Here is a 141,404-nt window from a genome sequence, read left to right as displayed (position 1 = left end):
GTGTTTGAGTGCATGGAGAGGACGTGCGAGAAACTCACCCAGCTCAACATCGACATCTCCAACATTAAAGGTTTGACGCCGCCTGCTCTGTTTGATGTGCACATGATTTTGAAGAGGTGTTGAAGATCTGAAGACTTTGCTTTGTAATGAATGTGTGCAGCTATCGGAGTGACCAATCAACGAGAGACCACGCTGGTGTGGGACAAGGAGACAGGGGAGCCCCTCTACAATGCAATCGGTAACATCGAGTTTTGTTTCCGTCACAGATCTGACATTCTGTGATTCTAAAAGTAGTGGTTGGATTTCAGTGTTTTTAGCTTTTATGTGTTTGTGTTTGTTCAGTTTGGTTGGACCTGCGCACTCAATCCACTGTCGAACGTCTAATAAACAAAACTCCCGGAAGGAACAAGAACCATTTGAAGGTGAGCTTCTCCATCCCGAGTTGGTTTTTTTTACATCCTCATGTGTTGTCGTCTGATTAAGTCAGTGGAGATATGAGCTTTATGATACTGCATGTTCAACCTTTCACTGTATTTGTCTTTGGGCATCTTTATAATCCATTGAAGGCCTTTTCAGTTGAACTAATTGAACTCTGCAATATAAATCATCTGCCAGTGGCCATAATTGTTTTTGCTGTCTTTCAATTATTGTATCTTCAACTGCCTGAAGATACTATACAACCTAAGATATAAGGTTATGCAAGTAAATGAAGTATAATGTGTGATCAAAGTACAGAATTTAAGAAAATATGAAAAAGTTGACATGTGGGGAGAATTGGTTGAGTAAACACATAAAAACATTAATTTATTGTAAGAGTTTTTGAGATAAATGATATGATCATTTGTCTCTGGCCACCCAGGCATGCAACATCTGCAGCAAAAGATTATTGATAGGTTATTTATTTGCAATATATTTCATGCAAACAATCTCACACTGCGAGCTCAGGGCCCGCCCGTGGGACGTCAGTTTCCAGAGGGTCAAATTCCAACAGACGTGATGATAACGGTGTTGGAAGCCGCAGCAACAATATAACCATGTTTTCACTCTGCAGCACAAAACCGGGCTCCCCATCAGCACCTACTTCAGCGCGGTGAAACTCCGCTGGCTGATGGACAACGTGGACGAGGTCCGAGACGCAGTCGTGTCTCACCGCGCCATGTTTGGCACCGTGGACTCCTGGCTCATCTGGGTAAGAGGGCGCCGACCACAGCTGTCGTCCAGATGCTGGTGACATTTTGTGTGTAACTGACTGCGTGTGTGCGATTGGTGTCCTGCAGTGTCTCACAGGCGGCAAATCGGGCGGAGTCCACTGCACAGACGTGACCAACGCCAGTAGAACCATGCTGTTTAACATTCACACTCTGGAATGGGACCCAGAACTTTGCAAGTAAGGAAGCTGCGTCATCTCCTCCCTGTATTCATGGAATAGTCTGGATTCGCATTAAACCTGGATGACAATGTAAAATTGTGAGTGTCTTCCTCTGTATCCCATCAGATATTTTGGTATCCCCATGGAGATCTTGCCCAGAGTGAGGAGTTCATCCGAAATATACGGTCTCATGGTAAGTGCGCATAAATCTGTTTCTCTCTGAGTCTTCCACTTGAAATCCCTCTGCAGTGAGTGTTTAAATGAACTTGTCATCCTTCCACGATTTCACTGCTGTGTCCATTGAGTGATATTGAAGTGCATGAAGGTTTACTGAAAAAGTCTTTTAGGCATTTCTTCTGTGTGCCATTGTCTCTCCTTTCTCGCCGGTAGAAAATATGTTCTAGCCGGGTAAGTAATTCCCACCATCACTCTTTCACCTCATCATGCAGAATCTAACCTGTGGTATTTCTCTTTGGCCAAAGCAAACACTCGTTCCCACTGTGAATGTCTGAAATTCATATGGGTATTAGTTTCTGAATTGATATAGCCTCCTAACTGCTTATAGCTGATACTGATGGCTCTTATTTCTGGCAAATCCCGTGCTCATCAGTAAAAACAGATGTGATGGGCATGTAGAAATGTTTGGATTCTTTTAAGAAGTTACTGTGAACCTGAAGCACAACACTAACTGCGTCAGTAGTTTTGCTAATATATTGGTATTAACAATTAGTCCTAAGGTGTAGTTTAGAAACCCTCCTGTCCAAACAGAATGTAGGTTTCATTATTTGCAGTTTAAACGTGGCTATAAATAACACCAATGTAGTCAAATGTAACGAGGTAAAAAGCCCAACTTTTCTGCATTATTGTGTATGACAACTGTCTCACATGATCATAACTGTAAATTGTCAGCGTTGCAATGCAGGTGCTACTGGACCCATCACATTCACACTGCATCTGTAAAGTGTTTGACATTTTGTTATGTTTCAGAGTCATCTTAGAATTTGTTGAATTCATTTTTCCCCTCCATAAATAATTGCTAGTGTCATAACAAAGGGTCTGAATACTTTAGTAAGTTTATAAATAAGACTGAAATATCCCATTTACACAACACTGGAAAAAGCAGTTCAAGCTTTGTCATTGTTGAGTATTGTTGTGTTTATTTATGGGGGGGTATAAAGTGAATGAAATCTTTGTAGATGCACCGTGTATGGCCTGTTTGAAACGTAGTGGATGGCCCCTGTCCCCAAATTGCTTCTGTAACGTCCCGTCTCCCAAATGTCTTCACTCTTTGGCCAAGTTGTATTTACCAAATATCCAAACGACGACCTTGTGTAGGAGTGAAGACATTTTCATAAAAACGGGCTCCCACATACCTTGCATGTGCACATGTTGTGGTGGAATTGCATTAGTTTTGTTATTTGGCTTCATGTAGTCAAATAATGAGCTTTGTGGTGCTGTCGGGGCAAAAGTGTTTATCGCGAGTAACCCCAATGGAATTAGTTTAGCTTTTTGTGAATTGATCAACATCTTTCTTCCTGATTTGACCCAGGTCTACAATATAATGTCTTATAATCCTGTTTCCAACAGACTGAAATAATTTCAAATAGAAACTAAATGAGGCTGTTTAATCATAGTGCTGATAAACACAGAAATGCAATTTTATTTGTTAATGTGATAAAACCAGGAAACATACTTTAACAACTGTTTTCCTCTGACAGAAATCCGGAGCGCTCTCAGGTATTCCCATTTCAGGGGTAAGTGTATTTGTCTCTTTTTGTCCTCGCACACCCTCTGCTGTTAAGTGGTGTTTGAAACTCGATGCATTGTCTCTAAACGCAGTGTCTCGGGGATCAGTCGGCAGCCCTGGTGGGACAGATGTGTTTTCAGGACGGGCAAGCGAAAAACACGTAAGGTTCCGTTTGTGGAAAAAGTTGGGTGTTTGAAATTCAACCCTGATCCAATACGTCGTATGTTCCAGGTACGGAACCGGCTGCTTTCTGCTGCGAAACACTGGACCCAAGGTACATTATCTGAGATTAGGGTTTGAAAACCCTGCACACATTGCACTCGGTGACATTTGTCTGTGTTTTTGCAGCCTGTGATGTCTGACCACGGACTTTTGACCACTGTGGCATACAAGCTGGGCCGGGACACACCTGCCTGTTATGCACTGGAGGTACATTGTCCAAAAGAAAGTGGCAGTTTGACACCAATGTGTATTTGAAATTCATTTCTTTGAAGCGTCCCTGCTTCTTCCTCTTGTCAGGGCTCTGTGGCCATTGCGGGAGCTGTGGTTCGTTGGCTGCAGGACAATCTGGGAATCATCGGGTCATCTGAAGAACTCGGTTAGAGCGTCATATTCAGGACTGCGGTGTTGGATAATGCAGGTAGCTAGTCGTTATTTGCAGTGTGTGATATTTTCCTGTCTCGGTTGTTCCGCAGAGAAGCTGGCCGCGTCAGTCGGCACATCCTACGGTTGCTACTTTGTTCCTGCGTTTTCGGGTCTTTACGCTCCTTACTGGGAGCCCAGCGCAAGAGGGTAAGGCCGAGACGTTCTGCGGCGGTGCTGCAAAGTTGTCTAGATTTAATCAGCCGGCCTGCCAAAGTAAATGTTGCTCTGTCGTTAAATCCCCGTGGCACAGGATCATCTGCGGGTTGACTCAGTTTACGAACAAGAGCCACCTGGCGTTCTCTGCACTGGAAGCCGTCTGTTTCCAGACACGGGAGGTAAGTGCTTAATTTCTTGTTTTATGGTTTCACACACCATCAGGTCCAAAAATGTATTGAGAATACAATGTAGAAAGAATGAGGCGTCTACATTTAGTTTACAGTGCTTTGTCGTTATTAGCTGTTTTAGTTTTTTGTCATTGTCTGTTGCATGAGTCCTTCATCCCATTTAGGCCAAAAGAGTTGCAGAGTAAAATACAGAAGAGCATCATCAGCATGGGGGGGGATGAGTTTATGTAGTTGTCCCTCTATTATTTCCAAATGGTCTGATCCTATTTGAGTTGATATTCAGTTTTGTGGCAGCGTTTAAAATATAGTCATTACCTCTTTTATTTTTGGCAGTTGTGGAAATAATCCATGTTTTAATTTGACTTTTAACTGCTTGGACATTGCGAAAAATGGTATATGTTTTATTATGTTTGCAGATACTGGACGCCATGAATCAGGACAGCGGCATCCCTCTAACTCAGCTCCAGGTGGACGGAGGAATGACGTCCAACAGGTTGCTCATGCAGCTGCAGGCGGACATTCTCTGTATCCCCGTTGGTAAGGTTTCCTTTTAGCTGCTCCTCGATTGTCACCCGAGCTGCAAATGGTTCCAGTCCACCCACCGAGGAGGAAGTTTTCATGTTTGTTTGAAAAATGACACCAAGGTATTTCTAAACCTGAAGTCTCTGTTTATGATTGTGATCATAAACAGACACTGTGATTTAACCTTGTGTGTATCATTAATAATAAAGTCAGGGAGAGGAGTCAAGTGCTTTTTTGGGAATCAATGTTTGTATTAGTCATGTAGAAGTTGAATGTCCTAGATGAATTGTGTGGAAAGCTTCATCCTTTCTCTGAAGGGAATGTGCTTGTGTCAAGTGCATTTACGCCACCCTTTATCGTTTAATGGCAACAGGGGAGCTGTATCCAATCCCAGTTGACATTTGGCGAGTACATCCTGGGCAGGGTCACGTACAAAGCCTAAATGGAAAAGGCGCACACATTCTTTGCATAATAAACTGTTTCCTCGTCCGACTGGTCCCCCTGATGTAGTGTTTATCTGACACAGCATCGTGTTTTGCTGAGCTTGAGCAAGTCAGAAACGTATCCAAAATATTGAGGTCTTGATTGCTGTAGCATCAAAGTGTTGTTATGTAGTGGTTGTGAATGCGCGCTCTACTAATAGATTAGTCAGTGAAGCAGACAAGTTGATGAAGCCCAGCTTTTATTTGTAAAGATTCACAATTCTTAGAAAATGATGTCAATGAAAAGTGTGTAAAAAAAAATAGGTGTTATTGTTTTCAGTGAAGCCGTCCATGCCAGAGACCACGGCGCTGGGGGCGGCGATGGCAGCCGGATCAGCGGAGGGCGTGAGCGTGTGGAGCCTGAAGCCCGAGGACCTGAGCGCAGTCACGTCGGAGAAGTTTGAGCCTCAGATCAACCCCGAAGGTATGCAAGTTTTTCAGATCGACCTTGATCTGTACATATCCTCAGAAGACGCTGCTGCGGGGGAAATGAAGTTGGTTTGTGTTTCCTTGGCAGAGAGCGAGCTGCGGTACGCACGGTGGAAGAAGGCGGTTCAGAAGTCCATGAACTGGGAGACGACGGAGCCCGTGGGTAACGGAAACGGTAAGAAACACTACGAGATAACAGCGACACGAGTTCAAATAAAGCATGTACTGGGGAGAGGTTAGGAGAAATGACTCGATTTGCATCTGCTTGTCCCTCATCGTGCCTTTTGTTGGAACGACACAAAGGTGAAACCAGCATCTTCTGCAGCGTCCCCCTGGGCTTTTTCATCATGGGCAGCATGTTGATGTTAGTCGGTGCCAGATACCTTGCAGGTCAGTGTCTGCTTGCATGTTTAAAAGTATAACGCTGTGATTTGAACAAATTAATTTGAATGCACTAAAACTGTTCCCCGGTCATGTGTAAAGAATCCAACCATTCTGGGCGAGTGTGTTTTTGATAATAGGCAACGTAATTGTAAAGTACATGCATGTCTTCAAAGTGTTTGGAAGAAAGAGAGGGCTTTATGAACAATGAACCAAGTTATTTGTCATGTTATTTGTTAGCTCGGTCTGACAACAAAAAATGATCAAAAATCCTGTGTTGTACAAGTGATGTTTTGTTGTTTGTTTTGAGCTTTGTTTATATTGAAGTTTCCTGTTTATGATTTGAATCTCCCCATTAGGCCCCCGCTAGGCTCAATTCCGGAGGCTTTGCAAGACAGAGGGAAAGTGGGAACAAACTGTCAACCTCCATTCCAGAGGGACCAATTGGAAATGACTACTGGGACTTTGATGTGTTTGTTTCTTCATTCTGTTTGCAGGAGTGTGCATGCAGCGTTGTTGTTTTTTTGTACAATATTGCCAGGGAAGGATTTGAGGTTATTTATGTTTAAAGTGGTTGTTGTAACCTTTCCAAAGTGGTAGTCATTCACATGATCTCCCAGCTGTCATCTTATATATATATATATATATAAGATATATATATATATATATATAAAATGTGTAAAGTTGGGATTTGGGAAAAGGAGAGTATTGATTCCATAAGGAATGTTTTGGGTAATTTCCCAGGAGGGCCAAAAATCTGCAAAGATCGTTAAAGGATGAAGGCTGTTTATATATTATCATGTCATCCCAGCTCGGTTGTTTTAAGGTCAGGTTTGAAAGAGATATTTATTGCCACTGAATGTAAAATGCAAGCAGTCTTGACGAAGCAGCTTTATTGAGTTGATATTTTTGTAGTGTTACATTGGAACTTTATTCTGCTGTGCTGTACAGTCCGGATTAGAAGAATGAACCTGGAAGTAGTAGGAGTAAAATGAAGGTGGATTTTAAATGTAAATAAAAGCAGTGCTTCCAATCCAACGTGTTATGTTTTGATTTGTAAAGTGCACTTTTAGGATTTAAAGTGCACGAAAGCTGTGTAATCTGTTCAGGGTTCAAATGTTGTGATGATTGGCAAAGGGGGAAGTGCGCAATGGGCCTTAGTTGCAAGTAGCATCAAAATTGAAAGTTATTTAGGTTTGATCCAAAAATATATGGGCCACTACCGAATTGGTTCAAAGTCAGGTTTGAAAAACTTTGTTGTTGTAAAAAATTATGAACTTGTTAAGATTGTGTTTACTTGCTTTTTATGAAGAGTATTACAAATTGTTTTTGAAGGTTTTCACAATTTGTACAAACTTTGAAATTTGGTACAAATCTCTAAGTTGTAAATGCACTATTTTTTTTGTAAAATGCATAAATTACACATGATTGTTAAGTTTTGAGAAAACATCCAGTGTTTCGGTACTGACTGCAGTGACAAGAGATGAAGGAAATATAAACCTTTGGTTTGAATATTAAAAACACAATAGTTTTGTGGTCCAAATCACATTTTTATTCTTAACAATTGTTGGTCCAGAACCATTCTCAGGTAAGAGAAGTAGAAAACATTGACAAATAACTGATATCATTGGTACTGTATGTTAAGGGGGGGCAGTGTCAGCACACTTTGGCTGATAATTAACAAGTTTGTATTTTGTGAACTTTACCATATGTTTGGTAGTGAGCATTACTAAAGAATGATCGCAAGCACATGGCTAGTGACAATACCAAGTACCATATAAGTCATGATTTTTATATATCTCATTTAATGTCTTGGATTTAAATGGACATGACATATTGTTGGTCAAATCTATGACTTCATAAATCGTTTTTCTTGTTGGGGACCAATTCGGTAGAATGGGATATTCCAACCATACAATCAGATAGAGATGTTGCTGTTGTTTGATTTGTTTATTGAAAAAGAAAAAGATGAGCAACGCACCTTTTTTATCTTAAAGGGGAAAAGCCCAACAAGTAGGAAACGTTGACGAGGGGAGTGGCTCGTGTAATCGGCATTGAAATTGTCAATGCTTTTATTGTGAAACCGCCTCACCTGGGTGACATGTCAACCAGGAAGCTGCGTGAGTCTGTTGTTCCTCATTAGTGCTCCGGGCGTCGTCGAGCAGGAAGGTGGGACGAGGGGACTGCCGAAATATTGTGTGTTTCCAGATCTTTGTGGTGAAGAGAGATGAGTCTTTAAACATGCTGGATCCAGGAGCGAGCGACGTCACGGGCCGAGGGCACTTTTATGAAGGTCAGTTATACATGCACACTTTTCAATGGGGGGGCGGGGGGGCACTGAAGTTCATTTCTGCCCTTCACCAGAGTGGTTAGCGAGTAGCTAATCTTCACGAGAGAAAAAGGACAGCACACCTTCGTGTCTGTTTAGTCTGTGAACTCAAGTGACCGTTTATTCTGCGCATGCGCACAAGATGGCATTGCTAATCATATGATCAAATGTGCTCAACAACACACATTTGTGTTCCAGACATATCTGGAACACACGACCAAGTGCTTTTATGTCAATTGAAATCGTTGGTCTTTTAAATGACAAGTAACCTGCAACTTTAGTAATAATTAACGATGTTGTGGTTGGAATGGTAAATCATTGTTTTTCCGAAATACAGTGTTGTACTGGACGTCACCCGAGGTCCAAAAGAGTTGTTTGTGATTAGAAGCAGTGTATGTATCACACGTTAAATGCAGTCAACACCCATCAGTCTACAGAATAGGTGTCTGTAGTAACGTGAATTGTTTGTTTTGGCAAGAACCAGGATCCATCCAGAGGAACAACACGGTGAAGGAGCTCCTGATGATGAAACGCCAGGTTGGTGATAAAGATCAATGTCGAGCGCTATGAGGAAGTAGCTGATTTGACGGAATGTTTCTGTAACCATTTGCATGACTCTCTTTCAGAAGTGGAAGTGGTCGGACGAGGACAACCACACGGAGCATCATTTGAAGTTGGCAAAACCTGAAGTCTTTGCCGGCAACGAGAGTCCTTACCCGTTTGACGTAGCAGTGAACCCAAATTGTCCCCCTCATTTCCCCCCTGCTTATCCTGGAAGGATCAAGCTGAAGCCGCAGGTCACGCAGATGCCGCCTCTGTGGGGAAACGTGGTTCCGGCCGTGGAAAACAAAGTGTCTCTGTTTGACTGGCAAATCCAGCAAGCGGCCCAGAAGGTTGGAGACGTTCCCCCCGAGCTGCTGAACTGGCAAGACGCAGACGGCGACACGTACGTACGAGTTTGGAAAGTGTTACAGCATTGACATGATTTGCATGGTGCGGTACTGACATTTTCATTTCCTGACCGTCAGGTATCTTCACATTGCCGTGGCGCAAGGGCGACGGGCTCTGGCCTACGTGCTTGCTGGGAAAATGGCCAAAGTTGGGTCTTTGGACTTGAAGGAGCACAACGGCCAGGTAGGCACACTGGGCTCTTTTTCTGCTACTGTGTATCCCAATTATGACAAGAGGCAACCGGTGTAAGCAGCAATGTCACAGGGGCTAAATCAGTAGTCGCCCCAAAGATTGTGATTTTGTAACAGTAGGTCTAATTTGATTAGTTGAAATGTTGCTGCATATCAATCCCTTGTTGGTGCACTGCTTCTTGGCACTGGAACCAGGAAGTGACATGTCACTCCCAGTCACGGTCGTTCCTTGATAAGATGTGGCCACCATGACAGTTTGATTTTGTGTTCATAAGCTGACGCCTTGTTCATTGGAAAATGAAAGTAGTTTATTTCAAATGTAATTTAAGTCAAAGTTACTTGGTTACTTCCATCAACTTGATGGGGGGGGCTGCTCCTATGCAGTGCAAAAAAGGACAGGGGTCATAAATCCAATCAAAAGCAGTTATTTTTTAATTAAAGGAGAATGACACATTTAACATGTCCACACAACATTGAAGAACTTTTGGGCACAAGTCAACAAACTTGTTGTTGAGTTTGAGCAGCTGATTTTCAAGCTGAGTAGAGCTCATCCGGAGTGAAGCTTGCATAGAGCGCCAATGTGCTAGGGGCTGGCCCTGCCCCGGGTAGCACAGTGACTGTCAGAGTCAGCGGAGGATTTACATGTACATCTTTTTAGGATACAGTTTAAAGTTGTATTATTTGTTTTTAAGGCACTCAATGGGCTGGCCCAGCCTACATCACTGACCTTGTACAGCCCCAGTCAGTCCAAAGGTCCCTCAGATCCTCTAGCAAAGGTTTTCAGCACGTGCCACGCTCACGGCTCAAGCAGAAAGGTGACAGGGCCTTGCTGTCGCCGCTCCACGTCTGTGGGGCCCTCAGAACATGAGATCTGCCCCCTCCATTTCTGCTTTCAAATCTAGGCTAAAAACCCACTTTTACTCCCTGGCCTTCCTTTCCCCCTAACTGTTTGCCTCCTGTTATTGATGTTATTGAATGTTATTGCACTTTGCACGTAATTGTACTTATGTTAATTTGTAGTGTCATTGTACAGCACTTTGGTCAGTTATGCTGTATTTAAATGTGCTCTATAAATACATTTTACTTACATGTGCGCGGCTCCCTGTGCATGTCGCGCATTTCTTTCGCAAACAGTGAACTTTACGATCAGTCTTCATTTGTTGAACGTGCACGTTAGGGAACGTCATCCTCTACAGTGAGAATTGCCTTGCGCTTGAACTGTATTTTTTTTTTACTCATTAACGGATGTAATTTCCAATGTGTTTCAGTCCAAAGCTACTCAAAAAATAACAGTAACGTGAGTAAAGTAATTCTGATTTCTGTGTTTGGATTCCTGTTTGAAAGTGTGCTACAGAAGCAGTGTCTGACTTGTTTTCTGCAGAAAAGTGAATGTCATATTTGCTCTTTTTGTCACAGACAGCTTTTCAGATTGCCGCTGCCACCAATCAGCACTTGATTGTCTGCGATCTGATGGCGCACGGAGCCCAAATGGACACGTGCGACTTGTGGGGCCGCTCTCCTTTGCACGTGTGTAGTGAAAAAGGACACTTTCTCAGTCTTCAGGTAAGTGATCCTTTATTGCAGGTGCACTGCTCAGAAATGATGTTAGAACAAAAGACAGTTTTGAAATGGCAACAAACTCGTTTGGTCCGAGGATCCAAAAGCATCATGATTATTTTTTGCAGCTGGTTGAAATTGTATTATTATTCAAGATTTCCTAATGTCTTTCCAGCCTGCAGCTTCACTTGAGTTTGTTTCCTTATTTTCAAGAAGAATCTTCATTCAATTCTTGACATGCAGACCAATTTGAAGTGAAAAAAAGAGTCCACAATTGGTGCCGTTTGTAATCAAATTTTATTTGGATAGCAACTAGGGCTGAACGATTTGGGAAAATTGCGATTGACTTTTTCCGCTTTCCCCCCCCCCCCCAAAACCATAATGAATTAAATATGACCAACACAATACACTGTAGCATGAACTTTTATAACCTGTGTGCAAAATTTACCATCTTGAGAAAAAGATAATTTAAAACCAAGTCCAGAAGGATACTTTCAAAACGTATTGCGTTGGAATGTGGCGTTGTGGAGCAGCAGCAGTGTCTGCGGATGCGGTGGGCCCGTCTCTCACATGTAGAGTGCCTCTTTGGGAGTGTCGCACAGACCAGTCGATCTCTGGATTCCTTTGTTTGGCTCATAAGAATGCAATTCCGACATGTGCCACGTGATAAATAATTTGAAAATTCATCTGCTCGAAGCTTTAAATCAAATAGAATTTATTCTACTGAGACAAAAGAGACACTCCCTTTATCCTTTCTGGGACGGCCCAGAGAGGATAAAGCTCCAGCAGTAGAATGAGGGTGGTCACATGACAAAGGGTGTCATCCTAATTGTATTTAATTAATGTTCATCCTCAATACTTGTTCAATATGTGCCTTTTTTATTTTGGTGTTGACACCTGTTCTTAAACTATTTCAACATGCACTAATTAGCTCCATATTGAATTGTTTGCGTTCAATACTAAACTATTCAAATATTACAGTTTCATGTTTTTATTTTTAACAAGCCAGCATCATGATGGAGCAAACACAAATTTTGGGGGGAAATTGTTGAAGACCTGTTCTAGTTTCTAATACCTGACAATGGTGCTGCTGTCTCTCGACCCATCTAGCAGTTGGGCAATAAACTGAGATCAGAACGAGGACGCACTTTACTGACTTTTTGCCAAGGCTGTCCTGTAGAAACTGGCACAATTTCAAAAACACAGCTCGTGTTCCACAAGAAAACTTGTAATATTTACAAATGAAGTTTGCTCAATATTCACAGCGATGACCTAAAATTCTCAGGAGAATGATCACTATGGCCAATTTATTCTGTGCTTCTGAAGTTGATGCGATCCCCAAATTTGGGGCAGCTTTGGGGGTTTGTGTCAGTCGACTTACCTCATCTGTTTTAAACAAAGACTTCATCACGTTTCCACAGACAATCTGCCAGAGTCGCCAGCCGATTGACGCGGACGTCTTCAATTACGAGGGTGAGAATTTTACCTGTCGTGCAAAGTTGCCGCCTCCATCGGATTTAACAATCTCTCTCTTCTTCTTTCCCTGGAGGTCTCACCCCGCTCCACACGGCAGTTTTGGCGCACAACGACGTCGTCAAAGAGCTGCGGCGTCTGGAAAGTCCCTGTTCGTCCGCGGCCATGCAGAGGAAACACACGTTTGTGGAATGCATCCAGACTCTGCTGCTCATGGGCGCGTCCCTAGCGACCAAGGTAACTTGTTGCAAACAAACACTTGTTCTTCCTGGTGACATCACCTGTGTGAAGTTGGCCCCCCCCCGTCTCATTCAAAATATTAAAATGACACTGCTGTTTGTTTGTGCCAGGTTTGTGCCGTCGTCATTTCAGGTTGTGTTCATTGTTTACTCGTGTTTCTTGCCCTATTTGGATTATGTTTGTGTAACGGATCCTGCAGTAAACTACTGAGTCCTGAGTACTGAGTTCTGCTGCACATCACCTTCAATTCTTAACAACTGTATTTTAAGTTAATAAATATGCCCACGTTTGACCTCCGCATAATTGATTGTTCCCCAATCATCACATTTGTTGTTTGCTTGTTTTCTGTGCGTTATTTTCAAATACATTGGATTTGGTTCACTTCAGTCTGGTTTTTGATTTAGATGTAATATTCTTTATTAGCCACTTGTCACGGTATCTACTGTAAGTAGCAGGGTCATGAGATGAAACACAAACAATAGATGTGCACTCAGCCAGAGCAGCACTTGACCGCAAAGCAGAAGAAACTGGCTAGTATCTATTTTTTGTTGGGTATATAAGACCTTGTGAGACAGTGTTTGAACAATTAAAATACAACCATGACATCGACGCATCAATTCTTATAGGTCCAATCAAGGCTTTTACCAAATACAAATTTAAGTCACCCATGTCATTTGTAAGTATTTGGAAATGTGATAAGAGAGGGCAAATTCTCAGGTTGGCAACAAATCAGACTTTATAAAATAGCATCTTGAATGGAAGTTTTTTACTGCTCTTTTGTGTAGAACAACGGCCTAAGGAGCTCATTTCCAATGGAAAGTCTGCAGCAATTTCGACCATACACTGGAGGTCCACTTCCATTGATGCTGCTTCTGTGTTGCAGTTCGACTCCCTCCACAAGTGCCCTCTTTTTTCTATAATGCCCCATCAACAGGTACTAGGGGAACTCCTCCTGCAGTCTGAATTTGAGCACTGGGTCTGTCACCAGACTAGGAGCAGAATTAACCTGCTTTGCTCCTGAATAGTGTGTTCAGGAGGATTTCTGCCCTCTGTCACAATGCTTGTGACTAACTTGAAATTTTCACTGTCACAGAGCAGAGACACTGACAGAATGAGTCAAATGCACATGTGTGCCTGCCTATCTTAACAGGTTTGGCCAATTTGCATTTTATTTGGCTCTGGGTCCTTTGAATGGACTGAGAGCGCTGCAGAAGAAAAGCCGCATCTGTCCTTCGATCCAGGCGTTGGGCAGTTTTCATGTTTCAGATTTTTGAATCCCGCCTCTACATGAGCACAACTGCCGGTGGCCGTGCTGCCTGCAAAATATTTGAGCACATCCTGATTAAGTGAGGAAGCAGCTCAGGAAGGAAATTCAGATTATCCCGGTCACCCCCCCATGTGATGCAAGTAGCCCTCAACACACATTTCGGCATCTGTCAGGGTTGTAGCCCTGCAATTATTTTTTGGAGACCTGTTTTAAAGATTTCGGAGTTGACTGGTCTGCCATGTTCATCATTTCCCTCGGACTCGCTAAGGGCACTCTGCGTCCCTTTTTTCGTAGACATCGAGTGATGAATGGCAACATCTACTCGTATGAAGCAGGAGGTAACTGATTGAGTCTGCGTGACCCTAGTACACCAAAGCAGGTATATACATGAAAGCCCTTAGGTGTGAAGGCCTTGACAAGAGCCCCTAATAATGCCAGTGAGAAATCCTTTGGATTAGCCAGTTTGCAATGCTGTCAATGTTGTGCTTTTCAGACAGCATCTGTACTACCGGTGTGTGTATAAACATTTACTAATTGGTATTAATTTGGACAGCAGACAAAATCACAGACTATTTGTATGACATTTTGACGTTGACAGGGGGGCTGTTACATAACAAAACAACATAGCAAATCAAGTTTTAATAATAACTTGGCACATTCAAACGCGAATATATTTTAAACTATAGTGGCACAAACCAGCACAAACGATTGGGACTATTTTGATGAGATTTAAGCGTGAACAGGTACGTCACATGCAATTTTTGAATTACTCTAAATCCTTACCAGCACAACAGCAGTCATTTTAATATTTTGAATGAGACGGGGGCCAACTTCACACAAATGGTGACATCAACAGCTTGTGCTGATTCCAACAGGATCTGAAAAGCGGCCGGACTTGTCTCCACATGGCTTCCGAGGAGGCAAACGTGCAGCTGCTCAAGCTTTTCCTGGACCAGCGTCACTCGCTCTCCGTTGTAAATCTTAAGGTTGGACGCCTCCTTCGCAAATTGTCCGCCAACTCGAAAAGTCGGGTCGACTCACAAACTGCCTTTTACGTTTCAGACGTTTAGCGGAAACACCGCCCTGCACGTTGTCAGCGCTTTGCAAAATCACAACAGTCAGGTTGACGCGGTCAAGCTGCTGATGAGAAACGGAGCCGACCCCGGAACCAAGAATTGGGAAAATGACGTGCCGTCTCAGCTGGCGCCCGAAGGAGCCGTTGGGGAAAAGGTACGCGGTGTCTAAAGTAACGTCTTATTATATTTGTGACACGCTGACGTTTTCAATTCCCCTTGTCCTCAGGTGCGGCACATCCTGAAGGGGAAACGAGTGTACGCTTAAAAAACACTGTCAGTCAGACAGTCCGCTCTATGAACTATTTGCCAAAGTATGGCAGATGTGGTTGTCGTTTCTGGGAAACATGCCTCATTGTTCATTACCGTGTAATGCTACAAGTAACAATGTTTATTGAGGGATTAGGGTTTTTACTTTTGGATCAATATATTTTAACTCTGCTTTACAAATAAAGTCTCTTCATTTTTGAAAACTCAACTGGTTTGTTTGCAACTCTTTCAACAACAACTGGCTGATGTCACATTTATTTTGTCCAAAACATTAACTTACACATCAACTACAAACAGTTGTTAAGCCTGAAATGCCAACAAAAAATAGAAATAGAAATCCAGACAAAGTCTAGTTGCTTCACAACTCATTTCTTCTTCTTGTCCTGCGTGCTGCTGGAGTTGAACCACTGGTCCAGCAGCTTCTTGCTGTAGTAGATCTGCCAGCCGTGCACCTGCACGGCTATGACAATCACCAGGTACATGACCGACACGGCCGAGAAGCCAAAGATGAAGCGGTACGCTTTGCCGTGGCGGTACAGCTGCTGCGCCACGGGAAACATCTCCATGCTGCCGTAGATGAGCGGGGCGATGCAAAAAAGGCCGCCGCTGATCATGGAAATCACCAGGTAGCTGATGTTGTTGCGAGGCAACGCCAACAAGCTAAAGACTGTGGGAACGATGCTCAGGAGGTACGGATACTCCCACTGGTACGGCGTGGCCACCACCTTGTACGACACCAGGCCCAGCTGGCTCACCGTCACCTGAGAGGTACAACGCGTCATTTGGCTGCGACTCAATACAACTTTCCAGGTTGGACTCTGGTGGTCGGACCTTACCTGAGCTGCCATCAGAACCCACATCAGGACGTGGACAATGTTGAGTTTACGGACTTCAGACTTCAAGGCCACGCTGTGCAAAAAAACAAACACAACATCTAATATTCATCACATTATTAAAAACAATACATTGACAGTTTTAGTGTTTACTATATCATATTCCTACCTCATCTGGTAGTGGGAGGCAACCCGCTCCCGGTGCTCAAAGTCACTGCCGTCCGTGCCGGCTGCTCTCGGACCTGCTCGAGAAGCCATGGTGAGGATCTGAAAGCAAAACACAGCATCTGTTCACTGACTTACAACAAACACATTCGATAACTTCAGTGACTTCTTTCCTCCTTATTTACTAAAATTAAAATTGTAAACTCACTTCACAGGACACAATTAGTTACAATCTAAAACATCACATCAAATAAATTCCAATACTAAACACACCCGGCCTACATATGGATGCAATAGCACGGCCACATTTACTAGAGCCACGAACGTGTGCAACTCTACACGTAAACAAACTGGATCGGTCAAGGACACGGCTCGTTTGTATCAAACCGTCTCACACACGTCTTGCTGATACCTCTACTTGATTCGACATTAACGTCAAGTCAAGCTGACACGAGTCATAAAGCCCTCACCGGGGCAAGAGCTGGAGCTACGATCAAAGAGCAGCCGTTCAAAGTCTTTCCAAAGACGCAGGAACACTGACGACACAATACAGACGACCGACCAAGCTAATGCCGGCTACATGCTAACCGTTAACTACCGTTTACACACCAACGAAGTGTCGGCTCGTTCGTGTGGCATTGCACAAGCGCACACACACACACAGACACACTCACTCAATATTGGTTTGAACGCAACACTTACTTTGTGCGTGGCTGTGCTCGCGAAAGGTTCATCAATGTCTGCTAACAGGCAAAGTGATGCTAGCTCTCTGCTTCCATGCCCAGAGGAGGAGGAAGTGAAAGTGTGACACCTCGATATGTGATTGGTCACAATGTCTCCCGTTCAATTCAGCTTTATCGACAATGGAAACGACACAATCTACTTGATTTTTCTTTCTATGGGGAATTTCTATATTTACAGAAATAAAGAATAAAAACATTCAACTAATGACTACACGATTGCATTTTACTTCTCCTTTGCCCCCCCCCACACTCCAGACCTTTCATTCATTACTTAACACAAGTTCACAAAAACAGTGTTTAAGGAAGTACTATTTGTGTGGAAAATGCACATCAGATTCCATTTCACGTGCTCTCAATAGCCTGTCAAATTGTCATGCATCCTCATTTGCGTACAAATGCACACACAAAGTATAGACTACAACCAACAACATTAGACTGACATGTGCCAAATACTCACGACGAGGACATTTACTAGGATGAGGTCTTCACAGGTGACTGACATACACAAACCTATAGCAACCCCCCCCTTTGGACACAACTGAAAATGCGTCAAATAACTAGGTCATTACAAATGGCCAATTTTAAATTAAAGTCATTTCATCATTTATCTTGCAGTGAGCGGAAAAATACAACACTTTGCCACAGGATGATGACAGTGTGGCGCTACTGCATTGTTAAACATAACATGTGTTGCGTCATGATCGATTCAATTAAACAGCGCCAAAGGCCAGTAGGCGCCCCTGAAGATTCGATTGACGTTCAATCTTCTTTACAAGTTGCTGATGTACATGTTACAGATTTGTGGACAAAAACACATTTAGACAACAGGTTCTTTTTATTTAGAAACACAACATTCACACATTTGGCCACAGTTTCTTTTTCTTTGCTTATGCATTGCACCATTGTCCAAACAAACAGGAACAACAGTTTATAACAACTTCATTCCAAAATGCCACATCCACCGTTTCAACTACTGTTCTAACAAATACTAAATATCTTAGTGGCAAAGTGTTTTTGGACAGAACAGATTGGCTGTCTGTAGATTCCAAACATTTCTGTTGATCACAGAAACAAAAGTTATGCTTACTAATCAGTAGTCAAACAAATAAATTACAGATCATTCAGACTAACTGACCAAGAATCAACATCTACTCAAAACAAAACTAATTTGTCAAATGGTCACTAGACAACAATCTGCCAAATTGCAGGCAAACTTTCATTTACTTCCAAACTGAGGTGTGGCGTGAAGATGGAGACAAACACGTGGTGCCAGACTTGAGACTAAACATTTAGTCACGTTTCAAAGCTGCATTTCCCAAATAACATAAACAACAATAACTTAACAACTATGCGATAAACACACTGTATGTTACCATAACAGATTAAATGCATTGTACCATAAAACCCATATGATTGTATGTGCCCGGTGTTAAACAATTCTTCGACATACAGCCGCATTAATCAAGAAATTATTCCCGCAAAGTCATGGATACAGATAAATGGTGTGAGGATGGATATATGAATAAATGTAAGCGTAAATAAATGATGAAAACCAAGATATTTCTGACTGACTTTTCACCTCGCCGCTTCCTACGTCTCATTGCCGATAACCGCATGTGGATCCCAGTTGTATAATGCAAAGAAGAATTTGATCAAGTATGTTGTCGCGTCAAGAACCATCGCTCGCTCCTCGTAAACTATTTCACTTCCGCCTCGAGTACCTTCTTTCAAACGGCTCGCTTACATCGGGTACAACAAGTATCCGGAAAATGTCGAGTGGACGTATTGACCCGCGTAAAGTCCCGCGGCCTGGTCCGACGGCAGCTGCAAGTGCACGGCGTCACCTTGTCGCAACGGGAGTACGGCGCTTCCGGACGCCTGATCCAACAAGCCCTTTTTGTACTCGTCATAAGTGTACATGACCGGCTCGTTGTTCTTCATCAGCGCCACCCACACGTTGCTTCCCTTGCAGTGGACGTGGTAAGCAAAGTAGTAGATCCCCGGTATGGTACAGGTAAAAGTACCAGTTTGGGGATTGTAGTCTTGATTGCCGTTGTGCAAGAGTTTATCAAAGATTACCGGAGAGCCCACGAGAGGAAACGGATTTGTGAGCGTGGCCGTAAACGACGGCAACTCCGCGCCGTCTACGCCGCTCTCGCCTCCGTTTTTCTGTTTCTTGTAACCTTGTCTTTGACCGCTGTACGGGCCGCTCGCCGGGAGGACCAGTCCCAGATCGGGAGATACAGACGGAGGTCCCGGAGGACCGGGGGGTCCGGGTTGGCCCCGTTGCCCCGGATATCCAGGTTGGCCGCTGGGACCGGGGTTACCTTGAGGACCGACGACACCGGGCGATCCCGGTTTACCGTCTCCGGGATAGCCGGGTTTACCCGACACCCCCGTTTCGCCTTTTGGGCCCGGCGGGCCTGGAGGTCCGATCGGTCCCCCTGGTCCCGTGATCCCTGGAATTCCCTGAGGTCCCTGCTGGCCCGTTTCTCCAGAATTTCCCCCCTCTCCTCTCGATCCCGGTAATCCGGCAGCACCGGGGACGCCCGGTAAACCCCTCGTACCTGCTTCTCCTTTAGGGCCGATAGGCCCTTGAAAACCTCTCTGTCCCGGTTGTCCGCCCTCTCCCGATCTGCCCGTCTGTCCCGGAAGACCCGGAGGCCCCAATTCGCCCTTTGTTCCGGGATATCCCTTTGTTCCTCCGGCACCGTACTCTCCCTTTTGTCCCGGGAAGCCCAGACTACCGGGAGGGCCGATTGGACCCGGTGGACCGGGCGTACCGCTGAGGCCGGTGGGACCGATGACCCCTTGAACGCCTCCCTGACCGTTATCGCCTTTAAGGCCCGGAGGTCCAGGAACACCTCCGTGTCCCTTGTGACCCTTGGGTCCCGGGAACCCCGGTTTACCGTAACCCGGTTGTCCCGGACCCCCCGGTAAGCCTTGCGGGCCCGCTTGCCCTTTACCTCCCGAGATCCCTGGTTGACCTCTAAATCCATCTTGTCCCGGTTTGCCAATTCCTGGCAAACCTGGCTGTCCCGGTTGACCCGTTTCCCCAAATGGTCCCGCCTGGCCTTGTTCTCCAGGTGGACCTGGTTTTCCTGGTAGTCCCTGTTGTCCAGGTACTCCATTGAGGCCAGGTTTACCGATACCGGGGAGGCCCACGTTCCCACGTGGACCGGGTGATCCGCCAGGTCCTTTCAGACCTGGCAAACCGGGGAGACCGATTCCTTTGTCTCCTTTGGGGCCCGGGGGACCGTATACCCCAGGTGGACCCTTTTGACCCGGTTCCCCTAGAGGTCCCGGCTGGCCCGGAAGCCCCTGGCCTCCCGTTTTCGAAATCCCGGGGAGTCCGGGGGGACCCGGAAGCCCGGCGGGACCGGGAAGTCCGGTTGGTCCCTCGCTACCGCTTGGACCGAGTTCGCCTTTTGGTCCCGTCAACCCCGGTCCTCCCGGTTTCCCTGGCAATCCCGGCATACCGGGCTTTCCGATTCCGGGGTAACCGTGAGGACCTGGAGGCCCCGGCTTTCCCGGTAACCCGGGAAATCCCTGGCCTGGTTGTCCGGCAGGGCCCTGTGGTCCCGGTGGTCCCGTCGGTCCAGGGGGGCCTTGAACTCCTTGCGGGCCCTCTTGGAGACCTTCTACGCCAGGGCCAGGGGGAGGTGGACCTTTAGCCCCTCTGGGGAATGTCTGACCTGGAAAACAGTGGAAACAATTGATGGATATTGACCCAAAGCATTGGTTCCAATTCACATTTATTTGGGGATATTTCCTATAAACCATTGAGCAATGTGGGTGTTATATGTCTGTTCTGCTTTGCCCTATAAAAAACTGTTTTGGAGTAATGTTGCTTTATTTATGAGGGTTATATGACAGGTTGTGTTGTACAATTGGTATATCCTTAGAGTAAATCACCTTTGCCTTCAAACAATGGTCTCACTTTTCCCTTTTGCAAAGGCAGCTGAGGCAGTTCTTTTCCATACTGAGGCACTAATGGCATGAGTGGCATCTCGTTCCCCAAAAACTGTTGCTGAGGGTACCCGTCGTTGTGCTGCGGCAGAGGTTGGTGAGGTGGCTGGTTGTGTCCGTAATACACCGCCCCGTGGGCTGGGCGTAACAAACACAGCTGGAACACTGGGACGAGTAGAGGGAGGAAATGGACCGCTGCGGACACCATTTTTTCTAAAGTGGAGAATAAAGAAAGAAAAAATCCTGACATAAATGTTAGCAGATAAATCTCAAGTTAAACTCCACAACAAATCCTTTTGAAATCTTATAGATGGCCATTTTCCATATCCAACTATTATGCAGAATGACCTATTGAATCCTACAAATACTATCACTAATTTTAATTTGGAAAGTTACAGGTAACAAAGTAAAATCAAACATTTCAATCAAAACTTTCATATTTCCCTAAAACTAATAAGTAGTAGAAATACACAAGTAACAAAATTGCATCTGTCCTACATTTAACTATGCAATATTTTCCCCTTCTCTGCTTGGAAGTATTAATAGTAAAGATCTGATATTCTTCCATGTGACCAGTAGGTGGTGCTGTTGCACAAAGCGGATGGAATAAAGCAACCGAGGTACTTATTCAAAGGAAATCCACTGTGGTCAAACTTGCAAAAATAAAACTAAACCCCCTCTCTCTTCCTCTGTTTAGACAAGTCTCATATCCTTGACGTGAATTACATCGCGTATGTTGTTCAACCATAAATCATAATTACAGAGGCCTCGCAGGAGACGTCGGAACTTAATCCCTAATCCTTTAAACATGTCCGCGCTAAAGACATTGGGTGAATGTTGCCAAGAGAGCAGCGTGAAAACAAACGGTGGAGGGTGAATGTATGTTTTCCACCTCTGTGTTATTTGTGTGCTCTGAAACCTCAACCGAGGAGACTGAAACGTTTGGGGAGCTCGCACAATGAAAATCAGACTTGCTTACATTTTTTAGAGCAGTTATTGAGGAAGGAGAAAACCAAAGCTTCAGGCTGAATGTGATTAGAGGGGGATAAAACTCTTTGGGTGAATATTTAAATGTGCGCACTATACAGTCTTATTTCTGGAACGTATAGTCTACAAGCTACAATTAAACCAATGTATTTTTTGGGTCAAAGCTGATTGTTGGAAATATATCTTAAATCTATATAATATTACAGGTCATGGGAAGATATTAAGTATATCTGAGGTTGTTTGTTTAAACTAAATTCCTGGTTATATATATGAGACCACAGCTCATCATTTAGAACCTGAGATTAAAAGTACTTTTGAAATGTTGCTGGAACCTCAAACACTGACTGTACTTGATTCTCAGTGCTGAATTTCCCAAGAGGCACGCGGTGACGTACAACATGTTTATCTTCAAGCAAACTGCATAATCACAGACACATCGTTATAATCTTAACCAAAGTTGTCTAAAACACCGCTTCTTACTTTCGGCGTTCTCCTCGTCTCAAACGTAAAAGTCGTCTCTCTCCCTGGTTCCCCCCAACTTTACGTCGCTTCTCTGGGTCTTGTCCGCTGCATAAGTGGGACGGTGGCCGTGCACGGGATTCCGGCCAGGTGTTGGCTGCGATCCCGCTGTTCCCTGCGGAAATATGAATGTCAGGTTGGATGAATGTCAGGCGGTGACCTTTCACAGAGGCCTGGGGTTTGTAACACTAAGCTGCCATCCCCACGTGGCAGATATATTCTGGCCCCGATACAGTTTTGCTGAGATACACCGACTCCTCCAACGATGGGGGTATTCAAAGGAAATATAGCAAAACTGTGCCTTTGCAACTCCATGGCGAGATAGCTATGACGACATTTTCAGGCAAAATTGTTTTATATTGTCAACCTACAGCAAAAACACAGCACAAACAACAGGACTTCCTTTCAATAGGCTACAAACTAATTATGAAACACTTCATAGTCATTGCAATTCACTGTTATCATTCACCACACCCATCTGACTCAATTTAAAAGATGCCAACTGTAATGTTTGGATCCAGCACCACAGACAGAGTCTGTGAAGCTGATACTGAATGCCCATATATGTAAAGTCCATACAGTTATTATAACTGACCTATGATCTGTTTCACTGTTCATTCTCAAAGCTACAAATCACATTAGACCCTAGCCAAATGGGGATTTGAACCAGATGACTTGACAGAACCACTGCACCACCGTGCCAACCCTTGACATAATTCAACAACTTTAAACTTTTCAGATTAACAGAGCAAACAGGAGCATTACATTAGCTCCTGCTATGTTTAAGAATGTATTATTAAAGTTATTTGTAGCCTTCATACATTCCTGCATATAGTTACAGATTCTAGGGCTGAGGATTTTGGGGTTTCAAATCAACTCAGCAAGTCCAACACAAACCTGAAAGGTCATTACAACTTAAACAGATTTCATTTCACTTTGTTGCCATATTCCGACAATCACTTTCATCATTTATACATTTACATCAGGTTATATATCTGAGTTTCTGTTTCGCTGGCTTACAAAATGTATTACCTGCAAATGGACGTGTAAGTTAAGCGTAGATCTATCAGATTACTGGAAACTGTATAATGTTGAGCATGTATCTGACCGCAGCAGAAATTAAGCACCTATTAAAACAATAATCTAATCAATCAATCTAGATTACCACCTGGCCTGGACGGCGAAACCACAGTAACTCCTCGAGTAACATTCATCAGTGTGTGGTTTTACATTTGTAATGAGTGTTTGGTTGAGAAAATGGGACAATGATAGTTAAACTGAAAACAGCTGCACTGCTACTATAACATACTGCGTTTATGACCAGAACAAATAACTTCTTCAAGTATTATCTCAAACCCTAGAGCCGTAACAAAACATTTGTTAAACATCTTTTTCATATATAAACCCAATTGATCCTCACGTATTGATCTTCTAAATTGAACATGATATCACATGTGGGGATGCTAAGCCGGTCATCGCTGTAGTTAAAACCCTTTGTGCTCGCATAAAGAAAGCCGTTCTCTTTCCCTCCAGACGAAAACAAAAAGGGGAACATGTGCTTGGCGAGGAAACGAGACGACCTCCGTAAAACAATAAGTCAGCAAAACAAAGGCACGGCGCTTTGAAACACATGTTCCCTCTGACCTCCGAGGCTACGTCAGGGCCAAGAAGCGGAGAGAAAAACATCAAATCTCATCCCATTTACGGGACGGGCTGCATGAGTAGCACAGCTCATTTGGATGCGGAATTCCATCGCCGGTGACCTCATGTCCCAGAGACGCATGCAGCACAGTCGAGGACTTCTTCTGTTTCAGCATAAACTCAGAACAGTGAATCGCACATTTGTCTTCTGTTCTCTTTAGATATACCTGAAACCTCTTTAGCCATCTTGTTGTATTATGGTCAAATCCAAGTATTCCAATTTCTTAATGAATAAACAATTACTCAAAAGTTGGTGTATAAAGCTCTATATGATCAGTTGGGTTCCACTTTTCTAGGAATGACTTTATTCCTCCGGGGACTTTCTTGAACAGTTGTACCATAATAATGCTTCGATTGGCCGTCTCTTTATGCGAGAACCCCCAAGAACTGCTGAGAGTCTAAAAAGGGATCCAATAACATAAACAATAAACAACATTTGCCAGAAACCAGTCTGTTTTTTTTCCGTGGCCAGCTTCAGAAAACGTTCCCCCCCTCCTCTTTGATAATTTCCAGGACAACCTTCAGCTTTCAACTCAAACTTCTCAATCAGCAAACACGTAGTTACGGGCAAGATTTATGGCGCCGTTTAGAATTAATAACAAATATCCTGCGGAAGTGAAATTCATTTGGATTTCCAATGTTTGGCAGCGCAACCAAAGTTTCCCACACAATAACTCTCACCAGAACTACAGAATTTCGTCTTGGATGTCACCAATACATGAAATTGCAGATTGGTGCGGCTCATCGGAACAAAGTTGCACACGAAATGTGGTTCCTGCTTGTTTTTCTCCCCTGAATGCAGCCAAGAAGAAAAGAAATGATATGCCTGCACGGTTATTTGTTTTACAAAATCAGAAATGTGCCACTTTTGCTGGAGGGAAAGAACAAGCTTCGTTTCCAGCTACAAAACATCTGCTTACGACTACTCGTCCTGCCATTTCCTGAACAACAATCCCCCTAAAACTAAAGCATGTTATCTTGGTTCAACTCGCAGCACAGTGTCCTTATAGAACTTAGGAGGAAAATTGAGCAATCGGCCACTGCTTTAGTCGCAGGTTTCCGTGCCGCCGTGCGCCGTCGGGACCTCCCCCGGGGCAAGTGGGTCACCGTCAAATCCCAATGGCTGGTGAAAACAGCCAGTAGGAGCCTCCATTTCCTGCACAGAATGAGGGGAGCTCGCCTCCCTGTACTTTTCATGGAATATAAAATGTTATGGATCCTCTTACCAGCTTTCAATAGGACAGATTTAAACTTCAACAGCATGAAAGTGCAGTGCATACTCCTTCAGCTGTTTTCCTTGCACCATTTCAAAAAAATAACTCAACTTATCCCTCTGTGTGTGTGTGTTTAGTAGGATTGCTCCAAATTTTAAATCTATTGAATTGTGTCCTCTTCACATCGTAGCAACAAAGCTGAAGATATTTTTCAAACTACTTTCTCCCTCGCCTTTGTTTTGATCTAACCCATCTCGTGCCTGACCCCCACTCTGATGAAAACTCGTCCCACACCTCGGCGCAACAAAAGCCTGCTCGCCCCGGAATGGACGCTGAGTCCCCTGGTGGTCTCTGCCAACACTTTCCACCGCAGCCGCCTCTGCTTGGTGATGAGCCACGAGCCTTTTATCACCTCCAGCTCGGCTTTGAAAATAATCAAATTTCCATTTCTCTCCTCCGTGTTCCTCTCCTGACTGGTTCCAGATGGTGGGACAGTACCGCTCCATAGACGAATGAGGAGGAGCGGAGGCATGTCATTGCTTACAGAAATGGGTGCTGGTCTTAATTGCTTGTGGTCGGGCCAGGCCTTCGTGTTTTGTGAGCCGGCAGGTAAACACGGCTGCAGGACACGAGTGGAAACAGAAAACGGTTACTGAACCAAGTCAAATAAAGACATTATTATCAGGAGTGGCTGACTTGTAGTTATTAAGGAGCGGTGGTTCCAGTCGTGTATGAGTCAGCTGTTTAAAATCAAATGGGCTCAGTGAAAAACAACCTTTTTCATGAAGGAAAGTATCACGGGTCCAAACACAGATATCGATAGAGGGGAAATTAATGTGGATTTTTTGGATCAACTGAAATAAAAAGAAATGAAAGACTTCTCTCCGGGACCTACAGTTCAGAGAGAGAGAGAGAGAGAGAGAGAGAGAGAGAGAGAGAGAGAGAGAGAGAGAGAGAGACTACCAGAGATCTATTGCCCCAACAGCGACACAGCAACAACCCAAGAGGACAAGTAAGTTAATAAGAAAAGTGGTGTAGAGAGGGCAGGAGCACAGGGAACTGAAGAGGCTGACCCCTGTCCACCAGCACAGCATGTCGAGACATGGAAGGTGGAAGAAGAAGACTTGCCATGATTGAACTAAACAAGCTATTTTCATTTAGTATACAGGCCCTAGGTATTTGGATATTACAAACCTATAGTTCATGTAAAACAGTCGAGATGGAACAATAACTTTATACAAAGCCAGTAGTGGGGTGGGTGGTTCAATAGAGGGCGACAAACTCCATTTCTACTCCACTCTCTTGTTCACTGGTATTTCCACGGCCTGGGTGGAGACCTGCATGTGCTTCCAATGTAAAAGGATTCACACATTTGAGATAAAGACTGTTTTTCCAGTTGATTTAAACACGTTGCTACAACTCCTCTCTCATTGCTACGACATATTTGCAAGATATTCTGGACCTGAAGCGATTTTCCCTTTTTCTGAGTTCACTGGCCTTCAGGTCTCTGAGCAGGTGATGCGTCCCACCTCAATCATCCAGCAACATTTTCATTTCCACCCTTCATCCTTGCTTATCTCGATAGGAAGGGAAAACACGAGTTTCTCTCACGACTGCTCCACCCGTCCTAGTTCCTCTCCGTTTGTTTTTTTCCCCCAGCATTCCTTCACACCAACTCCATCTCTTCTCTCCCTCAGACGAGAGGTTAGCTGACCTTTAGGAGGGTGGCAACATTTTAAACTGATGTTGCAAACAAACCGAGCCACCGCGAAGGGAAGTACCATACGGATGACACTCAGATTGGCAAAAGCTGCGTTTTCTCACCACTCTGACGCACAGAGACATAAATGCATGTGATTGCACTTACACCTCCTCGTATTAATACACACAAACACACAGTCTGTTCAGCTTCTTCACCCATCTCACTGACAGTTTCCCTCTCTTGCAGTTCTGGGAACCGTAAGTCACAGTGTCTGGCCACAATTTTCATTTCAGGCAAAGATCGGCAAGGGCGGAGAATTATTTTCCCATTAGCCTTGAGTTCTGTCAAAACACAGTATCTGGTGTCCGCGGACACAAGTTAATAGCAGCTCAGAACCGAGAGGCACTTCGCATTTGTTCAGAGGAACAAAAGACAATTATTCAGTCTGAAAACGTCTCCTCTGAAGAAGGCTTATTTTACACGACATGTTCCACTATCTCTCACAGCAGGAAAGAAACACTCACACGCGGTTTTTCAGACTCTACCAACTCTTATGTCTAGCGTGGGATCGATACACGTTCTTTGCCCGAGCTTTAGGGACACTGCTCTGGTGGGTGATTGTTTTTACAGGCAGCAACAACGTTTGGCTAATAAGCACATCTGATCACTTATGCCGAGCATAAACCACAGACTCCAGGGGGAAATCTGCAAATTGCAGCTGCGTAAATACATTTTGTTTTCAGTGTGAACCAGAGAAGAGAGAACTTTGGGCCTTTTTGTTTCTCTGAAATGACCATCAGAGGGCGACTATACAACTAGGTACTTCTCACATCAGTCAAGTTTATGATGATAAAGCACTGTGTCCATTGGGTGCGGGTCGATGTGACCCTGCACTCCTTCAAAACTTATGGTTTTGAATAAAAACCAAGAGGGCTTTGGACAAAATGCCAAACTTGAGGCTTCAAACCGGCAGCTCCCAAACCAATGACTGACGTCACAGGTTTCCACGGAGCCCTGGTGTTTTCAACTGGTGCCAGTATTCATCCTACCCACCACTCAGATGTATTATGTGACCCAATGGACTAAACTAGTTTTATTATAATTACAATGCAACACAAAACTCTCCATCTTGACCAGTTAAACCAGTAAAATGCTGCATATCCACCGACGCTTCAGTATTAGTAAAATATGAATGTTTGCTGTAGATAAATCAAGCACATTTGGCAGATTATTTCAGTCGGACTTTAACTGGTAATGATGGATCTGCACACTTCTAGATGCAAAGCATAAAAACGTCAGAGAAGCTCCACCGCAAACTGACCGAGAACATTCCCCATCATCCTGCGATGAATGCTTCGGCAATTGCAAAACACACAGGGCATGAAAAATATAGCACAAGCTGGGAACGCCAGCTTCCATGGGAGTCGTAACTGGTGAAATTTGGAGAGTGGGAGCAGAGCAATATTTAAAAATGACTAGGTGGTGATTATATGTTGGTTTGAGAGGAGGTTTCATGGGGTTTATTGCTAGACTATTTCACTTTAATGGTTGTTTCCTCTGTTTTCACTGGTCTTTCTACCTTTTTCTGCAAATATTTTAATCCATCCAGATCATGCAAGGTTTACACGTATGGATAATATATATATATATATTTATATGACTACTATCTCAGGAGGCTTAATGTGTTACACAGTCGCACTGTAAAATATGCCACTCAGGGAGAAAATACGATCCTCCCTTTTCCTTCTGTCCAGATTTTTCTGCGGTGGAGTATTTACGAGGCCTAATAAGGACTACGACTCTGTCTACTAGGAGTTTAGATAACAGACGCTCTGCAATAAATCAGCACAATTTAAAGCCCACATCTCAGAATGGTGTATTCAAGGTAAACTCCCACTTGCTGCACATAAAGAAGGTAAATTCATGTCAGCTGATGCAAGAGATTAATAACTTTTTGATAAACAATGCAACTTTGAGTCTTCATAGTTTGGAGACATTTCCGTGGCGGCGCTGCTCTTGCACGGTAGCAGCAGAGTGTTTGGACACATGGCCTCGAGTCGTCGGGGCTGCAGCTGCGGGATCAGGAGACACATTCTCTCCGAGCTGCATAAACACTTCCTGTTCAGTAGGTGAGAACGGCGAGACGGAGGGAAATAAAAACAGATCGCCAGGAGACATTAACAGCGTAAGAAATGCATAAAGTCTGACAGAAGCATCTCTTGCACATGGGTCATGCACTTCCCTGGAGTTTGCAGGTTCGATTCTGCAGCCGGGGCTCGAAGCAAACCAAACTTTTGAGAAAGTCCCATCCTCTGTTACAGCAACTGGCTTTGTCTCCAGTATCTTAAAAGTATATTAATCTATAGCAAAGGACGCTTTCATTTACAAAACTTGGCCTGGACTTTTGTCATAAATACAGACTTTTTCATGAGAATTTAATGAGGGGATCCATATCACTCATGTCTGTACAGTAAATGTGAGGCTCCAACCAGACGCCACTTTGGAAGACGACAGCTAGACGTTGACACCTATATCCAGTCATTATGCTAAGCCAACCAACTGTGGTGTCAATCCCCTGAAAGTAAACACACATTTTGCAAAATGTCAAATTATTCCTTTAAAAAAGGTCAAACACACCATCTGTTTGGATGTGTGTTCAACAACTGCATTCACGGTGCACAGAGGCAAGTTGTTTCAGGCAACAATAATCACATACTATGAATAAACAATTGACAGCCTGAATAGCATTATAAGGAGCTGTAGTGATATTCTGCCGCCGCCTTCTTTTTACCTACACGTTAAAACTGTCTTTTGTGGGGCCTAAACCGGGCCCGAACTCAGACTTCACGTAAGCAGCTGCAGCTAGCCAGCTACCATCAGGCCTTTAGACACAAACGCAAAATACGCTCAAAACCTCAAAAGACAGTGCATGTGTGTGTCTTTTAAAACTATGGATACAACAGCATGCTGACGATGGAGTAGAGTTCCAAAAGAAATGTGAAAGGCATGGTATTCAACTAAATGTGACCATAAAGTTTCAAGATCCAAATCAAATCCTTGGGCACCTCTAACACTGTTTGCTTTAGTAACTCATCTACAGTGGAAAAAACCTCTTGCAGTCCAAGAAAAACAAAACAAACATCGCCCCCAAAATGCACAAGTGCATCTTGGGAAATGTGCTGTTTGGTCCAGACTTCAAGCCAAATGGATAATAACAGCAACAACCTTCCAACAAGCAGGTACAACTCAAGTCAAGGATCCCGATGCTCTCGATTTCATCTTTCTTGGCTTTTTCAACATCCTCAAAACAGTCTTATGCATTTTTCCACTGCGCTGCTGTATAGCACCTAATAACAAACAGCCCATACCATGATTTTGCTGATGCCAACGGTCCTTTCAGACCACCGAGGACCACCGTGGCTGTGCATTTCGAGCTTTGCGGTCATCGAAAACAATCAGCGAGTTAATTATTCGACTCATTTTTCCTCGTGCGTGAGCTCCTCTGACCACGTTTCCTCCTAATTAAGAGTTTTCTCACTGAGAAAGTAAAAACAGGATAATCTTAAACAGAAATCTAAGGCTGGGGGTTTGAAACGGCTGCAATCAGCAACAGGAAATCATACAAAGATTTCCTGTTGCTGATTGCTTTGTATTGTTTGTATTGTTTTCTCCATACAAACAAAAAACATCTTGAATTTATTTTCCACATCTTCTACTTGCACCAAAGCTTGTCTGCTTTCGCAAATCAGTCAATAGAGCAGCTATTAAAACACATTTCCACTTAAGGAGAGGTGAAGGAACCTTGGGCATGCGTGACCTTGTAATAAATCCTCGGTGGGTGTGAAGCAGGGATTCCCAAACGTTTCCTGGCAGGTGCGCACTTGGATTCAATCAGATCAAATTATGCCGAGAGGTTAAAGAGGCAAAACTCGGGGCTGAAAACAGTCACATCTGCATGTTCTAGGTGGAAGCTATACCAACAAAAAAAGTTGCATAAAAGCCCAAATTTTCCATCTGACTCGTTTCTCAGAACCAATGCGCTGCCAGAAAGTTTGAAACTGATTTTTACTCGGGTTTCCATCGTGTTTAAGTAGACTTGCTGAAACGAATGACCTCAACACTGAATCCTTTTCTTCCTCAAACACAAACATGTCTAAGAAGTTTCCTTCCAGTTAGTGGTGTTTAATTCAAACAAGATGCCGCACCAAGGGTTTATCCCTAGAACTATGCCGTTTGGTCTTTGGGATCTGCAGAGTTCCCAGCACTGGGATCTGTGAAAAAAATCTTCTGAAACAATGGGATGTCCGTGTGCCATCCCAATCTTCCTGTGCATTGCTCCAAGAATTCAAAAACCAGAGAAAGAGAAAATGGAAATATTTTCCACTTAGGATGCTGCAACTGCACAAGAAGTTAAGGAAAACCCAAACTGGAAGCATTGTACTGCAGTGGATTGCACCCATACAAAGTTGGTGGCCGAGCTCCCGCTGTGCCAGGGTCCGGGCATCGCTTACCTTTGTGCGTGCTGTGCTGCTGCAGGGTGGAAGTATCACAGAGCTCTGAGGAGTTTGGGACAGACGGACGCTGAACGGCAGCTCTGCCCGGGCTTGGCTTTTATCTGCAGGTGGGTGGAGCCGCTTGAGCAGAGAGAGAGAGAGAAGAGAAGCACTGGATCAGTACATGCATGAGAGAGGAGGGAGGGAGGGAAACGGGGATCTGTGCGAGGAGAAGGAAACCACTACATGTTTGCAGCATTTGAGGTCATCGCAGACAGAAGCAAAACCGGGGAGGGGGGGGAACGGAAACCCAATCAGCTGCACGACGATATATCACCTGGAGGAAGATTCTTGTTTGACTTGGACCTCTCTCTGCATTCTTTGCATGCGGAAAGATTTAAAAAGGCATGGTCTCACTTTGGTTAGCCAGCGCTGGCTGGGGTCAACAGCGAGCTGAGAGGAGGGGTTCTACTTTCTGACTACAACAGGGCGCACACAGTGGTTGACAGCAAATTCACAACTAGGCTAATTTTTCTGAGGACAAAATCAAATTTCTCAGATGCTGTCACTCATTATTTGATTATTTGCCGACCTCAGCATGTTGACATACTCGCGTTGACAATACTCGCATGTTCCCCATCTCGGTTCTGTATACAAACAATTGCAAATTGACACTAAACCTTAGTTTAACTGAGATGAATGCAGTTTTGCTGGAATTGGGTCAGTTTTAAGCAACACTAGGCGAATTTACCAAAAACACGACAACCCACAGATCAACCCATGTGTCGTCAACATCGGCATGGCTGTTTAGCAATGCATCCACTAGAGGGCAGCTCAGAATGGAGAGCAAACTTGGCTGTGATAATAAAAGCGCCTGGTGGTCTGTGAGGCCATTAAATAAATCACGACATCCCATGATTTGCGGTGGTACTGCTATCCGTCCATATCCGTTAGCTTTAAAACGTGCAAACAGTCAAAATGAACACAGACTACTGAGAGAAGGCTCTGTCAGTTTTCATATGCATACTTTGAGCATAAATGAGGCTTAAACGGTTTGTCTTGTAGAGAAAAAAACCAAGGATGTGTCGAGTGGAGCTCTGACTGGGTTAAGTGAGTGGGACAACACAAACACACTGAACAGAGGATATTTCCTATGATCCCCTGGCCTCTATCCACCAAACTCTGTTCAGAATTCCTTCTATTTTAAAAGTTTTCCTCGCTAAATATTTGAGATTATTGCTGGTTTTGACTGTTTTAACTGATCTGCAGTTCGGCATTACTGAAACCGTGAGTCAGTCAATTCTCACAGGAGATCGTACCCGCTCACTAAAGTGACCTATGGAGCAAGAGCCGACGTTCAGGGTGAGGAGTGGGAAAGAAAGAGGACGCCATTCGTTCTATTCCAAGTCAGTGAACCATCAAACCAATTCTGAAGCTGCAGTTTTTAAGGTAAAGGAGTCGCAAAGTGTCAAACAAAATCTAAATGTTGATGAAAACAACACGAGGGATGAGCTGGAAATGATGCTCGGGCCTGCTTGGGTTGCATCTGCATTCCTGTGCGACTCTACGCCAGAGTTCTTGGTGTGAAACGTCAAAGACATGTAGCTTTTGTCCAAATTATTCACTGTGCTGAAGGAACCAGCCAAGGAAGGGGGGGGGGGGGGGGGGGGCATTTACACTCTGAACAGCTGGTTTACATCAGATGAATTATTCCTTGTGTTCTTTCTGTTTGTGTTGCTGTTCAACTTCTTCCTTGTGCAGGAATTGTGTATAAAGAAAACAGCTCGGTTTACCGTCCCGACTCATTTTACCGTCGGCGTCTTCGAGCTGAAATTCAGTGACTAATTTGTCTTTTAAGCAATTCACGACGTTCATAGTTATGACTTCACCGACGTCTTAAATTGCTGAGATAAACAGACATTTGGACAGATCTCCTTTGCCAGACTAAAAAAAAAAAAAACGTTTCTCTTCTCTCCAATGGACAGACTTCTCGGTTTTCCCAGCGTACACAAACTCATCTGCTTGGAAACGGTGACCTCATCCCCGTCTGCGTGTTCACGTAGATATTAACCTGCTCCAATCTCGCAGCCAAATTACCGCCTCCACATGAAACGCACTGGCAGTAACTCGCAGTTCTCCCCGTTTCCTGTTCTTCAATCAGCTCGCTTTTCATCTTGGGATTGGCGGCTCCCAGTCATGACTAATGCAAACAGGTGGATGCGCCGTCTCAACAGCACTGTGTGTGTTTCTAATTTCGTACTAATCACAAAGACTCCTGCAGGGTATTCACAGTCTTTCCCTGAAGTTTTACACGATACACAGATGTCACTCTCGAAACCAAAAAATCAGGACCTGTCTAAATTTTGCAACCGCTTCTGTGTGATTGACGGTAATTTGACTACACCAGTCTCCATGAATATGATTTGGCAGGAACTAGATATATTGCGGTCCAAATTCAAAACTACACTGAGATGCATTCGAAGGGACATTGGAACAAAATATTTTAAATTTATTTTCCCGGCACAGGTTTTCTTTTTTTAAATCTGTTTTTTAAAGCCCATAAAAGTAAGCTATATTGGTTTATATTGATTTATCAGATCAAGGACAACTTGATGTTTAAAAACATTTGTCTACCGATGTGGTTTTTAATTCGACACATTTAACTTTGGCGTCGATGTTGACGGGACCTCAACTTTTTCCAAAGTGCTCAGGAAATAATTTAGCAGGACAGGACAATTAGATCCACTGTGGAAAACCCTAAAGCTTGTTAATTAAAGTTTGTGCTGGTATGCTGTGGCTGAAACAGAAGGTGTGCAATGTTTACTGCGACCACTGACTTGGCAAACTGAACATTTTTATAGGGACTCTGAGGGCATACATTTACATTTTATCTGATCCATCTCATGTTAGATTTACAGATGGAAAACAACAACTTTCCATTTCTACGTATTTTAAATGGTCGACCTGGGTTGTGCTGCAGGCAGTGAACACCCCGCGACGTGCCAAACATTCAAGATTCAGACCTGAGAAACTACACAGCAACACACTTTCTCACTGCACCTCCGAGTCCTCATCCATCATCCAGGCCCTGACTGTGACTCACTCTAAAACCTTGTGGAGAGATGCGAGCTCTCCAGCATTTTGCAAATCTTCATACATCAAACTCAAGCGGAGGAATTTACTTTTGTTACATCTTCAGAAATGTGACACCTTTGAACTTCCCTACCATCCATTTTCTAGATAAACAATCTACCTGGCAAGATTTGGTCTCAAACAGACATTAACTACATGATGTCATTTCATGGAAACCGTGCAATCTAAATACCAGTTATAGCTGTGGGGTAAGAGGGCTAATGGCCTCCATGCAATGAGGCAGAACTGTGTATACGTTCCCAGTCACAACATGCATTAAGGGCTGCAGCAGCTTCCTCACGGCCAAACATGCAAACCCACTGCTGGAAGCAGTTACTTCATGCGGTGACGAGCTCTTTGCTCTCTCGCGACCACCTCTGAATTTTTCTGTCTGGCCGTTAATCCGCTCGTCTCGGAGCCGGGCCTGCGACTTCAGATGTTCCTCTCCATCTTTGGTGGATGATTTGGAGAATTTGGCGGTGGGACAGCGAGCGGATACAAAAAGGTTTTTTGGAGAGGACGGTCTTCATGCCTTCGTTGAGACTTTTTAAGAGAAAATCATTTAGCCCTCTGTGGAGCTCCCAGCTGTGTCTTAACTGCAGCTGGCGCACGCAGCGGTGCAGTGAGACTTAAAGACGGCTCAACTGGTGGAACAGCCTGAAGCACGCAACACTTCCAATTAAGCCCGAAGTGTTCACCGTGGGCATTAAACCCTTTTACGTACTGCAGTCTTTTATGAGAGGAATAGTCTCACTTTTGAGTGAACTACATGGGGATATTGTGGCAGTTGTTTTCTCAGACAAAGGTCTGAGAAAACAACACTGACATGTTTCATGTTGATCGTTTATTAGCATTCTTTTTAAGCTATGGTTTTTGACCACAAAATAAAGACAGCATTTGACCTTTTTCAGACATGAACTCCAGAAAAAGACAGAACAGAGTTCATCTTTCACATGTCAAGATTGTCCACTTCAAATGCGTTCACAACATGAAATCGTTTGAGAACACTCAGGTGTGGGGCCGACCATGAAGTTGGAGCAGGAACTGGAACATAGACTGGCATCTGAAGCGGAGTGTGAACCAGAACTGGACCTTGGCAGATGGCCTGAGGACAAGGAGGAGCCGTCTAGACCTCGCTGCGGAGGAACCAGGAACAGGGGCTGGAGCAGGCGACCTTAGAAAAACTGTCAGCCAGGAACCCAGAGCTGTGAGCACAAAACTGGAGGGATACACAAATGAAGGAAGTCAATTTCATAGAAAAACGAGGCCTACAAAATAAAACCCCAAACTAAAACAGATAACTACCTGTGTCATGACTGCCTAATCGCTTAGTAGACAACATTGTCAGACTGTCACAGCCGTCCCAAATAAATTCTGAAAACGCACCATAAATCTGCCACACACAAACCTGTAATATCTAATGGCAAACATGCAGACAAGAAAAAGGCCAACTGTAGTAGCCTTCCAAATCGAAAATACCTTGTAGCTCAGAATCACTGCAGCTGAAGCTACTGCTGCTTTTCCATGGGCAAAATATAAGGTAGAAACACGGGGGGGGGGGTTATTCTGCAGAAATGCATGGTTACCTTTTTGTAAGTCCCTAACAAAATGCCAAACCCTGTGAAAATAAATAAATTGCCCAGAAAGTCAAATATTTTCATTATTAGGTCACAGCATGTGAGCCGGTCACTGTTCCACGCCACGTGGGACCGCTTGCGCTAACATAATACTGGTCGTGCCACTTAGTGTTGGGAAAACAAAAACGTGCCAGGTATTCATTTTGACACAGTCGTATGTTGTCTCCGTGAATTCAGAGCAATTACGGGGGTAAACCGAAGCACGCTAGTTCCGTGTGATATCACAGGAAGAGGATCGTTAGCTGCCCACGCCTTCTGCCAACATTTCCTGTGGTCATTAAGCGGACGTGTCCTACACCTCCTTTCCTGCTTGGTTAGTGTCATTTCACGGGGAAACATGTCAACATGTGGGATGTGGTGTGGACGACAGATCTTTTCCTATTTCCCCGACTATGATGCAATCGTCTGCAGATTTTAAAATCAACTTGCTGGATGAAGTGAACGGTTGGATGAGTATAATTTAATACACGGCTACATCGTTGGATATGATTAGATTGTCAAGTGTTTCCATGTGGGCTCTTAATAAGTTGTTGGCACGGCCATTTTTCTAGGTCATTCAGAGTTTTCTTTGAGTCATGGACGACATGCAGCAAAGGGCCGGGTCAGAATCAAACCTGTGGCCAATCTAGCATGGGCCTCCCAATAGAGTCAAGCCTTCAATCCATCCATTAATTGAATGGATGGATGCATAGTGGTAAACATTGGTGCATCAGCTTGAATATATTGACTTTTACATCAACCCAACCCAATATTTCCCCCAATATTGGGTTATTTCTCTAGCTAGCAGATTACGAAGACTACTGGACAATTACGAAGACTACTGGATGAAAGACCACGAAAGTGAAGAATTCGTTAAACATTGGAGCAGATCCGAATCAGGAGGAGTAATCCAGAAACATCCTTTACCACTTTCTTTAACATTGTGAAACTTCACATAGTCGTAGCCCAAACGACATCGAGATTCTTCCCTCAGATACGACAAACTTCCTCCATAGTCACAGAAGACGTGACCCAACCGTTTCCTCTCGAGTGAGCTCCACTTCATTCTGCTGCTGTCTCGGCGTCAATAGAGCTTTTGTGCACACTTTTATGTGCAATGCGTTTCTGGGCAGCCGTGTAATGGCTCGCATACAACGGGATTCAAGTAATTGCTGAATGAGGAAGGTGAATATGATCCATTGCTGTTTAACTTTTCTGCCCCTCTGCAGCCTGTACTGAAATTACAATCATCACCAGGTTACTGAATATTTGATACATGCTGGAGGCTTTGATGACTGAACATGTGGAATACATATAATTGCAATTAAAGGCAACCAATTAAAAACTAAACAAGAAACTAAACTTATCTGGACTACTGTCCTCATAATCTAATAGCCACACTGCAGATAAATATATTTTTCCACAGCACATGGACACAGTTATAAAACTTTGTCAACTCTGCTGTCATCCGACTCTGAGCACTCCACCTCCAGCGGCCTTGGACACCAAGGTAAACTCTGTCCGTCAGGATTACTGCACGTACACGAGAGAACACCGCAGCTTTAGGAGCGACTCCCTCTCAGATGTTTTATTTATTTAGCTGAAAGGTTCGAGCCAAACCCTTCGGTTTGCGTTTCATACCTCTGCTGCCCTTGGAACGGGGGCCAGACATGTGTGGACTGGCAACCCCCGGCGCTCAACGACGTTGGGAAGCAAATTAAATCGATTTGAGGTGGATCCAAAAGGGGGTGGGGGGGGGTCTGCTCCCTGCTCGGAAAGATGCAGAGTCATTGCAAGTTTTAATCTGGTACGCCAAAGTCTGGGCCCGCTGGGTTCGGGACAAATAAAGTGAAGGAGGTGAGTAGTGAGTAACGTGTGGACTCAAGAATTAGGCTGGGACAAGAACTCATGTTCAGGGGACTGTATAAATATTAACTTTGAAAACAAGTGTTAAAGTTTCTATTCTCACACTCGAATACCCTGAATACGTCTAAAAAATAAGATTAATGACACAAGTCTTATTTGTACTTAGAAGCTTTGACTCACTGAAAATACAGTGTATTGCCTACATGCCATATATAAAACATATATGTTTTACACTTGTATAAAATACTGAGTAGCCCTGCTTCTATAATCTGGGATGAGTTTGAAATACCTCAATTTTTTCATACCACTGAATTGTCCTGTATGACCTTCTCCACGTTAAAGAAATAATCTTATTCAAACCATCATTTAGACACAACAAAGATATCTAACAAAAATAGAATCATTACTGTGGAATCAGAGGAACAAGTACTCCCAAAAACTAACGTAAAACAACCCAAAGGACTTAAAATGACATTACTATAATTGTCAGACTATTTTGGCGCACGTGTGAATATAAGCTCATGTTTTTCCTCTGGAGTCAGACACTGAGCCAAACTCTTGCCTCGTTTCCACGAAACCCGACCGTCGGAGCTGTCCGCACTAATTTAAAGAACCATTTTCACCCCCCTATCCTGCAGGTCAAGCTGCAGTTGCTGGGTAGTTTCTAATTCACCGCGCACACTAAATGCTTTGAACTGTGAAAAGCACCGGGCCGCAGGTATTCTGGCCGCATGTTGTGAAATAGTTCATGAAGAGTTTTCAGGTACATTTGTCCGGTGACGCTGAACAGAAATAGTTTTGTTTCGATGGAGGCGAGAAATTCCTTCCCGCTTGTGTGTTAGACGAAAACCACAAAGCCCCGTTTTATTTCTGCACTTGGCGAAATATTTGCACCAATATCTTCAAATCAACCTCACTTTTACAACTCGCCAACCAGACCAGGACGCTGCGCTCGCCAGAGACTGAATGTTGATCCCAGACTCTGTCTTTCACAGGATTTACACACAGACGTTCACACACACACACACAAGTCGACCTCTATCCAAAGTTTCTCATTAAGACAAGCAGGCCATGAAACTAGGGGCACTCTGGGTTGAGTGGGTCTTTGTTTGTGTGAGTGGATGTAGCAGTGAGAGAGTTAGAGAGAGTGGGAGAGAGTGTATGAAAGAGTGAGACAGTGTGAGAGAGTGAGTGAATCAGAGTAAGAGAGTGTGAGAGATAGTGTGTGAGAGTAAGAGTCAGTGTACGAATGAGTGAGAGAATCAGACAGTGTGAGAGACAGTGTGAGAGAGAGTGAGAGTGTACGAATGAGTGAGCCAGTGTGATAGAGTGAGTGAATCAGAGTGAGAGAGTGAGTGTGTGAGAGACAGTGTGTGAGAGTCAGTTAAAGAGTGTGAGTGTGTGAATGTCAGAGTGAGTAGGTGTGTGTCTCTGTGTATGTGTACAAGCATTTATCTTTGTGCGTCTCTGTGTGCGCATCCAGAAACAGCAAAACTTAGTCAGACTGGAAAACAGCAGAAGCAGACCGTGTAAATAATTCCCAGCATTCCTCTGGAGGAGACAAGTAAACTGACCCAAGCCCTGTTCTGCCACACAGGAGAGGTTTCTGGATTAGTTACAGTAAATGTAAAAAAAGTTTTACTTTTACAACCTTCAAATTGCATTAAAGATGAAATTTAGCAAATCCCAGACGTATTTTCTTTCCTGTTATATCTGATCCCTGCTTATTTCAATTAGCAGGATAAACTAACGTTATTACATCTGACTCAGGATTCACAGCAATTTGAGACTCTTTTGAAATTTTTTACAAAATATATTGCTTGTATTACTTAAGTTAATTTGGATAACTTCGCCCATCTGGAGGCACTGGAGATCTAGTTTCAAATTTAAAAAGTCATGTTGAAATGTCAGATCATTAAAAATCAATTCTGTGCTGCAAAGATAAACAGAGTTACACAACAGAATTACTTTTAAAAACACTGGATTTCTCAAGTTATGTTAAGTGTGTTTACACAGCCTACAGCTTCACGGTCAGAGTAAATCTAAAATTCTAACTCTCATATCATGTTAGTGAGGCCTTTGATTTCTTGTGAAAGTAAACAACACTCAAAGTACTCTGTCTGCACTCCGTATAGTGAGAGAAAAATACTCAAAACTCCAGCACTGGTACGAGTAACTCAAGCAGGATGCAAGTAACTGAAGACGGGTATGAAATGAGCACTCTCCTTTCCAAGCAAATACTTTCCACAGGTATTTTATGTAAGGTTGATTCAAAGACATTACACTGGTATTTACTGCCTCTAGGAAATAGCCACATGGCTGAGTACTACACGTAATAGTGCTCACTTTAAATATTATACGCAGCCACTGTATTAAAACCAATAAACTGGTTTCAAACACAGCCAGAGACAAACCGTTCAGGTTTAAACATGTTTAATAGACTTAAAATCAATCTAATAACAATTTTTGCAAAAAAAAGCTAACCCATCCAATAGAACTTCAAAACAAGCCACAGACATGAACGTGTTTTCACATCTTCTCAACTCTGTGCACTAATGTTGTACATCACCACCAGTCACATAAATAGACGCCGCTGCTGCACTGTCCTCAACACTTCACTGCATAAAGTACATGTGGATTCAAAGAGCGGGTATAGATGTGAGAATGGTGAGAGTGTGAGAAAGATGGAGTCAAAACAGAGACGGGACAATAATAAGAAGGGAGCCAGACCCCGAGAAGGGAAATGACAGGCAGGGGGCTACAGCTGGGCTTTGCAGTGGGTCTGCGTCTCCTCAGCAGCTCCTCACTCTACGGGCCCTGTTTGTCCAGCTTTGACTGCCTGAGCGCTCGCTCTCTTCCTTTGCCAGGAGGACGAGTTATTATTGGCCGAGGGAGGGAAGGCGCTCGCAGAGAGATTACACACAGGCCGCGTTGACAGAAAGAAACGTCGCCGCTGAAGAATTCACGATGGATTTTTTTAATGCAAGTGATAAATCTGAGAGGCTACAAGTTTCACTACCTGACTTTGGATAATATACTTTATATGGGGCAACATTATAGCTTACGAGGCCTGAAAGTAAAGTAAAGTCAGGGCCTGTCCCAGCCTGGATCCACCATTGTGCATCTTTAAAAGGCAGATGTGAAACTATTCGAATTTTCAGAGGAGAATAAGTCAATTAAGAAAATGTTCAAACTCCTCTGTCAACAACATTGCATGACGAGAAGGCCAAATAGTTCCCTAAAGTCAAATCAAGCTGCACAAACTAAAATCGGCTCCAGTTGCCTTAATATGCCTGATTTACTCATCTGAGAAATCAAAGAAAATGTTCAGACTTCTTCCCTGACCCACACTGCATCCACCAAGTTTCCCTACCAATCGCTTCTGTAGCTTCTCTGTGGAATCCATCTTAAAGACATGCAAACCACCAATCAATAGACAGGAATAAAAATAGAGCCATGGAGCAAAACGGTTCCCAAAACACAAAAACTACAAAACACTTAATCTGTTATAAAAATGTGAAATGTGCACATGCACATCAGCCTTGAAATAAACATTAAAGATTCACTCTTCTGAGTTTTGACTCTCTGCGCTCCTGCAAATCGGTCTCATGAAATCCATGCTGGCCTTCAGTTACAATCTTTTAAATAAATCACATCAACAGACACCAATTATTGAGCATTTAAATTAAAAGGAGAGAAGACTAACAATATCTGAATTCAAACAAAGCTTTTCCAAAATGCCACATCTGACAAATAAAAATAACACTGTAGATTTGATGGTTTCGAAAATGGATCACACATGTATCCCAACCTGTGCCAGACACGTTACACGTGTTTGTAACGTGTCTGGCACACGTCCCCTTGTACAGTAGATTGAAGTAATCCTGCGTGTGAGAATTCACGCTCACTTTGATCGGAGCGAACTCGGCGGCTGAGGCAGAGCAGGCCGACGGACTAATTGACTGCAGGTGGACGGCGAGGGCAGTTTGCCTCCTTTTTTGGGCTACTGGTATTTATAGCATTTTTCACATGAGCTGCTCGAAAAAATATGCTGGACTGCGGTGGATGTCTGTCAGGGTGCAGCCTGTGCTGCGCTCGGACCACCCAAACCAAAAATGCTGGCATTTCGGCGCCAAGGTGGGAGATCGGCGCCATCGCACAGAACTCTCTCACCTGAATAATTTGGTTAGATAAAGTTCGATGAGAAGAGGGACACTCATTTCTGTAGAGTACATATGAATCCCCAGAGAGCAGTGGCCAAGTGGCATACAACTGAAAAACACGAGGAAACCTACTGTCCAGTGTTTTTTAAAGCATAGCTTATAGCATGCGTTTCATCCACATGTAAACTGCATGTTCGGTCACTGAAAGCAGCTTTTGCAAAACTCAGTCCACGGTGAAAGTTTTAAAGACAAATGTTTGGCTTGGAAAAACTTTTTGAAACAAGATAAACTACTATTACTTATAATTTTCAGGCTCTCGATTAGCCACCATGGCTTTACAGCAAAGGGTTATATTATCTTCTGTTGCTTTTACATGCTCTCGACAGCGGTTTTTAGACAAGTTAGTTTAATTCAAATTCCTTTTTGAACCAATGACGTGAAGGTTAATATCCCTTTGGCATTTAACTGGCTAACCAGAAGTTATATCATCAGTTGTGCATCTCTGAGTCTTTCAGCTTTTCAATCCCTCTGCTAAGGCGGGCCCACCAGTCTGATCAGTGCCGGGAGAGTGGCCCTGACATCTTGGAGCCTAGTTGAAGCTTTTAAATAATATTGGAGGAAAAAAAATGCCTCATAAATCTTTTGGTTTGGTAACGCCACTGCAGCAAAGGACAAAGACCGAGAAAAACTGTCCCAACAGCCAATAAACTGTTGGGATTTACATGACCAAATATGGACAAAGGCCGTCCTCTCACCTCCTCATTCAAACTGCTCCCATCTGGATGACATTATTACAAAAGTACCACAAATGTGTTCTGTATTCCACAAGTTGTTAGCTTTTTAAAAAACACAAAAATGACCTAATGTCGACCTATGTCAATCCACAGCTGTTTAAGGTGCAATGTTTGTGTTTGTTATGTTTGTGGAAAAAGTCCTTTGACTAACCAATTTCCCTCTGGGGACAAGCAAACATCTTGAATCCATCCACTAGTACCTCTTAAGAAAAATTAACAAACATGTTATATCTAGTTTTAAGTGACAATCAATAAGGACCAAATAATAAATGTTGGTTGCTCAGTTTTATTTTTCCACTTGCATGCACAAAACACAATTCTTTGTTTATTTGTTCTAGATATTGATCTTAACTGATTTAACAGCAATATTATATATGAGACATACGATTCCTCATCCTCAAGACGCTTACAGGAAAATACATAAAGTGAAACAGTGAGTGAAATTGAAAGTCATCAATTTCTCTGCTGAGAGAGTGGCCTAAGTTTTTCCAAAAGTGATAATGACCTCATCTCCAATTATCTGCCTGACTGCACTCAGTCCCGGCTCCGCTTCTGATTAAAAACCCTAAAAACTGATGGTGTAATGCTGTAGCAAATGATTTTCTTAATGTGATAAGAACTTCACAGAAAGATCAGCAGAGATTCCCTGTGGATGGAGGCGTGTTTAACAAAAAGGGATTTAGGAGCTAGAGCAAAGCTTAAGATTGTTCACTATCCACAAATTCCCCTCGCGGACATGCAGGCATTGTCCGCATGTTTAGTCTAACCCATTTTATTTTTCAGTTTGGTTTCCGAAGACGTCCTTCCTCCCAGTCTTCTCCTTTCCTGGTAGATTCCAAAACAAAAAAGAAATTCAGTGCTCCCCCCCCCCCCCCTTACAAACTTGCATTTTTAATTAATCACTCCCATTATTTCACATCAGCCCGATGAATTTAACCAGGACTCTCTGGTGTCTGCGGCTACCTGTCCAATTTAAGAAACAACATTAAAGAACCATTTCCTCTCGTGAAGTGCTCTCTCGGTTTGGGATCAGAGTGCAGTTTGGCACGGGACCTGAGCGACAAGGATTCACACTCTGCCTCCGCACAGAGACCTGGACGCATTCCCCGTGGTTCTGCCTTTGCTGGACTTGGCACAAACATGGTTCACAGGCCTCACCTTCTCGGGTCTCGGCCCTGGCTCGGACTAACACGCTTTTACAGGGTTTTCCTTGGAAGGAGAGCGGGGACAGACGTGTTTCGGGGTCCAAGTTAAACAGGGAGACGTTACAGGGGAGGACAGATGGTCCGCGACGGCATGCAACTAAATAACACCAAGGACAGGCTGCTGCTGTGCTCTTTAACCTTGACACTTGTTTTAACAGATGTTAGCCCTCTACTGCATGAATTATACACGTCTTCCCCAACTGGGTCTATTGCACACATTCATCTATGCTTACAACGGAGGAAAGTATCAACAGGAACATAATCTTCACAAGAAATTCAATGATTAAATGTTTGTCGTTTTGCATTAAAATTAACTAAAGTGGACAGTTTAATTTGAAGGGTATTCAGCTGCAACATGCTACCTCACCACTAGATGTCACTATTCCACTCACTGAATCTTTAAGTTACATGAAAAGAAAATAATGTAAATGCACTTCAAATTTAAACATAAGTACAACACATTCTATTCATCTCGACCATAAGGTCTGAACCCAACTCCACCCACTGCATGATTCTGAAATGCGGAAGAATGGGCAGAGGACTACAGAGAAATTACCAAAATTTGGTTGAAATAGCTGGTTTCAACCTATAGAGGGCAGTCTCTATGAATATTTGCCATAAAGTGTTTTATCAAATGCCTTGGACCAAAATATCAATTTAGCCACTGAAAAAACACCACAACTCAATAACTATCTAAATTAGATGTAACTGATGTTACACATTTATTGCTTGAATATCACCATCTTCCACAACTGGTTCGGTCACATTCATCTATGCTTAAAAACCGCAGATATGGATAATGGACAACTCAATCACTGAGCAAAGTATCAATTGGACAATAATCTTCGTAATTTATCAATGCTCATAACAATAACCCATGCAGGGCCTGATGTCACATCTTCACCCCCGACAATAGTTCAAATTAATTATTATTAAAATAGAGTGTTAATTTCTCACTCTGGAATAAATGCTAATAACAAATGTTTGTTGTTTTGGATGAAAATAACTTAAGTGGCCAATTTCATTTAAACAGTCGTTTCAACGAAGCTTAAAGCCATAGTTCATAGAAGAATGGAAATTCAGTCTACTCACCACTGTGCCGATGGAGAGTTGGGTGAAGTGTTTGAGTCCAGGAAACACCTGTGGAGTTTCAGGGGTAAGCAGCGTTGCAGCCAAATCCAACACAATTAAAGTAAATGGTGACAGATTCTTCAAACAAAAAAAACTGAAAGAAACCCAACAACCCTCCAATAAACTGATGTGGTGCCCTCCAAGTGTCTGTAAATCCCAATATTCAAACTTGACTCAAAAGGCATCATTTACACCATGTTTTTATCCTAAATGTCAGTTAGCGGAATTAGCGAAGCTAGAAAAATAAGTAATTCTACCACGCCCTGCGAGCACCCTTGTGTGCAGTGTGTGCAATGTGCGATAGTGACCCCAGACGAGGATAAGAGCGGACATTCAGACTAATAACATGGTGTAAATGACGCCTTCTGAGTCGAATATGAATGTCGGGACTCACGGACACTTGGATGACCACACAGGAGCAATGAAGGTCAAGCCGTGGTAACTCCCTTTTGTTTTAATGAATGAAGAAACTGTCAACAAATTACATCAATTGTATTGAAATTGGCTGCAACACCGTTTACCCCTGAAGCTCCAAGAGTGTTTCCTGGACTCAAACACTTCACCCACCCCTCCATCAACACAGTGGTGAGTAGATAATCAGTGAATCTTCATTTTTCGATGATCCCTTTAAGGGTCAAAAGAACATGTTTTGTGAGCAAATATTTTAATTTGTAAAGTAGATACGGCTATCGTGTAAGTTGTTGAGTTAAACATGCAACATTTAAAGTTGCATGAAAAGAGAATGTAAATTTACCTCGAATTTCTACATAAGTACCGTTTAAGTTTATTTTCAACCTAAGGTCTGAGCTCAACTCCACCCACTGCATGATTCTGGAAAATGCCAAAAAATACTAAAAAAAATTGCCAAAATGTAGTAGAAATAGATAGTTTCAACCTCTAGAAGGTAGCCTCATGAACATTTACCATATAAATTAAAGTTTTAATCAAACTTTCTAAAGGTTGATTTGAATCAAAAACAACAACAACAAATCCACTATGAATTACTTTTCAGATGTTAGTCCTCTACTGCATGAATTATACTCCGTCCTCCACAAATGGAGCAATGCCTGCAAGCTACTTCAGGCAGACAACTTGAGCTGTGCTGCTCCAATCGTTCACATACATCATGTGACATACCTCACTCTCCACATCCATCCATAATACATACCTACCTCATCAGGTCGTCTATTTAAGCAGAGACAAATTTCCCATCATCCCCTTTACTTGCACTGCTTCTTCAGTATTATTCCCAGTTGCTTCAGCCCCTCCTCCACTGCAGCATCCACCTGTAGGCTCTGACAGGGGGTTACAAGTATGACAAATTACTTTAGTGGCAAATTTAAACAACAGTTAATCTACTTATTATTCAAACGTTCATTTTTACAAAGCCTAAAGACATAGTTCACAGAAGAATGAAAATTAAGTCATCATCTACTCACCCCTGTGCCGATGGAGAAGAGGGTGAAGTGTTTGAGTCCACTAAACACTTCTGGAGTTTCAGGGATAAACAGCGCTGCAGCCAAATCAAATACAATTCAAGTAATTGGTGACAGATTCTTCAAAAATAAACTGAAATAAATGTGACACACCTCCATACTGCTGATGTGGAGTCATCCAAGTGTCTGTAAATCCCAACATTCAAACTCGAAACGGAATCATTGACATCATGTTTTTAGTCTAAATGTCTGTTAGAGGAAGAAGTCATTCTACCAAGCAGCCTTCAAGCACCCTTGTGTGCAGTGTGTGAATGTGACCCCAGAAGAGGATAAGAGCAGATATTCAGGCTAAAAACATGGTGTCGTTTTAACAAAGCTTAAAAGGCATGGTTCACAGAAAAATAGGTAATTTTCTACTCACCACTTTGCTGGCAGAAGGGCTGGGTGAAGTGTTAACTTGACTGTAGGCTATGGTGGCATCCGCTCCTGATGGTGGATCCTGATTGTGGACTATGATTACAACAAGACAATAATCCATAGATTAATTTATGCTACAAAGTGTTTATTCTAATCAATGCTGCAATACCCTTATCTTGCTGATGTTCTCCTTTACATCTCTCCAATTTTAGACCCATATCAAACCTGTCCTTCACTTCCAAAATCCTTGAATAAGCAGCAGCTAATTACTCACATAGTAATGTTTTGTTGGAAGACTTTCAGTCAGGATTTAGAATCCATTACAGCACAGAAACACCACTAATACAAGTTACCAATGACCATTTCATATCATCCGATAATGGACTTGTCTCTTTCCGTAATCTTGGATCTTAGTGCAGCATTTGACAAAATAGATCATACGATTCTGCTACAGAGACTGGCACAACCTGTAGGAATTAAAGCAAAGGCATTAGGCTGGTTTAAATCACATTCAGATGATTTTTAAATTGTTCAGTTTAACAATTACTCCTTCATGCACAGTCAAGTTAATCATGGAGTACCACAAGGTTCTGTCCTTGGACCGATACTCTTCACCTTATGTAAGCTCCCTTCAGGAAACATCATCAGAGAGCACCACATTCCATTGTTTCACAGACGACACCCAGCTTTACATCACTTAGTACAAGTTCAGGAATGGCTCCAGAACACCAAGGCCTCGATGACCAACAACTTCTTCTATTGTCTGGACCTATGGATCATTCACATCTCTAGCATTTGGCAAAGTACCAATTGGATAATCTTAATTTATCAATGCTCATAACAATTACCCATGCAGGGCCTGATGTCACATCTTCACCCCCCCCCCCAAACAGTAGTCCCTACTTCTTAATATAAATCAATTAAAAACAGAACTTTAATTTCTCACATTTGAAAAGCTGCAACTATTAAATGTTTGTTTATTTGCATGACAATTTAATTTACAATGAATCTACTTTTTTTAAACAAAGCTTAAAGAGTGTACTTCAAAGAAACATTAAGATTCACTCTTTATCTACTGCCCACTATAATAAAGGAGGGGTGGGTTATTCAAGTGTCTGCAAGCCCCGGTATTCAAATAAGACTCAAACGGCATCTTTTACACCATGTTTTTAGCCTAAACGTCTTTGAGAACCCTTGTGTGCAGTGTGTGCAGTGTGAGAAAGTGACCCCAGAAGAGGAGAACAGCAGACATTCAGGCTAAAACACGGTGTAAATGACGCCATTCCAAGTGAAAATAAGGTAAATGTACCTCTATATTCCACAAAAGTACAGTACATCCAGTTTAATTTCAACCTAAGGTCTGACCTCAACTCCACCCACTGCATGAAGTCTGGAAAATACTCAAAACCGAGAAATTTGCCAAAATGTGGTTTAAATAGATGGTTTCAACCTATAGAGGGCAGCCTCACGAACATTTACCATAAAAAAGTCTAAATCAAATATTTTTAATCAATTCATAAATTTAAACCTTAATCAAACACCACAACTAAATAACTATAAATTAGTTTTCAGATGTTAGTCCTCTACTGCATGAATTATACACAGTCTTCCAACAATGGAGCGAAGCCTGCGAGCTACTTCAGGCAGACAACTCAAGCTGCGCTGCTCCAACATGTGACATAATTCACTCTCCACATCCATCCATAATACATACCTACCTAATCAGATGGTCTATTCAAGCAGGGAGAAACTTCCCATCATCCCCTTTACTTGCACTGCTGCTGCAGTATTGCTCCCAGTTGCTTCAGCCCTTCCTCCACCGCAGCATCCACCTGTAGGCTCTGACAGGGGGTTACAAGTATGAAAAATTACTTTAGTGGTAAATTTGAAGAACAATTAATCTACTTATTATTCAAACATTCATTTCAACGAAGCCTAAAGACATAGTTCACAGAAGAATGAAAATTCAATCATCTACTCACCCCTGTGCCGATGGAGAAGAGGGTGAAGTGTTTGAGTCCACTAAACACTTCTGGAGTTTCAGGGATAAGCAGCGCTGCAGCCAAATCAAATACAAATTCAAGTAGTTGGTGACAGATTCTTCAAAAAAAAAACTGAAAATGTGACACACCTCCATACTGCCGATGTGGAGTGATCCGAGTGTCTGTAAATCCCAACATTAGAACTAGATTTGAAACGGCATCATTTACACCATGTTTTTATCCTAAATGTCTGTTAGCGAAAGAAGTCATTCTACCAAGCACCCTTGTGTGCAGTGTGTGTATGTGACCCCAGAGGAGGATAAGAGCAGATATTCAGGCTAAAAACATGGTGTCGTTTTTAAGAAGCTTAAAAAGGGATGGTTAAGAGTAAAATATTTAAAAAAAAAAAAACATTTTCTACTCACCACTTTGCAGACAGACAGCTTGGCGAAGTGTTAACTTGATTGTGGACTTGGGTGGGATCCGATCTTGATGGTGGATCCTGTTCGTGGTGGCTGCTGATCGTGGACTGTGATTACAACAAGACAGTAATCCATCAATTAATTTCTGCTTCAAATTATTTATTCTAATCAATGTTGCAATACCCTTATCTTGCTAATGTTCTCCTTTACATGTCTCCAATTTCAGACCCATATCAAACCTTCCCTTCATTTCCAAAATTCTTGAATAAGCAGCAGCTAACTAGGTGTGATTACTCACATAGTAATGTTTTGTTGGAAGACTTTCAGTCAGGATTTAGAATCCATTACAGCACAGAAATGCCACTAATAGAAGTTACCAGTGACCTTTTCATCAGCATCAGATAATGGACTTGTTTCTTTCCGTAGTCTTGGATCTTAGTGCAGCATTTGACACCATAGATCATAAGATCTGCTACAGAGACTGGAACAACCTGTAGGAATAAAGGCAAAAGGCATTAGGCAAGTTTAAATCACATTCAGATTTTTGGATTATTAATTATTACTTTATTAATTCTAACATGACTCCTTCATGCACAGTCAAGTTAATCATGGAGTACCACAAGGTTCTGTCCTTGAACCGATACTCTTCACCTTATATGTAGGCTCCCTTCAGGCATCATCATCATCAGAGAGCACCACATACACTTCCATTGTTTCACAGACGACACCCAGCTTTACACATCTATGAAGCCTGATGAATCTGATCACTTAGTACAAGTTCAGGAATGGCTCAATAACACCAAGGCCTGAATCACCAAGAACTTCTAAAGGTCTGAACCCCGCCTCTGCATGATTCTAAATAATGCTACAAACTGGGAAGGGGACTGAAGAAAAAGTATCAATAATTCAGTTGAAATAGAGACTGCCTTCTAAAAGATTGAAACTTTGCACATTTACCTTAAATTTTTGTTAATCAAATCAAAATTTCAATCAGGTACAAATTTAGATATGTTTTCAAACAACTAAATAACTGTTTAAATTAGTTTTACAGATTCTAGCCCTCTATGGCGTGAATAACAGTCTTCCACAACTGGCTCTTTTCCACCAATTCATATATGCTTAAAATGGCAGATATGGATCATTGACATCTTTAACATAGAGCAAAGTATAAATTGGACAATAATCTTCATTTATCAATGCTCATAACAATTACCCATGCAGGGCCTGATGTCCCATCTTCACCCCCCAACAGTAGTTCCAACTTTTAAATAAAAAAACATCTAAATTAATCAAACAGAACTTAAACTTCACATTTGAAAAGCTGCAACGGTTAAATGTTTGTTGTTTTGCATAAGAAATTACCTAAGTGGCCAATTTAGTTTATAGTTAATCTAATTATCATTTAAACAGTTTTAACGCATCCTAAAGACATAGTTCACAGAAGAATAACAATTCATTCATCATCTACTCACCACTGTGCCGATGGAGAGGTGGGTGAAGTGTTTGAGTCCAGGAAACACCTGTGGAGTTTCAGGGGTAAGCAGCGTTGCAGCCAAATCCAACACAATTAAAGTAAATGGTGACAGATTCTTCAAACAAAAAAAACTGAAAGAAACCCAACAACCCTCCAATAAACTGATGTGGTGCCCCCCAAGTGTCTGAAAATCCCAATATTCAAACTTGACTCAAAAGGCATCATTTACACCATGTTTTTATCCTAAATGTCAGTTAGCGGAAATAGCGAAGCTAGAAAAATAAGTTATTCTACCACGCCCTACAAGGACCCTTGTGTGCAGTGTGTTCATGTGCGAAAGTGACCCCAGACGAGGATAAGAGCGGACATTCAGACTAATAACATGGTGTAAATGACGCCTTCTGAGTCGAATATGAATGTCGGGACTCACGGACACTTGGATGACCACACAGGAGCAATGAAGGTCAAGCCGTGGTTTCTCCCTTTTGTTTTAATGAATGAAGAAACTGTCACCAAATTACATCAATTGTATTGAAATTGACTGCAACACCGTTTACCCCTGAAGCTCCAAGAGTGTTTCCTGGACTCAAACCCTTCACCCACCCCTCCGTCAACACAGTGGTGAGTAGATATTGATTGAATCCTCATTTTTCTGTGAACTATCCCTTCAAAAAAGGTCAAAAGTACTTCATATTGTGTGAAAATATTAAAATTTATAAAGTAATTACTGCTGTCATGTAAGTAGATAACATGCATTATTTAAAGTAGCATGAAGATAATGCTAAAAACTGGGCAGGGGCCTGAATAGAAATTAACCAAAATTTAGTTGAAATAGCTGGTATCAACCTGTAGAGGGCAGTCTCTATGCACATGTACCATAAAAAAAAGGGTGTACATCAATTTTTGTATACCAAAATTTTTACATAAATTAAATGACTAAATTTGTTTTCAGATGAAGTTTAATTCTAATATTCCTAGAATTACTTTTACATTCTTTAACCCTAACCCTTTAATATATGAAACTATACATTATTAGGTCACTGACAGAGTAGCTTCTATGCCGGTCTATTTAATAAATAGGAAAAATATTGAGGTCATTTCAGAAGTGCCCAAAAACAGAGGGAGGTTCAAACCAGCCACAAGGCCAAAGACACAAGCAATTTGTACATAATCCATTACCCACAATTCCCTGGGCCAGGATCCCGGCTGTCTGCTTGGACCGGGTGCGTAAACAAGATCTGATTTCTAAAATTGACGTACTTGAGGTAACAATCCCATGCCTGGACTCTCGCAAGGCAGTTCAGAGCTCCAGGTTTGGCAAACACGAGCAGAGAAACTTGGAGCCACGAAGGAGAACGGGGGGGGGGGGGGTTTAAAAGAAAAAACTAGTCTATGGAGCCAAAACTGAACCCTTTACAGAACAAACTCTCGCTCCAAATATGTTTTTTTGGAGGTAAAGCGAGTTTATTGATAGACTATTAAACTTAATAGCAGGATGTGGAATGCCTGCTTCCTGCCCTGTGCTTGTATTACTCTGGTCTTGGCCGGGTCAGCATACTTGACCATCAGATAAAATGTGTTTGCAGAGTTGTTGTAAAAGGGTAAAAAGGAGAAACCTCATGTCAGGTTCGGGGGGGGGGGGGGGGGGGGGGGGGATATTCAAGGGTCGAAACCTGAGCTGTAACAAATATATAAAATATAACTTTTTGCAGGTAAAACAGATGCAACTCCAGCAATACCTGGCGACCACGAGTCACTTCAAATTTAATTTGTTACCCAAGAAGGTGCCTGGAAACATTCCAGCTGTCAGCACTGGTCTTTTCCTCCGCTTCAGAGGCAGAGTCGTTATTTTTCCCTCTTCGCCACTCAGGCCGATTGATTGGGAGTTAATGCAAGATTAACAGCGGTACGCCCACGCTGCCGCTCGGCCGGCTAATAAATACTGGGGGGGGGGAATAGCGGCGGTGCTTGTTACTCATTGCCGAAAACGCCAGGAAGGAGAGAAGAGGTGTGATAAAAAGTAATGTCCGCTGGCCCAGAGAGAAATTAGAAACAGCTCATAAACTCACAATTAAAATGCTCTTTGCATTAGCACATGCTGGTCTATGATTAGTTGGATTTCTTATTTAAATAAAGAGAACAACCGGTTGTTACATGAGCTAAATTTGTAAAAATAGCACAGAGGACTTAAATTTAACAATTGATTAATCACAGATGGTCATGTCATCATGATGACCTTTGACCCCACTTTACAGACTGCTTCAAATCTATGATTTCCTCACGACTGCATTAATTTCACTCTTAAAAGACGCTTACCATTACTTTATTGTGCACAGTGAAAAGGCCAACAGGTTCCTAAAATAATACAAACACAATTATTAGACTGAAGTCAACATGTAAGCTAAGTAGGGTATTCGCTCATAAAGCAAAGTGCTGGATAAATTAAAAGTTAACCTGAAAGTATAGAAAATACTTAAATAAAGGAGTTATGGGATCATCGATGTTGTGAAGAATTATCCACGAGCATTTGTGATATTTCTCGACCTTCAGCTCTTGCTCGCGAGCCTCTTCGATCTTCTCGGACCAGCGTTCTGTGCCTCCTCTCCAGCACCAGGTGGCGCCACGGCAGCTTTCCTCCGGCAGCGTGACGGAGCGGCCGGCTGCAACGCCGACTGGACCTCCGCGGATTTCACTTTACTTTGATTCTTCGCTGGAGCTGTGGCAAGTGCAGCAGGAGGAGGTTTTCTCCTCCCTCGCACGGCTTGAACAGGCACTTCCTGCTCCTCGACTTTCTTCTTTGGACCTTTGACGGACTTGTCTTCAGACTTCTGTTTTGTCTGCTTGGTTGCTGATGGAGCTTCATTCGTGCTCTTACTCGCACGATCCTCTTTCAAAGTGGCCTGATTCTCTGTACGTTTGCTCCTTGTTGATTTTCTTTGGTTTGTCGGGTCTTGCAACTTCTCCTTTTTTCTTTCCAGTCTGCGATTTCTCCCTTGAAGTTCCCCAGAGGTCGTTTTCACTGCTTCTTTCTCTTTGGTTTCTCTGTGGGTCTTGATCTGCATCTGAAGAAGTTTGTAGGCCTCCTGTGAAACCACATTTCCTCCTTACTGGATGCAAAACCAATTGAAGTCAGTTTTACTTGTTTTTCCATTCTCACCTCTTCTTGAGCAAGCTCACGCGTCAGGTCAGATACCTGGCTCATCATGCCGTGAATCTTCCGCTAAAACCAAGTTTTATAAAAGTCAAAAAATGATTTGACGCGAGTAAAATCTCGAGCAAAGTGTTTCTGCTCTCACCTGTTGGGATGCAATTCGCTTTTCAAGCTGTCCTCTCTCTTTAGCTTCTTCCTTTCTCCTATCACACGTTTGTTGAAGTTAGAATTAAAGTTTTCCGTGGATATCGACAACGATGGGAAAAATGTATCCAGTAGAAAATCTACAAGTAACCAGTGTTAAAAGGAAAATCTTGGCAGCGCTAAACATTTTTTTTAGAACAGCGGTAAAATTTTGTGAGAGCGCATGAAGGCACCAGAGCCAAAAATAAAACACAGATTTGTTCAAGGTTGGTTGTACGTTTAGGCAACTTAAATATTTCCTTCACAGGAGTTGAAAAGAATATCTTGACAGCTCGTAAAATTGATAGATGGAAGCAGAAAAAGTAGCTTATCTGTGCAAGCCGGTCATTACTTGTCCTCCACCATCTTCTCCAGACAAGCGAGCTCGACTCTCTTCTCGTCCGTGGCTCTCAGGACGTTTTTCTCCGTTACCAGGGCCAGGAGAGACTTGGCATCGAGGTCCGTCAGGTCGAGCGTGGGCGAAGTCATTTGGAGGACCACCGTCACCCACTCGGCGAGCTCTTCACAGGACGGGAACTGGAGGAAGAAACAGACATTACTACTCTTCTTCATGTTCAAGGAGCCTGATGTGGGCTCTGGTTATACCTTGTTTATTGCATTTGAAACACAAACCCACCTTGTTGAGTTCAGCATGCGCTACGTCCCTGGTAGCACACGCCTGTTTCAGGGCCGCCATTTCTTTTTTCAATGCCCGCTGCGCCTCTTCCAGGTTTCCCTGAAGACAGAAAAGGACGACTTCGATCAATGAGCGACTAGAGGACGTGATAGCAGTCGAGCAGCTGTGAGAGATAAGGATATTTACCTGCAGTTTTCCAATAAGCTTCTCTTCTGTCACCTTTCTGATGAACTCCAAGTCGCCCGGTAGCGGCTGATAACCCTTCATCCCTCTCAGCATGGAGTCAGGGTACAAGTGCTCTGGGGAGTTTTCTGGACAGACAAGAACATTTAAAAAACAGAAGGAATCAATTAAAACACAGCAAAAGCAACCCTGCAGTAACGACTGCAGCTTTACAAGCATTTGAGTGAGAGTCGCCGTCGTAAACTTTAATCAGTGGATGTCATTATCCTGCAGTGTGAAGCACATTAAGTTAATAAATTCGACTCATTATGATTATATTACACCCCGAGAGCTTGTTTTCCCAGGAAATACTTTATTTACCCATGTGATGTGCAAGGAAACTTTGAGAAGAGCAGTGTGTTGTTAAAACAATCAGAAAATAGTTCCACAAGAGCAGTTTGGAAAAAATCTGAGCTGGCGTAATCACTTTAAATAAACATAATTTCTGGGATTTAATGTTAACTTGCATCACTTTCAATCCAATATAGAGGATTTATATTATCGTCAAATCTCCAATCCTGTTCATTTGCCATTCGTTATCATGCAAATATTGGAAAGAGGTGTTTTAAATACTTTGAATTTATAAATATATGGTAGCATCTTCATAAGTTGGGAAATTGGCTCCTCTGAGGAACATGTGGGTGCAGAGACCATTTCTGTACCTGTTCTCGTCTCAGGGTTGTTGATATCAAACATCCCCTTCTCGTCAGGGTTACTTTCCTCTCTGCTCCCTGCCTGTGGAAAAGTGAGAGGACGACAGATGAAATCATGTGCACGAGGAGAAAAGTAAAACAAAAGGACATCTCCACACGCACCTCCATGTTCTGCTGTGGCTCCACCTCATCTTCATTGTCCTCAGCACAGAAACTCAAGTGTCTTACTACGTCCACGTGACGAGGGGGGGTCCTCTGGAGCTGTCGACCTGATGGGATGCGATTCCCTTTGTGGTCAAACTGTCTCTCCGACATACCTGGGGTTTGTCTTGACTTCAAGAAGCAGGATGACCCCCAGGTTTATGGACACGCTGCCTGTTTGCTCCTCCCTCCTCCTCATCACTGCTTCATCATTTTCACCTGAAGCCGATGACTACTTATTCTCCTTCCCACCAGAAGATGGAGACAGATTCATTTGAACTTAAACCTCACATTTTATATTGAGGCCTCGAGGGCAGTATAATCATTCAAATGCACTTTTTTAATGAATTAAAATAACATAATTGGAAGTTAATAACGACAAATAGATTTTTATTTCAAGTAATGGGTAAAAAAAAAAACGGCCAGAATCACATCAACACTGTCAGACACAGAGTCCACATTCATCAGTGATGTGATATCAAACAAGTGCCACATTCTGCAATAACCAGTCCTGCGGGTCAGACAGACAGGCAGGCAGATAGACAGGCAGGTGTCAAGACAGACACACGGGTCCTGATACAAAATAGCCAAATAGCCAACCAAAACCCTGTCTATTTTTAACCCGGCGGTGTCACACTGCCAAAGGCAAAGCTCCAAGAACTCTAGAGGCGAGTGCTGAATCGTAAATAACTCTGTTTTTAAACTGTCCGCTCCCATGATGCCCGAGGTGCACAGGAAGGAGGAAGGGGGTCAGGGAGTGTGGCAGATAGATTGGTTGCGTTGTGACGCGGCCTTTGGCGCGGACAAGTGGAAAACATTTGCCTGCTTTTACATTGCGGCTGATAAATCATGCCTCAATAAAAATATCTAATTCAAAATGACTTGTCTCTTCTCCCTCATACCGGAAATTCCTCCCCGGTGTAAGTATCCCTGTCTGACGTGCGTCTGTTATGTCAGTGGGCGGGAATGTTACGCACATGGTCCTTGGTTGCCTTGGAGAAAACTTTACAGTAATCTCCTCATAGAAGGGGAAATAAATGTGTGTTTTAAACAGGGTTGTGCACAGACAAAGAGACTTGACCAAACATCACATGCGCCTTCTGAAAGCCTGCACGGTGCACAGGCATCGAAGGAACCCTGGCTGACCACTGCCTCCTGTAAAAGCTCCCCTCTGCAGAGAGAAGTGTCCTCAAAGGCCTATTACAGCTGCTCCGACACGCAGCGCATTGAAGAGATCGTAAAGGTCCTGATGAAGCAACTCCCCGGTGCCTATGGATGTAGGAGAGATAGAGAGAGACAGAGAGAGAAAGAGAGAGGACTGGACAGGTGCTCCGACATCCGAGTATTTTACAGTGAGAAGGAAGGACAGTTGGTGTTTACCTTTTACCTTTTACGCACTCCAAGATATACAGCCACTCCAAGAAATACATGATACAGGACAGATATTTGTACTCTTCAACCAAACGTCATGCGACCTTGTGAGGAGGTTTCAGCAGAGATGGATGGGGGTCCCCTCTCAACTTGGGGCCCCCACATGACCACTTTCCCACCCTGCTAGGAAGACTAATTAATGAATAACTCCTCTGATCCAATTAGTAGCTGTGTGGAGCTTTTGAATACGTCACGGATCTTCCTCAACCAATGGAAGACAACTGGCATTTGCATGCCAGTTGGGGTAATGTTGTTATATTTATACATGATCTGATGTTACAACCAGCTTTTTATAAAAGAAAGTAAATGTTGTAGACCGTGAGGTATGGAGGTGGAGATATAGAATGACTGATAGTATTCTCACGTGGGCAGGAACATGTGCAATATACGTGTCCAAATCATGAACACACACACACACACACACACACACACACAGACTCATATACCCCCTTGGAGCTGTCAGTGAGGTTAATTTTGTGATGTTTGAGATTGGTGACCAGTGTGAAGTTACCGCAGGCCTCAGACCAGCTCGGGCTTTATACTGGGAAATCTCCGGACTTGACAATAAGGTAAGTTTTGTGCTCAGGTTTCCCGTCACCTGTCCTCAGTTGTTTGTCAAATCTCAGGACTTAGTCTTGAAATCTACAAATTCAAATTCCCGGCCTACGTTTTGAGAAGCACGGGCTGCATCTTTGACTCCATAACATATAACATGTCACCACATGTGCATGTAGTCTCATTACATACATACCAACAGATAGTCTCATTACATACATACCAACAGCTGCCACATTATATATATTCATATATCAGCACGACATGGCCATGGACAGTACTGCAGCCAAATATGTGCAGAGAACCCAAACACTGTCATATACAAAAAAATACACACATTCACACTCGCTTGGGCTTAATTTACACATGTTATCACGAAATTACGTAGTGGGATCATAGATGTCATCCATCACTATATAATCTTCAACAAATCCTTGTTATTACGGACATTGCAGTGTAAAGGGCTCAGAGCTGTCAGTGGCTGCTGGACTAGATATATGTAGCAGCAGCAGTGTGGACTATAATCCATGCAGGAGGGCAACATGAATACCAGAGATTTACAACAAAGTGCCACTGCGGGGCCAAGAATAAAGATGTCGGAATAAAACCTTGCACGCTCTTTGTCCCGCGTGCAATATGCGTATCTATTGTTAGTGTAGTTTAACGCACAGACCCACACACGACACATGCTGCAGTTTTGCTGACCACACAGCTTTTGGGGGGGAGGGGCCCTGCATCCAAACAAACCGCGTGCACGCTGGAGTTTGAGTGCAAACCATCACCATTCCGGCCACATCGCACACGCACACATTTAGACGTTCCAGTCTTCAACTTCTAAAAAAGAGTTTGGTGCATGGGGCCATGTTAGGGGGGTGTCTGATACAAAATGTGTCGCTGCTGCCGAATAAATGTATACAGTTTTTCTCGAGGGGGGGGGGGGGGGGCACCATTGCCTGCATTGCAGCTGCACTGACCCTGCATATACCTTTTACTCCTATTTCTTTAGTTTCAACTTGAACTCCTGTCAATCATTCCTCAGGGAGGGTGGATTTTTGTGTAGTCGAGCGCAAACTCTTGGAATTTTGCAAATAAAAATATCTGACGACCTCAAACAATAGTCAGTCACCAATAATTTGACCACCAGCTATGTTTTAATAACTTTTTAAGGTTGTTAGATATGAGATTCTACATTCTAAATGGAGGCATTTTGAAGGATCTTTGGTCTAAAGGGAAACAGGCCGGCGCTGTTGACGTGCAAAGTCATCTTAGTGGCCCACACCTCGGTAAATAAAGGTGACGGAAAAGGCAGTCTGCCGGGAAATTTATGGCAGCGTGTCAAGGAGAGGAACCACTGACAGCTGGAGTCTGGATGCAATTCAGGTCACGTACACACACATACCAAAAAAAAAAAAAAATCACATTCCTACAAATCAACAGGTTACCTTGTTTACCTTTCTGGAATATTCAGCTCGTCCTAAAGCCACTTTGAATAAAAGCAGTTTATTTTCGCCCTCTGAATGTCTTCTCAAGCCGAACAATGCCCATAAATGGTTTTGGTAAATGGTTTTGTATTTATATAGCCCTTTTCTAGTCTTGATGACCACTCAAAGCGCTTCACAGTACAGTTATACATTCACCCATTCACACCCATTCATACAGTGCATCTATTTGCAGCACCTTGTTATTCCATGGGGGGCCATTAGGGTTCAGCATCTTGCCCAAGGACACAAGGCATGTAGATGGGTCAGACTGGGGATCGAACTGCCGACCTTCAGGTTTGAGGACGACCACTGCTCTGCCGTCTGCTGAGAGGCTGCTTTGACTAAAAGGTCTTGACCCCCCCCCCCTTGCTACATCAGAAAGTAACCCAGTTAGAGTCAGGGTACCTATTTCTGGTGTAACCTCAGCCCACTCCAAAGTGAAAAAGAATAAATCAACCTGAGGAACACCACTGATTTTAAGCATCCCGGGGGGGTGCAGAGCCAAATGTGAGGAGTTCTCTTTCAACATCAAAACGACTTGTACGCATGAGGCAGTGTTATGTGACACATTGGTGGCAAATGCAATAACCGCACATTTAATGAAGATTACAAATATGCATAACAAAGCATTATATGTTTGATTTTCTTTATTTTTCTTACAAGCAACTGATGTAATGTCTAAATTCCTCTCTAGATATTTCCCCTTCCAACCCCCCCACCCCACCAGCCACTCACTCTATCTCTCTTCAGGGACAGTCACACACTCTCCAGGGCTCAGTCCTCTATCGAGTGCCATATGGTACCGTCAGAGCCCTGTTTGGGTGTGTGTTTGTGAGTGTGTGTGTGTGTGTGTGTGTGTGTGTGTGTGTGTGTGTGTGTGTGTAGAGGGTGGGCAGTCTTGGCTCAAGGTGTCAGGAGAGAGGGTGGTTTAAATTTAACTGCAACAGAGCTGATATCTGCATGGCAGGTCCTGCCTCACCCCCTATCCTCTCTCTCCCTCTCTCTCTCACACACACACACACACACACACACACACACACACACACACACTCCCACACACACACACTCACTCACTCCCACACACACACTGTCTGTCTTCACAGTCCCCAGCCACAGACATCCTCATCACACACACACACACACACACACACACACATACAGGAGGAGCAGCAGCAGCAGCAGCAGCTCCTTCAGCCTGTCAGGAGACGCTCCTCTTCACCACCTGGATTGTAGGAGAGGCCAGCTGAGGACGCGACGGCGCCGCGAGACACAGGGACGCTCACCGTCGGTGGAGGAGAGAGAAACTAATCACACTGAGGATAAAGCCTCATCCGAGCCGGCAGGCTGAAGGAACAGCCAGTGGCACTGCAGTGGCACTACAGCACAGGGGGCTAAAGCTTTGCTGCAAGAGGTAAGGCTGGAGCTTGGACAGGCTGCGTGTGTGTGTCTGTTTGTGTGCCTGTGTGTGTGTGTGGGTCAGAAGCTGACAGATGCAATGTTCATCATTCTCATTTAGAGGCAATATGCACATGTGAAAGGTTGCATGCCTGTGCCATGTTGGGGTCTCACCTGTCTGGTAAATGCAGGAATCACAAAATACTGAAATCCTCGGCAATTGCCAAGTCTTTTCTTTAAATCAACTGATGTCTATTTTAAACACTGTACATGCTTTTTTATACATTAGGAAAAGTTGAGATATTTCTGTAATTCCTGCAGAGCCACAGCTCATCACTATGCACAGAAGCTTAAATCACAGACGCGAGGACATGTCTGAGTTGAGTGGATTTGCAGGACACAGAGAGTGGGACCTAATCTCCGTTGTGGCGGCTTTTCAGGAAGATTAGAGCTAATAAAACAGACACAGAGATTAGAGAGGAGGCTACCGGAGGCTCTGGGGTGGGGGGGTCCACGGGGAATGATCTTAATTTGATCTAATTGGATTGAATTTATTTAGCCAGGAGTCAAAACAGCTAAACTGTTTGATTTCCCCGACGACACAGGTTCGATTCTCTTTTATTTGCAGTAAATTACAATTTGGCGATGAGGTGGTCAATACGTCAGTTTCCCCGCGACGTCAAAGCTGCGGCGATAAGGGTGGACGCCGGTGCTACCCAGGGGTTCTCATTGGCCGCAGCTCGGGGAATTTCCAAAGGGCAGCGTGTCCATGAGAACCCACGGCGGTGTCATACAGTGCAGGGAGGGCGTGCATTGGAGGGGAGGGCCGGTGGGGGGGTCGAGTTACTCATGTCTCAGTTTGGTACTGGAAGGAGTGGGAGAGCGAGAGACAACAGTCAAAGGTCAGGCCTATAGAGCCTTTTCGCTTGAGCGGAGTTCCACCACCAAACTCAGACGTTATCATTTTACAGTACGATTTAAAAAAAGAGAAAATACCAGAGCTATTATCACGTGCTCAGGCGGGATGTCCTGCGCTGGCCTGTGCGGTCTGATGAGGTGTCGGTATGCGGCGGTCAGCATGGAGAGATATTACCGAGAAAAGGATTAGCATGGCTATCAAAGACCATCGGCAAAGGATAATGGTTTGCGGTTTCTCAAAGATTATGAGAAAGAAAGTCTACAATTGCATTTATGGCTGGAAGACAATTTTACTTTTCTCTCCACTAGGAAAGAGATATTTTAGAGTTTGGGCCTTTTGTAAGCTGAAGATGTCGCCCTTGGTTTTGGGAAGTAGTCGCCTATAGTTGCCTCTGACATTACAGAAATTGCAACACACATAAAGCGATCAGCAGGTGGAGCGGCATTCCTCCGGGACTCCCACACGCCTTCCCCCTGGGAGTAAATATTTGTGCTGACAGAAGGACCCCTTAGTGCCTCCAGATGCAGCTTTAAAAGGCTCGGGATTTGGCGCGTGACGAGAAGTGACAGGCTAATCTGTTTAAGCAAGTACAGTAGCTGTGGCGCAGAGCCACGGCCTTCTGCTGCCGGTAATCTGTGGATCGGCAAGTTAAGGGGGAATTCGGTGTGTTGGGAGCGTCAGTTGAAGTGGAAGTGGGGTGTGACTCCCTCGTTGGGTTGCATTGTCTAACCCTAACCCTAACCCAAAGGATGATGGGAATGCTCTTCATATTTCTAATCCTTAACATGAAATCTAATTTAACTGCACGTATTATTTTCTTTTTCCAGTTACGACTACGATAAGAATGAAAATGACTTTTGCTACTTCATCTTTTTGTATTTTGTAGAGATCTGGGTTTCATTTTTATTTTGGCTGGTCAAATATAAAGAAGCAATAACTCACTGATCGATAGTTTCATTTCTTCATGCCTCAATATCAATCAAATGAAACATGGGGACAAACAGTATCCAGCCAATGTCGTGAGGTCGCAGTCAGACACTCTGACAAATGAAACCGCTGCATCTTCCTGCGAACTCCTTGTCTCTCAGTGTGATTGACAGTTTGAGGGTACTGGGCCAGAGATCATTAAAACACAAACACATTCACACACTCACACACACACACAGACAGACACACACTAAGGCACCTTGAGCTCCGCCAGCTGGAGCTCGGATTAGACGAACTGGCTCGGAGGCTTTATGGAAGGTGTTTGATTCATCATTACTAGGGAGAGCATTTCACGTGCGAGTTTGACTTGAAGCTGGACTTTACAGTTTCAAGTATTTATCCGGTGAGTTAATCGCTGGAGGAGCACCGGCGGCACAACACCACCGAATTCCCCTGACCGGCTTTTCCCACAAGTTATTGTTCTCATATTTCCACCCTATGAGAATCTGGACTCATCACCCAGTCCCACAACAGGAGGGGACGCACGGTGATAAGTTCATGGGTCGTAACTGTCATTCCGCCATGTCGGACATGCGGTGGCTTTTGGCAGCCTGCTGATGTGTCCTTGAGCCCGACACCTAAGACGCTCGTGCTGAGAGGAATTGCATTTCCCCGCAGGAATCAATAAAGTAAAGCAACTCAGTTCGAGGTTAATAAGGATTCCTGGGCTGTCTCTCCCCAAGCATTAAATCGCACATGGCGTTTTTACTGTTTTGTACATTTAAAACGGATGGTCTCATTTCCATTCAGCTATCATCAAACTATCCAGAGCTAATATTGTTTTACGATTGGGCGTAGCTGGACTTTGCGAATCATTTGAAAGAAAGACAGGGGCTGAGGCTTTTCAAGGACGAGGAGCAGACGCTGTGTAATTTGCCTTTTGAGCTCGGCCAAAAAATGAAGCATCCATCAATGAATTAATATTCTATCACTCAACGCATATTCCAAAAGATGTGCAGGTTACTTCAATAGCTCAAACTGGATCAGAATCATATACTTTTCTGGTTCAGTTTAAATTTGTTTTGTGTTTGTTTTCTAATACGAACTTGATAATGCAGATACCATCAAATGATTTATTTTGTGAAGGGATGGGGCATCACCCAAGGAAGAAGCCTATGGCTGAGGGGTAGAGAGGTCGACCTCCAACCTGAAGGTCGGCAGTTCGATCCCCAGTCTGACCCATCTGCATGCCGAAGTGTCCTTGGGCAAGATGCTGAACCCTGAATGGCCCCCCCATAGACTAATAAAGTGCTGCAAATAGATGCGCTGTATGAATGTGTGTGTGAATGGGTGAATGTAAAACTGTACTGTAAAGCCCTTTGAGTGGTCATCAAGATTAGAAAAGCGCTATATAAATACAAAACCATTTACCAAAACCATAAACTTTTGACGTGGCGAGAAAGGACGTCAGCCTTCTTCAAAAGACCCTCTAGATATATTTAAATAAATGAAGAGGTACAATTGGAACCTGAGTGTGCTCGATGTTGTCATGTCTTGCTAAGGGCGCAATGTTTATCCTTTATTATCCAAATTGTGGCTTCTTTAACTGTGTCACAATTCAGAGGCTGCTACCTTCGGTTCTATCCTGTGGAGGATTTGTGTGATTTGTGTCCCCTTCCCCTGTAAGAGCCTTCGTAGCTCGGGGATGCAAGGACGCTTTTGAAGGAGCCTTTTTCGAAATGGAACAGTCTAGTCTAGCTAGCCCCAGAGTTGGGACACAGCCTTTGACAGGAGGTCAGTAACGAACCAAACCCTTGTTTGCTCGGCTGACTTCGGTGTTGATTGGTCTGGTCGTAGCGTTGAAGTGGGGTCGACCAGTCCAAGAAGACTGGGGACCGACGGACACATGGAGCGTTGGCTTGTTTCTATCGCGGGGTCCTGTTTCTCACACAGAATACCAGCCCCTCGGAGCTCTGGGAAAAGAGCACTATATATACCGAGTGGGGGGGGGAGAAACTGCAGTGTTGTCCAACATTAGCCTCTCTCGCTATCTCTCGCTGCCTGACCTGCGGCCCTCTGCTGCCAAGTGGAGTCAAAATAAGTCGGCCCAGATCAGTTTGTCCGGCGGGGCCGGGCACTGACAGATCAGCTGGAGGGGTGCTTTTGCAGAGGCTGTTCCCATATGAGCAAGTGAGGACATACAAACAGAAGGGGCTCGGGGACAGATGGCGATAAAAATGGACAAGGGAGGACGGCTAGTAGCGCTTTATTTTGAAGTGCGGAGAGGAGTACGGTTTCCAAAAATACATCGTCAGCTCAACCTGTTTGCTAAGGACATCACACTTTAATGTCTCGGTTGATAAAACACACTGGGGACGGTCGTTCCATTATCTTTACATTGCATGTTATTGCCGACTTAGTCCTCTGGCAGGCACTCCCCCCCCCCCCAGGTGCATCCATAGCGCAACAGCTCGACTCGGGGTGCGTAAATAATTCACACGCATATGTTGAAGCCAGTGGCTGGGCCGAGGTTACAGTGTGATTTGCTGCAATGGACTGCTCATCTCTGTGGAAGTGTAAAAGTGAGTAATGCCCCGTGCTGCGTCAGCGCACCACGGGGCATTAGTGATGGATGGCTGCATGCGCTGCATTACAAACAATCAGCGGGGGACGATAGCTCATGTGTGAAAACTCGACGTGGTGGGATTGAAAGAAAGCTGCACAGCCGCACAAATCAATGAAGTGGCTTTGAGGTTTACTTTTACTTATTGATCGGACAACTCACATCCCTTTTTTTTGAGATCTCAAAGGAATAGATTTGGTCAATCTGGAGAATCTGTTCTTCTCAAAATCAACACTCTTGACAGGAGGCTGACACCATGGGGTGTGATGAGAAAGACAAAAGAAAAGGGTGAGAGTCAAATTTAAAGGAGCGACTCAAGGTCCTGGGAAAAAAAGGACAACGTGATACAGATTTATCTCGTGGAGAGGGGCTGGAGAAAGTGACTTGTGGCCGTGGCTCAGAAGATGGAGCCAGAGGGTCAGTGGTTTGATCCCTGGCTCCTCCACCAAAGTGCAAATTGCCCACTCATTTAGCTTAAAAGTGCCAATGAAAATAAATTCAAAGGATAACAACTCAAACTTCTGCAGACTATAAAAAAAGTACCACTTTCTTAACGTGATTTTAATATAAAGATTAAGACACAACTTGCTATTGGAACAATTCACCCGAAAAGATGTTTTAACCCTGGCTGTCCTTTTTCGTGACACAACCTTTACGTTATTTAGTACCCCTGTTAATTATACCACGAGAGTCCTCTGAAGTCAGATTCCACTGCGAGCTGTGTGACGGCACTAGTGCTTTCCATGACGCGGCAATAAACTGTCACGGTCATGCGGAGATAACGACGTCCGCAGCTGCCCGGCGCTCTGCACGCGGACAGCTGACCATGTGCGCTGGGGTTTGTCTCTACATGCAAGAGAAAGCATGAAAATAGTATAAAGTTGTGGTCAAGTCAATTCGATTTTGAGAATTAAATGGAATCTCACGGTACAAGTTGAATCAATTTGAACCCAGGCAAAGGGCAGCTTGTTCTCCACGGCTGCAGCTTAGCTTCACATGTAGCCACACATTATGTAAACGAGCCCTTTACATAGTTCCCTGTCATGCCAACCTGAACCAGCTCTCGTCCCACAGCTAATCCTGCATTGTGTCCTCAGCGGGGGACTGGGCCTCGGTTGTGAAATTCTCCGCATATGTAACATGATTGGATGAAGCCACACTGGTGCTAAATATGTGCCGCAGAAACAGAAACACAGCGAGCGCCTATTGTTTCCCCCTTCTGTTTGCCGTTGCTATAGGAGTGGACTCGGCCGAGGTTGAGACCAGCTTAGCGTGGCTCGGGGACTTTGCGTGGCTTTTGCATTTCTCAACGACAGGGTCAATTATCGGGCTATTTTCTGACGACCCACAAACATTTCCCATCGTCCCCTCTTCAAGGGAAGGGAGAGCGCAGAGGTGGAAAGGACAGGAGTGCTACGGCGGTGAGGAATGACGCTTTAATTTGCTGGATGACACATTTGTCTTTAAACGGGTTCCATCTGTACAGAGTTTGTTTGTCAGGGCTGCTGCAGTCAGCATGGGATGAGGCCCGCTATGACTCATAGGCAGCGCAGGGGGCCAAAGCCACAATGAGACGAGGTGCAGCTTGAGGTGGTTCCTCTTTTCAAATGGAAACAACCTTGCGTCCTCTCTTCAGCATTTTTTTTGGCACCAGGGACCGAGACATAAAGAGTCAACCGTCAAACTCATCCAAACCAAATTCACTCTGAAGCGGCTACCTGTGGGAAAAACGTATTCCTCACCTGATCCCGCAGCGATGACTCACACTGCAAACGTGGTACCGAACAATGCAACAGAATCACAGCACTGCTCGTACAATTGAAGCACAGGAAACATGACTCAGCGCAGGGAGAAACGCTGGTCTGCTGTTTGGGAAGCAGCACAGCAGCTGAATATTAAGAAAGCTGAAGAAAGGGCCAGAGAATTGCATATGGGGGGGGGGGGGGGGGTTATACTGAGACACACTCTGTCTCCTGTGCATTAGTGTGATGCCCCCACACCAATACTTTAATAGCATTTCCTATTCCACTCCGATTAGGTTGGATTGTGAAGCTTACAGTCTTCAACAGGGTTTTCGATCAACAGCGTTAATCACAAAATAAAGTATTGAGGCTCTCTTAAGGTAGTTAATCAATATTGAGGCTGCTGTGGTGATGAACCGGCAGGAAATCTCCCAACTCTGCAGTGCCTCTCAGCCCATTGTTTTGATTGGTAGATGTAGAGGCCAGTGGGCGGCATAAAGAGCCAAATATTTGCTTCTGTGGTGGGTGGAGACCAGACCGGAGCTAAAAATATCAAACAAATATTGGATTTACGTTAATCTGTCGACGGGATACATGACGACAAATGCATAACAATGTTGCTCCGTAACTACTGGATGTGTAAAGAGCTACAGCTACAGCAACTGTTATCTCGTCAGCAACGGGTTTTATGGATTGATTCCACTTTCCCCAAGTGGCCCAAAAACAGAATCCAATCCAAAGGCCCTGTGACCCCAAATAGTTTAACATAATTTATTATTTAGTTAATTCAATATTAGACTTGTTAGGAGCCCGAGCTGTGAGTCGGACAGCTTATTGAGGAGGTGTCTTGTGAACTGGGAACGATGGAAGGAAGCAGAGTTTACTTTCTTAGCATGTATGATATATTTCTTAAGTTGAATATGGGAGTTGTATCCACAAAGAGCGATATTATGGGATATCTGCAAACTAATTCAGATAGTAGGATTTGAGCAGGTGTACACAAACATGTCCTCCAGGGATATTCAAAGAAGTTGTGACTGCAAAGCAAACATAACTTGTTCAACAACGATGTAATAAGCTGCACAAACATCAGATCCTTCAGACCCATTAATCATATTTGACTCTTTAATTCCTCATACATAAATGTGGCTGTGAGGACACACACACAAAACTGATAAAGTATATTTCCCCATTCCGGTCCTTTAAATCTCGATCTCTTTGGAATATAGGACGAATGCATCTCAATTACAGGCCGGCACCGCTCCATGATTTAGACCGAGCACTTGATAAATAAAACCTTGGCAGCAGAAGCATAAATGTAGCAGACCACGGTACGATCCCTCAGCAGGACGTGGTCCAACGCCACTCGGCACCTCATCTCCTCTACAGTGCAGGGGATTGGATGACCACTAATTTTAGCGTGGGGCTTGTTGGCCGCTGGACAGTTTGGATTACAGGCACACACAAAAAAAGGGGGGGGGGGGGGGGGGGGGTTTATAGAAACATGATAATAACATTTGAAAATAACAGGAACAATTTTAGGATAGTAAAGGTTCGTATTTGGTTGTTTTATTCATAAATTGATTTATATCAGGCATCATGTAAAAAAGAATAGAATCTAGACCCATGAGGTCACTGTGACCTTGACCTTTGATCACTGAAATCTGAATTGTTTTAGAGATATCGTGTTCAGAAGAAGGAGACATATGGACGGACAACCTGTGGACACAATGCCTTCCAATTACATACTTCACAGGCAACTAAATAGAATATCTGGATATCAACAATATTACGCCAAATACCCAAGTATAAAAGAAGCTCATCAGAACGTAAAGATTAATGCTTCAAATCCATTTAGTCTTCTTGACAAAGAGAAACCACAGAAGCCAGTGCATGTTTCCAGCAGACTCCACTGCTCTCACTTTGAAGCTCTGCTCATTTGATCAGAGCCGAACTGAACAAAGCTCTTCGGCGGCATCGTGAATAATCTCAGAGTTAAATTGCCAAAGCGTTTAATATCACGATGGTGAGACTGGGGAGATCTTGTTTGTGATGAGTCGTCGCAGGACTTTTCAAGATTTCGACTTTTAATGAATTTCTCACATTCTCACAATCCATTTTAAGTACGTCCTATATGTAGTAACAGTACGACTGAACTAAAACCACTTCATCTGAGTTATTCCTTCTGTAAACGTCAGGATGTGTGTGTGTGTGTGTGTGTGTGTGAATGTGTGTTTGTGTGCGCTTCGGGCAAAGTGACAGCATGTGGACCGGCTGATGGAATCTTTGACCCTGTAATCCACTACTGTCACTACACAAATGGACGAACGGACCGGGAAAGCTCCGGTGGATGAGTGACAATCATCTTCAGCTTTTTTCCCATCCATCTCTTTCTCCGGACACTGTCTAGGAAACATGAGTGAAAAGATTATTGCTACTCGTCTAGGTCAGTGGTGAACTCGCAGCTCCTCGTGATGGATGAACATGTCTACGTGGCTTCTTTGACCACAGACACAATTACTACAGACAAACTCACCAGCTGATGATCCCTATGACTTTCTAATCTGCTGTCAGGCCTCAGTCGGAGGCCTCAAATCTCAGGTTACCTCCAAGCAGCGGGTCTGCTGCACAAAATGGGACAGGCATTGTTTTCATTGAAACCAAAGTATCTGTTAAAGCGATATGAGATAAAAAATGATAACTCCCTTTTGATTGTGGAGTAAAATGATCTCAAAACACACCGTAAACATCCGGTTCCTTGAAGCAACACAATAAACTACACCACAAAAGACTGGAACACCACAGCATCTTATTTTGTATCAAAACAAGAAAGTCTTAAACACTTCCATCCTGTTTTTAATTGTATGAATTGAAAATTCGTTTTTCTACTTCAAGGGTCAAATTTGTTACATTTCTTTCTTATGTTTTGTACTTATTTGCCACTGTACTATTTCCTACCAACTAAAATAGCTGTTATACCCCCCCCCCCCCCCCACCCCTACATACTGTATGTAGCCACCCTAACCTGCTTGCTGATGAAGCTGAGCAGCATCACTCAGAGTCCAAAAGCTCCAAAAATAAAAAAGTGCTGCCCTCTGCTGGCCGAACCGAGCAAAGGTTTCTTCAAAGGTGAGGCCTCTAAATGACACTTGAAAACAAGACAAGGTTAAAATCACAAATAATATTAAGACGAATTATAGTTTGTCTAGGACACAATTTGTCTTTAAAAAGAAAAAAGTAAGAGTTCTTATCTAATACCCGTAAATGCCCAACAAGAGGGTGTGACAACCCCTTTCCTGATGCTATATTGTACCTGTTGGGTTCACTGTGATATTAATATATGAATCTGCTCATTATTCCTGCAGAAAAACATCTAGAATGTTGCACAGAACTGCTCCAAAACACCTCCAAATCCAGACATTGCAATGAAAAGGTCCACAAGGGCCATTCATGGCCTGTAAATACCTATAGTACGATTGATATTGTTATAGGTGGGAACCAGTTCTCATAAGTGTGATTGAAGTTGCACGACAGCACAAAAAAATGATGGCCTTGCTTTAAGTGAGACGATTTCGCCGGTTTAGTCTGGATGTGGTCATCAGTGTCTGGGATCCAGCAGAGAGGATTACAGTGTGGACTCTGTCGGGGCTTGTACAGGTGATCTGTCTACTTCCCCGGTGGCCTGGTTGCGGTGAGCGTCCATTTCAGCTATTCGCACCTTCCTTCCATCCGATCTGTCTGGATGTGTCCCGTCACGCTGGGCACACGGGGCCCCTGGAGAGGGGGGGGCGGGGGGTGGCAGGAGGGACATGGGGATCAGATGATGCTTTTGAAATGTTCCGATAGATGGTTGTTAATCAAGAGGAGAATTTGACTGTGAAGTTTGTGCGTTGCTTCATTTTATCTGGTCTCAGAGGTTTTCCCTCTACCCTGCATAAAAGATACAACTTATTTTCTGTTTACTCTGAGTACAGATAGTGGATATTTCTTCTAGGAATAATCAAAAAGGTTATGTCTTCGGGCCCCTTTCGTTTCTTCTGTTGGTTGTTTTCTTTGTCAGCAGGTTAACACAAAATCCCACAGAGAAGATTTGCTTGGTGAGTGCATGAGACATAAAGCAAGAGGTCACCTTTGGCACCTTCGGTTGACATGTGGTCTTGCTACGGCTCACTTGTGGTCCACATCCGGCAAACGGGATCGGGTCATTATTCCACGTGGTACGTTGGCTGGATGACAGGGGCCAAATCAGGGCCAAACCAATTTAACCATGTGGGATTTTGCATCTGCACCGTGGACCCTGACACCTCAGAAGAAGCCGATTAACCACAGAATGCAGGGTTCGGTCAGGGCTCGTGTTTGCGATGAAGACACATTGCATTTCTGCAAAACCGCACGGCCACATTCCATTCAAACGCTGGCTGTAAATCAAGCTCTGAAGCAGACTGCCGGGTCAGGTGATTACTCACCGTATGAAATATTGACTAGTTTCGGCGGTTGAACTGGACGACCTCTCAGTTTGGCCTGACATTCAACTGGCCAAACTCCCCCCCCCCCCGACACGGAGCGTGGAGCACCTGCAGCCGGCGAGACAGCCGATACTAGATATTAAAGACACTGGGGGTGTTCAGAACGAGGCCGACATCGGGCTAAACTTAGAGTCGAGCTGTGTGGCTCCAAAGAGCAGCGCTTGGGGAGAGAGGTTCATGAATCATAACAGCACGACTGGTCCCATTAAAACATATCAGTTGGTCCCAGCCAGTCCTGCTGGAGAGGCCGCCGGAACTGCAGCAGTGTTTGTTTTCACCAGGTTGACCTTGGTGATTGTGAGGACCTTGACACAAACACACACAAACACACACACACACACACACACACAGTAAAATGCAGCATTCGGAGCCAGCCATGAGATCATGAGAAAGACATCCTCATGGCAACGCTCCTGCACAATAGCAGACAAACAACCAGACAGCACGCGTGTGTTTGTGTGTGCGTGTGCTTCTCTCTGTGTGTGTCTGTGTGTGTGTGCGTGCATGCATTGGCACATTCAGGAGGCTACGTGCCCGTACGCTTGGCCTCGTTTCATGGTCGAACTTCGGACTTGGCCTCTCACCCCAGACTGCGAACTCCTCCAACCCTAATCCTGGCAGAGGGGGGGGCGATGACACATCACGTCCATTGTCCCCAGCAGCTTAACGTCTTGTTCTGGTCATAAACACAGTGATTGGTTTGTTTTGGCTCGGAATGCGTTAAAGTTGCTCGTCCTCCTCCAGAGGTTTTAACATCTCAACCTGAGTTTAACGCCATACTTGTCTTCCCCCCCACCCCCCCACACACACACACACTTTGATTTATGTTGCTCAAAATCACACATTTGTCTCGGAGACATTAGAGCTGCAAACGTTTGGAAAACCACAACAGCATTTCGGCTTAATGGGTTGTCAATGATGTTAGTGTCTGACTAATAAAACCCCTCAATCTCTAGATTTAGGATTTAAACAGGAGAGAAAACCAATAAAATAAAAAAATAAAAAACGTGTGCGCAGAATCATGCTTGTTCTCACATGCGAGTGGAAACCTTCTCCGTGTTGGACATGTGCATGTATATGCATGAGCAGGATTTGGGGTAATTACGGCTCCTGTTCAAAACGTACACAAGACTAATGTGGAAACTTGAAATCATCAGTGCACATGGACTGAAAATGGAAGTAGAGACGTCTTGTTTCCAGTAGACTTCTGCATATCCATCGATTCTAGACCTATTTGCCTTAAAATATAAATTTTAAGATGTAAATTCACCTCTGTGTTGCTGCCACTTCACATATAAGGGCAATCATTTTGTTTTTTGCACATAGAAACTTTGACTCACTTTAAGAGAGTCATGAACATTGAAGGTTTTAAAGCGACATAGCGCCCTCTGGTGAAAAAACTGATGCCCTTCCACTGTGCATTATGGACTCAGTATTTCAAAGTAAATTCAGTGTTTCTGCATTCGGGAGACACCAGAGAGGTTCATCAAATGCAAAGTGGAGCTTGACCGTTGCCGTCTAGGATCCTTGCAGGGTAATTGTGCAAAGCTGACACTCTTAAGAGGTTTCTGGCCATTGCCAAAGATTTCCCGGGATTGCATCATGGAGCAGAAAGAGAGAAAGAATGTGCAGGAAAAAGCCTTTTTAACAGCGGGCAGCGAGTCCCTGACATCCATCCTGCAGCCTGAAGTAACAGGGAGACCTGTACGTGGTGGGGGAACATCTCCGTTTGTCCTCCGCAGCCCATTTTGCAGGAATCGCGGCCCCTTCACCCCCCCGAGCCGTGGACGACTTCAGTGCGGAGGAATTCCCAGACCACTTCTCTCGTTGCTTTACGGTCCAGCGGCGCTAATGCTCGCAGGAAACAACCCCGACAGCTTTATGGCACCTCGTTCAACCATGGGGCGGGAATGCTGCTAGGCTACCCTCGCAATGTTTATACACATTTCGCTGTATCTTTCTGTTTTGTTTTTTTGGGTCTCGATGACGGAAACCCCTGCAGCACAGCATGCAGCTCTCTCACTGTCATTCTCTGGGGGCTGTTAGCTCCACTGATGCATTGGATATGTTTAAAAACCCTTTAAATACAAGATGAAACTATTATTTTTTACATTCTCACGGGGAGACACAAGCATCCTTCTAAAGCCTTCCTCAAGCTCTCTAGAGCCACATATTAACTGTCTCTTAATGCTATCACTGACCCATTTACACACAGTGTATCCGTCTGCATATCATGGCAACACAGTTATATTCATGGGTTCTGAAAACCCCAAACAACTGTTATACAGCTAAACGCAAAACTGACGCCTCCAGCGCCAAAAACAACACAAACTCTCTGATATTCTTATCAAGCTCATTTCAAGATGTTCTCACGTTGCTCGGCCAGATAAATCCAAACCTCCCACTGAGCCGAAAAGGAAAGGTGGTGGTTTGGCATTTCAGGGGTTTCTGGCCTCCTCTTCTTCCCTAAGTTCGTTCATCGCTGATTTCCCTCTCTGTTATTGTTGTCTTTTGTTTTTTAACTCTTCACTCTCGGCTGTTATGATTTCTCTGTGTTCGTTTGTGCAATTTCATGTGGGTCCAAATAGAAATCTTTGTCCAGTGGATTCAGAAGGGGTGCAGGCTTTTCTCAGACGCTGTGTGGTATCGAAAACGGCTTGAAACCTTCAACTAGCACCCACGTGTAGCTGAGAATCACAGGGTGGCCCTAGCTATAAAGCTTGTTTCAATCCAAGAGGACCTTGTGCGCTCCTGTTGTCTAGTTCGGGGGTTGTGAACGATGTGCACGGATGACAAAGTGGCTATAACATTAATCAGCAGGCAGGAAAGATTAACAGTCGAAACAACCGATTTCACGATGAACTGGTCGAATGTGCACGTGAGGCACTGATGCAAAGTCAACCTGGTTCTGAACTCCTCGGTGCCAGAAAAACGACAGACACAATGACGATAAATACCGTCCGGACGCCAGGATGGGATGTTTGATTTCACAGTCCCTTACGCGGATTGCCTCTTCGCATTCATCACACACTGACCAGCACTTTGTGAGGGAGCGTGTGCCGTCCGATCGGATTATGCGTGGATCAGACTTCCCCCTCCTGCTGCTCCCAGTTTGCTCTCAGCCAACGCACGCTGGAATCAAAATGAGCATTTTAAACTAGATTTGTCTCCTTCTGAATACCAGCTACCCCCCATTGGAAAGTGTTTTTCCGAATGGCATCTTGCACAGGATGAAAAATGTTGCATTTACTGTAAGAGAAGATTTCATGTGTCCACTGCAGACGACCGGCAGATCCTCCTCAACATCGTTCCCTCCCCTCTCTTCCCTTTCCCTGCTCCCCTTTGATCTGCATTTCTCTTCCCCTCAATCATCCTGACAGCGGCGTGATGTCAGGCTGCAGGAATCCACGCCCTGATTTGTGTGTGCCTGCGCTGCGGCGGTTGTGTGCATGTGCGCATGTGTCCTGTGCGTGTGTCTGCGGGTTGCTGCTCGCATTGCCAAACTGTCGCTGTGTGCGCATGTGCGTGTTTGCATGTGTGTGTGCGACTGTGCGTGTGTGTGTGTGTGCATGTGCAAGGAGTGGAGAGGTATAGTTTTAGTGGCACACCTGTTTCCTCACCTTTCACCCTCCCGCTTTTAACGGCCCTCCCTCCGCTTTACTCCCAGCGCACATGAGAAGTGAAGTCATCACTCAAAGCCCATCCTTGTGTTCATTCGAAAAAGATCCTCGTGTCCCAGAGAGCGTGTTACTGGTGTGCGAGGGGAGAAGTTGCTGTTCCAGTTTAGAATCCTGAGTCCAAACACACTCATAGAAAAGGTTCACAGTCTTAAAGTCCTGAAATAATAAGCCTAATCGCTTTCCTAAGTGTTCAGATGTGTGATAAAATTACCCAAAGGCCATTATGGACGGACTTCATGGGCTTTATGAGTTAGCGAGTGGCTGGTGGGCTGAGTGAGTTCATCGCGTAAAACCTTTGAATGAATGAGCCTTTTGACCTGGTAGCTATAGTCGGAGAAACCTCGGTGGTCCCGGCTAGACTCGTCCAAAGTGCCAAGTGTTTCCAGTAACAGCTTTGCTTTTGGCGTCAGACATTGTCCTCGCCGGCTTGATGAGAGCACGAGGTAATGGAAGGGCCGAGGGAGGGGGGGGCGGGGGGAGGAGGGGAGGGAAGTGGGGCTCCTGAATGAATAAGCAAACTCTTTTTTTGCATTTGTATGGCTAATTTCAAACCGTGCTAGCTGAGGGGTTGTTGCAGGGACTGTCACGAAAGTTTGTACAGATGTTCACGGTGCACAAAGGATGAATCCTACCGACTATGGTGATAGATAAATGTTAGTCGTTCGTGCCGCAGCATCAACAACCACACATGTTACCGTCAGGCTGCACTGTGAGTACTTTGGTGATGTGTTGGTTTTATCTTCACATTAGAGTTTGTCCTTAACCTTTACGACGACTCTCACTTCACTCTTGTTTAGGATAACTTCCACTTTCTGTTTCTCAAGGTTCGAGAAATCGTACGACAGAAATTTAGAGAAAATATCCATGTTACTCGTGAACCTCAGATGAGATAATGGCTAATTAGCACGTGTAACACATCCCTATATTCACGTTTGCAAAACTTGACATACAAAGTCACAGGCTTGTGCTTGAATGAATCCTTTTGTTGCCTTCGCTGTCAAAACCAAACTTGAGCTGCCAAGTCCGTTGCATAGGATCTGAGCACCTGTTGATCCCAACATCACCTCGTGGCAACGATCCCGGGGGCAAATGAAAAAAGACTGTGCCGTATTCAAACCGGAGGATTAGTCGGAGGACAAAGCTCGGCTCAGTCGTCTCTCTGGGCAGTTTCACACATGTCGCACACCTGTTCGTTCATGCTGTCATTGTGTATTCGTGATGACGTCACCCGCACAGGTACAAACACGACACTGTCAGATTGCGCCAGGACTCTGACATATTTGTTGTCCAAGTAGAAGGATCTCTTTGCCTGAGACATATTAAATCAAATATCCGTTCCCTCACCGGTGACAGATTCAGATATTTCATCCGACAAAAAATGGGCTTCGACGTTGTAATCCGAGGTCTCGCGTTACAGATGCTGGCTAATTACGCGTCGTGGTTTGGCGGTCATGTTTTCACCCTCCTCTCCGAGCTGACAAGAAAAACAGCACAATGCGGTCATGGTGAAAATATGAGCGAACACAAGATTTCAACACAACATATTTAGAGCCACTGTTTTTTTGCCTCTTCCAGGGGAGAAAGGCCCGAGAGGAAATTTACAAACCTATGCCGCGCTTTCATTTAGCGCCACTGTCTCCAAACGTCTATTTACACCCTGTCTCTATTTAGACTTGGACTGTGTTAGTGTGAAACTGACAGCAGATGCTGGGATGATAACAAAGGGAAATGGGATTAGTGGGAGTTGTATCGTATCAAATTGGATCATCAGATTTAGTTTAAATCTTGTTTTTGTCACATTTAAAAGGAAAAGTTTATTTTGGATTTAAATCAATGAGCTTGATATACAAGGCTCATTATGTTTGTCAAATCATTTAAGCGCATTAAGTGCTTTACAGGTCTCATTCAAATCTTTAAAAGTGTGTTTTGAATAGCGTGACCACAGTTCAACAAATTATTTTCACCTCTGCAAACACAAATCAGCTCATTCCTGGACGGCTCTTTTTGGACATTCCAAGTGTTTCCAGTTTTGCTCCAAGTTTCCAGTTGGAGCAACAAATAACCCAGTTAAGAAACATCGGGCCCATCACTCACCGGACGCGCCGGGCCTTTCTGGTTACAAAACCTTCTCACTCAACTCCCGCCACGACAGTAAAGGACTGATTCGGAGACACGTCGAATCCAATGTGAAACGATTTTTCCTGCCCCCCCGGTGAACCTTTTTGTGAACTACGTGATGTATTTCTGATCCATCTCGGAGATTCTGCAGATACGTGATACTTGCACATGTAGGAATCCCAGCGGGGCCGCGTTACACGTCTGGGACCCTCGGACTTGTTTGCGCAATCTCAGCCCGAATCTGAAACCTCCAGCTTAAATGCACGTTTGTGTCGGTGTGAGTTGATCGACCACATTCTAACGATGCTCTGGGTAAGGTTACACAAACACAGATAGTCCTGTAGGTTTGCACGTTGCCTATATCTGTACAAACACACACACACACACATACATTCAGAGCAGCTCTGTCTATCGCCCTGTAGCCCAGATCTCTGAGTAAGTCGATGTGGAGTCTGTGTTAGACGGCAGGGAATTACCTCAGCCCTGAATCATGTGGCGCCGTGCCTCGAGTGTTCACAATGCAATCACCCAGCCATCTTTCTTACACATAGCTGTCAGACGGGCCGCACACACACACACACACACAGGCTGGACACACACTCCGGGAGCCTCCGACTGGTCGTTTCTGAAGCTGCGATTGGAGCCCGTGGTGGGATTTTCATTAATGTCTCAGTGGCAAGCCATGGCCTGATGCTGAAATGATTTTTTTCTGACAATTTTAATTCTGTTTTCCTTTTTTTCTTGGAAGGACACTAAGCACACACACAGAAAAATACCATCATTGTATATTGGCAGCAGCAGAAGTTATAAACAAAAAGATTTCTATGTGGTCATGGTGGAGATTTGATGTGTTTTACGATCATTTAGGTTTAACCAGCATATTAAATTAAAAATAGCAACACCATAGTGTAAAAATACTCAAAAATAAAAGGCCTGCGTCCCATATTAGACTAATGTATTTATACAGATGTAATATCAGCAACAAATTCAATTTATTTGATTGATTATTACTGATGCATTGATATACAAGCTGCAATTTTAATGATACATAACATACATTTCAACTACATAGTACCGTTGGATATTTTTTCTATGCATTTCTTATTTTTTTGTACATACATTTTATAATCTGCTAAATAACGAGTACATAATAAGTATAATAGCATAAAAAAATTGTTCAGTAGTTAAAATTTAAAGTTCAAGTTCTGCCATTCATTTATACTAGTTAGTTACATTAGTTGGCACATGGAAAAAGAAATGGGAAACCAATTTTTATATCTTTCTCTGTATATTCATTTTACTCCCATTTATGTATTTACACTATTCATTGGCTGTTTGAGTTATTACAAAATCCAATGACTTAACTTCACAGATTTTTCCTTCCTTTGCTTTTCATCCAAGTAAATACAATTTAATCAACTCTTCTCCAAACCATTAAAAGAATATCTCACTGGTCCGTGTGAATGACAGAAAAGCAAGCAGGAAGGTGTTTATTGTCGGGAGCGCGTGATTAAAATTGACATCATTATTTTTTCGCGTTGCCAAGTTACAAATGGCCAAACAAAAAGCGAGCGCGTTGTTGTGAAAGAGCGTCTTCAGCTGGAACCGCAGCTCGGGAGCTCGGCTCGCTGGAAACATTTCAATGTGAGTCGAGCTGGATGGATCATGATGTCATGCCTGTGGGCAGAGTGTTCCCTCTTACATCAAACGCTCAGAAATGAGTCCCAGCATGCTTTTGTTTCTGCTCGGCCTTTTTGGATGTATTTATTTAGTCCAACATAATGCCGAAAAAAAAGTAATAAATGACCTGGCAGAGGAGCTTACAGTTCTCTCACAGCTTACAGCGTTTATCTATTTATCATACTTTGATCGAAGTCAGTGAGTCACTGAATGGCCCATTCATAAACCAGATGTCACAAAGACACAGTGTGTACTCCAAACAGACCCTGGTAGGTAGACACAGTGCGTTTGATTCATCGCTCGCTAAGTCCTGTATGCCCGATGTTGCCCCGTTTTTTCCGATCGGTCTCCCGGCCCAAACACATCAGACCACCAATCAACATCTGTAAAACAGGCAAAGTGGGTAGGTGGATAGGCCCAACTGCCTTAGTCCTCTGGCACACTGATTGGCTGCCTTTCTCAGAAAAAAAAGTTCACGTTCTGGTGGAATTCATCAGCCGTGAATAATGGTCAGCAGCTTTTTGGGTAATTTGTTGAGCCGGCGCTGAAGCTCCGGGATTTACATGTGTTCTGGCACGTCAGAGAATCTGTGGCATAATGGCGCGTTGTGGCTGACGGTTGGACGTGATGATGATGATGACTCTATTACCCCGAGATACTATTTAATAATATGGAGGGGCAATGACGACACGGTGCTGCTGAGCTGGACGGATGACAAATGTGGAACTGCAGGTGTAGCGAATATGTTCAGGCTTGCAAACACGCTCTCTTGCCAGAGTCTTCTCCTGTTGTTGATGCGCCCTGTTCTTGTTTAATACAGTATTGATTTATTTTCTAGTATCCAGAGTCTGTGCACGGAATGTCCAGGATATGTAGGACATCAAGCTGGGGCCGGTAGAGTGATACTGGCATTCATTCCCACTAATGTATAAATGCTCTGGCCAGACAAATGTAAATAAAACATTTCATCAGTCACTAAGTTACTCCTGGAATGCACTAAACTTCAAGGATAGATTATATTTGACAGAGTAAAAGCATCTGCGTATTTTCTTCTTGTAAGTATTTCAAAGTCAAGGGAGTGCATTCGCATTTTGGACTTTATGTAGTCCTGTTCTGTTTTCTGTTTGGGAAGATACATAATGTAACACAGAAGACACATGATGCAGAAAAAAGATCATCTCATCTTTTCCTCTTTGGTTCTATCAACAGGTAAAAGACCATGCGATCCCGCAGCAACAGTCTGGAGGACATAACCAAGGCCAAGCTGGTGCAGGCGGACACGCGCAAGCGATCTGCCGAACGCGAGGAGCCCTCTGGAAGGGCCGAGCGCCGCAGCCGGTACCGCGAGCCGCCGGATGACACCGGCACCATCCAGCGGAACCACAAGACGGCCAAAAACAGCACCAGCTCCGGCGGGAGCGGCAGCAGCAGCAGCGGTGCCACGAAGGCCGGTCGCAGGGAGAAGGGCAGGGACCTCTCCCGGGACGACCTGGTCTTTCTGCTGAGCCTGCTGGAGGGAGAGCTACAGGTAAAACTGTGGAAATGATGCATGGAGTAAACATGGACGTGGCCCTGAGAACATTTTTGCCGAGACAGCAGCCCTCAGGCCTGCAGACATGGGCACTGACCCCAGTCAGACATGTAGTCAGACACTGTGGATCAGCAGAATAAAAGCCTGTGTTCATGGACGGCCAACAGCTGAGACAACTTCCTGTCATTCGGCATCCAATAATCTCCCGGAGGAGGGGTTGCATGATATCAACAAGGCAACGTCTGCCTTAATATAAAGTCTGCAGCTTTTCTTTAAGACAAATGATAGTGTGTCAAATTGGCTCAACGGTGAAAACAAAGAAACAGAAAGATCTATTGTTTTCAAAGCACTGGAGGTTCAAACTGATTATTTAAAGTTTGTCGAGTTGAATCTAACCAAATCCGCCAATTCTCTCCAACTGCAGGCCAGAGACGAGGTGATCACAGTCCTGAAGGCGGAGAAAATCGACCTGGACCTGCTGGAGGCCAAATATGGCTTTGTCACACCGCAGAAGGTCCTGCAGGCTCTGCAGAGAGACGCCATCCAGGGCAAGGCGGACGACTTCCAGGAGGACATCTACGAGAGGCCCATGGTTGAGGTAACACCAATGTTTAATTTCTTACTAAAGTATTAGGCCTCAGAAATGACACCCCCGACCAATGACTGAGGTTCCCTCTGCCTCCTCCGTCCACAGCTGGATAAGCTGGTGGAGAAGCAGAGGGAGACGCACCGGCGGATGCTGGAGCAGCTGCTGATGGTGGAGCAGTCGCACAAACAGGCCCTGTACAAGCTGGACGACGAGAAGAGGAACCACGGCGAGTTCATGAAGAAGAGCGACGAGTTCACCAACCTGCTGGAGCAGGAGCGCGAGAGGTCGGTGTACTAAGACGTAGACACTCACAACCTTAGGTTACAACTTAGCCTTGGCTGATTCGTCAGGCTCCCATCACATGACAATTCCAAGCCTTGCAGACCTGTTGTCCTCACAAACAGCAAATTCTGCATTTAAATAATACCACTGCTTCCATGTGAAGGAGATATTATTAAGATGTATGAGTTTTCAGGTGTTTTCAGCCGTTTTCAGACATGACCTACAGATAAAATCCAGAGAATTGGGTCCAGACTTTATTCTAACTGATATTTTAGAGATATCCGTCATCTCCTCACCAATCAGGTTGTTTTACGAGTAAATGTCAGCATGTCTCTCAAAGTTTAAGGGGCCCTTTGAATAGTTTAAATCATTTTGGCTTTTCCCTTGACCTTGATTGAGGATGTAGGGGGAACGCTGAATTAATGCTGAGACCAGATTGACTTGCTCAAGAGCAGTTTTCAGCTTGTAAAAGAGTGGTCCTGCTCCTAAACCTGTGTAATGTTAGCATTAAATCTAACTTATCTTCAGGTTTGCATTAGAAAATCAACCCTAGGGAGGTCGATCATTGTTTTTTAACTTGACTTGGAATCTGTCCTTTATTACTCTTGAGCAAAACCCAGAGTTTCCTTCTCTCTCTGGAGACGATGCAGAACTTTGTCAACAGAATTTAGGGTCCGAGCCGCAATACACAGATCAGATTTACATCCTACAGCTCGGCTTGATGGCAGCGCTGAGGATATTCAGGGAACCAGAGTGAAAAACCAGAACCCTGGAAAACTCATACACGGCTACAGTGAGTCTGCATGTCCCTGGCACGGAAGCTCGGAGGCAGCGGCTCGTGATGAGGGGACACTTGAAAATCAGACTGTTTATGCTGCGGTTGCATAATGTGTTATGATGTGGGGATTCTCTAAACAAATGCGAGTTCTTAGGAATTTATTAGGGTCGCTTGGATTCGTAGCTCTACCCAGGCTCAGACTTTTAGCCACGGCCGAGATGTTCATTGTGAGCATATAGTATTTAACTGTACGCCTAAGTGCAGCCTCACCAAGCTGCTGGCGGGGAGGCTACATCTTCATCTGAGCTCGACGGCCTAAATCCTCACACTTATGCCATCAAGTGCAATGAAATACAACCAAGCTGCTTCGAGTGTGCTGTGCTAAGGGCCTCATCCCAGCTGTAAGTCCATCTGTGTCACGTTAGGAGGCATTTTGCTCCGAGTGTCCCGGAGTAGGAGACAACTATTTCAGATTACTGCGGGAGGGGGGGGGGGGATGACGCTTCCAATAAAGAAAAAACGCAATCCATGAAACGCTGTTGCAGCTACAGGAGCCTGGGTTGAATTCATACAAATGGGCGTTCAACGTTCCCAGCTGAGTGTCACACAGAGCTTCCTCGGCTTCCTCAGTAACATCACATGTTCTTACACAGACGCTCAAGTCGAGCGCACCCTCAGCAGTTTATCTCAGAGAGGAAACAGAGCTGGACGTCGCCCTGTGACCTATCCGGGACAATCACATCACTGCGCTTTATCCGCAACGCGGCGTGTTTGAGTTGGACCGGGAACGTGGCGGGACGGCGGCCTGCCTTCCGTCCCCGGGCATGTCAGGAAGGACAGGCTGCCATGAAAAATAGGCCCCACGTCCAGGGCCGAGCTAATTACCGCGTGAGAAAAGGCGAAGGATTTTTTAGACTGAGAGGAAGAAACAAGAACAAAAAGAATAAACCAACCTAATGGCTCTCAGAAGCATCAATCACGGCGGGTGTTTAACAAGATGCCAGAAGTTCACAGTCCTGTGCAAGGAGTCGGTGTTGAACATCTGCTGTTGTCATCCGTCTCCAGAGGTTGAAACGCAACGTTGTGTATGTAGCTGAGGACTCCGTCGTGGGTTCGAGCGTGTGTGGAGTTGTTAGGTAAACGTGTGCGTTCGGCTGTGTCCTCTTACCTCATTCCCTCCCTGACTTGTTGGTCCAGACAATCCTCACATGAGACATTACAGTTTTTCAGTGCCGCCATATGGATAATTATAAATCATGCTATAAGGCTCAGCTCCTTCTTTTGGCTCACAAATAAGGACCTGAGATGCATTTGTTTCTTAAACTTCAGCTGTTGCTGCTACTTTGGGTGTAAAAATCGTGTCTCAGAAGTTTTCACTCGGATATTTATTATTATTTTGATGTTTTTCAGTTCGGATTTTTATTTCTGGATTTAGCTTGTGTTTTACTGAGGGTAGAGGGCAGAGGACGTTTCACCTTCTTAAGCCCTATGAGACAAATTGGGATATTTGAAAACCGGCTATACAAAAACAAATGGGATTGTTTGAAAAACACTTTGCATGGATATAATTTAGGGAAATGTCTTAAACGGTACAGATCATACTGCAGTTGCACTACCATGGCCAAAGAGTATATGTGTGTTTTTAAAAAGGAAGACAACCTGGTGTGGTAAAGCTCGAAACTTTCAAATTCCTACCAGACAGACCAGAGTCGGGGGAAGCCGATTAGTTGATGTAACCAATTTGTGGTTTTATGGGGATTAAAGAGCGGGATTGTTTCTTGACGTTTCAGGGACTCAACCCAAAAGTACCAATCTGCACATTACCAACTGCAAAACCACAATTTGACATTCTAACAGCTAATGCACACCACGCATAACAAGGTGTTAATAAGTGAGCTTTGGAGGTGGTGCTACCTTCGAACAGAGCCCGGGCAGCAGTCATGTCACTTTTGTGAGTTTGAGGTTTTTATAGAAAATACGGTGAGCATATAACCTGGGATGTACTCTGCTGTCAAAACATCAGGAGCTGATGTCGAGCAGGTTTTAACAAGACGGGGAGAAGATATATTTCTGTCGTATAACAGTCCACTGATCCTCTAAAGATCTTGAGGCAGACATGTCATCAACCAGCCGCGGGCCGGGAGAAAGGGAGAATCCCAGAGGAGCTTAAGTAAACGACATTTTCGTCCTTCGCCCGAGCACAAAACCCAGAGTTTGTTCAGCGGCTTCTGTTCTGCTCCGCGCTCTCTTTCCAAAACATTATCACAGAGCGCGAGGAGGAAAAAAAAACCTGCAAAGCCCAATAAGCTTCGACTCCGAAAAGGAAAAGCCACTTATCGCTTGTTTGAGGGAGAGCCGAAGCAGCGCTCGGTGTTTTGAGAGCGGGCTGCTCTGTGTGATGCATTTTAGCCGCATGTAATCATTTCCGTTCTCTGGGGCCTGGAAAGCTGAAAGTTTGGAAGCGGAGAAAACCGTTTTCTTTTCTTTTATATCTCGAGATCACACACACACACACACACACACACACACACACACACACACGCTCAGGCCTCTTATTTCCACCATATTCCGTGCCTGACCTCCTCCCTGGAAGAGCATGTAAATCCAGGCAGGGGTTCGGGGATTGATGAACCCCGGTTCCTCTCTGATTAATCGTCGATCACGAGCGGTGACCTCATCGTGCGGCGGGCACTGCCGGAGCAGCAGGGGTGTGAGAGCGAGAGCGACATCCTAACCATCCACAGATGTTCCTTTAAACATGACTTCAGCTCGCAGACATACACACACACAGAGGCCTTTTTCATCTTTTGTATGGAACTGAGGGGCAGGGAGAAAACGTCGGGACCACCTGTTTCCTTTGGTTTCATGCAAAGCGTAAAAACAAACAAAAACCCTTATTGTTACGATACATCATCGGCTGCATTGAACCCCGTGTGTTGACACAAGCCCGGAATCAAACTTCCAATTCATCCTTCCATCTTTACAGAACCTCACAACGCTGACATCTGCAGCATGACGGCACGCAACTTGACCTCTGAATACCAGAACCCCTTATGATGTAACCTCGTGTTTACCCAGCCAGCTGCTCTGGGATCAGCCTATACCACAGGGAGAAGGGAAAGCAAAGTGTCTAATGTTACAGAGGCCAGTTTTTTTTAAAGTTGGAATTCTTACTTGCTGCCACTAAGTTTGGGCTTTTCATTAGGTCTTTAATAGAGTGAGTGTTCATATTTGGCAGCAGCACCTCGCAAAAGCAGCCGCACAAAATCACAAACAGAAAAAACGGATTATTAAAAGGTGAAAAGTGCTCAGAACTGGATCCTTATGACCAGCGGAGGACAGGCTGACTTTTTTTGCTTAATAGAAAAATGTGATTTGTGGATTTGGACGCTCTTGATAGTTGCATCTGTTCCTTACTGGCTGTGAAAGGATCCTCCGTAACACGATGCCAGCCGGAGAGACGGTCGGTCATCTTGTTACAACATTCCCTCCGTGTTTCCCTGGACAGGGTTCACTTGCTGAGAGGCGCTGAGTAAAGAGTCAAACAAAGAGAGAGTTTGGTCCCGAAAAGACACAAACAGGCCCAGAGGTAAAAGCACAAGCAAGAATAGAGTAGAAGAAAAAATGAGTTTGTGCAATATTACACACAGTTGCAGTAAAACCATTTAAATGTGTTAATCCGAGGAGGAACTAGAAAGGCACTTTGTCGTGTGTGCACCTCCACCAAGGCCCAACACTTTCAGCACCTTTCACAGACTCATAGATATGATGTCATAATTTTTATCATCAAGATCCATGTATTACTTCCAGGGAAATCTATGATGAAAATGCCCGAAGAATTCTCGAAAGGAAAATTACCCAGACTGCATTGTTCCACCAAAGTCCCTGGCAATTGGTTTTGATGTTTTTGTGAAATCTTGCCTACAAACAAACAAACAAAAAAAGAGACATGGTTGGAAACAACAAACCTCCTTGGTGGAAGTAACAACCACATAAAAAGGAGAATAATTCAAACTACAACTTAAACCAAACAACGTATATTTAGCCATCAAATCTGAGTATAAAATGAATAAACGTGATATACCCTGGAGTTGATCCTGATCTACTTGGCACCCTAACGCGTATGATCATGATTAAAGTCAGATGCCTCCGAGCGTTGGACGTCATTTCGTTTCAGCAACATCCCGTGACTCACTTCAATTAGCTGTTCGTCCTTTCCCACGAAAACACTGAATAATAATTTTCTTCATTTTATTACTCACTATATTCTTTTGCGCAAAAAATTACGAGGAAGTTCCTACAGTTGTGAGTTTGCTGTGGAAACCAGGCCCGAGCGACGGGAAATCAGCTTGCGGGATTAAAAGTGAGTAAGCTGTGCTTGTGTGTGTGTGTAGGTGAAAGTGTAATTTACCGGCACAGTAAGTGATAATCACCTTTACTGTGCTTTTTTAACGCAGATATAAACGCCCGGTAGCTGCGAGCGAGATACCGCATGACCCTCTTCCTGCTCGTTTAACGATTTGCAGGGCGCGCGGTAAATATGCTCATGCCATCTGGTTGACTTAACTGCAGCGGGGCTGGTGACATCACTCATGTGGATGTGATGGAGGACATTCCTCGGCGATGCCCTCATCACCGCCGGGATGCTCATTATCCAGACCTGCCCTGTTCTTTTGCAACGACACACAGCGTTTTTTTTAAAGGTTTCTTTTATGAACTGGGCTTTCTGGTTGCTGAGGATCCCTCCTCCTCCTGCAGGGAGGCAGGGGGAAAAAAAAAGGTTTTGCACAAATGACAGCAGGACGTTTCCAAGCAGCTGGTCCCGTGTTTAATATCTACGCATATTCCACTGCACGCATGAGCAGGATCTGTCCTCACCTATGCATCGTTAAGATATTATCGCCGAAAACTGTGGGCGAGGAGGCGAAAAATCGGCCTCATTCGTCAAGCGCGGCCGACACGTGATGGTTGAGCTCTTAGCGAAGGCTGTTAAGTCTTCCTCGACTCCGCGGACACCTGTGTTCACCCCGAAAAGGTTTCCAGCCTTGTGCATATTCCGCATTCCTGCTCAAAGCCGGTTGGAGTGTTTGATGTGATAAATGAGAGGATGAGCTGTGTGTGTGATAGCAGAAATTGCCTGCTTAGTTTTAAACCCCCCGAGCCATGTTCTGGATCTCTGGTGCCGGGATGTACACATCTCCATCGTGTGTTGTTCTCTAAGCTCTGGGTCAAACGTGTCCATATATGGGATGGAACGTTCTCCCCCGAGCTGACTATTGTACAGTACGTGACGTTATTCGGATACTTGCAGCTGCACTCTCTGAAGCTCCGCCGGCGGAGCCCCCACGCTGAGGTCAGGAATCACACAAATGTGACACATTCAGCAAAGCCTCCAAACAAACACACGGAACATGCAGTCACCGCTTTACAGCGTCTCAAAACACATTCTGCCTCGTCTCTCAACACGTCACAACCACGCCAGGCTCAAGAGAGACTGGGTTTAGTTTGAAAGTCTTCATCACTTTTCTTGGTAAGGCTCTGAGGCAATTTTTTCCAGTTTAGTCAAACAACTAAATAGCTGAGATTTTTAAAAGACACTGATGATTACTGTGATGGTTTGTGAGGTCTTTTTGGCTCAGTCGTCAATAATGATGAGATGTTTTGGCCTTTATGAGTCAATAACAACGACATCCAGGAAGTTTGAGCAGTTTAAGTGTCCATAAAACCTAATGTTGAGTATTCTTATCTGTGGTTAGTCGTGGTAAGTCACGGTTTAAACGTGCAATCTGTAGTTAAATTAAAACAAAAGACCTGGTTTGATGACGTCGTGAAGCAGCGTGGGATCATGGGGGACATCAAACCCGCGGGACACAGGCACAAATTATGCTCCCAGATGAGGTTCATGTGTGCAAGTTTCCTCTACGTCACACAGCAAACCGAAATGACTCATCGGGATTCATGGCCATCTTTTTTCTTTGCAATCTGAGGTCACATAGTGTCATAATAGATGAGATAAAAATACACAAAAAGAGGTAGTTGTGCACATTAAAGTTAAAGGAGAAGTTGCTGCATTTGTGTTCCCTGCTTCAAACCCCACCTTTGTTGGTGTATCTTCACTATCGCTCCCACGTCGTAGGAAAAACTGAGCGTCTACTGACCTAATGTGAGTTCGTCAGCCAACACTCCCTTTGCTGCTTCGGCCAGATAACCAAACACATTGCCCGACGGTCTCCTCAGCATCACGCTCATCCATCTGAATCTACTGTAGCAGGGCTCCTTCTCCTCCACTAACTCAAACCTCAAAGCCGCACAACTTTATCTATCGAGTGCAGGACGCTGACTTTTTTTTTTATCCTATAGGCTGATTTATTTGGAGAATAATGTTTTGCTTAGTCTAAGATCAATCTTGGGTGTAAAGACATGTGTGTCTGAGATGCATTTTGGCAAGTAAGGCTTTTGTATTAACCTCTGAAGTAAAACAGACTGTGGATTTTTCAGAATTTTCCCAATCAGAGAAGTTAAACCTGCTTGGATTTGCTCCGATTCTTACAATAAATTAAGTTGTTATCTCAAAGGTTAAAGAAACACTGTAGATTTGCACGGCAGACCTGCATTCGGCAATGAACAAGGGATCGCTGTCCTCCTCTATATCTTATCGTTACCTCACGGATAAGAAATGATGGGACTATTTGAAAGAGACAAGGAGCATTAACGCTTCACAGATGCTCCTTCCGCCTCTGGACTGCAGATGTGCAGGTGTCCATCAAGACCAGTGAAAAGGCAGAAGCCCAGTAACGCGGAGCAGACGCCCGCTCACATGAAAGCATAGTTTCCACGTGTAGCACTCGTACCTTAGAGTGTGCAACCCTGCCGAACTAATATCGCTCCACCGACGTGTGTAAACTGGCTGGTAATTAGGCCCGGGGCGGCGTCACCGCATGGCGTAATGTGATTACATCTCCCCGGCAGAATGCAGCGATTAGACCTCACCGACCACAAGGACGTGCTCATTCCGCTCCGACCATTTTTAGTCTCGTTTATAAACAGAGCCTTAAAATAGAATCGACTCCTGGGAGGTGGTGTAGAAGCGTCAATATTTCGTTTTTTTCTTTTTTTCTTAGTTTTTTATCCAAATATAAGTCGAGAAAAGTCAGTATTTACATGAGATTGTCTGACGGCAGAGAGGTTAACAAGGTCAAGAGACATCATGGCGTCTATACGAAAGGCATATTGGACTGGGGGACTATTAATGGCATAATCCAACCCACGAGTTTGTCTGCATGTCAAATATGGAGTTTTCCAGTACAATTACCTGAGCTGTGTGGCTGGAGCAGCCTGACAACTTATTTGGAACCGTTAGCGCGTGACGGGGGGGGGGGGGGGGGAGCAGAGCTTGACAAATGATTACAGGGACTGGGAATCCGCGAGAGTGATGTATGAGCTAATCTCCTATTTGTGAAAGGAAATAGCACAGAGGGTGGAGGGCCAGTTGGGGGGGGGGGGGGGAAGCGGAGAAAAAAAATGCAGCTAATGTGGAGTAAGCATGACATTTCCACGTGGCTTCCGCTGGGGCCGGAGACAGCAAACGAAGGGGGAGTCTCGAATCGCCCCGAGCAAGCAGAGAAAATCTAAAGAACAACATGTCAACTGGACGTCGCGGAGGATTCATTTACCAGCCAGCTCTCTTGTTTTGTTTGTTTCACCCTCTTCTCGCATTTGTTCCAGCAGACACCTTCTTGAGTTACAGCTTGGCAAACCTCGGCGAAGGGGAAGCCATTTTTCGCCGGCCGTCCTGTCGGGCTGGAAGGAAGTGGCAGGCGAGAAAGCTCGGCACATTACGTGGCCGAGGCCGGCAGCTGCTGCGTCCGAACAATGAGCCTGTGCCTGCGCGGCCGGGCCAAGCCGGTGTTGAGATAGTGAGTGAATTATGGAGGGGAGGAAAAGCGCCTGCCTGGATCTGCCAAATCAAATGTCTCATTGTGGCCAATCTGGACGTGCCCGTGATGAACTGTGCAAACAGGGACCGTGAATCACTGCGGCAACTTTTCTCTCCCCTTTCTGTTTTTCAACCAAGACACGATTACGGCTGTTCTGTACTCAGCCACTTAACATGACGGACATGGAGGAAATTCATGTTTCTCTAACACTCCCTCTAGCAGCATTTACGGAGAGTGGGTTATAACAGATTTAATCACACTAACATAGATTTAAATGAAAACGTTTAAGGGTTTTTCATCTAAAAGCCTCAGAAGCTTCAAGATCTGGTGAAAAAACATGAAATTCCATAGTCTATATAATAGCTGGAATCAGTTAATGATATAAAATAGGAATACACACAATGTCCTTTATATTTAAATCAATTATTTCAAAACAATCATGTACACAACTGTTAATAAATCTGTTTAAACATTATAAAAACATAAATTATAGTTATTGACAAATACACAAACTGAAACTTTCTTAGCTCTGCTCTTAGATACATATCATTTGTAACTGCTAACATACTGCTAATAAGTGCTATGGGGTCACATGTTTGTCTAAGTATTTGGAGAACTTGAGGTAAAACTAATATTCCAATAATTGGTCCCTGGTGTGACTTGAATGCAAAATTAAGAACATGGCATCCTACAGCAATCCTTCATAATTATTGTACTTATATAGGATATATAGTAGAGGCAAAAACGAAGTTAAAAAGTAAAAAATGATGAGCGATGAGTCTACGGAGGATGTTCCTGTCAAAACAGCTCATGATCTCATTTCCTGTTTCGGCCCGCTGAGAGGAAAGGCCCAGTTTAGCCCGAGCCTTAGGCAACGAAACTGACTGTTTTTGGCACTTTTGGTTCCCCCGACGTATAACAAATGTTGAGAGAAAGGCCTAAAAGTTCCAGATCTCGTTTCCAGGACATGATGGAGGACACCTCAGTGTGTAAACAAAGCAGCAAATGTCCAAGGGGGAGCAGGGGTCAGTGATTTATGGCGCTATTGTTGATTTCACAACATCTTACTGCTCTCCAGATGGAGTTTTCTTGTCAAATGTCCTGAAATATAGAAATAATCTGCTGTTTTAGTGTCAGGTCACCGTACTCGAGCCGTTCCATCTGCAGCCACCTTCTGGACTTTATGGGATTTCGTGTTAAATTGGAAATAGCCCTTGTAACTTTCTCAGGGTGTGAAGCGACTCACTCGGAGGTGAGAACTGCTAATTAGGGATGTTTATAAGGAATGGGGTTCAATTTACTTTTCCCCTTACGAAGGAAGACAAGGCTGTTTGGTTTTAATGTATGAGGTCATCTCGCAATCCCGAACATTTATCAACTGAAAGGAATCTCCAGACGTCAGGTTTTCGGACATTGTAAAACCCCTGTGTGCGAAATTAAGACGCGGGTTTGCGGTAGACGTGGGAGGAGAAGAATCTCAAGGCTGTGGGCTCGGCCTCCAGGAGGACCTGTCGGGCCTGAGGCGGCCGGGTGTCGAGCGGCGATATGGAAACCAAAATCTAAAACCGGGGAGATCGACTCGTTGTCGGGGAACAATAGAGGAAGCTGTCAGAGGGACCACCCTGTCCCAGTGCATCCTGGGCTTTGACAAGACGGAGAAATACGAGCCGCGGTTGGGTTTTAAATTCCCTCCTCCCCGATCCCAACGCAAGGTGCTCGGGGATGATTGATGAGAGCGTTTTCCTGCCGGGTTATGAGACCAGAGAATGGCTGGCACTGCTCTGCTCCGGGGGTTGAGATACGAGAGTAAACATTATCGTTTCAGACACACCTTTCCCCCCACTGTTATTATCATTGCTTCCATTCAGAGTTCAAGGAAATTAATAAAACCTAATTATTATGCATCAGTGAGTAATGTCTTGAGAAATATCTGTTTTACACGAGGCTTTAACAGTTTAGTGTTTTACAAAGCCCACAAGCCTCCGGAGAATCACGGCAGAAATGTAACTCAACCCTCAATAAGATGCCTGACTTCACACAACTTCTTATGGCAGGAGACGAAAACCAGTGCCAAGCGAATTAATACACTGGTACAACGAGCCCGATGGCGGCTACCCCCAAATCATTTACATTCGTGGACCACAAATTGTCGAGCATACTGTGTCTCAGCTGCCATGTCATAACAGCAAAACAAACAACAGCCACCTTCCTCCACCCTAAGACTCTGAACCGCACTCAAGTCCCTTCCAGACGAAAGCAGCCCCTTTTGATGCCAGGCCCAAAAAACCTCAATTACACTGTATATTTCCAAGATTAAATGATGCAGTCAATTTAGTTTTACTCCAAAGAAAGTCTCCCGTCCTGACGTTGTAATGACCTGGTGAGACGTAAATGTCTTAGTGTGATACTCTTGTAACACTGCATGGATAAAGACATCCAGGAGATCATGTTCTTTGATGGGGGTGAAAGAAAGGCCTGCTCGCCTTGCCATAAAAGATTAGAGCGATGAAATCAGACTTTTCCAGCGGCCTGATATCTCTGGACCAATGTTTCTTTGGGCCTCGAAATCCTGCCGGCAGTGACAGGAGGTGGGGAGGTGGGTGGGTGGGGTGGGGGTAGTATGACTAAAGGGTGGAAAAACGGTTTAAAGGGTCGATCCAGTTTCAGGAGCCTCTCATGGTTTTGGTGAAGTGGGAGAAAGAGGAAGTATCCATGTCAGTGAGAAGACAAGTAAGGTAGGATACCCTAAGAGCCGAGTGTTTTATTTGCTCTGGTTTCTTTGGTGCAGTCACCAGGATACAAGTTCGAAAATTCCGGATCTGGTACACACACTTTATTATCCGGCCACGTGCATCACCTGTAATCCGTTTTTAAGGCGTCTGACAATCCAGGACGGGTTCTTGTAGAGTTTACACATGCCAGGGAGGAGGTGAGGTATCTGTGGTTTGGACAAAGAGCAAACACCAGGGGAAATAAATGCCATGCCGGGATCTCTCTAATTTAATGTAAGTATAGCATGAGCTCATTCCAAAGGCACACTCATTTCTTACTCTTTTTTTCTTTGCAAACAAAGAAAATTATGAGCTCACATTTCGAGCAGCCGTATATTATAGCCGGTTTTATGCTCAACCCAAAATAACATTAAAACAAAAATCGGATTTGCGCAATTCTTTTGCCTTGCGAGGCCTTGGAGCCGTTTCAGAGGGACTGCACTGCTCCAAGATTTTAATATGATGTTTTAAATGTTAGCTTCTCTCGTGCCGGGAAGGGTAGAATTAAATGCATTTTAAGGATTTAACCAAATGTCCCACTTAAGCCCCTGTTACTCAAGTGGAGCTGCTCAGTGGCCAACAGCATGGAACCGTCCCTGGTGGGTATGTACAACAAGTGCTGCGGACTGATGCAGAAGATTTCTATATTTGCGAACACAATTCTTCCACGAGGGAAAAACAATACACTCCGTAGCTGCGCATGCAAATAATTTCATCACTAAAATATAATAATAATGCGAATTTAGAATTTTCATCTGAGTGGATAAAGTAATAACATCAGATTAGGAGGTTGTTTGCAGGAATATGCAAAAACTAGACAATCATTTCCTGTAAATTCTTGTGGAGGGGTGGGACATGGCCCAAGGAAGAGCCCATTAAATTTTGGTCTGTGTGACTGGTACACAGACGAAAGAGTCAAAGACATTATGTGCATTCCATTTCCATTGCAGGAATGGGCACAATTGCAGAAGAAACTTTGAGGTTTTTACCGCCTGCGTGGATGGTAAAAACTTTATGGAAGCAATAGCGCTGCACAAAGCAATACAATTCAGAATTGGAGCAAAACCGCCTCTTATGTCATTATGAGAAGTATAATAAAGTTTTTTTTTCGTTATAAAAGTGTGGCTGGACAGATTTGAATATTGCAAAAAGGATCAAATGTTTGGATACAATGACGCACGTATCGTGTTTTGTATCATTTAGCAAAGGTTGTCATGTTGTTATTAAATGTGTTTGGGTTCGCTTTTATGAATCCGTAAACATCAGGAGGAAAAAACATGCTTTTCCTCGGAACTTCTTCAGAAAGGAGACAGAAGTGTATGTTAAGATCCATGCGACTCGGCCAACAGATGTTTTTACTTGTTTTCCTTTTTTCTATCTTGTAAAAACCTCTCAAGACACCGGCACCCCGCCAGAGCTAATTGCACTAAAAGAAAAGAAAATCACCATCAATCCTCATCATCACTGGAAGCCAGTGGACGGAGCTAAAGCTCATAACCCTCAGCGCTAAAACGTCTCTCTGGAATCCGTCCAGATGCGGGCCATCTGTTGTGCTCAGTCACCGAGGTGAGACTAGTCCTGTCTATCCAGACGGTGACATCACCCAGGCTGGAGACGGGCTAAACTCCAATATCGGGTCCTTGCATTAATAACCTGGCTGATCCGATCCTTTCAGGCAGCCCCTTGACGTGCATTAAGGTATCCCAGCGGTGCACTTCATCAACATTGTGAGTGTTTTCTGCCACGGGGGGAGCCTAATGCAGCCGAGAGACCTGGGAACACAGCGGCTGCAGTGTGCCACATCACCCCCCCCCGACAGGCTCTTGTTTTCCTCCACCTCTTTGAGAGCTTTCAAACGTCATGGACTGGCATGGCACAAAGCCACGGTTAAAAAGGAAAACAACAACAGAGCGATCTATTCACTGGCTTTGGTACAAAAACAGCAAAAGAAGGATTTTTGCCATGCTGAATTTATTTATCGAATCAACATTTTTAACGTTCATCACTTCAGGCAGAGTGTGATCAATCTGGAATTTGATTATTTACAAGAGCAGACAAAATAGTTTTTGGACATACTTGGAATCTCTGTGTGGGCTTTTCTCTTTGCAACAGTTGTCTTATGTCTGGCAGCTGAAGACACGCCATCAATGTCTGTGGTCCGCTACTGACTGAACATTGACAGACTATACAGATCTGTCTATTTCCATATAAAAACTGCAGGGAAATTAGAGATCATTTACAGAAGCAAACAACTCAAAGATGACAGCTGTCACTCATCAGTCAGTCTCAATATGTCTGCACTAAGAAAACAAAACAGCAGGAGGTAAATTTCTTTAAAGAACGTTTAAAAGGGGTTTTGGTCATTACAGGAATGACATCATTAACAAGATGGAAACTGATCATTACAGCATCTCTCACAAGCATCAGTTCCAATGTCAGTCTTTCTTTATTCGGTCTAATAACTCCTGAAATCTGTATGTGGCTCATATTCATCTCATCGGCTTCATACTCGGCATGTTCATCGTTGAGAACCCAAGAGAGTGTGGACGGCATTTGCCACGGCTCAATTATTCTGTGCCATGACTCAATAACACTCTTGAACAAAGGATGACACGACGCCAACAGGAACGTGTCCCGAGGGGATAAATACGTTGCAGCAACAAATACAGATGTGGAGGATGACATGCGAGAAATGGAAGCGGTGACGTGGCGGCTAAGTGCTACGAGTCTGCTTCTCCTCACTTTAAATCACGCTCGGTGACAATTGGAGGCCCCGCTGCCAAGAAGTCATTGGGCTGATGAAAGCCCGAACCAGGAAGCGAGCAGACAATAGAGAGATCACAGACCTCCCGCCCGTCAGGGGGTCGCATCCCCTCCGAGCTGTCCGGAAGGGGGGGAAAGTCAGACGCAGACGCCCGCGCACTCGCTTCATCACGTACTCTCGCTGAAGTCAATTCAGGCGTCACACCCAACGTCCCCCCCCCCCCCCCTTCACGAATGACTATCATTTACATTCCTCCCGAAGCAGGGAGAGGTGAGCAGCGAGTGGGAGGATCCGGTGAGAGCAGTTGTGATGGAAAGGGTGACAGAAGGGGGGGGGGGGGAGACAAGGACAGGGACGGAGAGAGAGACGAAGAGGAGGAAGGGGGGGGGGGATGACGCTTTTAATAAACTGTGAAAAGGAAGTGGTTATAATATGGTTCGCATAAAAACATTAAACACTGGATAACTTTCTCTCCCATTGTTCGCTTTGCTGTGCGTGCAACGTCAATTATGTCAATTGGCAGGTTACACCCAGAAGAAACATTTATGCCACGCAAGTTGGAAGGCACTGGGTAAATAACTCAGTTAATTAGGGACGAGGAATTGTGGTGGGAGATCAGAGAAGTCCAGACGTTACGAGACCTCTGTGTCGCCTCCATGTGTCGTACAGTCTGCTTACACCCCCCCCCCCCCCCAAAGGAAATTGTAAGGGATCACCTGTCATTTCTGCTGATCATAATAATCCCACTCACAAGTGAGCCATTACGTCTGAGAAACAACGTGTCATCTGAGGTCGCACTCCTCTGCAGCCCCGGGAGCGTTATGAGAGGGTTCAGATACAATGACGAACGAGGGGCCATCTGGCGAGAGGGGGGGGGGGTGTCATCGCCAGAGAGAGAGAGAGAGATAGAGAGAGACGCCAGGCAGAACGAGCAGACGGACGGACGGGTGGGAGGTAGAGACGGATCAGGAGGAGAAAAGGAAATCTGCAGCCTCTTGGTAGAGTCTGCTGTGCGTTCCCTTACAGGCTGATCACACTGACATCAACACTTAGCTCCAGTTATTTGGATTAGACGGAGGCACAGATGTGATTTTTTAGGCCGCCTTCCCTTTAGTTGGAAATAGCCTTTGGCATCGGTTTCAGCACAAACTTGTAACTGATGTTTGATCATGTTTCTGTCACTTCAGCCACAATCTATTCACCGCAAAGACAGTTGATTGTTCGTCAAATTCCCATTTCAAGGTCAAATCAAATTAAAAAATCGATCTTTTCAGAAGTCAGAATCTTTTGAGTTGAGTTTAAAACAAGGTGATGGTAGGCCACGAATCCACTGCTCAGAGGGTTCGGAGCGTCTGAGCCAATTCATAACCCGAGAACCTGAGCTTATGAATTTCAAATCTAAACTCCTTGTCCTCTTCCAACTTGTCTCATCTGCACTCTCTTCTAAGCCAGACTGATCCCCGTGTATGACAAGCCTCTGGACGCGTCTACTTTAATCAGGCCTCTGCTTTCATAGCAACACAATGACACCATCAGCGCGGTGGATTTTTTGTGCGGAGGCTTTGCTGGACCTCTTCCATTAATGAAGTTGTGAAAGGATGACCAGATTAGGAAACCAATATCCTGTGTTTAAAGATTGCCGGACAGTGTTTGGAGATAAGTCAGCGAGTGAGTAAAGATATCCAAGAAGGAGTTGCATACAGAACACTGATGAGAGAATTTCCTCTGTATCCATGGGGGTGATATTCCACAGAAGTTGGTTTGCTCCGGCGGCTCTGAAGGAAGCATTGTCGTTCACTTCCGTGTACATTCAAAAGGGGACAAGCTTTAAAATGAAGTGCTATATGGTGGGTGGTCACACTGTAATCTTCCCAGGTTGAACCGGCACTTAGAAGTATGCTCCCTTTTAAACACAGCCTCGGCGCGGAGGCCTTTGAAGCTCGGTTATCTCGCACTGCTTAAACACAACCTTTGATTCGGTGCAGGCTGAGCGGCTGATTGGGACGGAGGTGAGGCCCCGGCATGTGGTTGTGGCCCCTGGGAAGGCAAACATTAAGAGATTAGCCAGGTAGAGGTTGCACCGTCGGTAAAGGGGGCGGCTCGGCGGAACGGGAGTAGACGCTGGAATTTCGTGAGAAAGATGTGAAAACGCAGCGAGGGAAAAGATTAACGAGGCAGCTCCGCAAACACACAGGTGGGAAAAGTGGCGGGGAACATGTCAGCCTATTTGGGGAAGCTCGGCTCCCTGTAATCTGATTAGAGAGCAGCTCTTGTGCTGCTTCCACAGACTTGAGATCAACGCTAATCCATCCGGAAGCCATCAAAGAGTCTCTGGAGGAAGATCCGCCCTGCTCACCTGACAGCTGTACAAATGAGTGTGTGTGTGTTACAAGTTCTATTGTGCGTTGCCATTGTTGCGAAGGGGCGTGAAGCCAAAGGGAATCAACACCATGTGCTGATGTGAGTTTAAAAGCAAGAATCTGGCTCTGAAGCTGAAGTTGCCTCAGTGCCAGGGGTAGTTGAAGAACAGACGGTGAAGAAAATGTACAAATAACGATTTGTTAAAAGAAAATAGGTCCAGATATTTGTGCTCAGGGAGAGAATCAACACAAATATCGTCCCTTTGGGAATATGGATTATCATCGTTGACTTCACTTTCCAGTTGCCGTGTCCCAACACCATGATCTGCAAATGAGTCACGGCTGAAAAACCGAAAATTCCAGGACCCCCATTACAAACATTGTAACAATCCAGTCTTACGTAACGTTTAAAACAACACGACTAATTGGACTGAAACGAACACACACACGGAAAACATGAGGAGGACGTAATGAGCAGTGTGAGGAGCTGCTTGGGAATCATCGCTGTAGGACACCTCAAATGTCAAAGTGGGCTTTCACAAATCAAACAATGTGACAAAGACCGGAGTGTGACGCGGTGAGACGTCTCCAAAGTGACACGTTTCTGCTCCTTTCTATCTGCGTGACTCCTGGAAATTACATTTACACGGCAATAAATACTTTCTGCAAACAGAATGACTGTGGTTAAGGTCGCTGGTTTAAAAGTTAATAAACAGGCCCCCGTCTCAAGTCACTGCATATTTCGGTGTGTTGAAACAGACCAGGGTCTTTTCTCCTGACCCCAGCCTGGATTAATGTGTTCAGCATGAGCGTACCAGATCCATTAATCAACATTTCCTCATTATGTTAATAGAAAACGTAAGCTGGCGACCATTACGTCTCCCCGACGACGCCATTGCTGTTGTAAATGCGTCGTATAGAAAGATGATTTATCTCAGAGGAGCGTATTCGTGTTTGTGTAAAGATTTGGAATCTTTCGCCGCATGTGACATGATGTAAAGCCGGTCGCTGCCAGGTCCGAGCCACACTGCACACGCAATGGCTGGCTGTTAACGTGAGGCCTTCGGGGGGGGCTTTGAAAACTACCACATTTGTGCAAACAGTGATCGCAACATCCTCCGTAAGTGTTTGTGATTCACATCAAAGTCCACGGTAATGCGGGGGTAATGATTATCAGCTGTACCAGATTATCAGTCTGCTCTCACACACACACACACACACACACACACACACACACATAAACAAACACCTCAGGACACCTCTCTTGATTTCTAACTCCAACCCGTGATTCCTTTCCGAGGGAGTAGCTGCTGCGAGTCTGTTAATTAAAACCTGTCCGCCCGCGTCCAGCCCTTCAATCTGAATGTACGTGATTGATTCCTGCCCGTGATCTTATATCCTGCCCTGGTAGGATGACGTGTTGTGTTCGTTATGAAGCTCGGTCCAGGGAACTATTTGTTCCCAACGCCGGAGAAAGAACACTCTCGCAAGAACTGAGAGAAACGAGTCGAGGGGAATAGAAGAGACACAAACAATTCTTTTTTTATCATTACAAGAACCTAAATAAGAAAGACAAGACGATAACAGTGCTCTTGAGGTTCCTTGGGGTTGCATGAACCTGTGAAATCCAGGTTATGGAACAGCAAGAGTGAGTTATAGAGACAGGGACAGACGCTCAGGCTAAACAGGAACGAGCACATGTTTGTGTTTTTCTTGAGCCAAATGTAATGAATGGTCGTTGACTGATCCCTAAAATGTCCCCAGAAATATAAATTAAAGTTTAAGGGGGAAAGGTTGATCCTTAATGAAGTCTGACCATAAATTAAAAGCATAAAAATCTTTTAAAAAAAAGTTTCTGAGTGACTGAGGCGAAAAGTGACCCAATCAAATCCTGCTTTTCCTTTAAGAGAGAAGCAGACATACCTTTAGAGCAACAAAACTCCCAGAGGAGGTGAAAGGTCAAGGTCATATTACCTTTACTGAGACACAGACACACAAACACACATATGCATGCTCGGACACAACTTGGGCCTAGAATAAAGGAAAAGCTGCGTAAATATTGGTGAAAGCATGAAAACATCACAATTAGGAGAAATCAATAAAACCCAGGTCCACCTTGATGTGCAGCCGGCCTCGACAACCTGTCATCACAACAACAACGGACAAAATGTCTCCAGCCAGAGGACGGACGTAAACAAAGCTGATTTTGGCCATAAAAGGCCAGCGAATGTCCACACCAGAGTTTCTTACCCTGGCAATCAAAATCACGTTCCATTTTAACAGCGAAGCCCATGCTGGGGCCCAGACTGAGATCAGAAACAAGAGACAGAAAAAAAGAGAAAAAAAGAGGTGGTAGACAAAGACGGCGAACGGCTGTGAAGGAGGGAGGGAGGGAGAGACAGGAGAGTACCGGGGGGAGTGAGAAAAGGGCATAAAAGAAAAACAAACAGAAAGAGGAATATGAAGGCAAAGTCAAGGGTGGATTTAGAGAGAGATAGAATTCCAGCGAGAAGTGGAGGGAGCGAGAGAGAGAGAGAGAGAGAGAGAGAGAGAGAGAGAGAGAGAGAGAGAGAGCGAGAGAGAGAGACATGTGGATTTGATTACAAGCTGATGATGTCATGCGTGTATGTCAGGTAATCAGCCCCCGGGCTCTGAACGTATCGCACAGGCATGTGCGTGTCAGGCTGAGTGTTCGGGGCGAGACCAGGCCTCGTCTGCAGAGAGGCGGCCTGTCTGATGTGCGGCGGGGAATCGCACCAGCACACTCAGAGGAGAAAGTGTGAGTCTTTGTCTCTGGCTGTCTGGTTGTGCACACGACAGATTCTTAACTCACACATTTTGCTAAAGGGCAACAAAAAAGACAGGTAGTAAAACTTACTGGGCTCGGCCATATCTCTTGTTTCCATCTGGTTTGGACATTGATGGTTTTACAGATTCACGCCTCATATCAGGTACCACGTGCACACACATACATGCACCTAAACACTCTCAACATGTGTCCTCACCTAATGTGCTCATACGACAGCTGTGCTTTTCTTATAGCTGGAGACTGTGCGAGGAACAGAACTCAGGGAGAGCCCATATCGGGTGTTTGAAGTGTAAGCGAGGATTAGGACCAGATACAGTCCTTGTATTGGTGTCAACACGTTGCTACAGGTACTGGTGAGGAGATGAAACCCAATCCAGAAGAGTCCAGTTTCAGTAATAAGTCAGGTTTCCATCCAACTGGAGCTCCAGTGAGAAAAAGAAAATGTTAACTTGTGTCTCCTGAGCTGTGTCTCAATTCAGAGGAAGCATTTGAAAACCGACAGTCCCATTATGAAGGCTCCTACAAATGCATCCTCCCATCCTTGAGAAATCAAGGCTCCAATGGGGGGATTCTAAGGCCCAACCTATCCCAGAATTCATTACACTTCAGAGGGATGTCCAATGCTTCAGTATCAGGCTTCAAATCAACCTTACAGTTACGTGTGTAGGATAAAACATTTTAGCTAAATTTCTAATTATATTTTGTAGTTTTTATTAGTTTAGACTGAAATTAGCATAAAGCAGACCACATTTTGGCCTCATTTTAGACTTTCTCTTAAGGACTATGTGGTTGATGGTAAAATGATTATTCAGTCATTCATTATGTAGTGTGTGTGCCTGTATGTATTCATTGGCGTCTTTAGTGCATTTTTGTGGCAGAACATAATTCAGATTCTACTTTTTTCGCACCACCGCGTGTCTTGAAAGTTTCCTTGCCCTTTGCCTTTAATGGACGGCAACAGTTTTGGATGCAGACTGTGAAACGTGGGGAGGAATGGAGAGCCGTGACACGCGGCTCAGGTCCCGAGTCAAAATGGAAAACTTTTGCAATTACAAGGTTGGCATCCTAACCACAAAGGCCACAAGGATGCCCTGAGGCGGCTTTTCCTTCTGACACAGTTCGAACGGAGCGCAGCCTCAGAGCTGCGGGTCACACACAGCTGGAGCGGGGCTAGCTTCTCTAATCCCATCCTTAAAGTCATCAATGCAGCTCATGTTTTGTAATTTGTAAACCTGGAATTTCCAGCTCTGAAGAAACGCCGGAAGGCCGAGCCCTCTGGATTTTAACGACCGCCCCGCTGAACCGCACACGATGCTCGTCCAGACCAAATCCCAAACCTCCTCATTTTTCTGTTTATTGTCAGCGCTGCAGTCATCCTGCGGGGGGGGGGGGGGGGGTTACATAACACATCTTCATCTCCCAACGATTTGTCATACGGCGGAGTCTTGTCACAGCAAACATGTTTGTGTGGCCTGCTCTTGTGTGTGATCCCTGACATCTGGTTCCAGCTCGCAGTACTCCGGGTCCCGAATCTGTCCACATCCACAAATAGAATCTAATTTGGTTCCCAGAACAAACAAGTTCTGCTGCAGGGAAAAAAGGGGAGAGAGAGAGGAAACACTACGATACATCACATTTTAGGGCTGAACTCGGAGACTCTGCATATTTTTAAATACTGCGCTTTTAAATTGCCTGCAATCAATCCTGCCTTACCCTAACCCTAACCCTAGTGTCCATTTCAGTCGGCCAATTCTCCATGCACAGCCTTGTGGCTAAAGACTCACTGTGATTCTTTAAAGGAGCTTTTGAGTTCTGTCGTACTTTCAAGTGGACTCAGGATTTGGTTTGTGAGACAGAGTAGCGACTCAGGCGCAGCAGGAAGCCCGACCATGGCCCTCTGGTTGTGCTCCCATTCCTTCAGCCTCTAACCATTATATATTCCATTATAGGGGTGAGGCTGCTATTTGGTAATGCAGCCCGAATGTTTAATGCCATTTTCTATACCCCATATAGTGCACTCATTGTTTCTCACAATGCATTGTGAAAAGTAGTGTACAGCTGATGGTCACCACCCGAGCGACATATCCCATCATGCATTGCACTCGCAGCGGAGACAGGACAGAGTAGCAGGAACCGTTCGATAAAAAGATGTAAATACGAGCAGGGCAGCGCATCAAAGCACAAATTGCGGCAAAAAAGTTTATTACTAAATGTAAACATAGTCATTCAACCAGTTTTTTACCTAAAAGAATGAATTCTAAGTGTAAAATAAACATTTACTGTGGGAGATGTGTTCGAAACAGTTTTTTTCCTTTGCAGATGACCTCACTCTATCGTCCCTAAAGTAGGGGTTAGTAAATGAGTGGGTGAATTTGGACCCAGCTTTGTTTGTCTCCCTTTGAGATTGTTCCTTTGTATCTTGGAAAACTTTGCCTACAAAATGGATTCCGAAGCAAATCAGCCACAAATCGATTGTCGCATTACGTGCCCAGAACACGAAGAATTGCACTTATTGGTTGATTATGATGCCACCGCCGGGCTGTAGGGTCTGATTGGTTACTTGTATCACTCCATAGCCTCCGGCCAAGGACACAGCAGCACACAGAGCACAGGAAGCTCCAAATAGTGGGTTTGTGGTAATGACCGAATCTGAAATCCAACCCAAATCATTACAAAACAAAGAAGTAATTCAAATAAGTCTTAAAGCATTATTATTATTAAATCACAACTCTCAAACATGGAAGGCCCTACCAGACCTCCAGTGACAAGTAATTCGCACACCTCCCGCTACTGGTGAATTTTCAATAACAAGTTTAGGACCTGCAGTATTCTCCAAAATAAATCCCATTTGTTGTGTTTGCTCCAGCATCATGTTGAGTTCCTGACCAAAAACAAATGCTGTGTTTGGCTTCTAGCGCCGCACAGCGATACATTCATCGGCCTCCGGCGCCCGTCGCCACCGACTGGTCTGAGATCTGTGATTAATTGTTATCATTACTCCTTTTCTCTCGACGTGGTCAGCACAACACATGTTTTCGGTTTACTTCTTTTTAGGAATTTGGGAGTTGTGTCTGGCTCCCGCTGGAGCTGTGCTCCGTCTGACGCTGGACCAGCAGACGTCATGTCACAGTGTGCACGCTGGCGTCCGTCAGCGGGTTCAGAAGACAGCGAATTAATCTTTCGCAAAAAAGACGGGGGGATTTCTGTTTCACATTTTTCGGTGGTTAAAACGAGTTTGTTGGGGAAGATGGTTTTCTAGATGCTTGCGTACTTCAAGGTGACCCAATATGAACACATCAGCCTCGTTCCTGTCATTATTCTAACTCAGGTTACAACTTTTAAAGCATGAAAATTACCGACGGAACAAAAGGACACGACCACAGACTTTCTGCAGCATTGTTCAGAAGAGGCCATGAGGTCCGATTGGATGCCGCCCACTGATGGACCACTTGTTTAATCCACATTTACGCGTTGAACTTATATGTACGATATGTTTTCCGCTTCCCTCTACCTTTTGGCAATGGTGACCTCAGCCATTTTGAAGCCATGACATATTTTATTTAGCGGGCAGGAGGCAGGAAGAGTCTCGCTTTTATCCCATTACACTGCTGGGACCATTTATAACTGCAGTGCCCAGCCCGGAGCACATGGTTACAGAAAACACTGATTTGAAAGAAACTCATCAAAAACCCATCTCCTGTTTAAACTGAAATCTTATTGTTGAATCTGGAATTTTTGGACTTTATCTAACAGGAACACAAACACCTAATGACGATTGGGGGGGACACACATGATGTTGACACTTTAAATGTGAAATGTGTGAGTCGGATAAGAGCGATCTGATAATGAGAGTAAAGACTGAGGCATTGTGCGCCGGACAATGCGCCACTGATAAAGAGAAATGCGCGCTGGCTTAGCCTGCGATTGCAATCCAGTGTTGTGTTTGTGGAGCCATTAGCTCGAAGCCACAGGTAGGATGTTTGATTGCCCAACACCCGCCTCAGGTATTCTCCCAACGTTCCCCTGACTGAAAAAGAAGCAAAGTGGTTTATTCAAGTGTAGTTTTGTGGAGATTTTGCTGTTTAATGGAGGTTTTAAAAATGAAGAAAGAGAAGCAAAGAGAAAGTAATAATTACATGAAATTGGCCATTGAGTATTCACTTTATATACTTGTATCATGGTATTTGCTCAGAATGCATTTCATTTAATATATTTAATATCTTTAAACGCAGTGCTCGACCATGGAGAATGTTAACAGGTAACAAAAATCCACCTACCATTACCCATAATGCTGTTCCTTCCCCCTAAATGTGTAATTATTCCTCTAATAAAATAAGAATTTATCATGCACTATAATACCTTTAAATTGGCCAGTCTGCTTCTTTGAGTACTTGATGTATCGGGCTGTGATATTTCATTTTATAATTTGAACCATAAAGCTGTTTCTTTCCCCAAAATGTCAAACTAATACTCCAATTATTATTATTTATTAAATTTGGCCAGTCTGCGTTTGGAGTACTTTGCCTTTCTGTACTTATATTATAATGATATAAATGGTGGAAATATTTGGAGGACACACGTTGAGAGAATAAAAAGCACTTGTCAGAGGGACACATTGGCGTCTGGGTCCAAGACGTTTTTCTGCCTTGGGTTTCTGAACCATTTGTTAGCGGTGCTGGCAAAAGTGAGAAGTGAGAGCCTACTGTCATTCTGTGATTTCAATCAGCAACAAACCCATTTCAGTGAAAACCTAAATGTCAGGGGATCCATTAGGTGTGGGCCGTGAATATACATTTCCCATTTTTTTTAAAAGATAGATGTCATGCTTGTTCTTCAGCGTTGGACTCAATTTTACAAAGAATTAACGTTTGCGAGCTTTTCTTTTTTTCTTTCTCCTGCCTCCCCGGCTGAACAAGTGACTCGAGTTGACAAGAGCCAGAAGGAAACGGTGTAACTCGAACTCCTCGTCTCTCCTCACCTACTTCCCTGACTCCGGAGCGAGTGACAGACCGGCCAGATATTTCACACGTTACAGACGTCAAGGAGAAACCCTTTCCCCTCATCCCTGCCACATCCTCCAGTTAAAAAGTTACTTCAGGGGGGACGCGCTTGCACATGAACACACCGCGAGCTTACACACATACGAGCAAGCACACCCCCTTCTTGCGAGCCTGGGCAATGCAAAACTCCTTATAAGGGCATGTTGATGATGTAATGGTCCATAGGCAGGGAGCACATCCCTTATTGTTTGGTCTGACTGTAGGAATGCCCACATTACAGCTACTAAGAGAGCGGGACTCGCACACAGAGGAAGAGTTGAGGGTCGGGTGTTGTGCGGCAGCATACGGAGCTTATGGCAGTGGAACTGGGGAAGCCTCTGGCGCAGGTAGGCACAATAGACATTCACTCAAACCTCAGCAGCTGTTGGAGGAAAACTTTTTAAACTTAAAAAAAAAAATACTGATTGGCTCGGAAACCTAGAGATGTTCAGGGGAGCATCATTTCACGCTGGTGCTCTAGTGTCAAAAGGTTGTAATGTATTAAGTGTCAATTAAAGACACTTTTTAACTCTAAAATTATGTTTTCCCAAAAGACAACATTAAATAATGTAACTGAAGGTATTTAAATTCTAAAAATACAACTTCAGCAGAAACTTAATTTAATATGATTTTTATATCCTTTAGTTAAATGTTCCTATACTTGATTCATTATTTAGAGACGGAGGAAGTCACTGTTGAGGATTAAATCTGTATCCTGGAGGAAAGTTAACTTTGTCACTTTGGGAATTTGTCAAAATGATAGAACGGGAAGATAGAGACGACTTGATCCTCATGCAAGGATGATTGTATGATGTACAATGAAACGTGTAGTTCATTGTATTTTCGCCAAAAAACCAGGAGGTATTTGGCTTTTTAATTTATTAGAGACATCTGACGACTCATACTGGTTTGATGAATCCAGATCTTTTCTCTCCTGTGAGACTGTGGGTGAACAAACCAACTCAGAAATCCTTGTTTTTAGAGAAGATACAGAAAACCTGACTCACTCTTACATAATTGTCACAGCTCGCATGGAGGTTAATTACACTAACTGCGGTTATATAATTTAAATTAAGAGTCATCTCTGGAAATGAACTTATTACAAAAGCGCACTTGTGTTTTAATAATAGAAAATTCTCTGTGGCATTAAAATACTGAATGGGGGGGGGGGGGGGGTGTAAGTTAGCAGCTTATTAAAACACTCTTTGAGGACGGTTAAATCTGGCCTCCTGGTAACACACCACTACATTGACTGTAATGCCACCACCAGGAAGTTCATAAATATCACTGCTCCGTATTTTACACATGCAGATTGCACTCTGGGGGCAAATCACTCAGCCCGTGTGGACTTTAAATCCACCGCATTAATCAGTGTCCTCCCTCCAAGCTCTGTCACACAGGAGGGCATTCAGCCAGCCGTGCACCAGTCTCCTGTTAAAAACCTGATGTGGTCCTGTGTGCGCGCACAGGACACATCACTCTCTAACATGTATAACCTCATCACCTGCGGTCGGGAAATGGCACAGCGGCCTTGACATACGGAACATGTAACACAGCGTCGCGTGGCGGGTGAGCCGGAGTTTCCAGCTTCGGGTAAAGCGAGGGATGCCCACGTGCACGCGAGAGAGAGAGTCAAGAGGATATTTGCAACAAAGCCAGAAACAGTAGTGTAAAGTTAAGCCGTCCGCTTTAGCACCCAGCTCCACCAAATCACTCGGCGTGACCCGTTTTTCCCTGAAACATTAACGACCAGCAATGGCGGTCGTGCGTCAGCTTTCACGGGAAACCGGGTGTTTACAAATTGGTGCCTCTTGCAAAAGGCTGGACGGGCTGCACAGTGGGTGGTCAGGTGCCATTAACCCGTTCCCTCACCGGCTTTGCAGTGTATTTCTCCCCAAAAAATAATGTTCTTTCAATGTGTGCGGACCTCCGCATGAAAGGCCGAGATAAAACATGACGGGGACGGAAATGTGGACAAATGCTGGATAGATCAGCTGGATTATTTACGCGCTCCCTCAATGCATGTGGCAGCTGCTCCGACCGACGTGCATTAGATTGAAAGGGCTGGTCAGTCGAGCTATTATTACTCATTACGTTTTTTTCACTCCGTCCATTATCCCCCTGGGCTCTCAAGTCCTCCTCAGATGTGGCTTCGAGTGTTACAAGCAGTTTCCTCTGACAGGACTTGTCTTTATTAGTGTAAAGAGGCCTTGTGTACATACAGTGAGATACACAAAGTTTCCAGTCCCACCAGCGAGCAAAGCACATTTCTGTTTCGAATTGGGCGGATGACATCACCAGAAAAACAGCAGGGTCTGAGATAAGGGATTGAATAAACAGTGATTACAGGCGACAGGCTGGTCCAAGAGGGAGATGTCTGCTGGTTTTGTAAGAGTCTAACTCACTGTTTCTAAATATCCACCCAAGGAAAGATTTTTTTTTCCACACAGGCACGTTCCTAGATAACTCTATACACTCATATTTCCTTGAATCACGTCCTTTACACACTTGATGATTAAAATATGTTATCAGCATTTCTTCACAGTCAAGGGGGAACTGTAAATCCACAAAGGCCAGACAGAGAAAAGTCAGAGCAGCTGGAATATTCACAGACCTTCAAGTGGAGCAAGCTCTCGGTGGAATTGGGGTTTGATTGAAAACTGTAATGATTAAAATGTTGGGCAGGCAGCGGTGTTAACACAAAATGTCAGAGGTGGATAAAAAAGGGACTCAGATCTTTTAGAAATAGAGTTTCAAGTCAAAGTAGAGCATTCAAAAACTTACTTGAGTAGTTTTTTGAAAAGTACACAAATTACAAGCATAGAATACGCAAAATACCAAAAGTGGAAGTACGTAACTTTTACACTCTGCTTAAAAGAAAAATCCTTACAATAGACTTATTCATTATTAATTGAATGTATTCTGTATTACTAAACCGTAAAGTGAAAGCATTTAACTTATCCGATACACTCTGGCTGAATGACACATCTTTCAGACTTTTCCTTTTAAGCAGGGAGCAGCTTTAAAAAAAATTCTGTATAATGACAGTTTATTTGCTTCGTGAAACATGGCCCTCAAAACACCCCAACGTGTCCTAATCCACCCCGACCACACGAATAATGAACTCTCAATTATAACGCACATCCTTATAATATTTTATTGAGTGTTCTGTATGGTCGAGTGTTCATGTACGACACATGGATCCAGTTACATGTCCCCCCCCCCAGCCCACTCCCACCCTTTAGCAGCTACTGAAGAAAGAAACGACACACACACTCCACTGCTCAGAAGTGACCCGCCCTACCACAACTTACATCATGGCCCAAAACCCCCGGGTGCACGTGGATGGAGCGATGCCTGAGATTGTGTGCGTTTCTCTTTGTGTGTGTGTGTGTGTACACTTCAGTATAAACTCTGTGGGAGTGTAATTGCCTTTGGAAGCAGGGGGAATTCCTTCTAATGTATACGAAGAAAAAAAAACGGGGAGGGTAGGTGGCGGTGGTGGTGGGTTTCTTTTGGTAGTGGGGAGGAGGGCTGGTAGTAGAGGAACCCCTTCATTAAAGGATTGTTCCGTGCCAGTGGGCCATCTGTGTGGAAATGCCTGGCAGCTGCACACATAGCAGTCATAACATCCCTCCCCCCCCTGGGCTGAGGAGACTCTGGTCCCGGTACTGTACAACATGCATAGGGCCAGACGCCCTGACCCCGGCGACACACCGCACTCACAGCGCTGCACCTCCGCCTAATGGCACATGTGTAATGGACCTCGACATCATTTGTTTCACCCCGTGTGGATTTTTCGTGTACACACGCAATTATTCACGGAAAAATAAATCAAACACGCCAGAACTGTCACCTTGATTTTTACCAGACTTCTATTGGGTTTTTGTAATTCTAATTTATCAGTTATGTTGCTTATTGCGCAATGTCTTGAGCGTTTCCTCTCTTCGACACGTTTTTAATCAGCAGTTTATGAATGTGCTAACTTCTTGAATACATAGTAAATGACGGGAATATGTTTGATAAAAACAATTGCCGCTGATTTATCAAAATCCAGCCCGGTCACTCATATTAACAACTTGTCACAACTTCGTCTTTTCTCCAAATCTCCCAGTGGATTGAACAGGTCCTTTGGTGCACCCCTGATGGAAACTTTTAGAAAGTCCCTGATTGTTAAACTCAAGGCTGAATATTCAACATCTGCAGCTAAGGTTTCCAAACCGTGTAAGAATAAGTTGGCGACAAACAAAAAAATGTACCAACCTCAAGAGAGTTCAAGTACTTCTGGTATTTTATGATGTGTTAAATTTTCCATGACATAAAAACCTTAAGTCATCCTCAGAAAGGCAGGGAGAATAACAGTGTTTATGATGTGCCATTACTTGGAGGTGACCCAATTGGCGAGCACCTTTCATATAGTCAAAAACGAAAGCCCTGACAACATTAGTTTCACAATGATTTAACTAACTTGAAAGTGTGTAGTAAAAACTGAGAAATTGCAACTGAAAACTTCACGTTTGCTCTGTTTTTTGTCTGTTCTTACAGGTTGAAGCTGTTAATTGACCAGGAGAAGGCCTACCAAGAACGGAAGGACGAGGAGAGCGACACAAAGCTCACAAGCCTGAAGGAAGAGCTGACAAAACTCAAGTCGTTTGCGTTGATGGTTGTGGATGAACAGCAGCGTCTCACCGAGCAGCTGAATCAACAAACGGCCAAAGTCCAAGATTTAAGTGCCAGCGCCTCTCAGGCCCAGGAGGAGCTGAGCTCAGCTAATGCCCGGCTGCAGGAAGAGGAGCAAAAGGTCTTTCGCTTGGAGTCTGAGCTGCGTGACCAAGCTTGTCGATACCACCTGGAGCAAGAGACCATGACCGCCAAATTGACCAGCGAGGATGCCCAAAGCCGGCAGCTGCGCCAGAAAATGTCGACTCTCAGCCGGCAGCTTGACGAGCTTGAGGAGACCAACAAGACCCTGCGCCGGGCCGAGGAGGAACTGCAGGAGCTCAGGGATAAAATTAGCCGCGGCGACTGTGGAAACTCCAGCCTCATGTCTGAGCTCGAAGAACTACGTAAGAGGGTCCTGGAAATGGAGGGAAAGGATGAGGAGCTGATCAGGATGGAGGACCACTGCCGGGACCTCAACAAGAAACTGGAGAAAGAGGCCAATCAAAGCCGAAGTCTGAAGGCGGAGGTCGATAAACTGAACCACAGGATTATGGACTTGGAGAAATTAGAGGACGCGTTCAGCAAAAGCAAACAAGAGTGCGGCTCGCTCAAAAGTAACCTGGAGAAGGAGAGGACAGTGTCAAAGACGATGACCAGTGAGCTGGAAATCTTGAAGGTCAGGGTCAATGAGCTGGAAGCAGCTGAAACCCAACTTGGAAAAGCTGAGCTGACACTGAAGGAAGATCTGACCAAGTTAAAGACTTTGACAGTCATGCTGGTGGATGAGAGGAAAGCTATGGCGGAGAAGATCAAGCAAATGGAGAGCAAGGTCCAGAACAGCACCGGCAAACTTCAGGCTGAGCAGGACAAGGTGACGTCAGTCACCGAAAAGCTCATTGAGGAGAGTAAGAAAGCACTGAGGTCAAAGGCTGAGCTGGAGCAGAAAATGTGCAGTGCGACAAAGGAAAGGGACGACTTGAGGGCAAAGTTGAGGCTGGAGGAGGAAAAAAGCTTGGATTTGGATTCAAAGATCAACATGATGAGGAAACGGATGCAATCCATGGAGACCAAAGAAAGGGAATACCTGAGGAGCAAAGCTAAAGAGGAGCAAATCAAAACACCTATTGCTAACCGCTTCCACCAGGAGGACAACAAAGTTCAGGATTTGACGCAGGAGGTGGAACGCCTCAGACGCAAATTGAAGGACATGAAGGTGGTCGAGGGCGATTCATTAAAAACAGAGGAGTGTGAATCACTGGAGAAAAGACTCAACAACGAAGAAGAGAAGGCAAAGGCCTTGATGGAGGAGCTGGAAATATCCAGAAAAGAACTTTCCCAGTATCAACTGGCTGAAAAGGAAGAGTGCAACCAAGAGCATGTTCTTTACAAGCGCTTGAAGGAGGAGGAGGCAAAGTCCAGCCACCTGAGCAGGGAGGTGTCAGCCTTGAAGGAGAAGATACACGAATACATGGGGACAGAGGAGTCGATTTGCCGCATGAAAACTGACCACTCGTCACTGCAAAGAAAGCTGACCCAGCAGGAGGTCAGAAACAAAGAGCTGGCCAGAGAAATGGAGACGCTCACTCGAGAGCTCGAAAGATACAGGCGATTCAGCAAAAGTCTCCGGCCCGGCATGAACGGGAGACGCTTTTCAGACCTCCACGTTGCCACCAAGGAAGTTCAGACAGAGCCCCTCGACCTCATGTCTCCCAACTGCAAGACGGCGGCCCCGCTGGAGCGCGCCGTGGTGAACGGCAAACTGTATGACGAGAGCGAGCCGGAAGATAATGAAAACTACAGCAACGCGCTTCAGCTGTCCAAATGCAGCCCCTCGCTCATCAATAACGTGAATAACCTGAACAACAACATGAGAAGAGCACGAGTCCCATTCCTGACAAGCAAAGACTCCCCGCATCAGGCGAATGGCAAAGCGCCGCCGCGGCAGAACGGCAATCACGTCCAGCCCGGAGATGTCTTGCTGACCCACAGTCCCGGGCAGCCTCTGCACATTAAAGTGACTCCTGACCACGGACACAACACAGCCACGCTGGAGATCACCAGCCCAACCGCGGAAAACACCCCGTCATTCACCAGCACCGCCGTCATACCCACAAGTGGAGGTCCACCCAAGCAGAGAATCACCATCATCCAGAATGCTTCCTTATCCCCTACCGCTAAATCAATCTCCCCAACAACAAAATCCAAAGGTTCCCCACTGTCCGACGAGCTGTGTTCACCGGATAGGGCCCTCTCGCCTTTCGCCATGGCCACGTACTCCAGAGCAATGACCCCAGACTCTTGTGGCTCCGTCACACCGGACAGAGCCCTGTCACCGATACAGATCGTGTCCGTCACAACCGGCACCCCGGAGCGCTCCCTCTCCGCTGAGCCGGTGGAGGTCGTCGGAGGGCAAGCCGTGTTCCGCGTGACCCCGGAGAGGCAGAGCAGCTGGCAGGTCCAGAGGTCCAACAGCTCGGGGCCCAACGTCATCACCACGGAGGACAACAAAATCCACATTCACCTCGGCAGCCCCTTCATCCAGAGCATCAGCACCCCGACACGGACGCTGAGTCCGTGCCATGCGCCCGGACTCCAGGAGCAAAGGACTCAGGTGCTCGCCAACTGCAGCACTCCCGCCGCCAAAGGCCCCAGCAAAATCACAAGTAGCATCATGATTAAGCCCACGTCCACCCCAATCCAAAGGCCAGCACAGATTACAGTAAGTAATGTCTACCACTGACCTGATAACACCCCCCCGAGCCCTCCATCCCATCCTTTGTTTGAACCACGCCCATGAAATCCAGTTCCAGTTAAACCCCCACCTCTACACCCTGATGCATTTACACGTCTGTTTTACTTGATTTATGAGCTTTGACTAAGGTTTGAATGTTTTCATTTTTTTCAATTGTTTGCCTGCATGAGAGAACAATATCATTTGAACCCACTCTGACACGACACCAGGGTTTTAACTTATGTGCACTTACTGTATTGTACTCAATGGCCAATGTGCCATATAGTCTGACTATTCACACTGATGTATCATACCAGTTTTTTATACTTCACATAACACATAGTGCATAATGAATCTTTTGTTTTGACCTTTCTGAGAATTAAAGTGTGCAAAAACCATGTTGTTTATGTTTGAGTTTGACATCCATGCTTGCCAATTTCATTTATTCACAAAATCCAGCATGTTTTGATTGTGTAAAATAAAAAAATAAATTAATCGGAGGACAATGCAATTAGATTGAAATGGGTTGTTTGACTTGATTTCTTTTGGTGCATGCACGGTAACCTTTTGTGTTTTTTAACACCTGAGATTTAAATCCAGTGTATTTATGGGTCATCAAATTAATTAATACCAAAGAGTAAAAAAGAGTTGTGCTCGTACTTTACCAGACGACAAAAAAATTTGAGATCCTGGGATTCTCACATGTGTTTGCTTGCTTGAGTCACAATCATAGGCTGATGTCATTGTTTTCTTCTCTCGCACATAAACCCAGTGACCGGGAATGAAAACCAGCGAGATGTGAACTCGAAGCTCGACTTAATGATACAGTGGCGACACGGCTCAAACCTTTAAACCTGAGGGTGGTGCTGTTGCATTTAAAGCTGACACAAATAAATTCTATGCATTGTGTTCATAACTGAATGCACAAGAGTGTAAAAGTTGTTCGCTGCTTAACAAATTGATACAAATAGATCTTTGGTTCTCAATGACAGTTTTTTGTATTTATGATTATGCTTTCTCACATTCACTCAACAAGAGGGACTACTCCAAAAATCACATCGTTCTTATGAAATCCAGAAAATAATACTCCATATTTCACAATTGCTCCCCCAGGACGCACACATTGAACTTGAAACATTTATGAATTTGTTGATAACTTGACCTCAGTGGGCGTTCGGCAGAAAGTCTCACTAAGCTCGTGAGCCACTGGGCTGTAACCTGAAGCGACTGTTTTCTTTCTCTTTCTCCCATGAATCACGTTCTTTGAAATTCATCACCACTCGAACTTACGAAATGTTCCTCCGCGTGTAAACATCCCTCAACGTGTGGTTTGAAGCGCGCACAGTGGAAAAGTCACCACATATACGTGCAATGTGCCTGAATTTCGGACGGCACTTAAGGCCAGAACCAGATGACGCGCGGACGGAGAGATGAGAGAGGACATGGGAGAGGATGTGGGATGGTTTCCGCTCATCCGTGTCATGACTCAATCCATAGCGAAACAGAACATCTCAGGGAAAAAGACCAAATCTGAATTTTTCTTTAGGTAGATGTGAATAAAAGCAAGAATGTAGATCTTAATAAGAGTATTAGTATATAATTATCAAGTGTTCACATTAACTATGATAGTTCAAAGCCACTGAGATGGTTTAATGTGTACTGTAACTTATAGATAAATACGACACATACTATGAATTCTTTGCTTGAAACTTCAAAACTGATCAGTTCAGCTCACCTGATTAATATCTGTCCAAAGCTCCTCCAGGGTAAAAGGCAGATTTGAGATAAGCCACTCAAAAAAAATTCCTAAATTTCCTAAATTCAAACATTTTCCACAAAAATCATAAAAAATAGATGAGCTTGAATTAGACGTCACATGACCTTCTTCAATAGACAACAACTAGACAGGTGAGTTTATGTTAATACCCTGTAAAGTATCACCAAATCCTCAGGGTCATTTAGATGGAGGGAGACAACTGTTGCAGGAAAGTGGCAAACGCAACCCGAACACACAAACACACACAAGCCGGTGTGACAAAGAGAAAAATTATTAAATCAAGCATTTAATTGAACGAGTGGGAAGGAGCACAGCTGGAGAAACCGGATCCGAACCCGTCTGGGCACCGGTGAAATGATGCAGGGGCTAAACAAGATGCTATTCATTGAATCACGACTCCAGAAAGCGTCCAGCAGCTGGAATCGCTGTCTGTGACCTCAATCGCCCCCTGACTCACTTTGACACTTAGTCGATTCATGGACTGGGCTCATACTGGGTTCGGCCAAAGAGGACAGATCTGTGCACGGCGTCCACGCCAGGCAGATAGCACGAGTATCTGGTGACCCGCCTGGAAGCCAGAGGGGCCCTTTCATTGAGAGGCATAGAGTGGTTCTTGCTTCTGTTGGCTGGGACCTAGGCGGTATTACACTCATTCATGTGAGGGGGGGGGGGGATAAAATATCAAAAAAGCACATGCTGAGGTCAATTTAAACCAACATCTAAACCTTATTAGCAAACCGCATGCCAGAAAGGCGAGGTGTGTGCCGCTCTGCAGGCGAGGGGGGGTTTCCTCACCTTGACTGACGGGCACAATAAACCGGAGGAGGAGAACAAACAGTGGTGTGGGGGCACTCTCTCAACAAAAGGCCTGCGTGTGTCTGTGTGTGTGTGTGTGTGTGTGTGTCTGTGTGTGTGTGTGTGTGTGTGTGTGTGTGTGTGTCTGTGTGTGTGTGTGTGTGTGTGGACGCTGTGAACGTCTCCTCTCCCACTGCTGCATGAGCACCACAACAAACCTCGTGTTTGGTTGCTGTGGCAGCAGCCGGTGTTACAGAGCGCCGGGCAGAGGAAGCACTTAGCTGAACTCCCGCTGCACCGCTGATATATGAGAGAACAAAGCTGCACATTAAGGCTTTTTTTTTTCTTTCCACGTTAAATCAACAACACTCCCATGACGTGGAGCCCGTAGCGATTTTCTGGCCCATTAGCTCTGCTGAAGCGAAGGCCCTACTTATTCTGAAATTCATACCCTGGATGAATATTTAAGGACATAGTTCACTGCGGATTTTTGTTAATTCTCAAAAAACCTCAAGATCCACATGAACATTCCCCAGTTGGAGAGAGAGAGAGAGAGAGACAGAGAGAGAGAGAGAGAGAGAGAGAGAGAGAGAGGATGGTTGCTGGGAATGAAGTCAGTTACGTGATGAAACCCATGGAAACACTGGAAACACTCACTTGGACTCAGACGTAGAGAATCCTCAAATAGGAATGAGGCAAACAGATAGAGTATCTCTAAATGCTGCAGGGACTTTGAATCAAACGAGGGCGTCTTTTGAAAAAATGCAATTACCTTCTGAGACAAACAAAGAGTCAAGCCGTGATGATGTGATTGAAAAAGTAAATCATTTGCCAGTGGCAACTTGGAAGAGGATAATTCCCCGGTGACTACCGTCTGAGGGATTGAGTCTCTGGAGCAGACTCAGACATCTGACTGTTCATTTGTCTGGACGCTCAGGAGTTTTACATCTTCTTAAACATTAGTCATGAACATCTAGGGAAGATAGAAACGAGAGGGTTCTCTGAAAAAGGCAAAACTCCTGATGACAGCTCGTGTGGTTACACGCACAGAGCACTTTGGATAATTGCTCGTACGAGCTGTTTATAGAAATCACAGAATCTTGCTCATGAATTTGCGAGAAGTAAACACGAGCGCACGTTGTGTGAGCCGCCGCCGAGGCTTCTCCTAACTGTGGAAACATCTTATCAGAGTTACTGTAAACAGGATATGGTCCCTATTGTCCACGCAGCAATCCAAAAAAGAGATGTACCTCAGTGTCCTGGCATCCTGCTGCGCATGTAAACACGCTGATTGAAACCTGATTGCACGGCAAGCGAAGCAGTGCGTGGTTTAAGAATCTGAGAAATGCGGAGGTCTCCCGTCACATTTCCCTTTTCGTGTTTGCTGCGAAAACAGAGAAGCACTGGTTCCTAAGAAACCTGCACTGTTATTATTATTATTGTTAAAATGAACTGGGGCTACAACAGTCCAAATAGGTTTTTTCGTTAATAGGAAGCAATTTTAAGAATCCCTCCATTAGGAGTTTCCATGCAGTGAATGTGTGTACTGGACAACTAAGACTCTTTTCTTGATTTATAATTTTTTATTTTGTCTAAAACATAACAGAAAATAGTGAAAAATACACTATGATTTACTAAATGTACGTCAATATGTTCAGGTATATGTTCTTCGTACTGATTTTTCGACTTAATGCGCCAAGTTTCGCCTTATTGGATTTTTATCTCTTATTTAAGTATTTCCTGCAGTTAATAAAGTATATTTACATGGAACCTGTACGAACTGTCATGCATTTCCACAGCCACCTTTTCAGTGGGGATACTGGTTAACAGTTTAATCTTACAGTGCAATTACAGAATTCCAATACAAATATTTAATCATAAAGAAGTACAAAATTATGGTTTTACATAACATTGCTTTATTTTGCATCAGTAAACCTAACCCTAACCCTAATTTCCATATATTGTGATTTTACACCATCTAGTGGTCATAATCAGTATTGCAACAATCCTGATTTAGCAAGTGAAAACATCCCAGCCTTTTCTATAGAAAGTCCAAATCACAATCACTCTGATCTATTTCTTTGCTGTATTCAGGAAACCCTGCAGTCTTCTAAAGCCACGCTCCTCTTCGTCTGACTCTTCCTCATTTCTTCCCCCACAGATCCCTCCTGAAGCATTCCGACGATCCGGACCTACGAGGATCCCCAAACCCAGAAGCTACAGCTCCCAGAAGGGGACCGGCGGCTCGGCGGCAAACCCGGTAGCGCAGAGCAAGAGTCAGCCGCCAAACGCACAAGTCACCACGGGGAGAGAGCAGCACACACACATGCCGGCAGCACACAACAACAACAACAACAACAACAACCCCAATCTCGTGAACCGCAAACTGTGACATCAATGCTTCTCTAATACTGCAAGAGTCAGCTTACAGTATATTTCACTTTCACTAAAAACAACCTCACGGCAACTTCAACCTAAAATGAGGGATTTTGCTTCGAAACTACCTGCAAAAGAAAAAAGAACTGCTTTAGTCTAAAAGTCTTTTAATTTTAATTAATCTGCAACTCTATAACCCCAATCCTCATCTGTGGTGCTCTGCAAACCACAACGTGCAGCTGTTTATTGTCTCTGTGCACACGCTGATAGAACAAACATCTGTAGAAAGTAGTTCCGATGTAGATTCATTTAAATAAACAAGTTTAGTTATTTACAAACACAGCTTTTGGTGTGTCACTGTACTAAAAGTGGAATGAAACTGAATATTAGAGCACCCAGTGTGATGTATTGTTGGTAAAAATTAAGGTTAATTTATACTGTAAGTATTTGTTTCCACCTTAGATACAGATCATGAAACAGTCATTTATCCATTTCTAAAGAAGGAACACATATTTTTTAAGAATAAGTGGCAATAATGTACATAGGTGTAAAACGAATGTGTTGTAACGCGGCTTCTTGATAGTGATCATCTCTCGAATGTGACATTTGTGTTATTTTTGGTTATCAATAAAGACTTTTTATACCTTGAACAAGAGAAATGTCTCTGAGTCGACATGTAACTCTATTACAGTGGAGCCCCAAATTTAAATGATGATCCTATAAAAGGCCTAAAATAATGAAAAGCATGCATATTCAGTGAAAGTCAAAGGAAAACATCTTTACATGTATCTTTATTCACACTGACACTAGTGTATATTGTCGGACATATAAGTGTTGCAATGAGAGACAGTGACAAGTGCTATTATTTAAAGATATTATAGGGGTAGTCATTTATAAGTGAAATGATTTATGTGATATTAGAATTGTCTTTGGAGCAGCGTCATCTCCAGACAAATTAAAAGATATCAAGGACATCGAGGGCGATGGGTTTTCACAGAGGGCGATTCTCTTCTTAGTAAAACAACTACAACTAACAAAACCACTGCAGCAGTTCAAGCTATACCAGGTTCACAGTGCAGGAGAGTAAACATTATGATGAGCAGCATCCATCATGCTATGATTGATATACTGTATTCTAGATTTTGCAGTCTGACAATGAACTGTAATACTGTGCCAATAAATCAGCAGGATGGAGTAGTGATAAAATACTTTCCAAATACTTCAAACATATTCTTATGTTAACTTATGAAAATCGCATTATTCAGTGTGGAAATACTCAGTGATAGATATACTAAGACATTCAGAATCTGCCATACAACGAGGTAGCAAGGGCATTGTGGGTTTCTAGCGATATGAAACTATTATCTGTTGAGGCTTTCCAGTTCTTTTTTGAAACCAGTGGTGGTGTGGTGTCCAAACCTCCGTGTGTCACTGACGTGGGGTCAGAGTGGCGCTGACGGCCGAACGCAGCACAGACAGGAAGTGGTCCCTCTCCTCACCGCTCTCTGTGGCGCAGACCCACGACCGACGAGGACCATCCAGGACGAAGGCGTGGCTAACGTCTGCAGGGAGGGACATCAATTCATCAAAAAACAATATATTATAATCGTGACATTATTGAAATGTTCTTCCTTCGGAAACCAAACGTACAGCGCGAGTGTGAGATCTCTCTGACAGCCAGGCTGGTGAGGGCCACGGACGCCAGGAAGGTGTGAGTGCTCCGGTGACTCAGCGCGAACGGTGTGTGATGCACATTTCGCCGCGTCAGCACCAGAGCGTCATTGAACAGGAAGAGGCCGACGTCTGACACGTGCTCGTAGGCCCTGATCAGACATATACACACAAAACACACAGGATGACTACATGACATCAAGCATATTAACTAAAGAAAATCTATCTAGCTTAATCAAATAAAATCATTTATCTACTTTAAGAACAGACACTTGTTCAGTTAGTTTGAAAAATGTCTTATTCTCATCAAAAATAATATTTTAATCATAACCAACAGAAATCTTTCGGGTTGTTACCTGAGAGAGTCTGGAATCTGCTCGTCTGGACTCCGGAGCAGAGCAGCATCCTGAGTTATCAGCAGCTGCCTGTTTCCTTCACTGAGGTTCTGCACACGTGAACACACGACAGATTCATGACAAATTAACACAAGTTCAGTTTTGGGTTTTTACGTGTGAGGAAGAAAATAAAACGGAGAGAGAGGGAGCTGGAGTTTTTCACCGGACAGCCTTGGATCCTCTGCTGTGTTTCTTCCAGCAGTCTGTCTCTCTCCGAGTTACGCTTCAACTGAGACGGTGAGAAAAGAACATTTGTGCGATTATTGCAATGGGCAAAGATTTGTACAAGAGCATTTGTGTGACATGTTTGGGCACTGTACCTTTTGAGTGAAGTCCCTGTAGCGTCGCATCGTGCTGAGGGCAGACGAGATGTGTGTGTGGTCAGGGTGGCCGGGTGGTGTGTTTAAAGACAGAGCTTGAAGCAGAGTCACGTACTCATGTGTTCTCCACACTGGACACAGCAGCAGCTCCTGGAGGCTTCACACGCACAAAAACACACACAAAAACACACACAGCCACACGTTTACAGGCGTGTTTTTGGTCAGATGTGGATAACGACTGGAAACAAGTACATGATTTAAGATATATATATATGCATATGTATGTGTGTGGTTACCTCAGCATGTGGGTTGCAAGAGTTCTGTCCGTTCTCTTCAGGAAAGCCCGAAAGGCCGGTTTTGTCTCCCTGCACTGAGACAGACACACACACAGAAGAAGAAAGAGGAAAAACACAAAGCTGACATTTTTTATTAAGCATAACCTCAAGTTGATACCTCGATTACCTACAAGAAGGTTACATTACAGAAAACTACTGAATGTACTTTCATGAAACTTGGGAATAATTTGTGGATCTTGTATGAAAAGCAAATCAGGCATATATATGGGACTGATATGTATGAGCGTGTTTAATTAACACATCCGCTTTGGTGGATTTAAATGTGGTTTTATAGGGTGGAGATAATTTGAATCCCGAGTGATGACCTTAGACAAATGCCTCGGTTTCACCTTGTCGATGGTGCTCAGGGCCGTGGTGTAGTTGTTCAGGTAGTTGGTGTAGACTCGGAGACCTGAGCAGAGCTTCAAGAACACGTCTCCAACACACTGCTCGGCCCCCCACTGCTGCAGCCTCGCCTGGAGATCTCCCAGAAACACTCTGTAACAAACACACACGCCGATGGTGTCACGTCCACACACAGGGACACGAATGAGACTGTGCCCCACTGGTGTGTGTGTGTGTGTGTGTGTACCTGTTGAGCTCCAGTATGTGCGCGACAGGGCTGAGGATAATCTGGATGTCGGCGAAGCTGAGAATGGCTCTGTTGGAGTTCAGAGCTGCAGCGAGAGGCTCCTGGTACACCTGTGGCACACAGCAGGGTCAATACTTATTACTAGTCTTCCCCTAAATTGACAAACAACACTTCCTGGGTGGGTGGATTCACATTCTGATAAAAAGTGGGGGGGAAATAGGTCATGCACCTGCAGAACCGTGATTCATCTGATATCTCAAACACCTGGAATTCTCTGAACTCCTCGTAGATTGTTGAAAGGATGAGTTCCTATCTTTTATTAGCAGCTGCATGACCTGATATTCAACCGGTTTCTGAGGAAGGAGAGCACCTGAAACAACAGCCTCTGAAGTCAGATATCATCAGCACATGGCCTGATTGAAACTTCAGGAGGATTTACCTTGAGCACAGCGCCCAGTCTCCCCAGATAAAGACCCTCGCTGTGGTGCAGCTCTCTGGCAGCCACACCTCTCCAATCTAACCCGGTCTGAAAGACAAAACAAGGAGCTGTAAAGATCAAGTGTGCTGCTTCAACCAGTCTCTGGGTGGACACATTTAAAGTGGACACACTTGTGGTAGCTCCGGTGCTGATCGGTCTGCTCCTTCAGCCCTCCACTCGTCCTCTGGAGGACTCCCTCCTTTCTCCTTCACCTCACTGCACCTCGTGAAAAAAGCGGCGAGAAACTCCAAGGGTCTGGTCTGGAGGAGCAAGAGCAGAAATGTGAAATGAGACCCTTGGACTGATAGGCTGGGATCTGAGGTTAATGTCGTCCCCACCTCTTCCTGTCGGGTGAGAGCGGCGAGTCCCTCAGTCAGAGCCTCACTTAGATCCTGAGACACAGAGAGCTCCTCCAGGCAGATCTTCTCCCACAGAAAATGACCTAGAAACAATATCTCAAGATTCTTACCGGACGTGTGTTTCAACAAGCTCTGTGTGCGTGTGTTCGATTCTGCATGCGCGTGACACCCACCCAGAGCCCGGCCCCTGGCCTGGAGGCTGACCTGCTGCAGCTGTGGCCCCAGGTCGACCCTCAGCACCCCCAGGGCCTCCTCCATCCACCCGGCCTGTCGGCACCAGCCCTCCAGAACACTCTCCGTCACATAGTGGAGCGCTGGGGCGGCCGGTCGCTGGTTCGACGCCCCGGCACACACGCCGCTGTGTGACCACTCACTCAGAACTAGAAGAGGGGGAAAGGCGGTGTTTGAAAGAAGAAAGGTTAAAAGCAATATTCACAAAAGATTCAAACGAGCGACTCACTGTTCTGGAAACTTCCGGTCGCAAAACCCATCGGGGCCCGAACCTCCAAACCAGTAAGAGTTGAGAGAGTTTGGATGAGTGCCACTCCGGATGCTGTAGGAACAGGAAATCAGGAAATATGACTTAAAGCAGAAATATTAATTACTTAGTAGTATATGTGTCCCAACATCTTCCTACCAGATGCAGCCAGTGGGGAGAAGATGTCGATTCCTCCCCCGTCTACAGTTGGTGCCACCAAGACGCACAGTTTTTCCCAGAATCCTCTATGGTCGGGGTTGGGTAAGGTCCTATCTGACAGGGTGTAACCTGGAGGATCGAAGGTAAAACAAGGATTCAAAAACTGAAAAAAGATCTTAAGTCAAAAGATGAGAATAACCATGTTTCTCTCGTTTCAAAATAAAATAAGCCGTGAAATGGTTGCAGCAGATGTGTTTCACCGTATCCTGGGAGATAAACTTCTAGCATTGACGTTGGACTGGAACAAACCTCTGCGGTGTGCCCACACATAAAGATACACGGGATAATTCATTCTCACTTTGAAGCAGACAGACTTCCTCCGTTCCTCCTGGAGCGAGCAGGCCCAGCCTCTGAACTCTCTGCCCAGATAGGGCCCTCTCCACCTGGGTTAGCAGAGCTGAGAGGGTCCCTCTGTGGTCGTACAAGATCCCAGTCACTCCTGCCTTCACACCACTCAGCACCAACTGAGTTCAGCATGGGGAGGAAAAGAAGGGAGTTGTTTTCTACAACTACAGTGATTTCCCCTTCTTTTCCATATCATGCAGAGATGGGGCTTGGCGACGACATTCTGATGAGACTCTTTTCCGTACTTTCCACTTACCTCATAAGCAGGAACTCTGTCGGAGATCAGAAATAAGGAAGTTGTGTGGGGGTAGGTGGGCGAGACTGTGTGTTGTTGGACAGGACTGTGGGTGAAGGAGGACAGTGCTCCACAGGCTTTGTTTGGCCTTCCGCTAAAAGGGGATAAATGGTTTGATTTTAACAATGAATCATGAAGTAAGGCATTAGATTTTCTTCTCAAGTTCGGCTTCAGTTGCCAAATGTTCCTGCTGAACCCTCTGATTTACGTCATCATAGGGAAACCGTTGTGGATGATCACCTGAATGAAGTGGAGGCCTGAAGTCCCTCCAGGCTCATGGACTGAGCCCCGTCCCTGCTAAGACAGAGGCTGGAAGAGTCAACAGTGTTTGGATGCCAGGAAAGGGAAGGCCAGGAATTGGAAGTTATCCCAGAGTCAGGCCTCCACATCTGGGTACTTCCACCTCTTATTTGCTTTGTGAGGGTGCCCCATGCTTTCCTGGTTCTCATAGACAGTCCTGCAAATATCACAGATGTAAGCTACTTGGTGGAGAGCATGAAAACCTTGTTGTTTCATCTGCCACTTACTCTTCTCCTCCTGAAGCTTTGCTCTGATCATATCCCTGATCCTCCTCTCCTTCGTCCTCTCCTCCTCATCCACGGTCATCCCTTCACTTTGCTGGTTCAAGGTGCCGTACTGCTCAGCCGCCTCCCGCGGCGTGAGCCAGTCCAGTGTGGAGACGCAGGAGACGTAGTGGTTCCTCCACGCTCCATACTCCTTCTCTCCGGGAGCGTAGGGCAGGAACCAGCCCTTCCGGGTGCATCGGCTGGTCCAGATACAGTCCTGAGGAGAGGGAGGAGAGACGTGCTCAGTGGCTCTCAACTTCAATTCGAATAGATTTATTTTTATTTTTGGCTTCTCACCTGTTCGGCCAGGACCCTCCAGTGCCAGCTGACTTGGGCGGCGGAGCAGAGGTCACGAGGGGACAGGAACGACAACACATACAGGGACAGAAACCGCGGAAGGACCGCCGTGAAGTCTGCATGAGTCACAGGAACAGTCTCCTTCAGTAAGTCCCTGCAGTACCTGCTCGGAATATGAGAGAATTTTCCTTTATTAAACACCATTCAATCGGAGGTGTGAGGGTGGGGGTCAGGAATGAGCTTACGTGAGCTGTGTCTTGGTGCAGCGTGTGAGCAGGGAGTGCAGCAGGTGTTTCCTCTGTTTGTCGGTCCACAGGTCAAACCAGTGCACCACCAGGTTCACTCTCTCCTCGAATAACTGCGAGAAAACCGGGGACAGTGATAAAACGTCAGCGAACAGAGTCTGGACGCTTTGCCAAAGGCTACAAGCTGGCTTCCAGAACGATGACAGAGAACACCGGCCCGGCAAAACGCCATTTACTTATTGCAAACTAAAAAAAAGTGATGAATTGTGTGATAACGGCTAAAAAAATCAAATTGGGTCAAGTCTGGCTTTACTTTTTAACTACACATACGTATCTATGGGCTGCTTGTATTGAAATATGCGTTTAGTAAGAATTTAAACTGCAGTCAGAACTACAAGCAGAAGTGCTTCCTGTCTGCAACAAACAATAGTGATTAACAACCATAAACAGATGAAATAAAGAATTTGGACAAACTGCACAATCACACAGCTTTTATCTTTATGTGCAGGACAGTCTAATATTGCATATAGTATATCTACTTGTATTTTATTTCTTCTAGATTGAGTTTTCTATTACTATTTCAACATTTACCCCTCGTGCTGCTACTCTTTTGTGCTGCTGTGTTTATTTTGAGGATCAATAAAGCTACAACTTACCTTAAAAATGATCTTATCTTTACATAAAGGTAAAAGTTAGTAATATCAGTCCTTCTAAATGAGCCACCACACATTACTGATTTATTCACATCCATTACTTACAGATTGAGGTCACTACCGGGCCTAAACTCTGACAAGATCCCTCAAGGATATTTTTTTTTAATAAGAATAAATGTAGATAGTTTGCATGTGTGTAATTTACATTGGGGGTAGGTTTTAGAAATTGCTTGTTTGAGTGTAAACACACTGACTACTGAGGAATGACAGGAGGTAAATAAATAGCATCATTCACACAAGTTGCATGTAACTAAAGGCAAATTTAAGTCACTTTTGCACATAAGGGAAAAACAATAAGGCGTCAAGTTGATTTTCAGTATAAAACAGTGCATTTACCTCCGCGTTAGATTCCACTGGAGGCAGAGAGGCGACGTTTACGCACCAGTTTTACGCACATGTTCCAAATGTGCCAATTAAGCAAACGCAATTGTTTTCTCGTGGTGGAGACGTTGGATTCACCAAACAGCACAGCACGCAATGTGTTCACGTTGTTTTAAAGATTTTAAATAAATATAAATGGACTTCAGGAAGTTTACATTTTGTTCCTCTGCTCCCAAAGGACGCAGTTTTATTAGTGTGACGCACGAGGCCATGATCTGTCCGTGTCTGCCATCTGGTGGCTGAATAAGCATGACTCTATTATGATTTGAAGTTGATTCTGTTAAGTGTCAGTGGTGTCTGTGGTCGCTGTCGGTTCCCCTGACCTGTGCGTTGCTCCGCTTGTTGCCCAGCGGGGTCCAGGTGCTGAAGCTGGTCCCGGAGCGGAGGCCGTCCGTCCCGCTGAGCTGCCACCGCTTCACCGCCTCTGCAGTCCTTTTCAGATCCGTCTCCATGTGCGAGCCGAGGCTTCACCTGGTGAGAAAGACCCCCGCTTCGATCTCAAACCAGTGTGACCCACTGAACTTTCCAGTTTATACTGGCAGACCCGGCTCCTCTCTGGGGAGAGATTACCCACCGACCTGCTGCCAGTGTGCGGCTCCAGTTACCTTAGAGACGCGTCAACACAAGGATGAGCACATTCCTTGACAGCTCATTGCTTCCTATCACCCAACCGCACGTGAACGAGCACAACACAAACAGCAGGTTGTCAACATGAGCTCAAGTCACTCATATATCCCGAGGTTCCCTAAAGAATCAAGCCCTGTGGAATTATTTTGTTTAAGTCAATGCACTTTATAATTATCCATTTATTTCAGATGCATTCCTGAGATAAGGGTTTGTGAGGTCAGTCTTGACCTTTGACCTCCAGTCTAATCATGTCATCTTTGAGTCCCAGTGAATGTTTGTACCAAATTTGAAGAAATTCCCCAGAGGCGTTATTGAGACGATCATTAAAACTATTCATAAATTATATTTGATTGGTGGATGATTTATTACATTTACAACTTAAATGCAAAAAAAAGTACAGTTCCATCAGCAACAGATTTTAGCCTCAAGAAATTATATTCCAAAATTGTTTTTTACTTTAATAGGGTATCTACAGTAATCAATAATCATTTCAGGGTTTTTAAGATCGTATTCATGTAACATTAAATTAAATTAAGACCAGACCTTGATAGAAATAACTAAGAGGAGAAAAAAACAAACCAGGAGGAGTCATTATTCTACTTCAGTCTGGAAGTTTTCAGGATATTATTCAGACAATATTCAGATTTAAAACACCGGAGCCAAAAGAGTCAGACATCACATTTATTAACAAGTCCATAAAAGCTAAATCCAGCAAACAGTTAAAACAGTAAAACCCTTCAAACACCCCCCCCCCCCCCCCAACACTGGTTAAAATATGATGTGAAAGAATGAAGTTGAATTTACAATCAAAAAGCAGCATAAAAAATGATTACATCATCAGAATCGGAACCTACGCGGTCTATCAACAGGTTAGACAAGGCAAACAAGATTAAATCAAAATGTTAAGGCCTGGGTGTGCTGTCGACATTTGGATTAATCCGTCTCCTATAGTGTCCGACCCACACAACCCCGATGAGTGGGCTAAGCATGTTGCATGGATATGTGCAAAAATGTTCAACACTGAGCGAGCAGCATGCTGGAGGTGAAATCAGGCCACTCACGATGTAGCAAGAAATCAAATGCAAATATCACAGACTGGAAATTTAGTAAAGTTTCTCCCGTCAACGTTATTTTTGGCTGATTTTAACAATTCGACTACGACATATTAAACTTTTTATAATCTCACAGATCAGACCCACACTTGGGTTTCAGGTTCTATGTTGTTTTAGGTTCTACGTTCAAACATGTATCGACGGGGTGATGAGTGAGTGACATGACAGACACGACTCCCCCCTGTGACAAGATATGTGACAAAGTGCAGAGTGAGTTTAAAAAAAAAGGAAAAGTTCCATTCCAATCGTCGGCTTCGCTTTGGTTAGCAAAGGAAACCAGGGAACTGACGTCAACTTGACTTTCAAGAAGCCACAATAGGGATGCACCAAAGCCACTGTTGGTGTCGGTGCATCCTTATTCGGACATCTTACGATACATCCATCGCGCTGTGCAGACAGGGAACGCTGGTGAGCAGCTTTAACTCCGCCTCCTCTGTGTGTGGCATAATACAAATCGATCAGATGATGTTGAGAAACGACGAGAGGAGAGGAAGTCACATGCTGGCGGTCCTCGGGATCTCTTGGGAATCGGCGAGATTCAGCTTCTGACTGGAGAACGCAGGGTCAAGGATAAACACTTATTTACGGAACACAGGATTAGACGGGGGGGGGGGGGGGGGGGGGGACATGAAGATTGAAATGAAATAAAGAAGTAATGAAGGACTTGATGTCAAAAGGATACATTGAAGAACTCAGCTCCTCGAGCTGTGAAGACAAAAACACATTTGGATCTTGATCATAATATTTCACATTTGAGACTTTCTCCTGTTATTCATGCAAAACACTAAACTCCTAAACTCTAAGTAGCTAACACCCGACCAATGAACAGCTTTAAGGAGAATCATGCAACTTAAAGAGCTCAGCATGTTGCATGACACATATTAGTAGAGCTAATCTGTTCACGACCTGTGCTGTGGGGGATTTTCGTCACAATAGTGGTCCTGTTTATTAAAATGTTTTAAATAATGCCTGCTTTGCAAACATTCATAAATGCCGCGGCTGCCTTACATTCTGAAGTAACTTGTCCATGTTGGTGTCTGAGGCCGTTTTCTTCTGGTCCTCCGGCATCTCGTCCACCTCGCCATAGAGGTCAAAGTGCAAGCGGGCCAGCTTCTCCTGCATCTCCCTCACCTGCTCCATCTGGTCGATGGAGCACTCGTTGCCTGAGGTGAAGGAAACATGGAGACCTGGTGTCAAAGGATGTCATGTTGCCGTCTAGTTTGGAACTTTACTGTCCCTAACATCCAGTAACTTCTAAACATCGTCCCAACTATCCCTCTAATGGCCGGGTTGACATTGTGGATCTTGTGTGAAGTACCAAATGCTTGTAGTTTCCCTGAGTGGAAGTCATTGAGGAGACCGAGCAGGCCTTTCTCCATCTCCTGCACGTCCGACACATCCGTCAGAAAGGAGTGCTGGATGATCGGTGCCCCTGGGCCCTGGTTCGGATTCGGTTTAGTCCCCGAACCCGCCTGACACCTGGCTTTGTCTCGGACTCCCCTGGAAAACAGAAACACAGGAATTACACCTGTGAAGCAGCTCTGTAATCCTGCCACAGGTAAACAAGATGGCATGAAGCTGTCATGAGTTAAATCCACTTCCCACCTCCTCTTGCTCTTCTGGTTGGTTCCAGCGTTGAAGCCGGAGCCGACGCGCCTTCCCCCGGTGGAAGAGCTGCTCTTCCGGCCGGAGCCCCCGGTCGGAGCCGCGGTGCTGGTGGAGGTCCTGGGGCTTTTTCTCTTTAGCTTCCGCTCCTCCATGGCTTCATGTTACGGTGCCTGGAGGGAGAGACACGGGGAAGATGACACGGTTTTACTCTGAGCCCTGCAGCTAATCCCACTGAAACTGGAACCTGACAGCCTGGCTAACGTCACACCCAGCTACCCAGCTAGCTAGTCGGCTAATCTTCAGACTCCAGGGGCCCGTACAAGTTAAAAACCACAACCAAACAGTCACTTAGACATTTACTCACAGTTGCATCCGACTAAAACCTCTGTTAGCGGGGACACTGGCCGGTTGTCAACGCGATTAAAACATTCCCTGGATCACTGCGACCTCCCTGTGTAGCTAGCAGCAGGCTAGCTGGCTAACTAGCCTTCAAACTAAAAGTGCGAACTTCCTGTTTTAGTGGGTGTGACCCAACACAGCCAATCAGGGCCAAATATAAATCCACACGGATTAGTTTATTTTTAGCATTCAAATTTAGATAATGATTAGGATGAGAATACACATTTTAAATACTATTAGGGTTCTAATTTATTGCGGAATGATTTGTTTATTATCTAGTCTGTGTAGTGTTCCTGAGGTCTCTGCAGCATGAAATGGAACTGAACATCGTTCCCTGAAGGTTACATTACTTTACATTACATTACATTTAGCTGACGCTTTTATCCAAAGCGACTTACAATGAATGCATTCAACCCGAGGGTACATACCAAGGACGACAAGAATCAAGAAAGTACAAATTCTTCAAAATAAAGCAATACTACAAAGTGCTCTAAGTAAGTGTCATTTAATTGCTACTAAAGTGTTAGTTTCCAAAAGTAGTTAGTATTTTTTTTTTATTCAAGGTAAAATAAAAGGTTCTCTGGTGGGTCCACAAAAAATGATCTGTAGAGTGGATTCCTTCAGATTGCAGATATCCAACCATATAGTAGAACCTTTGCAGAGTGTTCCTTTAATTTAGTTCCACAAAAACCCCCCGCATAGAAAGTTCCCAGACAGCTGGCTAAAGGCTGCAAGACTATAACTTTAAGGGAACTTTGTATGGTCGTTCCTGAAAGGTGCAACCTCAGCAGAACCTTTAGGGAGTTCTCTGCTGGTTGCACAAATGTAACCTGCAGAAAACGGTCACACGAATTTACCTCAAGATAACTTTTGCAGAAACTTTGCAAAAGGTACATGATTGTAACCCCAAGAGAACCCTTCCTAAAATGTTTATGATAATTACACATAACCCATAGAAAATGTTGGGTCCGAACCATGAATGAATGATAACTGTTTAGTAATTTCAATATTAGATTTTTTCACCATAACATCATTTTATCATTTACTTATTCTTACTTATTATATTCTAATATTACTCTGTTTTACTTTAATAAAGTATCTTTATACATTTCTGTATACATTTCTCCTCCATTTGTTTGGAATGGCAGAAATTCCCTTTGAAAGCCATCTCCTGTTACTGAAGTGTAGGGGCGGCAAATAACCACAAGGGGGAGCTAAGTGAGCACCTATTCGTGATCATGTCTGTCGTTACTTTAATTAATGAATTATGAATAGCTGATAAACGTGCTGAAAGGAGGCAGGTTGCACACTTTAATTAGCACCACGCGTTTTATAAATTTAAACAATAATTAAATGTGGATTAATTAAATTCCAGAACACCGTTAAAACATATAAAGCTGAGTATTTCCCACTGAATGAGGATTTATGTCTGTAGCCGTTGCTCTTTCAGTCAAAATCCCAAATAGCCACAGAAATGCCTTATTTTTATTCACTTTTATTTTGCCCCTTGTTGGTATATACAGGAATGGCCTTTACAAGTCAGCCGGGAGGGAAAATAGCATTAGATAGAAGCGCATTAGCAAAAATAATTTCCAATTTGCAGTGGGAAACCTTGACCCCATTTGGGCATCAAGAGAAATTGTTGCATCATGATGAGGTCTGAATATCAGATTATTATGGAGACATAACATGAGCAGCCCACGTCACTGGCCTATTTCTGCCCCCACATACCAAATCATAAAGTAACCAGGTGTATCTGTCCGTGCTTTTCTGCTTCCTATTAAGTAGGAATTTAAAAACGTTATAGACTTATGATTTATTTCACTATATTATATGAGGCTTTAGTGGCTCAAATAATGCAGCTAAAAAGCTAATTTTGATTTGAAGGACATTGGACGTGCTCCCTCTTTAAAAGTTACACATGTGGTTATTTATATCCACCCACAATGCTTGGATAAGGTTTAGTCCTCTGTGTGTTCACTCAACCGGAATGGTACTCACCCTAAATAAATAATTTAAATTTCAATACTTTCTTTTGGTTTGTTTATATTCGGTTACTTCTATTTTAAAACTTTACTATTACTTGTAATTTATGTGTGTATTTTTAATGTGAAGGGACCAGTTGGAATACAATTTATTTGAACCAATAGGAATTTAGGTATATATGAACCCAAGCAATTGTTTTAACTTTTAATAAATGGCACTCCTAATTTTGATTGCTGATTATTTATCCATTAATATGTAATGTTTAGAGATATTCGGGACAGAAAGGCCAAGGGGATTATAACAGATTATTAAACAAATTATATTTAAGACACAACTGTGATCAGGAAACAATAAAAAAGGTGGGCAATATCCCTCAACTGAAAAAGTTCCAGTTGGAAAAAGTTGGAGAGGATTTAGGAGGAAGTGTTGCAGTCCCTGTCTGTGCCACTGAGAGCGTTTGCTGAAAACCGTACTCCAGCTGACCAATGGGATGATGACTGTGAGTACCTGTTTCCCTCTCTGATCGTCAGCCCTGCTGCTGACGGGTGGCGAGAGGAGAGTGGACTGCTTCTTTCCTTCAGAACCCCGGTGCTGGGTAGTTTCAGCCCTTCTGGGAAGAAGCAGTTTTATGTCAGCTGTGTGAAGGAGCTGAACCTTCGCTCTCTGGCTGGAGTCCAGGAGATGAGGTTGACTGAGGAACCTGGAGGCAGGTGGAGGTTCCTTTATAGACCTCCTGTTGAAAACCGGGTGGGTGACCTCCAGTGTAGGATTATACATGGAGCTTTAGCTACAAACAGACACAGAGCTCACCTGGACCCGAGCGCTGGGGAGGGATGTGCTTTCTGTGGTGACAGGGAGACTCTAGAGCACCTACTAGTGACTTGTCCTAGACTAGAGTTACTATTTAGACAACTACAGCAGTGGGTGGAGGCTCTGGGGGAGAACTTTTCTCTCCCTTTGTTTGTTTTTGGGCCTAAATACAAAAAAAGAAACAGAGAAACGATCGTCCTGGTTAACTTCCTGTATGGCATTGCTAAACTGGCCACCTGGAAGAGCAGGAAGAACCAGATGTTTTGGGTAGGCTGGACAGATGTGGTGTTTTAAAGGCTTGGAAGAAACTCACGTGAGAATAGAACACGCCTTCTACAGCCTGACCAGTAACCTGGAAGCTTTTAGATCTCAGTGGGGGATCAGACAGGTTTTATGTTCAATAGAGGAGGACGGTTCACTGATCCTTCATTTTTAAATTCCGTGTGGGCGTATGACATGTAGTTTTCTTGGGGATAATGTGATATGATCAAAGTGTTATTTATTACGTTTATTTCATGAAATGATTTAAATAAAAGTTAACTTAAAAGTCAATGTCTCTCTCTCTCTCTCTCCTCACTGTGTTGTGTTAACTTGCCCTCGTCTCTCTTTCCTCTTTGCTTTGTGAGCTCATGTATCTGTGTGTGTGTGTGTGTCTTTGTGTGTGTATTTGCTGCACGTCGGTGACTGAGTGGGGTGAACCGGGATAAAATGTTACAAATGAACACATTTAAACTGTCGCGTCCACACAGCCATTAGTAGACGCGCGCACACACACACACACACAAACACACACCTATCTCTCATCTGTAATTGCAGTGTAGCTGCTGTTTGGAGAGATAGCTACTCGCTGAAGCCTGTTCATTCTTCTCTAATGTGCACGGCTGCTTGAATTATACACCTGAGTGTAAACCAAACGACAATGTGTCTAATTACACACCCGCTCTCTCTCTGCTAATTCTAACTTACCTGCCTTTCCTAACGCAGCATTATTCCAGCGTTTTAACACACGTACTTTAGCTACTGAAGATACTGCAGTCTGGGACTGAGTGATTTAAATTGTTATGACCCAGAGTCACAATTTGTATTCGGATGCTCTCAGTGCGGTGGCGTTCACCTGTGGTGTACCTCTTCTTCTTCTAGTACATCGAGGTGAGCAGACGACTCCTGCTGATTGGATGAGAGTCTGATGTCCCCTGTTTTGAAACTGGTCATTTAACATTACCTTACTCCCAGGCAGGCCTTGCCATTGCTTAGCTTTGTTGTCAATGTTTTAAATAACTTGTGACACCTGGAGGATTCTTCATTCTATAAGCTCTTTCTGTCATGAACTCTATTCTCCTATTTATGTGAGGTAGGTCAGTAAGATCCCTGTTTTCTTTTGTGATATCGTTAGGTTCGAAGTTTTCTCCTCCCATGACTGATGTATCCATCAGTTGTGTTGGTACTAGCTGGAGCAGGTGCAGATGGGGGGGGGGGGGGGGGGGGGGGAGGGGGAGTCATCTTCATGCTCTGCTTAGATTTCCCCTAATAAACCAGACTAAACCATAAAAATGCCCATCAGTCAATACGATTTGATTCATTATGAGATGAGAAAACTCTCTTTACAATCCGATCTGGATAAATAGAGCGAAAGCTTCTGGCCCCCGCCCCCCCCCTCCTCTGTTGTATTATTACTTCACTCTGAAATTAAATCTGTTCGTCACGGTTAAGTCTTTCTCTCTTTCTCTGAGGACTTGACCCACAATCGGTGCAGAGATGTTCACGTCGTATCAATCAGGAATGAAAGTATGAAGGCTGCTCCATTGTTTCTTTTCATGTGAATGTTCCATGAACATCCCAGTTCAATACTGTATATCCCCCAGTGTGGCAGGACACTCGGGGGACTTGAAGAGATTGTAGACATTGTATATGCGTGTTTGTTTGTGTGTCTGTGTGTGTGAGAGTGCGTGTGTGTGTGTACAGGTCTATTGAGAATTAGGGTTAAGCAGAAGGTTACAAGTGTGAGTGTGTGTTTTCATCTCAGCAGCTGTGACCCAGAATAAGACATGTTTTTATCCCTTCAGACTCCTTCACTTACCTCATGTACCTCTCACACACACACACAAACACACACACACACACACACACACAAAGAGACACACACTTAAACTGAGCGTGTTTCCTATTAAAAAATGACTAGATTTATATCTTTCACAGTCTGCAGTATGAATAAATGTTCTATTTGTCTTGGCGTTGTCCTCCACACAAGGAAAAGGAGCAGACACACGCATACACATTCATACAATTCAAATTCCACTAATTCACACAGATGATGAATGGGGGAGGTGGACAGAAAAAAAACATGAGACCTTTATTAACGATGTAAAAGCTCTTTCTTTGGCTGACTGACTTTAAAAAAAACATGACTGAAAGTAATTTGGATGCAAACGGTTTGTCGGATGAAATGTAACTTATTTAATTTATTAATTAATTGAATCAAACAAGAGAAAGCATCGTCTAAGAGCTGCAACAAGAAAAGAAAATCAGTGTTAACGTGTGATCAAGCTGAATGTCTATTTCAATAACTGTGTGTTTTGTTTTCAATGACGATCAGTGTAGTTTCAGTATACATAATTACAGACTCACACGAGGTCTCCGCGACCTTTGACCCTCGTCCAAAGCCAAATTTCTTTGTCTCTGTCTCGAGGTGATCTTAAGATAACATGTTTTCAAGAAATAGAATGTTGTATTTTGTAGATGTGACAAAATAAGAAAGAACACAAGGTCACAATGACCGCCTTTGCCGAAATTGAAGAAATTCCCTCGACACATTCACCAAAAAAAATGCTTTATTGAGTCCCGGCGACCTTAACCTTTGACCTCTGACCATCAAAATCTAGTGACTTCCTTCTTGAGTCCAACAGAAGGTTTGTACCAAATCTAATGAAAAACCCTGAAGGGGTTCTGATCAAGTCATGTCAAGTACTGCACGTTTAGATACTAAAGAAATACTAAGAGTAAAGAAGAGTAAGGTCGATTTTAAACCCATTTACTCACATGTATCTTTTGTCTACGTTGCCGGGTCATATCTGAAAAGCCTGATAATCAAACTGGAATCACAAGGAATAGATAAAAAAGAATAACATTCATTCTGCAAGCATTCTCCATTAATCAAGTTCGACATCCAATCAGGCAAACCTCGCTATAGATGGTAGAAGCTCCATCGAGCTCGGCGTCTTGCGGTGGTTCAATCGGGCGACTGTAACATTGATTTGGCCCAAAATTACAAGAGCTGCAAATAGCAACGATTAATTGCTCGCCACAGCAGCGTGGGTGGTATTGTGTTCACCTTGTGAGTCTGTGAGTGTGTGTGATCCACGGTGAAATGTGATACTGCAGACCTACCCGCTGTCGAGTGCTGGGCATGGTTGTGCTGCATTTGCATGGGGCGGTCTGCCAAAGCCGCTGGTTGTCTGGTGGGGGGGTGGGGGGTTGGGGGGAGGGAGAAAATCGATGTTTGAACTTATGGAAACTGATTGGCAGCAATTTAAAATGATTCTTGAAGTAGTTTATGACCTATTATCCATTATTTGTATTATTTTAAGGAAGTTTGAAGAGGTTAAAATAATGCAAAAAATTTAGAATTTGGACAAAAGATGAGAACTAGCACTTGCAAAGTGTTCTTCCTGTCGTCTCAAACACTTTGGCCACTCGGTATATCCTGTTTAACTTTTGCCTCCCCCTATTTCACTTCCCTGTCTCCTTCCCCCTCTCCTCCACCACCACCCCCCCCCCCTCCCATTTGCCTCCTCCTGTCCTCCCCTCACCACTCTGTAGAGGGTCCAAGTGACATTTGGCTGTCCCCTGCCTCGAGGGGGTCCAGGAGATGCAGACGTTTTTGGCAGGCGGGCACAGGGACGCCTAGGGGTCCTGACGGGGACTCCTGGATTCGGAAGAGAAAAAAAGGACACATCATAAATTGCACCCGCAGTCGGGGAAAAAAAGCACACATACGCTCTCGGGGAAGCACATGCATAAGCAAAACAATCGCACAAGAGGAGAGGAGTGTAAACGCAGGCACACACCGACACGTGTAAATGTGTGTGCGCACAAACACTCGTCACCTGCCAATCAATCGTGTGTAATGAAGACACAGTGGATGGTAAATGTTAGATGGCGGGGGGGAGGCTTCCCCCACGGAAAAGTTTGGAAAACAATAAATAAGCAGGGATTTGAATTGCTAAACTGCGGAGCTTCAGAATGCCCAGCTGGCTCCACGCCCCGTCCTCCTCGCTCTCACAACTTTATTTACCGCAGCTTTTTCTTACACTGAGAGCGATCAGATATGGATAAATAGAGGTGATACAATCAAATACGACACGATGGACATTCGTGTTGGATTCGTCAGGGTGCCCCGTTTTGTTCCGAAGCCCGAAGCGCAACTTCCATCAGTCACAGGAGTGCTGCTTTTTCGTGTAAAGAACGGGGGGGGAAATCTAACAGTTTAGTACAGTTGCAAACTATTCACAGAGGTCAGATTGTAAAAAAATCAAAGTGGGAAGACCTGTGACTTTAAAAGAGGCCTCTGCCGGTAGAGCGTTGCATTGTAACACCAGCCAGGTTGTTGTGGCTCACACGTTTTATTTCACTTCCAGGAAATTGGCGAGAGCAAATGTGCATTAACGCGTGTCTCCATCCGCCATGCCTTAAATAAGTAAGTAAGTGCCACTGGAAGCTTAAACAGAAGAAAACAAGAGGGTCTTTTTGTTCCTGCTTCATTTCTATTAAGATTTATTCACTGCATCTCACTTAAAAACAAACTAAATCTGAGAATAGCGTGGTGCTGATGAGACAAAATATGAAGTATTTAACTATTAGTGAAACCTAGAGTGAAGTATTACGCAACAAGATGCTCCACCTTTCTCATGTTAACGTGTTCAGATTTGAAACTTCATGTGTCAAAGTCAAATCCGACTGGAGAGATCACTCCCAGTGCAGCGGAGGGTTTTCAGGCTGATCTGTGAACTGAGTGGAGCTTAAAGAGACGTAAAAGAAAATCTATATTTGCATGAAAACGCTGCTGAACACTCTCCAAGGAATTTGAAAATGAGACATCATGACTTATTCAGGCAGTCAGAGAGTTTTGGCAGCGCGGCCGCCCTCCTCCCCCTCTGAGATCACTCGTCCCTCAGTTGTCCCTCTCCTCTCTCCCCTGTTCCCCGGGGTCTCTGCACAGAGATAACACGCCGGTCATCGGAGGAGCGGCGCGGCGAGACGAGATGGAGATGCAGGGCTAATTGCAGGGGGGGGGGGGGGGGGGGCAGTAGTTGCCGGAGCTCATCGGTTCGGCGCTGCCTGCTGTTCCGGCCGCTGCCGTAATTACCTGGTACGGCTGCAGATGTTTCACACTATTGTTGTGCACCCGGAGAGAGAGAGAGAGAGGATGGCGAGATGGATGGATGGAGAGATGGGAGGGGGGGGGGGGGCAAACTTCACCACACAGGCAAAGACACAGTGACCAGAGTCTTTCGCTCTCCCTCCGTCCGTCCATCTATGTTTTCACCCGTTCTTTAATTCATCTCTCTAATGAGTCCATTATCAAACCGACCCTTTTATATCTGCACCTTGAGTGTCGATGGGGGATAACAATTCTCTGTGTGTGTCAGTGTGTGTGTGTGTGTGTGTGTGTGTGTGTGTGTGTGCGCGCGGACGCAGGGTGTCGCCTTCCCACGGAGGCAGCACAAAGTAGCATAATAACTTGAGCTGACCCTCTCTGCTGCTCTCAAGCACACTTCATGGAGCTGTGCGTGTGTGTGTTAGTACATGCGTGCATCTTTGTGTGTTTGTGTGTCCGTCTGTTTTATTTAAATATGATCGTTTCAACAAACCAGCTACGTGTGTGCTTGTGCATGTGTACCCTTTTTCCCCCTGTGTGTGTTAGTGTGTGTGCAATAGCTGATCCCCTCCAGGGGTGAATTGTTATGGATGCTGTTCTGTTGAAATTACTGTTATTTGTTTCCTTTAAAACAAGCTAATTGCAGCATAGAGGATTGCTTTGTGTGTGCGTGTGTGTGTGTGTGTGTTTGTACATGTATGTGTCAATTGCTTTGCCTCCCTGTTAACTGTTTGTTTGTGTCGCATTGCGGACCCCTCGGATTTCTTTAGCATGGACACATTTTCGCACTGGCGTCGAAAACTCATCCTGCTGCAGCTGCCGAGGCGCCAATTTGACTTTAGAGCCAAAAACCTCCTGCCGAACAAAAAAAGGGGGAATTATCCACATATGAATTACATGAGTGAAAATGACTTAAAGGATAATAAAACTGAGAAGGATCCAACCATCGGATACTCACAGCAGTGAAAAGTTTAAAGTGTCGTCCAGCTTCATCGTCTTTACACCAAGAAAAAGTTAAAGATATCTTGAGAATCTGAATTTTTTTGAGAATTCCCACATCCAATCAAATGAAAAAGCACCTATATCAGAAGATAGACAAAGATCATTTAAGGGATATTAAAGGGTGATTAAAACCAAAAGTTGGAGAAAATGTCAGTTATAGCCCATTGCACAGGGAAAAGTTCGGAAGGTGTCAAGGCAAGTGTACATGTCAACACTGGTCGGAAGTTACGTTCATCTATTTAATAAAACACAGAATAATGTCGAGCAGGAAGAAGGAAGAGTGTGAGCCCATGCTGGTGTTGAGCGGGTTAAGTGTGTGAGTCAGTGTTAAGTGGGACATCTCAGACAGACAGGCCACCCATGTCTGCCAGGAAGGTGAGCCAGTGTCTCTTTATCCTCTCGCTCTCTCTCTGTCACACACACAAACACACACACGCAAACACACACACACACAGACCTCTGCCAGCTCCTTCACGTCCCCCCCCCGTGCCAGGTACGTCTACGTCCCATCTTTGTGTGCGAATGAAAGCGCGGCAGATCTGACGAGGAAGAAGACACACACATGGGCACGCTGCATTCTCACGGGGGGAGGAGGAGGGACAAGAGGAGGAGAGGGAGAAGAAGAGGTGGCCTCGCCTTCCCTCTCATCCCTCAATCCAACACTTCTCCTCCTTTCGTTTGGTTCCATTCGTTCGTCAGTTCTTTCCGTTTCGTGCCATTCCATGTGCGGCTGCTCTGTCTGTCTCTGCCGCCGCTCTTCTCCTGTCCTCCCTTTCTTTGCGCTCCATCCTTTTTCTCCCCCATCGCAGCGCTCTCTTTCTTTCCCATCCATCCCCTCTTTCTCCTCGCCTCGTTCCAGATTCCAAGTGCTTGGATGGGGGCTTACTGCTCCGGTCACTGCTCAGGGAGTGTGGCGCGCTAAAGTAAGCTCGGCGTAGAAGAACATCACACACGTACACACACACGTGCACAAAAACAACAAACCCACACTTGAACAAACAAACAGAAAGAGAGCCTTTCTCTTGCTCCAATTTCAATTGTGTCTTGTTTGCTACCTGCATATGTCTCTACCTTCTCCAGATCCCAGAGCTTATCGGTGCACGCAGCCTAGAAAGCATTGGGAGAACTGGTCTGACATCATACGTATCCCAACACCAAGCGCTCGGAGATAAGCCTCGCTGCTTTCCTATCTCAATCAGTTACTCGGCACTCCGGGCCAAACTAAGTTCAGCACAACCCAACTGCACGCAGGTTTCAAACCCAACGGAAGAGAAGGCGCTTATTATTCTTCCATCTGCAAATGTTGAAAAGAAAAAGTTTTTGTGGCCTTGAGGGAAACAGAGACGAGGAAGGAATTCACTGTCCTATAGCTCAACGTGTCTGAGGGTATAGTGTGTGTGTGTGTGAGTGGAAAGACTTCGGATCCTAACCAATCAAATGCATTGAGGTATAAACATACAATAGTTTCCTCTGAAATGTTGGGAAGTGGAAGTATAAAGAAATAGTCCGGTAAAAGTAACTCAATCTGTTCTTCAGTACAGTGCTTGAGTACATATACTTAGTTACAACCACTGTGGCAATAAAAGCAAAAGTCGAAAAAACACAGTGTCAAATGATGGACTGGGCTGATTTGAACTTATTTGTAATAATCAATCTCATCGTGATTCCAAGTTTCAAGCTCATAAATTAAAAAGACAGTAGGGGAATCCTTACAAGTGTCAAATTATTTCCTGTAAACATAAGCACCAGGCTTCTACCACTAAAGAGACTGAAGTGATGAGAGGATTTAAGGGAGCTGTGCCACTATTTCTGCAGTTCCTCTTCTTTACCAGTAGAGGTCATTTTTACTTGATACACTTCATTGAGGAAAGTAAGTCTAGGAAGTTGAATGACAATTTACTGATCATTAACCACCACATCTCTTATTCCTTCTACTTACAGTCATGATGATTAATATTTGATTGTTTTGCTGTTATGTCATTACTATTTGTTTTCCTCATCTCCACCACCCCTCCTCATCATCACCACCTTCGTCATTGCATATTGATTCCTGGCACAGCTCTCCAGGCGCGGGCTGACCTTTCATGTGAGGTGCTCGTTCTTCAAGACTTCAAGAGGTGAGAGTGATTGATGTCTAATCTTTGATATCCTCTGAAGATGTGTGTGTGCAAGTGTGTGTGTGCGTGTGTGTGTGTTAGTGTGTTTGTTCGTGGTTGTGTGTGACTCGGTTGCTTATAG

The 141,404-nt window shown here is 44.4% G+C and overlaps 8 protein-coding genes across 13 annotated transcripts in view; 3 read left to right on the top strand and 5 right to left on the bottom strand.

Annotated features, from left to right (window-relative positions):
• The window catches only part of LOC133933417 (glycerol kinase-like), an 8,838-nt gene extending 1,886 nt beyond the window's left edge, over nucleotides 1–6,952 (top strand). Inside the window, exons 3-21 of one of the 2 annotated variants that reach the window (XM_062380524.1) lie at nucleotides 1–70; nucleotides 161–238; nucleotides 343–422; nucleotides 1,052–1,189; nucleotides 1,278–1,387; nucleotides 1,496–1,562; nucleotides 1,760–1,777; nucleotides 3,088–3,123; nucleotides 3,209–3,276; nucleotides 3,348–3,390; nucleotides 3,465–3,545; nucleotides 3,636–3,714; nucleotides 3,812–3,908; nucleotides 4,012–4,096; nucleotides 4,522–4,642; nucleotides 5,390–5,533; nucleotides 5,627–5,713; nucleotides 5,842–5,928; nucleotides 6,279–6,952. The exon at nucleotides 1–70 is cut by the window's left edge and continues 37 nt beyond it. In XM_062380524.1, coding sequence (XP_062236508.1) covers nucleotides 1–70; nucleotides 161–238; nucleotides 343–422; nucleotides 1,052–1,189; nucleotides 1,278–1,387; nucleotides 1,496–1,562; nucleotides 1,760–1,777; nucleotides 3,088–3,123; nucleotides 3,209–3,276; nucleotides 3,348–3,390; nucleotides 3,465–3,545; nucleotides 3,636–3,714; nucleotides 3,812–3,908; nucleotides 4,012–4,096; nucleotides 4,522–4,642; nucleotides 5,390–5,533; nucleotides 5,627–5,713; nucleotides 5,842–5,928; nucleotides 6,279–6,289 — 1,500 coding nt within the window. In that variant the 3' untranslated portion in view covers nucleotides 6,290–6,952. The remainder of the gene's footprint in view (nucleotides 71–160; nucleotides 239–342; nucleotides 423–1,051; nucleotides 1,190–1,277; nucleotides 1,388–1,495; nucleotides 1,563–1,759; nucleotides 1,778–3,087; nucleotides 3,124–3,208; nucleotides 3,277–3,347; nucleotides 3,391–3,464; nucleotides 3,546–3,635; nucleotides 3,715–3,811; nucleotides 3,909–4,011; nucleotides 4,097–4,521; nucleotides 4,643–5,389; nucleotides 5,534–5,626; nucleotides 5,714–5,841; nucleotides 5,929–6,278) is intronic. The other variant, XM_062380525.1, reaches the window with a different exon arrangement.
• Nucleotides 6,953–8,037: 1,085 nt separating this feature from the next.
• Nucleotides 8,038–15,478, top strand: nfkbiz (nuclear factor of kappa light polypeptide gene enhancer in B-cells inhibitor, zeta). 2 transcript variants are annotated; one of them, XM_062380712.1, is made up of 10 exons: nucleotides 8,038–8,212; nucleotides 8,733–8,785; nucleotides 8,875–9,194; nucleotides 9,277–9,382; nucleotides 10,807–10,953; nucleotides 12,369–12,420; nucleotides 12,497–12,657; nucleotides 14,803–14,913; nucleotides 14,990–15,157; nucleotides 15,230–15,478. In XM_062380712.1, exons 1-10 carry the CDS (start codon nucleotides 8,161–8,163, stop codon nucleotides 15,266–15,268), a joined length of 1,209 nt encoding a protein of 402 aa, XP_062236696.1. In that variant the 5' UTR covers nucleotides 8,038–8,160; the 3' UTR covers nucleotides 15,269–15,478. The 2 variants fall into 2 exon arrangements, with proteins under 2 accessions (XP_062236696.1, XP_062236695.1); XM_062380711.1 differs by having other exon boundaries at nucleotides 8,040–8,212; nucleotides 8,727–8,785.
• Nucleotides 15,479–15,509: 31 nt separating this feature from the next.
• Nucleotides 15,510–16,370, bottom strand: jagn1b (jagunal homolog 1b). The gene is made up of 3 exons (XM_062380713.1): nucleotides 16,273–16,370; nucleotides 16,107–16,179; nucleotides 15,510–16,031 (listed from the first exon to the last, which is right to left on the bottom strand). Exons 1-3 carry the CDS (start codon nucleotides 16,359–16,361, stop codon nucleotides 15,636–15,638), a joined length of 558 nt encoding a protein of 185 aa, XP_062236697.1. The 5' UTR covers nucleotides 16,362–16,370; the 3' UTR covers nucleotides 15,510–15,635.
• A 601-nt stretch (nucleotides 16,371–16,971) lies between these two features.
• Nucleotides 16,972–47,054, bottom strand: col8a1b (collagen, type VIII, alpha 1b). 2 transcript variants are annotated; one of them, XM_062380709.1, is made up of 6 exons: nucleotides 46,943–47,054; nucleotides 46,672–46,798; nucleotides 31,615–31,737; nucleotides 22,448–22,601; nucleotides 20,927–21,193; nucleotides 16,972–20,706 (listed from the first exon to the last, which is right to left on the bottom strand). In XM_062380709.1, exons 5-6 carry the CDS (start codon nucleotides 21,186–21,188, stop codon nucleotides 18,752–18,754), a joined length of 2,217 nt encoding a protein of 738 aa, XP_062236693.1. In that variant the 5' UTR covers nucleotides 21,189–21,193; nucleotides 22,448–22,601; nucleotides 31,615–31,737; nucleotides 46,672–46,798; nucleotides 46,943–47,054; the 3' UTR covers nucleotides 16,972–18,751. The 2 variants fall into 2 exon arrangements, with proteins under 2 accessions (XP_062236693.1, XP_062236694.1); XM_062380710.1 differs by lacking the exons at nucleotides 46,672–46,798; nucleotides 46,943–47,054 and having other exon boundaries at nucleotides 31,615–32,608.
• A 6,487-nt stretch (nucleotides 47,055–53,541) lies between these two features.
• On the bottom strand, nucleotides 53,542–56,520 carry si:dkeyp-34c12.1 (uncharacterized protein LOC570187 homolog). Of its 2 annotated transcripts, none has more exons than XM_062380963.1 (8): nucleotides 56,243–56,520; nucleotides 56,090–56,162; nucleotides 55,392–55,516; nucleotides 55,206–55,304; nucleotides 54,921–55,105; nucleotides 54,531–54,588; nucleotides 54,392–54,454; nucleotides 53,542–54,296 (listed from the first exon to the last, which is right to left on the bottom strand). In XM_062380963.1, the coding sequence occupies exons 1-8, from the start codon at nucleotides 56,393–56,395 to the stop codon at nucleotides 53,781–53,783; spliced, it is 1,272 nt and encodes a 423-aa protein (XP_062236947.1). In that variant the 5' UTR covers nucleotides 56,396–56,520; the 3' UTR covers nucleotides 53,542–53,780. The 2 variants fall into 2 exon arrangements, with proteins under 2 accessions (XP_062236947.1, XP_062236946.1); XM_062380962.1 differs by having other exon boundaries at nucleotides 53,542–54,317; nucleotides 56,243–56,511.
• Nucleotides 56,521–60,808: 4,288 nt separating this feature from the next.
• Nucleotides 60,809–119,195, top strand: filip1l (filamin A interacting protein 1-like). 2 transcript variants are annotated; one of them, XM_062380906.1, is made up of 6 exons: nucleotides 60,809–61,159; nucleotides 80,568–80,886; nucleotides 81,314–81,487; nucleotides 81,584–81,762; nucleotides 110,764–113,599; nucleotides 118,345–119,195. In XM_062380906.1, exons 2-6 carry the CDS (start codon nucleotides 80,578–80,580, stop codon nucleotides 118,573–118,575), a joined length of 3,729 nt encoding a protein of 1,242 aa, XP_062236890.1. In that variant the 5' UTR covers nucleotides 60,809–61,159; nucleotides 80,568–80,577; the 3' UTR covers nucleotides 118,576–119,195. The 2 variants fall into 2 exon arrangements, with proteins under 2 accessions (XP_062236890.1, XP_062236891.1); XM_062380907.1 differs by lacking the exons at nucleotides 60,809–61,159; nucleotides 80,568–80,886; nucleotides 81,314–81,487; nucleotides 81,584–81,762 and adding an exon at nucleotides 106,446–106,565 and having other exon boundaries at nucleotides 118,345–119,191.
• Nucleotides 119,196–119,358: 163 nt separating this feature from the next.
• Nucleotides 119,359–126,746, bottom strand: LOC133933720 (epithelial cell-transforming sequence 2 oncogene-like). The gene is made up of 21 exons (XM_062380905.1): nucleotides 126,572–126,746; nucleotides 125,155–125,267; nucleotides 124,910–125,072; nucleotides 124,574–124,829; nucleotides 124,287–124,503; nucleotides 124,008–124,140; nucleotides 123,705–123,870; nucleotides 123,347–123,475; nucleotides 123,170–123,262; nucleotides 122,883–123,089; nucleotides 122,689–122,792; nucleotides 122,482–122,610; nucleotides 122,312–122,398; nucleotides 121,873–121,982; nucleotides 121,631–121,778; nucleotides 121,242–121,315; nucleotides 120,946–121,102; nucleotides 120,789–120,854; nucleotides 120,587–120,675; nucleotides 120,210–120,382; nucleotides 119,359–120,121 (listed from the first exon to the last, which is right to left on the bottom strand). Exons 1-21 carry the CDS (start codon nucleotides 126,698–126,700, stop codon nucleotides 119,988–119,990), a joined length of 2,877 nt encoding a protein of 958 aa, XP_062236889.1. The 5' UTR covers nucleotides 126,701–126,746; the 3' UTR covers nucleotides 119,359–119,987.
• Nucleotides 126,747–127,542: 796 nt separating this feature from the next.
• ccdc28a (coiled-coil domain containing 28A) lies at nucleotides 127,543–130,119 on the bottom strand. The gene is made up of 6 exons (XM_062380977.1): nucleotides 129,960–130,119; nucleotides 129,593–129,765; nucleotides 129,306–129,487; nucleotides 128,996–129,150; nucleotides 128,670–128,692; nucleotides 127,543–128,536 (listed from the first exon to the last, which is right to left on the bottom strand). The coding sequence occupies exons 2-6, from the start codon at nucleotides 129,745–129,747 to the stop codon at nucleotides 128,482–128,484; spliced, it is 570 nt and encodes a 189-aa protein (XP_062236961.1). The 5' UTR covers nucleotides 129,748–129,765; nucleotides 129,960–130,119; the 3' UTR covers nucleotides 127,543–128,481.
• Between the last annotated feature and the right edge of the window lie 11,285 nt (nucleotides 130,120–141,404).

Source organism: Platichthys flesus, chromosome 22 (assembly GCF_949316205.1).
Source record: "Platichthys flesus chromosome 22, fPlaFle2.1, whole genome shotgun sequence".
NCBI classification, from domain to species: domain Eukaryota; kingdom Metazoa; phylum Chordata; class Actinopteri; order Pleuronectiformes; family Pleuronectidae; genus Platichthys; species Platichthys flesus.
The sequence above is the reverse complement of the archived record's forward strand: the minus strand, read 5'-3'. Positions and strand labels throughout refer to the sequence as shown.

Bases quoted from the DNA above. Each gene is read 5' to 3' on its own strand.
- ccdc28a (XM_062380977.1), bottom strand. From the start codon at position 129,747: ATGGAGGAGCGGAAGCTAAAGAGAAAAAGCCCCAGGACCTCCACCAGC. The intron at 129,151-129,305 runs GTACTTCACACA...CCTTCACCTCAG, and splicing joins AGGGAAACTACAAGCATTTG to GCAACGAGTGCTCCATCGAC. The intron at 128,537-128,669 runs GTATCCTTTTGA...TGCGTTCTCCAG, and splicing joins GAGGAGCTGAGTTCTTCAAT to TCAGAAGCTGAATCTCGCCG.
- si:dkeyp-34c12.1 (XM_062380962.1), bottom strand. From the start codon at position 56,395: ATGTCGGAGAGACAGTTTGACCACAAAGGGAATCGCATCCCATCAGGT. The intron at 56,163-56,242 runs GTGCGTGTGGAG...ACTTTTCCACAG, and splicing joins AGCCACAGCAGAACATGGAG to GCAGGGAGCAGAGAGGAAAG. The intron at 54,455-54,530 runs GTGAGAGCAGAA...ACTTGGTTTTAG, and splicing joins AGCGAATTGCATCCCAACAG to CGGAAGATTCACGGCATGAT.
- nfkbiz (XM_062380711.1), top strand. From the start codon at position 8,161: ATGCTGGATCCAGGAGCGAGCGACGTCACGGGCCGAGGGCACTTTTAT. The intron at 8,213-8,726 runs GTCAGTTATACA...TGTTTTGGCAAG, and splicing joins CCGAGGGCACTTTTATGAAG to AACCAGGATCCATCCAGAGG. The intron at 9,195-9,276 runs GTACGTACGAGT...CCTGACCGTCAG, and splicing joins CAAGACGCAGACGGCGACAC to GTATCTTCACATTGCCGTGG.
- jagn1b (XM_062380713.1), bottom strand. From the start codon at position 16,361: ATGGCTTCTCGAGCAGGTCCGAGAGCAGCCGGCACGGACGGCAGTGAC. The intron at 16,180-16,272 runs GTAGGAATATGA...TTTTTTGCACAG, and splicing joins GCCTCCCACTACCAGATGAG to CGTGGCCTTGAAGTCTGAAG. The intron at 16,032-16,106 runs GTAAGGTCCGAC...TGTACCTCTCAG, and splicing joins GGGTTCTGATGGCAGCTCAG to GTGACGGTGAGCCAGCTGGG.
- LOC133933720 (XM_062380905.1), bottom strand. From the start codon at position 126,700: ATGGAGACGGATCTGAAAAGGACTGCAGAGGCGGTGAAGCGGTGGCAG. The intron at 125,073-125,154 runs GTAAGCTCATTC...TATTCCGAGCAG, and splicing joins TGCACCAAGACACAGCTCAC to GTACTGCAGGGACTTACTGA. The intron at 122,611-122,688 runs GTGGGGACGACA...TTGCTCCTCCAG, and splicing joins CTCTCACCCGACAGGAAGAG to ACCAGACCCTTGGAGTTTCT.
- col8a1b (XM_062380709.1), bottom strand. From the start codon at position 21,188: ATGGTGTCCGCAGCGGTCCATTTCCTCCCTCTACTCGTCCCAGTGTTC. The intron at 20,707-20,926 runs GTGATTTACTCT...ACTGTTTTCCAG, and splicing joins ACCATTGTTTGAAGGCAAAG to GTCAGACATTCCCCAGAGGG.
- filip1l (XM_062380906.1), top strand. From the start codon at position 80,578: ATGCGATCCCGCAGCAACAGTCTGGAGGACATAACCAAGGCCAAGCTG. The intron at 81,488-81,583 runs GTAACACCAATG...CTCCGTCCACAG, and splicing joins ACGAGAGGCCCATGGTTGAG to CTGGATAAGCTGGTGGAGAA. The intron at 113,600-118,344 runs GTAAGTAATGTC...CTTCCCCCACAG, and splicing joins AAAGGCCAGCACAGATTACA to ATCCCTCCTGAAGCATTCCG.